Consider the following 144179-nt stretch of genomic DNA (forward strand, 5'->3'; position numbering starts at 1 on the left):
TTGTGATAACTATGTGAGGTGCCAGGTGGGTACCGGAAACATCAGAGGGCACACTTTGTAAAGGATATGACTGTCTAACCACTATGCTATACACCTGAAACCCATACAAAATAATATTGAAAGCAAACTAATTAAAAAATAAAAATAAATGATGAAGTAAAAAAAAAGAAAGAGATGAGGATCTAGATTTGGATGAGGGATCCCGAACAAATGCATCGGAAGGTATGCATGGAGGTTGGCAATTGACTTGCAGAAAATAAAAAGAGGAAGAACATAACATTTAATATTGTGGATAAGAACAAAAACAATGCATGCGTGTATTTTTTAAGTGTGGATAAAAAAATATTATAGATATTCCATTTCAAAGGGGGCCAGAATGAGATTATGATTGAAAATAATAACTGGGGATCTTGACATAATTACAATAAGGTTCTTTGGAGAACAAAAGAGAGAAAATGAATGGACTGATAGATGGGTAGACACAAGGAATGGGTTGTTGCCATTCAAATTGTAGTTTCTGCCTGAAATACTGTGAATAAAGTGCTTTATTCAGGCTTAGCAGTATTATAATAGTCATGTTTGCCTTTGAAATGCTGGTGCATGTGTAGATTAGTACATATCTTTGCTATAGATAGGGTCACTATATGTGTAACTATGTTCTTCATAGCAATTACTATAGGCCAGTGGTTGGCAAACTCATTAGTCAACAGAGCCAAATGTCAATAGTACAACAATTGAAATTTCTTTTGAGAGCCAAATTTTTTAAACTTAAACTATATAGGTAGGTACATTGTTATTAACTTAATTAGGGTACTCCTAAGGCTTAGGAAGAGCCACACTCAAGGGGCCAAAGAGCCGCATGTGGCTCGCGAGCTGCAGTTTGCCAACCACGGCTATAGGCAATAGTTATGTGCTTCCTTATCCATCTAAATTTTTATTATACGTTCCTTAAGGACAAGGCTGTCTTTCTGTCTTGTATAGCCATAGCTTTGTACCGTGCCTGCCATATAATAGGAGCTCAGCAAATGTATCAACAAATCAATTTCAGTGCTTTTCTGAATTTGTCATTTTTGTTGTTAATCTTTACCCAAGGATATGTTTCCATTGATTTTTAGAGAGAGAGCAAGAGAGAGGGAAAGACAGAGGGAAATACCCATGTGAGAGAAACAAAGTGATTTGGTTGCTTCCTGCACAGGGACTGGGCTGGGGAGGAGCCTGTAACCAAGGTATGTGCCCTTGACTGGAATTGAACCTGGGACCCTTCAGTCCCCAGTCCGATGCTCTACCCACTGAGTCAAACCAGCTAGGGTTGTCTTTTTTTTTTTTTTTTTTTCATTTTTTGCAAGTAACTATCCCCTCCAAAATTGGCAAAGGCCTTCTCTAATTAATTTGGGCATCACCAGTCATTTATTTGGCAATGCTTTGCAAATCCTTGGCTCTCAGTGTTTTGTCAGTTGAATTGAGAGCATACAACATTTAAAAAAGAAACTACAGAACATACAGCCACACCCTAAATTGCCCCTAGATTACAAAATGGGCTTGAAATTCCTTAACAGTGACATATTTCAGAGGATCCAAATCTTGGAAAACCATATACTATCATTAAAATTATATAATTTAAGATAGATATCAAATCCATCCAGGGAATGTCCTTGTATCTTGGTTGTAATGGGTGGTGTGAGGGAGGGAGGGATGAAGGAAAGGAGGAAACTTGAAAACTCTTTTGAAAGTCATTTTTTTCCTCTCCTTTATATCCAAGCTAAAACACAAAACACTTTTACTATTCCCATCGTGTAACAAATAAAATTTCTTTTTTTAAACTATATTTTTACAATTGTCTGTCATAACTTGTTACTGATACTGAATTCACAACATATATATTTTGTACTTCCTTTGGGACTTCGTTTAAGTCTTATTGCTACATGACCTGAAAATTAGGCAGTTTATTTGGCTGGATAACCTGATAGACACTTCTTTGCTTTTAAAAAGTCAGAATAACCAGACTATCAGTGGGAGAATTTTGCAAGGGATTCTTTTAGTTCCCACATGATGAAAAATTTTCTTTCATCTTATCAGTGAAAGGCACCTAATGAAAAAGACAGAATGCCTGCCAGAGTCAACAAGACTCTTTCCCCAAGGAAATAAATGAGGAGCAAATGATTGCTTGAATAAATTTTTAGAAATGCTGGTCTTTTCATTTCATTCCAGAGGAAATAAAGGGAAAATAGCCTTTCTAAGATGCAATAGTGAATAATGAACTCCAGTGGCCATGCCAAATCTCCAGCAAATCCCACAGCTGGTGGGGAGGTGCCAAGAAGGGACAATGACAGAATGGGGAGAAAATCACCACCTTTAGTACCTCCAGTTACTGAAATTGGTCCTTGGCTAGAATCAGAATAGGTGACAACTCTGTCACTATTCCACAAATCTCATTATGAAATAAACTGCTTATACTTCACCCAGGCCAGTTTGACAAAGGACATCATAGTTCTCAAGTCAAAGCTTTTATATCTTCCCAGTCTAGCTCCTAGGTGTACCAGGATGCGGAAAGATTAAAATGCCTGCTGCCGGTTCAGTGACCTCCTGAACAATAAGCTGCTCCTCTCCAGCCCTGCCTGCCTTTAAGTGGTTGTAAAGCTCCAGTTCTATTATTGAAGAATGCCTTGAAGAAAATGATACTACTGTACAGTTCATAAATTTCTTGACATGTCTCAGTTTTCTAAGATAATAGCCAAAGGACATGGAGAATGGAACAGAGAGCATCTTGCTTGGATACTAGTTGATATGGGTAGATCTCTAACATCAATGTTATCCTTGACGGTTGTGATCAGAGATGATTTACAAGAAAATTTTTTTCTAAGTTCTTTCTAATTGTCTTGGTATCTTCAGAAATCGTTTGTCTGGGCATTAAATGACGGCAATTATGGAGGTCTGCAATAGAAGGAATTCTTGTGGTCATTGCTCCTTTATATATAGTTCGTATTGCTTTATTCAGGATTCATTTAGTTTACAATGCATAAGCACACGCTATTGACATTACGTTGTCAGAAGAATAACTTTTACTGTTTGTTTTTTGTATGTAAACACTAGGTTATCTTACTGTGGGTCTTATGAGGTTCTGTCAGTTCAAGATGAAATTGATTTATGTACAAGACACAAGGGCAACCAAATATAAGTCACTTAAGCCTATAAATCAGTTTTATCCTGAAAATATATTGCTAACCTACCTTTCAAATTACCTACTTTTAATCTAAAAGTTCTATTGTTCTGATATCCTTGACACAGCATTTCCATTAGACCACTTCCTGCCTTGGGGATAGGTACCACTTAGAGTGGAAATAGTGTGTATAACTTGGTACCACAAAAACTTAAGCCCATCACCCAATTTTTTGGACCCCTAACTTAAAGGCACACAGCACTTTAAACCTTGTAGAACCTTGATACTCAAATGGTCGCCCATGTGCGAGCAGCAGAGGCTCCTGAGAGAACTTGGAAATGCAGAATCTTTGGCCGCAGTCAGACCTACGGAATCACTATTTGCATCTTAAGATTTCCCAGATGAACCTTATTTAATAGATTAAAGTTTGAGAAGCAGTGTTTCGGACATTTTATATTGAATGATATTCCACCAGAGGAGGGCAGCCACGCTCCTGCCCTCATCCCTTTAGGAGATGGATGCTTTGGGAAAGGCTCACTGAGGGATTGTTAATACTGCTTGGGATCAATGGCTTCTTTTGAATCGAGGTCCCCATCCTGTGGCAACCAGATACTGGATCCTCATTTTATTGCTTTTGATGGTGGTAATTTTTTCCAAAGACACCGCTTCTATTTATTTTTCTCTTTGGATCCCCTTTTTGGCACTATCTTGGCTAAGCTCTTTAATAGTAAACATTAAGGACCACAGCTCTGCCCTAGCCGGTTTGGCTCAGTGGATAGAACGCCAGCCTGCGGACTGAAAGGTACTGGGTTCAATTCCAGTCAAGGGCATGTACCTCAGTTTTAGGCTTGATCCCTGACCCTGGTCCAGGCCCGTGCAGGAAGCAACCAATTGGTAAGTCTCTCTCACATCGATGTTTCTCTCTCTCTCTGTCTCTCCACCTCCCTTCCACTCTTTCTAAAAATCAATGGAAAAAATATCCTCGGGTGAGGATTAACAGAAACAAACAAAATGACCACAGCCCTGGAACCACCTGTGTAACATCAGCTGGGGACAGTGTTTTGTTTTCTTTCTTCTTCATGTGTCCTCCATTCTGGCTGCAAACAAGTGCTACTCTAGGCCCTGTGTGGTTTCGGGGAGCTGACAGCTCTGATCCTTTCAGGTGGTTCTGGTAGTTACCTGGCAGTTGCTCCCAGGCCTGTGCTTATCAGTATTCAGCTGACTACACCACAGGGACCTCTCCATGTCTGAGTTCTCTTCCTGAGCTGCTCTTTCCTTCTCCTGTTGGGTCTGTGAGCTCCCTATACCCAGGAAAGGACCGTTCTTACTGCCAGACAGAGGAGGACATGGGAATCTGAACCGACAGGCCTGGCCACTGCCTCTCAGTTCACTACACTTAGTTCATACCTTTTTGTCCTGTTGCATTTTCCCGCGACTTCCCACTCATCAAACCCAGTATGTAAATGTCGGTTTAACCATGGGGGGGGCGGGGGGGCGGATATCCTTTGTTTCCTTAGGAAAGCTATGTCACGTAAAACATATTAAATGAATGTGTATGCTCTCCTCTTGCTAATCAGTCTTCCACTCTTACTCCAACATCATTCCTGGTGATTTCAGTACCTATGAAAAGGATCCTAAAATTATTTTCCTTTTTTAATTTCCTCCTTTCAAAATGTATGCTTTCGTGTCATTCCTCTGCTTAGAATTCTACAGTGGCTCTTGACTTTAAAAATAATAGTGTAAATGTTTACAGTGATATATAAGTAAGATGACAATATAATAATCTAAATAAAAACACTTTTGAAAGTAAAAAAAAAAAAAAAAAAGGCAATAGACAATTACGCTGGAAAACAGGCAAAACTGTAACCCTTCTGGACAAGCTGACTTACGAACACCTCACCAATAAGGCCCCACATGAGCTGGCTTCTCCCATGTCCTCGGATACCTTCTGGCACCTGCCTCCTCACACATGCTGCTCAGCTACCCTGGCTTCTGGGCTTCTCCTCAAATCCACTGACATTTGCAGACTAAACACTGGCTGGGGCTCTATCTAGAAACCTCTTTCCCCAGGTCCTCCTTTACTTCATCAACATTTCTTATCAGGAAGGCCTTCCCTAGCAACTAAAAAAAAAAAAAAATAGTAAACCCATCTCAGCACTTAGAATTGTTCATATCCTATACCCTGCTCCCTCCCCCCAGTTACCTATTACCTTGGAAAAAGAAATGGCTATTGAGTTGAAAGCAAAACTAACTAAAGGCAATTTTGTTCTCTAGAGAACTGACATAATTTTTATATCCAGGGGAGGTTGGTTCTTGGTTCTTTAATTTAGGAAAATACCCTGTTTGAGCTCAGTGGAAATTTTCAGTTGACCAGTTGCATCTTCTCGGGCATAGTCAGGTCCAAAGACAAGATAAAGAGGACGCTGAAATTCTTTGCATGATAAAGAAATGACTGAGGAAAGTACAGCAGTAGACATTTTAGAAACATCTACCCTAGAGAGAGAGGAGTGGCCTAGGTCTTTGGGAAGAATGTCTAATACTCAATGTTAAGTTGTTCCTTTTCTGGCTCTAGTTATAAAAGCCCCTTAGCATTAGCCCCCTGAGCGCTGTGTATATTTCTTCTGAGAATCACAATGTTGCAAGAACAAATGAAAAAATGTCAGGGTTTCATATCGATAATAAAACAGGCAAGGGTTTAAATCAGTGGCCCATTTGAGCTGTCAAGAAAAACTGTGACTTTGAGATGTGCCAAAAAGGACTAGTGGCATCCTGTCTAGTTTACTCCATCTGTGTCCTCCCTGCCTTTTATTGTTTTAGAGCTATTTGACAACTCTCTAAGTTGTAGAAAACTAATAATAATGCAAGTGATTCTGTCTATAAAAATATAAATTTGTTGTATTCAGTAGAACGCAATTAATTATTGCCTGTGGCTAGACCAATTTTTGCACCTATTTGTAAGTTTATTTTAGCATTTCTTACTACATACAAATTCTTTAAATTCTGCTTTCAATTGGTAATAATATCTCACTAGTTTCCTCATAAGTTAACTAAAATATTTGACATGTTCATTTGATATTTCTAAGAGAGTCGCAATTTTATCTTTAAAAAAAAGAGTGTTTAACAGAAACAATGTCAGAAGAGAGGCTACTTTGGGAAACATTGGAGTTCCTCTGAATTAAGAAGAGACTATGAAAAGAAATAATCCCTATTCCCTCTAAAACTTATCAGAGGAAGTTTGCCTTTGAAAATATAAAAGGAAGACATAGATAGGGTCATCAGGGTTTTGTGAGTGAAGACATTTGACATAAATAGCTTTCTATATCGCTTAGGAGGTGTTTAAAAAGTCTTAATCCCCTTTCATCCCACCACAGTTCTTAGTCCTGTAACTTTTTTCACTTATATATTTTTAAATGTTTTATTGTTTCAGTTTGAGTAGTTTTTAACTGTGGAAAGTCTTAAAACCTCTGGCTGTTCCACAAAAATATAGATCAAAAGCAAACTTTTTCTATGAAGGGACAGACAGTAAATATTTTATGCTTTGCAAGCCATATGGTCTTTGCCACAACTATTCTCTGCTTTGTAACACAAAAGCAGCCACAGATCCTACATAAACAAGTGACTGTCAATAAAATTTCATGCACAAATTCAGGATTTGGCCCAGGGGTTTACCAACAACTGAGGATAAATTATAATTTATTTACTCAAGACCTTATGAAACTATTAAATTAATAATTATTTAGAATTTTTAGAGTTGTAAACTAAGATGATTAAGAGGAGAATACAGAACTTATTTTTTTTTATCATTCTAACTATGAAAATATGTGTATAGGTACAATAGATTGTAATGAAGGTTTATTAATGACCAATAAATATAATAAAGACTCTCTAATTCAATAACAGTGCCAGGAGCATGGCAAGATGTGTATGGATAAGACATAGCTAAAGATGGACCACTTAAAACAAAAAGGAATTTGTTCAAAACCAGAACAGAAGTGGCTGTTCTAAAAAAGGATATTAAAAATAGATCAACTCTGAGGCTCTAAAACTGAGCTGTTGAGATGCCATTTCTTGTCATGGCATCAAAACCCAAGAGGACTTTGCATTGAGATATAATGTGATGTGTCACATCAGAAGAATAGAGCGGAGACCATGGCCAGACCAGAATGGGTCAATTCCACGCCCCCGCCCCCACCACCAGCCACAAAAATTCAGTTTGAAGGAATGGGATAGCAACACCACCTGGGGATTGTCTGGTGGAGTATGAGAGACACTAACCCTCGTCTTCTCCCTGAGAACAGAACTGGGGTCTAGCAGGTGAGGACAGCAATGCGCTGGCACCATGCTGTGAAGTGTCTGGTGGAGTGAAGATATGCATACCAAGCCTACACTCATTAAAAATCGACAATTCCCTACTTTCTTAGAATTATTCTTGCTAGTCTCACATATTTATTCTGTTGGAGGAACTTAAAATCATATTGTCAAATTCATAAGGAAGAGTACATTCTGGTTTTATTGTGATTCGGTTAAATCTGATTCAGAGCAAGATTTACATTGCTTGTAATCGTTTATTCTTTCTACCTGTAGAATGGTGTGCCTCTACCTGTTATCCAGTCTCCTTTTATGGCATTCTGTAAATTCATATAGCTTTCTTCTAAGATGTTTTTGCATGTTCTTTATTGCCAGGAATTTTATTGAGTTGTCCAACAGTTATTTTTTTTTGTTACATTTTCTGTTTAGACTTAATAAATATGGATGATAGCTTTCTCATATTTATTTGTAAGTGACTTCTTCACTGAACTCCTTGAGTGGTTATAATTCAAGGGCAGTATAATACAAAACTTCTTTTTGTGACAAAAATGCCATCTGTAATAGCTAAGACTTTATTCCAAGTTAGGATGAGATTAAAAGGGAGAATGGGATAGAGCAGTGATGGCGAATCTATGACATGTGTGTCAGAGGTGACAAGCAAACTCATTTTTTTTCATTGATTTTTCTTTGTTAAATGGCATTTAAATATATAAAATAAATATCAAAAATATAAGTCTTTGTTTTACTATGGTTGCAAATATAAAAAAATTTCTATATGTGACACAGCACCAGAGTTAAGTTAGGGTTTTTCAAAATGCTGACACGCCGAGCTCAAAAGGTTTGCCATCACTGGGATAGAGGCATAAACGCTTTTGTTTCACTTTTAAGATTAGTAAGTATGATATCCCTTTTATTTTTGATGTGTCTACTCCTTTTACAGATCCAGATGTTAGCTTGGTGGTGACTAATTATAAATGGTTTTAAATAAGAGTGACTAAGAAAATATATTAAATACAACCTTAGCTCACAAAATTCACCACCATCTTTTTACTGTAGCAGTTATAGTAAACATAACCCTAAACTTTATTCTTACCACTGTATCTTTGTCTCAAGACAGCCATCCTCAGCGTGTGGTCCATTGACTTCCTAGGAGTGCCTACGTTATTTTTAGGGGATCCAGAATATAAAAATTATCTTTTAGAATAGTATTGCTATTTGCTTTCTCACTGTGTTGACATTTGCTTTTCACTGTGCTGATCATGAAAAAATCCATAGTAAAACTGCTACTACCTTAGCATGAATCAAGGTGCTGGTGTCAAGCTGCTCGCAGCCAATGTATTGCTCACTTGCAGATTAAACAAAAGAACAGTTTCAAGTAAGAATGCCCTGGTGAAGAAGTACAAATTACACATGTTATTAAATCTCCACCCTCAGGGATAGATCTTCTTAATATCTATGTCACAAAACGCAAAAGTGCACATAAAGCACTAGGCAGAGAGATATGTTGGTTGACTCAAAGAAAAGTGCTTGTGTGATTGAATGATGAGGTGAGCTAGCCACGCTTTCCTGGAGCACCATGTTTATTGAAAGGAATGACTCCCAAGCTAATGGTTATGCAGAATTTAGTATTTGGTAGATATTTTATTGAAGATAAGTTTAGTGGCCTATCACTTCAAGGGGGAAAAAAATGGACAGTATCTATTACCAGTGATAAAGTCTGAGCTTTCAACTGAGAATTAGAATTTTGGAAAGCTTGTATCCACTACTGTGAGCTTGATAATTTTCAATATTTCAAGACTTTCTGATGAGACTGATGAGAATAACAAATGTGGTTGCTATTATTGTTTTAAAAATATATCAGCATCTGAAATATCTACAGAGCATAAGGAATCAAGTTTTCAAAGACCAATTCATGATATTACAAATATATTACAAAATCATACATGAGCAAGCAATCCATCCAAAATGCCTGACCTATGAATGGATTTTAAATTAACAGAATACAAAAAAATCATGGATGGTTTAAGATTTCACATGGTATCTAGTTGGGTCTCTGTCTTTCATTTGATGTGTTCATGGCATTTATATTTAATGTAGTTATTGATGTGATTGTATTAAAATGTCCATCTTTCTAGCTATTTTCTTTGTTTCATCTTTTATTTATACCCCTCGTTTCTGTCTTCTTTGGATTAATGACTTTTCATTATTTTATTTTATCCACTATTGACTTGTTATTCATACATTTTATGTAAAAGACTTTTGGCCTTACAGTGTACAGTATATAATTTTAAGCGAATTAAAGGTAGACTGCAACAAGTTAGCTGGCAACCTGTTTACACAGCCATAGAAAACTAACACTCACGTGTACTCTAAGGACCTTACTCAGTGTATCCCCAATTCCTCCCTCCCATCCTTTATAATATTGTTGTCATATTAAATTTTTAACTTCTATGTTTTAATTCATGCCACCTCTGGTGCCCTTCATTTCTTGGAGTGTTAGTTTTCTATTGCTATGTAACAGGTGACCACAAACCTAGTGACTTTAAACAATACCCACTTGTGTAACTAAATACAGGTGATAGTTGCTTAATATTGTAAGTAAAATTCCACTAAATTGTACACTTCAAAATGGTGGCTTTTGTGATATGTGAATTTTACCTTAGAAAAATTATGAGTTGGAGCCAAGGGTTTTCATTCATTTAAGGAACTGATTAGAGTCTATTCAACTGAAGGTTATAAAAATGGAGGTGAAAACAACACACCCATTTATTATCTCACTAGTGACCTGGTGCACAAAATTCATGCATGGGTAGGGTCCCCAGTCCTGGCCAGCAATCAGGGCCAATCAGGGCCTTCCTTCCGGATGCTGGCCGGGGCCTCCCTTCCCCGGCTGCCAGACAGGGCCTTCCTTCATTCCACGCCACCCCCTGGTGTTCAGTGCACGTCATAGCGAGTGATTGAACTCCCAGTCTCCCGGTCGAACTCCTGAGGGACACTTTGTGTATTAGCCTTTAATATATATAGGTAGTTCCTGTGGTCAGAAGTCAAGATACAGTGTCATGTCGGCTGATGTCATCAGGTTGAAATCAAGTTTTTGGCCAGGGCTGCAGTTTCATCTGAAGCTCAGAGTCCCCTTCCATGCTCATTCAGGTTACTGACAGAATAAAATTTCTTATGCCTGTAGGACCAAGGTCCTCCCTTTCTTGTTGGCCGTTAAGTGGGTGCCATTATCAGCAATCAGAAGTCCCTGCCATTCCCTGCAAACTATGGTAGTTTGCTCCTTCAAAGTCAACATGAAAATCTCTGTAAATTCAGGCTGCTGAGGAGTACTTTAGGATTCCTCCTACCACCCTATGTTTATCACTAGGCACCAAAGGCTTCCCAATCATCTAATACTTGTTTCTTGTGTTTGGGTTGGGTTTGGCAGAAATTTCCTCTCAATTTCTGTTCAATTTGCATCTTAAAACCGCCCCCTTCAACTGCACCTCAGAAGTCTTCCCCCATACTCTTGATCTTCCTCCAGCAGTGGACAGCTATCACTTATAACTCAGATAACTCACCTACTGGTGAGGGGGCTGGAGTCCTCACTTGTTCTGGTTCAGCCTCTCTCAACTAGGGCTATGTCCCTGAGTTTTGTTTGTGGTTCCTTTCCAGTGCTCTTGCCCATTTCCATCTGGTGTAGGAGACATCTAGGACATCTAGTTATCTGGGCCCCAGAAGTATTCCTGCCCCTTCCCTAACGGTAGAGAGGATTATTTTCTGTTTTTTTGTTTTGCTTTGTTTTTCCCCAAGCTGGAATGGGTCTTCACCTATGTCCTAGTGGTGATATGTTTTGATGCCCTACTTCCCCTGGCTTAAGGCTTTTGTGTTTTAGGGGACATAGACACCAGAGGATGCTATATCTCTTTCCCAGGCATGCCCCAGAAAGGAGTTTTTCCCAGGTCTTTGTCCTCACTTTCTATCATGAGCTCACAGTGAGGTCTTTGGGGAAGAACCTGTGAGTTTGTGCTAATTCCCCTTGTGTGTGCAGTTTCCAATGTCTGTGCATTCTCACGTTATCTATGTTCCACATTAAAATTTTTGCTCAATTTGTACTGGCCTGCATGGTATCCAGTGTCTAACCCAGATAAACAAGTGCTAACACCTAAAACATAGGCTGAAAATAAACTCCCAATAATGGCAAATCTTCATCAGGAAGTAAGTTTATAAAATATGAGTGTGTGGGACAGATGGGTGCATTTAAAACCGACTTTTACCAAGTGCCTAGTATAGAAGATATACCAAAAATTTCTCAAGAAATCATGATTATGATTAGGTCATTTATAACATACTCCATCTATTTGGACAACTAAATTAATCTATGCTCTTATAATAGATCTCTTGGTGATCCAAGACTGTGCAGCTGAAATATAAGCCTGGTTATGCCCATGAGCGTGATATATTCTCCCCTTAAGACTTACCATTCTAACCTCAGGGGTCATCTGTCACTTATTCTATAATAAATCTCACCACTCTCTACTAATATCTAAGGATTAAATTTTCTAGAATTGATTTCCTGATAATTTAGTGTAGGTTCAACAATTATTATCATTTGATTGCTTATTATCATAGGCCTTTTTCCATGTATCAGGTTAAAAATCACCTTACTGTAGACACTTTATAAATCTTTTTCATCTGACATGTGAGGGCAGGTAGGAAACAACACATGGAAATGTAAAAGTAAATGAATTGAAACTAGTGACTCAGTGCATAGATTTGTGCACATTGAAATGAAATTAATTAGGAGGTGGCTGGTGGGGTGGGATGGGCCAGACATGCCCTTGGCCTGGCCTGCGGGGATCGGGCCAAAACATGCTCTTTGATATCCCCCAGGGGCCCCGGAGTGCGAGAGGGCCCTCTGCAAAGTTGCTGTTGCACAGTGTGTGGACCACAAACCCAAGTGTACAGTAAACCAGATTCAGGGCCAACAAGTGTCTCAGCAGCAACATGAGCCATGGCTGAAGGTGGAATCGTGTGGTCCCATGAGGAATCAGTCTCCCTCCTCTCTGGTTTCAAGGTGCATCACCCAAGAACCGCTGCTGCCAAGTCACTGCAGCTTGGCAGCTCCTGTGTTGAGCTTCTGCCCCTTGGTGGCATCATAGAGATGTCCTGTCCTGCACAGTGTGGTCAGATGGCCGGACACTTAGCATATTAGCCTTTTATATATATATAGATAATGTTCAGGTGTTTTGATCACAAACTGAGCTTGTTCTTACAGGGACAAGGCTGTGGTATAATCTGATGCCCCTGCTCACTAAAAAAAAAAACACGAAGCTGCTGGGAATGGGTATACAGAAAGCAGGAGGTGTGGGTTCATTCTTTTCCCTTGCCCTCCTTTAACTATAAGCCTGTGTGCAGTTTCCAGACCCCTGGTAGAGAGAAGCTTGGCATGGAGATTTCATTAGCACACTGTTTTGATGAACTGAGCTCACCAACCATGAACATGTATAGTGTGGTGACAGTCAGGCTCATTTTGGAATGCCTTCGGTTCTGGAGAACAGAAGAAAAATAATCTACATTATTTGCGAAGCCCCTCTGAGAGCCCTGAGTGAGCATCCAGTTTTGTTAACTGAAATAGAAACAATTTCTTCTAGAATTGCTAGTGTTCCCTCCCCTTGACAGGTACTCAATGAAAGAAATGAAAGAGCCTTTGTGTAATTAAGTATTTGCCTGTGAGAGCCACTCTGAGTCATTCTTCATTTTAAATTGTTTCCATCTACCTTTTTTTTTTTCTGTCTAAGCTGCTGTGGGGTGTTCTGCCCATTTTTTTCTAACATGCTCCTTTATCACTATGTCTTTGCCTTTAATCGTGCCCACATCCTAAAACCCCCTTGGTCACCTGCAAGCAAGGCACACCCATAGTTTTGTTACTTCTTTTTTCTTCCCATCTTTTTTGGTTTGGAAATAAAGCTCAGTAGCTGATGAGAATATTCAACTGCATATATCTGCGCTTAAGCAATGGAGGGCTTTTAAAAATGAATCATTTCTTTGGGGTGAATGCTGTTAATGAAAGAATTCTCCCCTTTACTAAGGGCACATTAAAATAAGTTTAACATCTCTAGGGCTCAGTCTCTTAAAAATAAGGGTATAAAGACATAGTCAGGAAATGCTAGACCTTCAAATTTATCTTACACTGCAGCCAGCTTTTATGACCTATTTTAAGAATTTGGTACTAGCTCTCCTGTTTAATGAGCAGTTTAATTTAAAGCTTAAAATTATTAAGTATTCCAATGGAGTCATAAATAATGCAGTTTATAATACTCTTATCAAGCACATGAAGTTACATTTGTCTTCCATTAACAACATACTTTTAAAGCAGCATGACCTCTTTAGATATATAAGAGCATGCAATTAGCACAATTTGTCACAGGTCTTTTACACATTAATAAGATGTAATTAATTGTCTATTTTGTCTAATTAACTTTTCAGACACTAGCTGTACCTATTCTTTTAATACAGAGCAAGTATGACCGATTTGCAATTCTAATCCTGACAGAGAATTCACACCAAAAACTCAACTATACAAAATTCAGAAAAAGAGTAGAAAGCAATTAAGAATTCAACAGAGCAATAGTATAATTTTAGGATATTCATGTTTTTAATGTAAAGGATAGGAAAAAAGTACAAAATAAGTCCAACTCCAAGCCATAGAGAAATTCATACTAGAAAATAAATGAGAAAACATACAAACATTTCAAGCATACATTAATGTATGCATTCCAATTTATTTCATATTTGCTTCTTCATTCATTTAGCCATTCTCTTATTTATTAATTCATCTGGTTTTTTTAATGCCAACTCTCTGGAAGACAGCTTGTTGATAGCTAGAGATTTGAGGATTACCCAGATGAAAACACTGCCCTTAACAGAATATTACCTGACTATGAAATTAATAGTGAAATTATCTGAGCCTTAGAGTAGATAGCTATATTCCATGTAAACCAGGATACATTTTAGTGGCATATTTGCTCAATATGAGACAACATATTTACACTAGTTTTTTTAAACTGTAAAATTAATATATTTTAAGTATAAAAATGACAAATAGTTTATATGTTGTTATACAGTATTAAATATTATTCAAAATACTATTTTAATGGATAAAATAATTCATAAATACTATAATTTATTTAATACTGACTGAATATCACCAATGTGCCTTTTTTAAAAATTCTGAATGAATCTGTGATTCTAGGGGGAAACTCTACAAGGAATTGTGATAGTCAAGGTTAAAAAGTGATTTCATATTATGCAGGGTGGGCAAAAGTAGATTTACAGCTGTGAGTGCACAAAACAGTTTATTCTTGATTGATTTATTAATTGTATTATTTTTCATACAAACAACTGTAAACCTACTGTTGCCCACCCCTGTGTTTTACACGAATTAGCAGTGTGGCAAATAATGGAACATTTTACATTATGCATTACTAATTATTTTCTTAGGTTACCTCTTAGACATGAAGTCCACGGACCAGAGGCCAAAACTAAAACTTTTTAAAGTATATTGATTCATATAATACAATCAAATCACTTTTTAGAAAATTCCAGAAATTTAATATCCTATATGTGAATATCAGGCTTATGTAGACTGAATTATTTTAAAATTTCATATTAGGCTAAAATGTCTGTATATTAACATTTTTGAATAATTTCTCTTCTATATGTATTTGAGTCATGTATAATATTAAATATTCTATCATATTAGTAACTCTTTTTCCATTTTCATTGTAATATAATGAAATACTAGTTCAAAGAATGTGCTCTGGAATTAGACCATTTGTGTTGTAATCGTGTGTTGAGCATCTGTCCCCTGGTGGCCAGTGTGTGTCATAGCAACCAGCCAGATGGTAGAAGGAACACTTAGCATATTAGACTTTTATATAGAGAGTTATGTATAACAGGATATTGTAAAAATTAAGTTACGAAATTTTTATTAAAATGTTTCTTACCGTTACATTGGCTGGGCCACAAAAATATTCATTGTGGGCTGCATGCGGCCCGCAGGCCTCGAGTTTGACATGCTTGAGATACAGGTTTTCTGGCTTACAGCTGGCATCTGAAGTGTGTAGTTAGAGAGGGTGGCAGTCTTGTAGGACTGAATCCTTAACCTGTGGAATATGATTCTAACTCTGGGTATATAGTGTCAGAATTGAATTGACTTCTTGGATATCCTGCTGATGTCTGAGAATTATTTGTTGGTCTAGAGGGAAACCCCTCCCCCCGAAATTGGAGTTGGGTTCGGGACTCCTGTTTAGTTAGTATTAGTGAAGTAAAATTTGCTAGAACGGCCCTGGCTCATAGAAACCTTTGGTTTGGGAAGAGAAAGAATGAAAGAGGTAACCTTTGATTCCTGGGTGGCCATGTGGTCCCTCATGGCATGGAGTAGCAGCTATGTTGTGCTGGGCTCAATTGCTAAAGGATAAAATTATCAGTGGAAATTAGAGATGCACTGGGTACACAAGGAAAGGAAAACTAATAAGAAATAGGAATAGGCAAAATATTCAACCCTTTGCTATTGTCATCTATCATAGCTGCACTGAAAGTAAAAGAAAGTGTTGGTTCTGGCCTTGATGCTCATCCAAGCTCAGATTTGGGTTAATTCTGACCTTTGCCCATTAACTTCAAAGCCACCTAAAAGGAGACAACATTATGCAGGACAACACAAAGTGCCTCTGACACCTCTGGTCACCAAGAAGGTAGTTAATGTTGAGGCTGGAGGGCAAAAGCAAGAAATGACTAAAACCAGGAGATAGAAGCAGGGAGGGGGTAAGAGGATGTTTCATTTTGTAGATTGGTATCACCAGCTTCCTGGGGAACCTTTACTGAAAAGGATTTTGTCAGTAACTAACCTGAGGGCTAGCTGTGTCCTTGGTTTTGAATGGTGCTGAGTGGAAGAGCATGCTTGGGTTGATGGAATACCCATAGCTCACTATTGAACAATCACTAGCTCACTACTGAAGAATCACAGGAGGCTGGACATGATCCAGACACACAGGAGGTTCTTTCTGAGGGGACAGCAAGCCTGGTGCACTGAATGAAAGCCACTGTAAGGTCTGCCCACCTCCCCGCCCCCTTATAAATGCCAAATGGAAACCCTATTGAAGCAGTTGATATGCTTCATATGCCAGCCACGTGGAACTGGCTTTATGATGACCAGGGTACTCACCAGCTGACTATGCCTGTTAGGTCAGAGTAAATGCTGTGATGAAGGGGGGGCCTGTGCATGGGCACCCCAGGTTACTTATTGCTACAGAACCAACCAGTTCAAGAAGCCTTATCAGATTTGCTATCTCAGCTTCCCCTCCTGGGTTTTACACATGCAAATAAGAACATTAGAGCAGTGGTTCTCAACCTGTGGGTCACGACCCCTTTGGCGGTCGAACGACCCTTTCACAGGGGTCCCCTAAGACCATCCTGCATATCAGATATTTACATTACCATTCATAACAGTAGCAACATTACAGTTATAAAGTAGCAATGAAAATAATGTTATGGTTGGGTCACAAGAGGAACTGTATTTAAGGGCCAGAAGGTTGAGAACCACTGAACTAGAGAATGGGAACAGGCTGAGGGGAGAGCCAAGAGATTCACCTCAACAAGGCTGGTTTTTATTTACCTTATTAAGAAGGTAAGGTAAATAAGCAAAAATTGATAGAAACAAAGCAGAAACAGAAGGGGGACAGGTACAGGACAACTACCAGCATCGTGGGAATCTTTTAGATGGTTATTGGGAAATGGGTACATAAAACAGACATTGATGGGGTTAAAGCAAATTTATATTACAGTACTACCTAAGGTTGCGTGGGACAAAGAGCCTCCTTCTTGTCCCCCAACATTAGGCTCCAAACAAGTCTTCTTACCCTAGTTTTGAGAAATTTAAAGATTTGGAAAGTAAAAAAGCAGTGAGAAACCTGACCAGCAATCACTTTGGAGCAGCAGAAGGCTAATCAATCAAGTTAAAGTTTGAAAAACAAGTCGAGTCCCTTGGCTCAACCCCAAAGCCTTTTCACAAGAGTGGGTAAAATTGTCAAGAGTGAAAAAAAAAAAAAGTTTCTAGGACTCCCTAATAGGGGAATCCCATGAACTGGGAACAAAAACTCACCAGCAAGGCCAAGACTCAGGTTGCAATTAGTGTGAGAGAAAGTAAAACGTACTGGATGGTACTATTAGGAAAGTTGGAATGTTTAAGAAAGTATAATGTAAAAAAAAGTCCTATCTCCTTTATTTAGATGTTTATGGCGAGGGAATACCTTCCCCTAACTAGCATTATAAAACGGAAACTATAGAAGAAGTCCTAGTAGAAGCCATTAAGGCACATAAGAATAGAGGGATTGCCATAAAAGTTTGTAGGGGAATTGGTATGTGAGACGGACATTATGTGAACTGACTCTGTCTGTCTTACTGATGTATTATGGGGATGGAAATGTATGTGAATGGGAACCTTTGCCCTGCCCAACAATGTAAAACAGAAGGCATGTAAATCCGCCCTTCAAGCCACATTAATTGGACATGCTAAATGGGGAGCAGCGCAATGGCCTGAGTCTACCCAGTGCGTTATAGAATCTCATAGGGACAGCACTCTGCAATGGTCTTTGTGGGGCAGACACTGTGCCTCGCAACAAGAGCCTCTGAGTGCCTCCCAGGGAAAGTACTGTGATTTTGGACAAGATCATTTCCATTTGAGGGGCATTGACTACCCTGCCAACCAACACTATTAATGGAAAATTCCACTGTGCCTGAGGGACATAATGCATGAAACCTGAAATGCCTATGATTCAACTGTCAGATGAACAGTTGAATGGGGAAGGCGGTGCCCAGAAGTATCCCATAATTAAATGGACACGGTTTGTGTGAGCCCGTGCTGCCTGGGAAGGGCAAGGAGGAACTACAGGAGAGCCAGGGCGCTTCCTCCCCTGGGACTGACTGCAGCAGCAGAGGAGATGCCGAATTCTAATGTCCTGGGGGCTGCTCTGGACAGACCACAAAGAGCTGTTTGGTCTGTGGTTGGCATTCCAAGGTGAAGTGACAGCATCCTGTTTGGAAAACTGCAGTAGTAAGACCAGCAGATGGAAAGACTCTGGCTGAAGAAGTGAAAACAGATCAGCTCCACTGGGATGGATTGCACACTGTTTTCTCATCTGTGACACCAGGACTGAACAGCAGTAAGGTCCTGTGTGTGGGTTGCTGTGACTCCAGGCAGTGGCCAGTGGCCTAGCACATGGTCAGACAGAAAAATGGAAACCTGCTAAAGGGATGCCCATTGGGGCACAGCCCTAAGGAATTCTGAGGGTGCCTGAAGCAGGACATGCCAGTGCCCATCGAAAGAGCTCCTTTCCAGTCCTCTCGCCAGGTGTCCTCATGGGAGTGACATCGTCTTTAAACCCTGCATGGCAATCCCTGACGCACCGCCGTGATGCCCAGTGAGGACAGGGCGTCCTGTTAGTCCAACCACTTCCTTAAGATCATCCAACTCCTGGATGATTATCCAAAATGCTTCATTGTGGAGCAGACAGTGTGGGCTCCAGGCAGATGCAGCAGATCCGCATGTCCCTCCGCGGGAGGCTGGGGTGCTGATGGGCAAGAACACCATGAGGCGCCAGGCCATCCGAGGACACCTGGAAAACAGCCCAGCTCTGGAGAAACTGCTGCCTCACATCCGGGGGAATGTGGGCTTTGTGTTCACCAAGGAGGACCTCACTGAGATCAGGGACATGCTGCTGGCCAATAAGGTGCCAGCTGCTGCCCGTGCTGGTGCCATTGCCCCGTGTGAAGTCACTGTGCCAGCCCAGAACACTGGTCTGGGGCCAGAGAAGACCTCCTCCTTCCAGGCTCTAGGCATCACCACTAAAATCTCCAGGGGCACCATTGAAATCCTGAGGGATGAACAGCTGATTAAGACTGGAGACAAAGTGGGAGCCAGCGAAGCCACACTGCTGAACAAGCTGAACATCTCCCCCTTCTCCTCTGGGCTGACCATCCAGCAGGTGTTTGACAGTGGCAGCACCTACAACCCGGAAGTGCTTGACATCACAGAGGAAACTGCATTCCCGCTGCCTGGAGGGTGTCCGCAGTGTTGCCAGCGTACGCCTTCACATTGGTGACCCAACAGTTGCATCAGTACCCCATTCTATTATCAATGGGTATAAGCGAGATCTGGCTTTGTCTGTGGAGACTGATTACACCTTCCCACTTGCGGAAAAGGTCAGGGCCTTCCTGGCTGATCCATCTGCTTTTGTGGCTGCTGCCCCTGTGGCCGCTGCCACCACTGCTGCTCCTGCTGCTGCTGCAGCCCCAGCCAAGGTTGAAGCAAAGGAAGAGTCAGAGGAATTGGACGAGGATATGGGATTTGCTCTCTTTGATTAATTACCAAAAAGCAACCAGTTCAGCCAACTCTATTTGAGAAACAAGGAAATAAAGCTTACTTCTCTTAAAAAAAAAAAAAAAAAAAAAAAGCTCCTTTCCAGGTTTGGGAGGACATGGGAATCAACAAGCAAATAGCCCATGTGTTTGGCTGAGATGGCCACAGGGTCCACCCATGAATAGACATGAGGCCACTGCAGCAATGCAGAGATGGACTGCGTGTAGTCTGCTTGTACCCTCTGCGGCACAAATGCCAAGAAAACTGTTGTGTCTGCGAGTAAAAGGGACAGAGGCTGCAAATGACTCTGAGGAAGATTCCCCGGGGGAGAGCTCTGAGCTTCCCTGGCAAGTCAGACTGACTTTGGTAGCCGTGAGGCCCTCTAAACAGATCTTAACAGGAATGGACAGTGGCTCTGGGCTGTGCTTTGCTTACCAGATGGTAGATGAAATGCTGATATGCTGAAAGAACGTGAACACAAGGTATTGTACCACGCTGGATGGCTGAGCGTCATTTCTTCAGACCAGAAATCACACTTTAAAGCCAATAGTGTCCAAGAGTGACAGAAGGAGATGCTTCTCAGTACTGCACAGAGAATTGAAAGAGGCCATGTAACATTGTTTGTCTAAAACGGGGGGAGACAAAGCCTGAAGGGCTGGCTTGCATGCCTTCCCCAGTGTGTGCACACACTCTACATGGACATGAGTGGCTAAAGGAGTGTTCCCACCAGGTTAATCTGTTTCTCTGGAGGATCTGGGAAGAGGGGTGGGGAAGGGTGTTGGAAATCTATTTTTTTCATGTCTTCTAATTTTTGTTTTCCTACCTGATGCATTGGTCACAGGATCAGGGCTGAAACTACAAGGGCTCTAAACAGGGATGATGGCTAAGCAAGAAACTCTCACTGTGTTATGAACATTTCTGTCACAGTTCCTAAGGGCTGAAATGGACAGCTTTTGCCTTCAAGTCATCTTACACAATTAGGATTCACAGAGAACTCAGCTCTATTTTCTGGTGGTCAAAAGAGCTCACTCTTCTGCCCTGTGTAATCTTTCCAAGTCAGATCAGGAATGGACTGAGGGGGAGGCACTTGCTGGACCAGTATTGCTGTCAGCATTCTGGACTAGCACAGAGGCTGAACCTGATGTCACTTCCCAAAGTGGAAAAGGGGGTTAGAGATAAATGGTAATGGACACAACGTTGCCCTTTCCCACATACCTGATGCCCTGCGAATCTCACCCTTCTGGCTGCTCGTGACAACATTATTTAACAATTAATTGGGGATCTGGAAAGACCTATTTCCCAGATACCTGAACCATTGTAGCCATTTAATGGAACCCAAGGAGGGGTTGTGGGAAGCTCTGGTTCTTAGCCAATCTGTCAGAAGCACAGATGAGGATCTGGATTTCAATTGGAGTTGTGAGCATCCCATCTGTACCCAATCTGTAAGAAGCACAGGTAGCCAGGGCACATGGCCGACACTGCAGCACAGGGGAAAGCAAAGCAATAGGATATATGTAAATATTCCATTTTCTTGGTTAGTGTTACTAAATTATAAAAATGATTATTAAAAAAAAGTGCTGGTTCTTTCTTTGATGCTGAACCAAGCTCACATTTGGGTCTGTCTGAGCCTCGGCCATTAGCCTTAAAGCTGCCCAAAGGAGGAAGTGATGCAGGGCAACAGGAAGTACCTCTAAGACCTCTGGTCACCAAGAAGGTAGTCAATGTGGGGAAGGGCAAAACCAAGAAACTATTAAAACCAGAGGTAGAGTATAAAGGAGTTGATTCATTTTGTAGAATGGTATCACCAGCTTTCTGAGAAACCTTCAGGGAAATGAATTATGAGTATAAATAATTGGGGGTGGGGTGGGAGGGATATGTCTTTAGGGTTGACTTCCACAGAATGTAACTGGAATAGTATAGGAATAGATAATGTATATGAAAGGGGACACTTCCTCTACCTAACATTGAAACCAAAACCTGTAGAAGTCCTAATGGAGGCCACAGTAAGGGTCATATTCATTTATGGAATCGTGGATAAAGTTTGGAGGGGAATTGGTATGTGAAACAGACATTATGTGAACTGACTCTGTCGGTCTTACTGATGTATTATGGGGATGGAAATGTATGTGGATGGGAACCTTTGCCCTTCCCAGTGTTGTAAAACAGAAGGCATGTAAATCCGCCCTTCAAGCCACATTAATTGGACGTGCTAAATGGGGAGCAGTGCGATGGCCTGAGCCAACGCATGTGGTGCAGAAGCCGGGGTGCTGGTAGGGACCATTCTCTCTGCAATAGTTCTTTATGGGGCAGACCCTGTGCCTCACACCAAGAGCCTCTGAGTGCCTCCCAGGGACAACAATTCCAACTCCGGACATGAGAATTCCCATTTGAGGGGCACTGACTACCTTGCCATCTGGCACTATTATAATTGCAGCTTATACTTCTGGGTGGTGCCCTGAAGGATCCCATAATAAAATGGACACGGTTTGTGTGAGCCCGTGCTGCCAGGGAAGGGCAAGGAGGAACTACAGGAGAGCCAGGGCGCTTCCTCCCCTGGGACTGACTCTGCAGCAGCAGAGGAGATGCCGAATTCTAATGTCCTGGGGGCTGCTCTGGACAGACCACAAAGAGCTGTTTGGTCTGTGGTTGGCATTCCAAGGTGAAGTGACAGCATCCTGTTTGGAAAGTTGCTGTAGTAAGACCAGCAGATGGAAAGACTCTGGCTGAAGAAGTGAAAACAGATCAGCTCCACTGGGATGAATTGCACACTGTTTTCTCATCTGTGACACCAGGACTGAACAGCAGTAAGGTCCAGTGTGTGGGTTGCTATGACTCCTGGCATTGGCCAGTGGCCTAGCACATGGTCAGTCAGAACAATGGAAACCTGCTAAAGGGATGCCCATTGGGGCACAGCCCTAAGGAGTTCTGAGGGTGCCTGAAGCAGGACATGCCAGTGCCCATCGAAAGAGCTCCTTTCCAGGTTTGGAAGGAGATGGGAATCAACAAGCAAATAGTCCATGTGTTTGGCTGAGATGGCCACTGGGTCCACCCATGAATGGACATGGGGCCACTGCAGCAATGAAGAGATGGACTGCGTGCAGATAGTCTCCTTGTACCCTCTGAGGCACAAATGCCAAGAAAACTGCTGTGTCTGCCAGCAAAAGGGACTGAGACTGCAAATGGCTGAGGAAGATTCCCTGGGGGAGAGCTCTGAGCTTCCCTAGCAAGTCAGGCTGACTTTGGTAGCCCTGAGGCCCAAACAGATCTTAACAGGAATGGACAGTGGCTCTGGGCTGTTCTTTGCTTACCAAATGGTAGATGAAATGCTCATATGCTGAAAGAACGTGAACACAAGGTATTGTACCACGCTGGATGGCTGAGCGTCATTTCTTCCGACCAAAACTCACACTTTAGAGCCAATAGTGTCCAACAGGGACAGAAAGAGACCCTTCTCAGTACTACACAGAGAATTCAAAGAGGCCATGTAACATTGTTTGTCTAAAACGGGGGGAGACAAAGCCTGAAGGGCTGGCTTACATGCCTTCCCCAGTGTGTGCACACACTCTACATGGACATGAGTGGCTAAAGGAGTGTTCCCACCAGGTTAATCTGTTTCTCTGGAGGATCTGGGAAGAGGGGTGGGGAAGGGTGTTGGAAATCTATTTTTTTCATGTCTCCTACTTTGTTTTTCTAACCTGATGCATTGGTCACAGGATCAGGGCTGAAACTACAGGGTCTCTAAACTGATTTTGGCTAAGCAAGAAACAATAAAAGATAATTGGAAAGAAAAAAAAATAATAGCTAAGGATAAAGGGATGATAAGTGGGTTACATGCTAAGGGTAATACAATATTACAGTAGCACCTTGAAACAGGTTTAGGGGAAGAGACGATATTGTCTCTTAGATTAGGTATTACAGATGCTGATAGATTGAAGCCGTATTTTTGCTGAGACCATTCCTGCTTTGATACCTAACAAGATCAAATGGAAGCTGGCAAATCTGATTGGCCTCATCCTGGTCTCCCTTTCATATTATATGATGTTGACACAGATAGTTAATAACTGAAATTCTGGTAACGTCACAGTTCCCTTTGACTTCTATGATTATTTTGCTCTGTTTGAAAACCAGGGGGTGAACTGCGATACAGTGATTTTATAAGAAAAATATATTTGATCATTCAAATGACCAAAATATATTTCTTATGTCTATTTGGTCTTCATTCAGAATTCCTGGCTTGCAGCTTCCAGAACTCTCTGAATTTCCTAAGAGTTAAAAGTGTGTGTGGGGGGCTGGGGGGAGCAGGGGAAGCCTCCTCTTATGTTAATGTGTGACTTTTGAAAGCATCTGAGAATGGGGTCTAGTTGCCAGGAGAACCAACCTTGTGATTGGAGGGTTGGAACTTTAGGTCCCACTCCCTGACCTCCATGTAGAGAGGGGTAAAGGGCTAGAAGTTGAATCAATTACCAGTGGCCAATGATTGATTAATGATGCCTATGCAATGAAGCCTCCATAAAAATCCAATAGGATGAAATTCAGGCAGTTTCTGGATTGGTGAACACACAGATGTGGGGAGAATCATGTACCTAGAGAGGACACAGAAGCTCCGGCTTCTTTCCACATACCTTGTTTGCCCTATGTATCTCTTCCATCTTGCTGTCCTGAGTTACATCCTTTTACAGTAAAAGACCTCATAAGAAACACGTTTCTCTGAGCACTGTGAGCCGTTCTAGCAAATTAATAGACCCCCAAGGAGGAGGTGTGTGGAAACCTGATTTATAGACAATCTCTCAGAAGTATAGGTGACAATCTGGACTTCCAGTTGGCATTCTGAGTTGGAGTAGCTCACTGGAACCACCAATCTATAGCCAGGCAAGTACAGGTATTTTGGGTTGGTAGCTGACATCTGAAGAGTGTGTGTGTGTGTGTGTGTGTGAGAGAGAGATGGGGGCAGTATTGTAGGACTGAACCCTTAACCTGTGGAATTTGAGGTTATCTCCAGGTAGATAGTGTCAGAATTCAGTTGAATTATTGGACACCCTGCTGGTGTCCGAGAATTCTTTGTTGGTATGATAGGAACCCTCCCCGCAACCTTCATGTTGGAATGGGGTCCAAGAACCCTTTTAATATAGAAACATAATAATTCTTGTTAGTTCATAAACTCAGTTTGGGGCTTAATAAGTTTGTGTTGTTTTCTATGTCATCAATTTTACTGCTTCCATTGCTTTTGAGTTGGTTGCGTTCTGTCAGCAACTGTGTTAAATTGCTTGTCATCCTCTGGCTTCAATGCTCAGACCTACACTTTCATTAGAATCCCTTCTTATCTCCCACTGCATTCTTTGCTAGTCTTTCATATGTGTGCTTCAAATCACTAACTCCTGTTTCCAAAAGTTTCAAATAGAGTCTTGGCCACTAGTATTTTGAATTTCTCAGCATTTTTGTCAGTTTATCCTCTTCGTATTTTTGTCCTCATCCCAATTTTGGCCTCTCATTATTGGTCTAAGCCCTTGCTTCTTAGAGGGCCTATCTTCTTTGGTAATACTGAGCTCATAACTATTTCTATGTTTCAATTTTGAATATTATTTTTAGAGGTATACTTAGTCTCTGCTTTTCTCCTAATTTTTTTTTTTTTATTGGAAGGGGCTTATGTTTTCAAAAATTTTTTTAGCCTAGGGACATTTTTATCTAGGTTTCTTGTTCTGCCAACAAGTAGGGTGGGTAGACTGCTTTTGTTCCCTCTAATTGCTGCCATGCAAGCTGGCAAAGTTCTGCCTCTAGGCCCAAAATCGACCTCCTTCAACTTGAAATGCCCATGTCTTTTCATTTAATGTTGGCCTGATCCACTGAAACTGAAACTAAATTCAACATATTTAGAGACTTGGGGGGATGAGAAAAGTGGCAGTGATGAAATAAATATCTAAAGAGTATCTATTGCAAAAATTCAGGTTAGGACATCTTGACCATAATCATTATCATAGAACTCGCATTATTGTCAAAGTAAACTGCATCCAGTCCACAAGTGCCATAATATAGCCACTGACAACTATAGAATCACAGAATGTTACAACTGAAAAGTTATCGTTCAGACCAAGCTGAACATTTTCTAAAATCAGAACCCCAAACTCAGTGATTTTTCCCCCTTGGTAGGTCACTATTCCTTAAGGTTCAGGAATCGGGACACTAGGCTAGGAAAACATAAAATGTTCACAGATGATTGGACAAAGGCAAGTGGTAACTAAGGGTAAAGACAGACTGAATACAGTCTGAAAAGAAAGAACCAGTTTTCTAGGCCCTACAAAGATTCTTTCAATAATGTCTGAGTGGATGTTATTATGTTAGGAAGTGAGCATGTGACCAGACAGCTCCAGGTAGATGAGGATCAAAGATTCTGACAGTTGAAAATGGAGATTTGTAATTGAACTCTCACCTGGGATTTGGTATTAGTTAATAAGATAAAATTGACAAAGCAGGAAAAAAGAGGGCAGGTGTGTTGTTTTTATTGGACAGATTCATATCTTAAATCCATCACTTCAGGAATTATCTAAGCTCAGTTTCTTCAGTAAAATAACAAAAGTGAAACACTTCCTTCACCATCCAGTTCTGATGAATGAAATTATGTATGTAATGAAAATTTGCAAATCTACTTGCCATCATCTCAGTAAACTAGTAAAGGATCATTTTATTTTCAAAAACATAGCTAAAGGTATCAACCTTCAAGAGAATGTTTATTGCCACTGTATTAACCATATTTATATTTTTATGAATAAGTACAAAATGTAGTGTTTTGTTAATTAGCTACTAGAGGGAACACTTTTAATCTGACAATGGAGACACTACTTCCACCTAGTGGCAAATTATCTAAATTGCAGTATCGGGTCTAGAAATGCAAACATTTTAATTCAAATATTATTTAGTTTAGAGAAAATATTTTTTTTATATCTTGTACATTTCACTATTAACTTTGAGGCAAAAAATGTAAGCATTATTGAAAAACTAAGCTGTAATTAAAATGGTTTAGAAATTAAAACTATTCAATATTATTTATTAAAAATCAAAAGTGACTGCCTTTTGCTTTATATCTTTATAATGCCAGGCTATGTGAAACTATAAAAAAAAATCCTTTATTTTATGCTATGAATGCAGGCAAGCTGTGTATTTGCTTGCTCCTACTCAAAGGAAAATAACTTGATGTCATCATGCACTTCAAAAAGTATGGTCACTAGAAGCTTCAAGTAAAAGAAACATTTTTGTTATTAACGACAAACTAGTTGGGGTTATCGTTTCCTCTATTTTCACATGCAAAAAATTAAGCTGGGAAACAACAATAAAACTCTTCATAAATTGATAATGCATGCATGTACTTTTGCAAATTGTAATTGGCCCAATTTTACCCTTAGCATTTAGAAATAATCACTCTCCAGCAATTCTTGTCACCCCATCTGGTTTTTATGTATAAAACTGCTTTCAGAGGATCTAATATCCCCTAGTGACAACAAATGTATCACAGAATTTAGATTTCTCAGTCAGTATTCAGTAACATTTCCCAAATTATATTCTTGCTCATTAATGGTTTCAGATACGTTTTGGAAAGCACTGCAATAAATAAAGATAAGCAGGCCTCAGTGTCCTATTTTTAACATGGTAATGTATATTAATGAGAAGAAGAGAGCAGGCATCACTTCCCCAAAGCTCCGGATTGCTTGCCTCCACCCTTTTTCCCAGACACACAAGTACTCCTCTAAGGCACTCAGATTGGGGGAGGGGAGGCGAAAGCCATGCTAAGTGGCCCATTTTGTTGTTCTGCACTGATGAGTTATTTTGGTAGTTTTGCCCTGGAATTTATCTTTATGTCAAAACTGAGCTTGTGGAGTGGAATGGTGCACTGTATCATCTATACCATCCCTTTTTGTCCATTATGAAGTCATGACTGCAAAAAGGAAATACTTGATTAAATTGGAATATTTCCCATCTGGTATTGTTTGGGTTTTGTACAATGAAGCTGATTTATGAGAAGCAGTACAGCACAGAGGGAGGAGGAGGGGCCAAAGTCAATTGAATGCTGAGGGCCAGATGCCTGCTCTACCAGCTTTATGAACTTGGACAAGTTGGCCAACCTTTCTAAGCCTCGGTTTTCTCAATATTAAGTAAGAAAGTTATTCCTAGTTTTATTTGAGAGTCCACGGAGTTAATACATTCGCACAGTATTTGGCAACTATTAAGTGCTCAGTAAAATATATTGTCCATATGTAGTTTAAATATGTAGTTGAACCTGATGTTCAACATGTTGAGGATTAGATCTACATTTTTACTTAAACCACTTTGGGAAATAAGTTGTTTGAAAATAAGGAGCTATTTCAGTGCTTAGCTTGCATTCCCAGAATTTAATTGAAACCTGGATGTTTGGTAAAATCATTTTTTTAGTATCTCGATAGCTTATTAAAAAATATAATGAAACAGTACTATGGAACATAAAATGCAGTTTTCAAATGTTTTCATTAAATTGCCCAGAGTAGTGACATTCTTGAAAAAATGAAGTCTTCCTTTCTTTGTAATTTTGGACTATTTTATACATACATCATTATATATGTATATTGCAAAGCTTTTACCTAATTAATAGTGTTCATGGCCAAAAAGTAAAGTGTTAAGAGAGGGGAAAAAAGTATTTTCAGCATAGTTCTTATGTTTTTGTATAAAATTCTGTGTGAAAAAAAAACAGCTAAGGTGAGTATTCTTTGTCTGATTCTAGAACACCCAAATGATGTTATATAAATCTTCCCTTGCTGTACTGTATATAGACTGACAGGGACAGAATGAAAACCAAAGCAAATATGAGGTAAAAATGATTTTTTATTACTTTAGGTATTTCTAGATGTCAGATAAAAATGAGAACATTGCTAAAAATTTTACAGAATGACAGCTTTGCCTTATGGATAAAATTCTATAGTTTGATGTATGAGGCAGAAAATGTGAAAAATATTATGAAGCACTACCCTGACATAATGATGGAAAGCTGTTGGAAGTGTGCTAACGCCAGAGAAATATAATAGACTAAAGTTAAACAAGAAAGAAGGCAATTCCTTTGTATCTCGCCTATCCCAGAAACATGAGTTCTGGCCTTCAAAAGGATGCAAAGCACTGATTTTCTTTCTTTTTTTTTTTTATTGACTTCTAAATGTTCCACTTTCCTGCCTCACTTTGAAATTAACTTCTCCATGCATGCCTTTGCATATCTATCCAATACAAAATAATGGAAAGTTCTTGAAGAATCATAATTGACTTGCCATGTTCTGCTCTACTGCAAATTAGTAGATTAGAATATGATAAATTACTAATTCAGAGTCTCTATACTTACAGTCTCCCTCTGCACGTACTCTCCCAGGACAGTAGGCATTTGATTCTTAGTCCACATGTACCCGTTACCCAGGAGCTTTGCTCCTGGGCTGATTTATGTCAGTGGTGGTACCTGAGGAAACAGGCTCTTACTCTCTGGAATCCTGAATTTGTACTGATTCTTAAGCCTTTCTGAGCTTGATACATCAATTACTCTTTTGACTCTCTAAGTCATAGAGTGCTGTCATATCTCCACATACTTGTGAATTTTCCAGTTTTCTTCTTATAACTGACCACTGGTTGAAAAAGACATTTTATATTTTTTCAGTATTTGAAAATAGATTAACTCTTGTTTCATGACCTAATAAGTGATCTAGCCTAGAGACTGTTCCATGTCCATTTGAGAAGAACATGTATTATGTTGCTTTTGGATGAAATATTCTTTATATGCCTATGAAGTCCTTTTGCTCTAATGTGGCATTTTAGGTCATTGTTTACTATTGATTGTCTGGATGATCTCTCTATTGATGAAGTGGAGTATTAAAGTCCCCTATTATTCTACTGCTGTCTACCATTTTGTCGTTAATTTGCTTTATATATTTAGGTGCTCCTATACTGGGTACATTAACATTTATAAATGTTATATCTTCTTGCTGGATTGACCTTCTTTATCATTATATAATGACCTTCTTTTTCTTTTATTACAGTTTTTATCTTAAAGTATCTTTGGTCCAATATCAGTATTGTTAACCCAGCTTTCTTTTAGTTTCCATTTACATGGAATATCTTTTTCCATCCTTTCACTTTCAATTTGTGTGTGCCATTATATCTAAAATAAATCTCTTGTAGGTAGCATATACATGGGTCTTTTCCCCCTCACCCCCATTCAACCATTCTTTTCTGTCTCTTTTGATTGGAGAATTAAGTCCATTTAGTTTTAAGATCATTGATAGGTATGTACTTATGGCCATTTTGTTCTTTGTTTTCTGGTTGTTTTGTTCTTCATCTGTTCCCTTCTTCTCTGGCTCTGTGATTTGATCATTGTCTATAGTGGTATGCTTACCAGTAGATTCTTGTATGTGTACCTACTATAGGTTTTTGCTTTGTGGTTACCATGAGATTTGCATAAAACAACTTACATTTAAACTGTCTTTTTCAGATAGCAATTTATGTTTGTATTCTAAAGCTCTACATTTTTACTCCTTCCTCCATGTTTTATGATTTAATGTCAAAATTTACACCTATTGTTTTATATCCCATTTTGCTTAGGGTATTGTTGCTTTTCAGAATCTCCTCCTAAATATCGGTAACACTTTAGGTGGGATGCCACTGTAAAGTTTAAAAGTTCTTGACATATTTACCTATTCACCTGTGTAAATACTCTCCCATGTTATTTGAATTTAATCATATCAATCATTAGGGGAGACAGTGAGTAAATATACTTTTAAATTTAAAATATATATATAGATGTAAGTATGGTCTAATAACATTGGCTATAATATAAAATATAATTAAATTTCTTGAGTGCTTTGTAATCTGAGACTCACTACGAATACCTCTAAACACCTGATGTGGACTTTGTATTGCTGGGCATTACAAGGAAATAGAATAGAATACTGAAGGTATAATCCATTATTTTCTCCTGGAGATGGTAAGGCACAGTGAGATGTGGATGTGATGGATTTCGGCTTAATGTTTTAAAATGCCTCTAGAACATGCCATGCATACATCACACAGATTTCTTTGTGCTAACGCTACGGCTTGCTTTGTTCTTAACGGAGTTGGCTTTTTAGTCTCCTAAGTCCTGAGTGACATTTTTGTTGTGTAAATGGCTCTTCTTTTAGGATGTGTGCATCCTTTATCTAATACGATCTGTTACAATGACATTTGGAACAACTGTTAATATTTTCTAGGTCACTATGAATTATGCCACACATTTTTCATTTGCATTGTGTCTAGGATTAGTGAGTGTACATCTGAATACATAACTATGCACAATAAGCTACTGACAAAGGAAAAGAACCACGTAAGTACAGAGTTAAAGTAAAATTGTGCATGACTTTTACTTTAATTAACACGGCATGTACAAACTCAAGAATATCTGAAACATAATTATGGTCTGTAATACATCTTAGAGGTATATTGCTATTTTCTCAAATAATTATAAACTAAAACAATTGGATCACTCTCTTAAATAAGTATTTATCCAGCTCCTATTTTACAGGAGCTGAAGATACACGGAAGACAAGGGGAGGGTAAATGGGTAATTTGTGTCTTTCCTATACTCTTCCCCTAAATGTATTCCATTTGGAAGTATACAGAAGAAATGTTAGAATACCAATAATTTATCTCACTCTCATCTCCTATACTTTCATCCTCTCGTATACTCTCCTGGCTTAGATGTTCCCAGTGTACCGGCTTTTCTACCGCTGCTTCTGCTCTTTGAATGACTTGCTGCTCATGCGTAGAACATTCTTCAGCTTCCTGTGTTGTCTCTCTCACAACTCTGTGGACACTCCCCTTCTCATTGGGTCTGGCCTGACTGCTCTAAAAGGGCTCTCCCAAGTCACCTTTTTCATCCCTCTTTCCTTCCTTTTCCCACAGCACCACTTTTAAAAATATACTATATGTGTTTATATTTGTCATTTCCTCCACTAAAATATTAGCTATTATTTATTTGCTTGTTTTTTTTTGTTTTCCTCATAATTGTATCCACAGTGCCTAGAAAAATACCTGCCATGTGTAGTGTTTAATACATATTTTCCAAAAGAGTTAGTGATTAAATTTTTTATTAAAGAAGTAATCAAATATAACAAAGTAGCATAAGACATGCCTGAAATGCCATGAATTTATAACTGAGGGAGAGTTTACTACATAATTGCTTGGTTTAAAATGTGTTTTTATTGAAAAGATATTTAAAAAATTAAATTGGTAAAACTCAATCCCATCATTGTAGCAAGCCTAAGTTAACCATTGCATTTTATGTTTAAGTATACCAGTACAGTATATGGAGACATTATACAATGTACAATTTCATGTCATTGTTTATTATTTTTGTTTTCGAGACTTTTCCCCTGTTCAATTGGATATAATTGTCATATAGCACTTTATAAGTTTAATGTATTCAATATAATGGTTTGACTTACATATGTTACTTGATTACCAAAAAGTTAACATCCATCATCTCATCCTTTATAATAAAAGCCTAATATGCAAATTATCCCCTTGACTGGGAGTTTGACCACTTGCAATGACGTGTGCTGGACACCAGGGGGCAGCATGGAACATGGTGGGTGTTGGCAACATGGCACTGGCAGTGGGCGGCAGTGGAGGTGCTGCTGGCCCCGATAGGTCCCAATGAAAGCAGGACCGCAGCGGGATGGTGGAGCGGGTGAGCAGACAGTGCCAGGCCAAGGCAGGTATGAGCAGGGCACAATTGCCCCACTGATTGCCCTGCAGACAGTGGTCAGCAGCGGTGGTGGGGGGTGGGGCTGCTGCCTGGCTCCCAGACGCTGAGGGATCTGCAGGGGCCTGATGAATCAGATGGAGCGGGGCATGTGGGGGCCCAGCTGCTGCCCAAGGCCCAGAGATCAGCTGGGACCTGACCTTCCATGCCAGTTGCTCGTGCTTTGATTGCTGACCAGGCCTAGGGACCACACTGTGCACAAATTTGGTGCACCGGGCCTCAAGTATAGATATAAAACAAGAAAAAATTCTTAGGATTTACTCTTTTAATAACTTTCAAATCTATACAGCAGTGTTAATTATAGCCATAATATTGTACCTTCCATCCTAGTACTTCTTTTATAACTGGAAATTTGTAATTTTTGACTGCTTTCATCCAATTCCTGCATCCAACCCCCACCTCTTGTGAACACAAATCTGATCTCTCTCCTATGAGTTTGTTTTTTATATTCCACTGTAAGTGAGGTCCCTGCAGTATTTGACTTTCATTGCCTGACTTAATTCACTCTGCATAATGCCCTCAAGGTCCATTGACCTTGCAAATGGCAGAATTTTTTAAAATACATATTTTTATTGATTTCAGAGCAAGGAAAGAAGAGGAAGAGAAACATCAATGATGAGAGAGAATCATTAATCAGCTGCCTTGTGCACACCCCACAACCTGGGCATGTGTCCTAACCAGCAATCGAACTGTGACCTCCTAGTTTGTAGGTCAACACTCAACCACTGAGCTATGCCAGCCAGCTGGCAGGATTTTTTTATGGCTAAATAACATCCCAGTGTTTTAATATATCACAGCTTCTTTACTTATTAATTTGTTGATGGACACAGGTGTTTCCAGGTTGGCTATTGTAGTAGCTAATGCTGCTATGAAGGCAGGGGTGCAGGTATCTTTTAGAGTTAGTGTTTTCATTTTCTTTAGATAAATAGCCAGAAGTGGAATTGCTGGATAATATGGTAGTGGTATTTTAAATTATTTTGAAGAACCTCCCTCCATACTGTTTTCCATAGGGACTAACCAATGTACACTCTACCCACAGTGCACAAGGCCCTTTTGTCCCATTTCCTTGACAGCATTTATTTCTCGTCTTTTTGATGGTAGCCATTCTTTCTCTCATTGACTGGCAGAGGCTCTTTGTATAATCTGAATAGAAGTCCTTGTTTGTTTGTATGTTAGTAAATGTTTTCCAGTCCATGACTTCCTTTTCATTCTCTTAGTGGTGTCTTTTGAGGAACAAAAAGTCTTAAATTTAATGAAACCTTTTTCAGTAATCAATTGCTATGTAACTACCTACCATAAAAATTAGTAGCTAAAACATTGTGTTACATTTATACCCCATTCTGCATTTTGGAAAGGCATGTTAGTCTCTGGTAGTTGGATTTCTTGGCAACTTGCTTCCCACAGCACAAAAGGAGTACAATGTCCCATCTTCCACACTCTATTAGTGAAAGGACATACAATGCCACTTGTACAAGAATACATGTTCCAAGATTCTCATCTAACCAAAGGTTGTATTAGCAGAATGCTAGTAATGAACTGAGTGCCCATTTATATAAGGCTCATTAAATTATTATATATTTGTAAAAGGAAATATTCAAACCACTGCTTTTAAAATAAGTTGATCCAATTTGATATGGATTGAGCCAAAATATATATTGTTTTTACTGAAAATAGAAAACTGCATGAGAGGAAACGTGTATGTATATAAAACATGATTTAATTTTTCTTAAAAACATAATGTTTGTGCCTATTCATAATCAAATTATGGTAAGATGAACAAAATAATGATTGTGTATCAAAAAAGATTCTGTGGAATCTTGCCTAAAAAAGAATCTTTCCATTTTTGCTTCCTTTTATTATATGCACGTATTTATTTTCCACTTGAATATTAATAAAAATATGTAAATGTAACATTTCAACATATCATCAGGAAGAAAATAGTGCTAAAAATAAAATAAGAACCCCAGTAGAATTATAACATAGTCAGAAACACCCTCAAGCAAAAATAAATTTTCTGACAGATTTTTTGAAAATGGTTTCAGAAACTTACAGAGATGTTTGAAAATGGGATACAGATGAACTGAAATTTACATTTGTTGTGTATAAACACATCCACAGGAAGTTGGGTAAATATGCCACAGAATATGGGACAACAGTGAATAGGTGAAATCCCTGTGTCTATCTCCTTAGACAGCATCTGTCAGGAGTAGTTTTCCTGTTTTTGTCACTGTGGACATTTAAGCTTGACTTTAACAACCCCCATAAGAACCACCCAGCCTTGGGTCCTATATGCCACAGTGTTTCACATGGAATCAATGAAGTGTGTGAAAAAGGTAATTTTGAGACATTTAGGATATCTACTAATTTACTTGCTATATAAAAATAATCAGAATGTTAGCATTTTAAGGGGTTCTAGTGTCAACTTAACAGTTTCTCTACTGGAATCTGGTGTAAATATTGGCCAGTCTCAAGGATTTTCTAGCTGTATTTTCCATTTCTCTCTCCTTTGTATACAATTATGTTTTCCAAGTTATTATTTAATTCATCTTTATTAACATGCAGGATCCTTTCTTACTGCAGAATACATAGGAGAGCTTTCTGCTCCATCTGAAACTTCAATTATTACCATACACTTGATTTCTGAATCAGTCTCAAATGTCAGCTCTGTGAAAATTATAACACATTTGTTTTCCTCCTTGTTCTTGAAGAATTTCCAATAAGCAGACATTAATATTGATGAAATCTGTAGGGTCTACTATGACTTTATTAATATAGATTGCTCTAAAAGATTTTTTTTTATTTCATTCTAGTAGTTTAGGAGCAGGGGTGTATTAGAGATAATTTTTTAAAATCTAGCAAACCTGAAATGACTTGGTGTTCAAATAGAATTGTTGAAAATGCAGATTTGAAAAGTAACCAAAGCCAGGAGTTTAGCCTGGAACAGAGCTTGTAGGCAAGCTAGGGGAGAAAGGGCTGCTGTGGACATTTGCCTGTAGGCAAAGTCTTTTGTTATCACCAGTAGATGAGTCCATGAATGACTACAAAATGCTAAGGTTTGACTGCTTCCCCCCTTTTCCTGTAACCTCCCTCTAGAGTTGGGTGGGAAAAATAAAGTTATAGCCGTTGGAAAGAAAAATGTTCACATGCTACAGCTTTCAACTTTAGAAACTCTGAGCCAGCAGCTACATGTTGCAGAGGTTTTGATTAGAAGTTTTTAGGGGAAAAGATCAATACCTTCTGATTCCTCTGATCCTTTGTGATTGCAATAACATTGCGTTCACTCGCTTTATGATGAATAAAGTCATTATTGCAGCTGAGTGAACCAGGGACAATCTAGACCCAAAAAGCCAGATCTAAATTATGAAGTAAAGTAAAATGTCACAAAGAATTTTCACTTTTTTGCTTCATGTATTTTGTTTACTGCACTAAACATAAAGAATATGAAATCAGAAATGTCACGTCTTCTCTTTACTAAAAAGAACATGCTCTAGCCCCATCCTGTAGAAAAGAAAATTAGTAAAACAGCAGTGCTGCTGCTTTAAGTTTAAGTCAAGAAGCAGTGTTTAATGCTGCCTTTCTTATTGAATGTGGGCAACAAATCTGGTTTGATTACATTCTATTGCAAATGTGGAAAATGATATTAATAACCAGTGGGAATAATAAATTAACAAAAAATAATTACAGATAAGTATGATGCACTCTGCAAACACAAAGTACCAAGGCAAATGTAGTAACAACATTTTCATGAAATATGTAGACAGTCATGGAGGCATTTGTGGAATTAATTGCCTATTTCTGAATTGTATAACCATGTGTAAGCACATTACTCATATAGGTGAGAAAGATGTTCATCAAGGTATCAGGGTAAATATTTAAATCATATATCCCATCCCTATAAGAAAGCAAATATAAGAAGCAATGCAAAAAATGTCTTTCACACTTGGTTCCTAAGAATATTTGCTTATTTGTTTTGGGCAACTTATATCATGGGGGTAAATGATAAAAAGAATAGGAATAACTGAAGCCATTAATATAATACCAAATTCTCAATTTCTGTTAATAATTTTCTATACTTTATCATTAATATTATTAGTGATTATTCTGCTTCACCTATATTTATGTTGTAATAAAATAATACCCCAAACTATGCTCTCTGTAAAATAAATTACAAAATATCTTGAGGACAAAAAAGGAGCATTGTTTGTAAAAACCAATGCCCAGTGCAGCTCTAAACACCAAGCAAACAAATGAAAACCTATGATTTTATGTCTTTAGAATTTTAAAAATTAATAACTCTTACTGGTTCATCAAGGAAAGTCTTAAGTAAATTGCCTTTTTTTAAAAAAAAAAAAAAAAGCAAATACATGGTGATGATGATATAATGACTACTAGTGCACTTTGATGTTAATTACTGCCTTGATTCAAGCTAAGGTGTCAGTACTTATCAATGCAAAAGCAACACAGTGGGACAAGGGGAAAATAATGACTCATTATTTTGTAAATAATTTTGACCTTACCCATGAAAATTTTCAGGGAACTCTGGAATTCTGCAGAACATTTGAGAACCTGTTGGTAGATTGGTTAAAAATGTGGAATGGGGAGTTTTACTGCCAGGGTATGACTCAGCTCTGAGCAAATTACTTAACCTCTCTTTCTCTTACTTTACTCATCTGTAAAATGGAGATATGAATAGTGCTTAGCGTGCCTGAGCTGGTTTTTGGTTCAGTGGATAGAACCTCCATTTCAGTCAAGGGCACATGCCTGGGTTGCAGGCTCGATCCCTAGTAAGGGGGCTTGCAGGAGACAGCAGACCAATGATTCTCTCTCATCATTGATGCCTCTCTCTCTCCCCCCCACCTTCCTCTCTGAAATCAATAAAAATATATTTGAAAAAAAGAAAAGACTAGTGCTTATCGGATAAGATCATACAAAAATTAGAACAGTAGCTGATATATAAAACACATTTTTTTTTGTTTCTTAGTACTATGGTATTAATAAATATATCACCAGTATATTCACTTGGTAGGAGCATTATATAACCATGAATTAATTATGCTGCTCCATTATCTTTAAAATATTTAATAATTTAAACTTTCCTTTTCTGTGAAGTAGTTTCTCCATGAGACAAAAAAAAAGTAAATTTACAAGAAAGTGACTTTCTAACAAACCTGTATTCCTCTGCTCCAATTTTATTTTTGCTCTTTCTGTATTTTAATTACAATATATTTTGCATATAACATTATATAAATATAAGTGCACAGCCTGTTAATTTGATATATTTATTCATTGTAATATGACTTCCATGCGTAGTAATAATTAGCACCTCTATCAGTATTCAAGTGTTCCCTTTTCTTACATCCTCACCAGTACTTCTTATCTCTTGTATCCTTGTTGATAACCCTTTTAACAGGTGTGAGGTGGTTTTGATTTGTATTTCCTGATGATTAGTGATGTTGAGTATCTTCTCATGTATGTGTTCGCCATTTGTATGTCTTCTTTGAAGACTGTCTAGTTAGTTCCTCTGACCCTTTAAAAATCAGACTGGTGTTTTTTCACATTGAGTTATGAGTTCTTTATATATTTCAGACATTAACCTCATTTCTGATATATGGTTTGAAAAACTTTTCTTCCATTCCATAGGTTGCCTTTCCATTTTATTACTTTTGCGGTGCAGAAGCTGTAAGTTTGACATAGTCCCATTTGTTTATATTTTTACTTCTGTTTTTCTCGTTATATCCAAAAATCTGTATTTTTGTCTAGGCATATTATGGTGTTGGGTCATATGTTTAGGTCTTCAATCCATTTCAACTCAATTTTTGTGAGTGGTGTAAGATAGGAGCCAAATTTCTATCTGGGTTTATTCAATTTCCCCAGCACCATTTGTTGAAGAGACTGTTCAGTCCCCATTGGGTATTTTTTGGATCCTTTGTTGAATATTAATTTTCCATATATGTGGGTCTTACTTCTGAGCTCTTTATTCCATTTCATGGTCGTTGTTTCCGTTTTCATGCCAGTACCATGCTGTTTTAACTAAATAGGCTTGTGGTATATGGTAGTTTCCCCTTGTCTGTAGTTTGGCTTTCTACAGTTATTTGCCCGCATCAACCACAGTCTGAAATATTGGCAAGTTCCAGAAATAAACAATTCATAAGTTGTAAATTGTCCAGCATCTCCACACTGTAACATGCCCCTCCACCTGTTGGTCATTTAGTAACCATGTTTGTTAGCAGACCCACTGTCACGGTACTGCAGAGCTTGTGTTCAATAACAGTCCCAAAGCCCAAGAGTAGTGATAATGGCAGTTTGGTGTACACAGCACTGGGTACTGTCCACTAGGCAGTACCCGCCAGGGTCTTGGAATAGGTCGCCTTCAGTAAGGGGAAAATGCTGTAGTTTGAAATTAAAAAAATGTGATGCCTCTGGCTTTGTTTTTCGTTCTCAGATTGCTTAGGCTTTTGCGGTATTTTGTGGTTACATACAAATATTAGGACTGTGGGGATTTTTCCTATTTCTGTGGAGAATGCCATTGGGATTTTGATAGGGATTTGTGTGAATCTATAGATCACTTTGGGTGGTATGGACTTTCAACAATATTCTTCTTTCCATAAGGCTGTAAAGGTTGAGAAAGAAAGACAACCACACAGTTGTATGTGTGAGCACTGGGAGCGCTAGCTACCTGCCCCTGCAACTTACTTGTTTCTTCAGAACCTGCATGAGGCCACCTCTTCTTCTGGGTGCCTGGACCCAGCAGTGTCATATGGTGTTTATCTTCTAGAAGATGTAGACTGAGAGACACAAAATTAAAGGATATACGTTTAGGTATGGCAGTTAGTGTTAAGTAAAAAAATAAAGCAGGTCTGGGAAGTGATCAGTGGTTAAGGGTTGTAATTTTGTACAGATGGTGGGTACAGTACAGGTAAAAGGAGATAAAGGAAGAAGCGTGTGCGTATTTGTGGAGCACGTGCTCCATTCAGAGGGAAAGCCTGTGCACGTATGCTGAGGAAGGAGCCTGCCTGGACACTAGAGGCCTGTATGACTGAGAATGGTGAAAAAGGACCACCCACTGTGGAAAATTAAGGAAATGACTGCTGATAGTGGCCTGATTATTTACAATGTTTTGGTTTTATTTTCCTGGATGAATTAGGAAGCCATTGGTGAGCTTTGAGCAAAGATGGGATGCCATTTCACTTACGTTTAATTAGGATTATATAGTCTTCAGTATTCAGAACAGACTGAAGTGGATCAAAGACAGGGCAGGGGTCCAGTGAGGAGGCTATTGCAATTATCAGGATAATCATAATGGTCACTTGGGCCAGGGTGCTCTAGGTGTTCAGCAGTGGGGAGACCCTTGAGCCAACAGGATTTTCTGATGAGTTATGATGTAGTTTATAAGAGCAAGAGAAGAGTAGCTTGAAGAACTGAAAGGACATAAGACAGGGAATACTGAGAGGAGGAGCCTAGGGGTTGGGGTTGGGACATCATGTCAGTTCTGCACATATTAATTTGGAATACTGCCCCGGCAGTTGTATATGTGATGTACCTATACATAGAAGGGAAAGTGGAAGTAATCCTTATGAAGATATTTAAAGCTCTGAACTATATGAGATTATTAAGTGGGTGAGGAATCCAGAGAAGAGAAGAGTCTGCAGACTGAGCCCTGGATGGTCCAGTGTTAAGAGGTCAGAGATATGAGGAGGAACAAGCCTAAGAGGGAGATGCAGCAGCCAGCAGAGAAGCTGGAAATCCAGGCGTGTGGCTCAGCAAATGTCAAGGAAGAGAGTGACTGCAGATGCATGTTAGACTTTTTAATTTCATCCTCCACACCTCAATGTCTCATCTTGTCCATTGAGTTATTTCTCTATGCTAAATTCTGGATCATCTCCTTAGAGGCAATACAGCAGAATAGTTGGTAGAGTCGATCCCAGTGACAAGCAGACTGGCTGTAACAAATTCCAGCAAGAATATACTAATGAACACACTTATAAAATTAACAACAAACAATAGAAAATAAAATAGCAAGTATTTCAATAGCACGTGTATGCTTAGTAAGCACGTGATAAGCATTAGGTCACTAATTTTCTATTCACATGTTTCTAATCAATGGTTTAACTTGGGTGTTTTATTTCACTGGCAATTTTTCACTTCTGAAACTCATGTTTAGTTCTTTTCCAAATATTCATATTCTTACTTTGCTTTTTATTCCTATAGTTTCGATTGTATACTACGTTTTTAAATCATTTTAAATGTCCATTTTTATAATGCCCACCGGTTTGTTATGACCTAAAGCTCTGATGTTCTGTTCCTCTGGCTTGTCATGGCTGTGACTGTCTTACAGGGGTATTTTTGTATCAGTGTTTTATAACTTTGCATTGGTAAACTTGCCCTCCCAGGGTTTTACCTATAAGGATCTCGTGGCCAAAGGGATTTTGCACTTGCTTCTTCCTAGTACCCTAAGCTTACCATTGCCTTCTGGGCCAACAGCTATTTTGTAATGTGGGTTTCTTAGTGTGTCTACCTAAGTGGAAAAACCTGTCTTGAAATTCAGAACAATGAACTCGACTCTAGTGGATTTTGGTTCCATTTATATTAACCGAATGGTTCTGGAAACCCTACACTATCTTCATCATCCTTACATGCAGTGAGGCAGACTATTCGCAGTGAAAGGTGCACAGAGTAAGAGTCTGTGAAGGTCTCAGCTCCACAGGGACCTCAGTGCTTATCCTCCCAAAGGTTATAAAAGAACAACTAAGACCTGTGTGTAGACCCAGGGCCAGGTCATTTTCTTACAGTCGGTGTTGAAGTTCTATTTTGTTTTATTTGTGGGGATTTCACTTTCTTCCTTGGGAAAATTCAGAATGCCTCTTAAATTTTATTCCACCTTTCTAGCAGGTTAGGTTTTAGAGGTCAGTCTTGTGGATTGAAGTCGGATTATTTATTTTGTCACATTAACAAAGCCAGAGGTACTCTGCATAGATTTTCAGAGCTGGGATTCTATATCAAGATTCTCTAAGAAAACTGGCCTTTCCTAAGGGCATACACAAATGCATGCTACTCAGATCCACATACTTGAAGATCCACCTGTAGTTTGTACTTCTGGCCAATGTGAAATCTTTTTCTACCCTTGCAAGCAGGTATTTCTGAACCCTAGTGCAAAGCTTTTCATTTTGCTTATAGGACATGGGGTAGATGAAACAGAAATGGGTATCATCTAGATAAAAGAACTAATTTGGTCTTGCTATTTTGTAGAGTAAAACAACTACTAAGACTAGTTTTAGTTTCCTTGTATTCTTATTTTAAAGCAGTTGTGACATTATGACTCCCTCAAAGTTATATAAAGTTTCACAAATTTGATTAAGCTGTGAAGAAGGAACTGAGACAAACCTAATTGGATTTTGCTTTATCAATCACCCTGGAACTCTGTTTGCTTATATCGAGTTTTCAATTCAAATATCAAAGATAATTTGCTACCAAAAAGAAACTGTCTTTGACTCAACATTAAGAAGATCCATGTAATTCACTATGCTATTTGCCTGTTTAGGAAACCGAAAAATGTGCTTGCAGAACAACAAATATTGTTATAGCGCTGTCGGTTCCATTTTAACATGGTTAATGTTCAAGTGCAATAGAAACAGGAATCAGCACAGGAATATGATTTGGTTTGCTATAAATGAAGTCTTTGTTTTGAGCAACCATATTGTAGTTGATATGACAATATATATATCTAGTTCTATTGCATAGCTACAACTCCAATTTTTACAAATGTGTTCATTGTAATTCAAATTATCATGCTAACATATATTTGAAAGAAGAGCATTTTGATTTTGTATAACACTAAATTATTACACTTTTTTGCAATATTTACATTTGTTGAAATTATGGGACCATAAGTAACAAAACTATTTCATAAATAAAGAAGCATGAAGGAATTTATTTCAAGATATAAATGTTGAAAATTTTACATACCACCACCAAATTACTTCAATAAGACTAAAATTATCACTCAATAACTTATAAGTAGTATCTTTTCAAGGATCAAGGCTTGTATTCATGTGTGGGATGTATACATATCTATAACATATTCATGTATTAACTATGTTAAATTCCTGTTTCTTTTTCCCTCACTATTCTATATAACCCAGCTGTTCTCAACCTGTGGGTCGTGACCCCTTTAGGGGTTGAATGACCCTTTCACAGGGGTTGCCTAAGACCATTGGAAAACACATATATAATTACATATTGTTTTTGTGATTAATCACTATGCTTTAATTATGTTCAATTTGTAACAATGAAATTGGGGGTCACCACAACATGAGGAACTGTATTAAAGGGTCACAGCATTAGGAAGGTTGAGAACCACTTATATAACCCATACATTTCTTTTTGCTTCAAAAAACTAATTTAAACATGAGATGGGAGACCTGTATTTGATTAAATGTTGTGATTTCTTGATAAGCAAATAATTGGATTTGCTGCTAGTACAACTTCTCTATTCTTTAAAGCTGAACAGGATTGTTTTTTGTTTTGTTTTGCTTTTTGTTGCTTTTCAATGTGGTCAGAAATATTTACATAATGAAGAGAAAATTACTTTGGTAAAATTTTATTATATTTCACTTTAATGAGTAACAATTTATTAATTTCAAAGACTTTCTGCTCAATAATAATTCTGCATTCCTCATTATTGCCAGTATATAACTGCATCACTGTCAATATTTTCTAGCTTCACAATGATGCATCTTCCAAAAAAACATACGGTTTTTCTTTCAGAGAAGCACTACCCATTCCTGCAATGAACTCCAAACCAAGAAAGCAGGCATTCATAGGATGAAATAGAATTTTGTCTACGTTGTAAATGTCACACCCTATAGCATCTGAAGTCACACATTCTATGACACTGAAATTATAGTATATAACACTTTAATATGTTTATATTAAATTCACCAATATATAAAGTAGAAAATTAGAATGAAGAATTGAACTTTGTTTTACTATTTTTCATCACTGAAATAGATTTCTGCTCTGCAATTTGCGAAGGTTATAGGTCTTCAGAAGTATGGAATATATTTTTGCATTCTACACTAGGGTTTGAGGAGTCCAGTTCCAGGCCAACATTCCCGGGGTGACATTTCAGTAGGCAATTGCACAGGCTTTGCCTTGCAGGCCTCATGGGAAAAATTATCATCTTAGGGAACATACTCTGTGCACAGCCCGTGCATTAGAATTCCTGGAGGGAGTTAACAATTAAGGCTTTAAGATTCCTCAGGCCAGCCATGCTCATACACATCTGTATTCCCAGCCTAGGTGCTTCCTTCAAAAGTCTGTTTAGTAGGGGAACGGGCTGAGGCACTTTTCAGGTGTCTCTGCCAAGACCTCTTTAGTGGGGGTCTTGATTAGGATTCATGTCCCCACTCTGCCCCAGTACTTTTCCACTCTTGGCCCTCCCCTATTTCCCAAGTCCCTTGTGTCCATAAAAAGGCAGGGGCCTTCTGTTCTGTTTGTGGCTCCTTGGCAGTTAGATGATGCCCCCTGTCTGCACAGCCTGTCATGTAACCTCGCTTTGCTGTTGCACATGCAGAAATGGAACACTGGGGTGCAGTCATCTATTTTGATCTCGTGTTACTCTATTGCCGTAAGTAAATCGGGCTTGATTGTTACTTTTAGTTTGGTGTGTCCTCGTAGACAATCTTGACACCCGAGAGCTCCATGACATTTGTAACTTCACCTTTCAGTGGTAGATTTTCTTTGAATAGCTTTCCTTTTTCTTTAATAAAAAGAAAATAATAAATGTATGGGGTGACATTGGTTAATAAAGTTATATATGTTGGTTTCAAATGTACAATTCTATGATATATCATCTGTATATTGCATTGTATGCCCACCACCAACTCAAATCTTCTTCTGTCACCGTATAGTTGACCTCCTTTTCCCTCTGGTCACCACCATACTGTTGTCTGTGTCTATGAGTTTGTGTTTATTTGTTGCTTTCAGTTTTATGAGTGAAATCATATGGTTCTTAACTTTCTTTTACAAAACTAATGATCTGGCCCTAACCGGTTTGGCTCACTGGATAGAGCGTCAGCCTGCGGACTGGAGGGTCCCAGGTTTGATTCCAGTCAAGGGCACATACGTTGGTTGTGGGCACATCCCCAGTAGGGGGTGTGCAGGAGGCAGCTGATCAATGTTTCTCTCTCATTGATGTTTCTAACTCTCTATCCTTCTCCTTTCCTCTCTGTTTTTTTTTTTTCTAATATATTTTATTGATTTTTTTACAAACAAAAAAAACCTAATGATATGTGCCCAGCCAGCATGGCTCAGTGGTTGAGCATCAACCTATGAACCAGGAGGTCACGTTTCAGTTCCCAGTCAGGGCACATGCCTGGGTTGTGGCTCGATCCCCAGTGTGGGGCGTGCTGGAGGCAGCCAATCAATGATTCTCTCTCATCATTGATGTTTCCATCTCTCTCCTTCTACCTTCCTCTCTGAAGTCAATAAAATTATTTTTTAAAAAACTAATGATATGTTATTGCTCTACTTAAAAATAATAGCTTGTAACACAGTCATGGAAACCATATTCAAGACATCACATTAACGCTGCTAATGCAGTATTTCCTGTGTTCAAAACTGTTGGGTTTTGGTTTCCATTACTGAATTTTAAAATTTGTGGCTCTGCATAATAATAATGGCATATTCACACCCTACCAATTAATATAATGTAAATGTTGAATCTTTCTTCCTGATATTTTTGGCATCAAATTAATCTCTTGAGAAAGAAGTTATTGGTCTCTTTTCTAATGTAGCTTGAATAATATTATGTACAGGAAAACAAAGTTTCATTGTCTAACAGACGCCTAATTAGAGAATTGAGCACTTGAATCAAGTGAGGCAAGGAAATGAATTATATAGCATTTACATGTAGAGCTATATGAGTAATAAATGCTGCTTTAAAGGGAAACTCATGAAAGCTTAGTTGAACTTTGAGCTGTTAATTTTTCTTTTTTTGATAATTGAAAAAGCAGAACATGACAGCTTTGTCCTTATAGCTTCTGTTACATTAAAGGAATGATTGAGGTTTCACTGGGATAACCAGTGATTCGTATAAAGTTTAATTTTAAAAAACATACCATAGATATTGTTCAATGTAATGAAGAATCTATGAAAATCTGAAGAAACAGCAGTGCCTGAAAATTTGAGTTAAGGTCCTCAGAGGAGCTGAATTAGAAAGGTATCATTGGTAGAAATTAAATGTTCTGTAAAAACAGCTGCTCTGTATAACTGATGAAAATTGTTTTCCAAAAAAGAAGTTTTAGCCTCTCTAGACTTTACCATATTTATAGCTGGGCTGTGTATTTGGTCACATAAGCACATTGTAGTCCAGGAGTCTACCTAATCAAGTACACAGGCTTTGCTTCCTTTGAGAGCAAAGCAATTGCTCTGACATGTAGGCAAAGTTTGATCTGATTTTAGCAGGAGGTGAGGGACTCCTCAGATACCCAACAGAGATAACTTTTGTAGCTTTACAGACAATTACGACTGTCTACCGTAAATCACACATGTCAATTTTTTCATTAGGATTTTACATTGGAAAACTAAATAAATACACAGACATTTGGGGAATTCGAGTTCCTTCACTTAAAACATAAGTTGATAGATGTACGAATTCTATTTATCCTTTCATTGTTACCTGGGTTCCTTCCTTTCTAATGCAGACTAACCTATTGCTGGGTTGTATTTATGTGTGCTCTTCTAAATGCCTGTAGTGTTAGAAAAGAAAAGTGTATTGGCTATGACTATATTCTAGTCATATGCCTAATTCTTGATAAAAGCATAGTTGTTTCGGTAGCTCCTATCCCAACTGTCCACTAGTGGGCCATTCTGATTATCACTGTCTTTAGCTGATACTTTCTGGCCACTCATTACATGTGTGGCAAGTATAAAATGCTAGCTCTATCTTGAGTGGTTCCTGTGCCTCTTTTGAAAGGCCCTATTATAGTTCCTAGACATAGGAGTTCTACTTCTAAGGCAACCATAGTAGTGGTTGGACCAGTCTTAGCCCTTCATCAAGCCTTGAAGAGTTGTGTGTTCTCAATTTTTGAGGCTCATTTGACAACTGAGACATATAAGCACGGTTGGTCCTCCAAAGTCAGCCCTTGGTGCCAATTGAAGAACACCCTAAAAGTTCTACTAAATATCTTGTTTCATAAGTTCCTTAAAAATACTCTCATGATTAAAGTCACAGCAGTCCCTGGGTTTGTTAAGGACATTAGAAGATGGCTGTATGGTGTTAAATGCTGATGCATGTGCATGCTTGTGTGTACAGAGAGACCCCTAGAGTGAGTGAGAAAATGACAGAAAACAATCAAGGCATCAGAGTCTAACTGGAAAGTCAGTAGTAAAATACTATTATGTTTCTCAAACACATTGATTCTTAAGCTATTTTAAAATCAAGTGATGTGGAGTTCTCACCAAATTATAATGTAAGGTGAAGATATGGCATATCAATTTCTGAGATATTATTAAATGCTTCAAAGAAACTAAAATGCAAAGGAATGGATTTTGAGATGGATAAATTTCTTTTTTAATATACCTAGAGGAGGAAATAAAAGATCTATTATGATGGCAGTTAATCTTCCATCTTAGTGGAAGACCTTGTGGGGAAGTAAATGAAATGTTCTAATTTTTTATCAAATAAAATAGGCACATGACTTTTTAAAAATGAAACATGTATGTGACATAAAAAAGCAACTGTCCTTTCTCTATTCATCTGTCCTGTTACTTGCCGGAAAAAAATGCTTTGAACTCTCTTATTTTTTTTTTTTTGAAACCTAAATGTATTTTCTTATACATATCTTAATCATTTTAACCATTATTTATAGTTACAGGTGTTTTTCTCAACTACAAACTTCCTTACCCCCCCCCCCCAATATACATAGTTGTCACTATTTGTAATTGCTCTCTTTAAAGCCTTTAAGTAAACTTACTTGGTAAATATATGTAGCATACTTGCATACCTATTTCTTATTCAATAAATTATGTGGAGTATCATGGCAGACATTGGTGATTGTTCATATAGCAGCTATTACTCCTTTCTTGCTTGGCATACAGAACAAATAAATAAAATCCTGCTTTATATAACAAGATAATTATACTGTGAAACATTGCATCTGTCTTATTGCTAAATTTAACACCATCCTTATCTCTCTTCCATTATTATATTTTGTAGTACCTCCCCTGAATTTTCTTGGTCAGAATAAGGGTAGAGTTCTAGCCTCCCATTTAGAAGGCAATCTTGTATTTCAAAAATTAATTATAAAATAGGTTATATTTTCCAGGAAAATCTTAAATCTCATTCCTTGGTAGCACGCTTCTAATGGCTGTAAAACTGAGACAGATGGCTCTTTATGTGAAGGACAGTCTCTTGGATATAGAGTAATAAAGTCTACAGCAGATGCTTCAGGAGCTTTATTAATGAGAAACAAACAGGGGAGATGTCCAGAAAAGGCTCATTATCTTATTAAAGGGACATTAAGCCATATCCAGCATGTATTAAAGCAGATATTAAAGAGTTTACTACATATCTTTGGAAACATCTTAACATTGTACTTTTTCCATTACTTTTACATGTCTTAACTGTCTTACCTATTAGCTGAGGATATTGTGTAAACAACAAAAATCCACATTGGATTCACTGTACATTCCTTGAGATCTAACATGCTGCGTTCCAGTATTTTGTGATTTGTGCTGATAAGGCTACATAAATTAGATGCAATTCAGAGTACCGCCATCTAAAAGTTAATAATGCCCACGTTGTCAAATCTCCTGGCTAAAGTTGACTGCTGAATTGATTTCTTGCGGCTTGTTGATCTTACTGGTTCATCTTTTTTTCTTTCCTCATTATTTAAAAAGTTAGTCATTTTATTGCAAAACACCTTTTTCTGCCAACATACAGTATGATAATTCCTTGTAAGAAAGTGATAGGTAACATCTGGGCTAAATTCCACCACACTGTCCCACATGTGGAGAAAGTCTAAAGAAAGGAGCCAGTTTAATTTCTAAAGGCCAAGAATCAAACCTCATATGCTCTAGAAGCTCTTACTTGCCAGAAAATATTGCATATGTCCACAACTGGCCACATACTACACTGTTGGACCTTTAAAGGCTCCCATTCATCATATTTTTTGACAAAAAGTTTGTATTACTTTGTTCTCTCTCGGTTTTCTTAGCATGTTCCATACTTTTTTAATGGGATAGTCTGTTAGAAGATTGTTTGTAAATTTCCTCAAACTACTTCTTAAAAATGTGGGTCCTACCACCCGTGTAAGCCAGAACCATCTGATACCCAGAATTTCTATGTATACTGAGCCAAACTTTGGGGTGCTTACAGCAATCACTATTATTATTGCTCTAGCATTCATTGTTATGCAGTAGTGAACATGTAGGTGATGGTGAGGCTTAATTTGCCAAAAATCAACAATACAGGAATAAAAGTCCAAGGGATGTAAGCTTTTTAATTTGTTCAAAATCAGCCATGCATAGAAAGTTAGTTAATAGACATTATTATGGGGAAATGGGTTGAAGAAATGACTTTCAGAGAGAAAAAATATATAACTCCATTTTCTATAAAGTTAAGGAATTTCAATTTAGGATGCAAATCCATGTACAATATTGACAGGGCTGATGTTCACAATTTATGGCCTGACACACTGTGTAAAACTTTGGTTAATCCCAGAAAATTATAAGAAGCAAATTCTAAAGCTTGACATTGCTTTCAAAACAGCTACAACAGCTAAGAGCATTGCTGTCCCTGCACGGGGGCCCCACCTTGTACACTCTTTATTTCAAAATACCAGGCACATGCAAGTATAATCCCTGCACTAAACATAACTATTATCTTTTGAAATTGTTCAATTCCTGTGCTAAAGGAGTTTATGAAATTCTTCTAAGTGGGATACAGGCACTTTTGTTGATGTAATATTACATTTTTAAACTTATACTCACAGGATTCACAAATCATGCCTAATTGACAGCACCATCAAGTCATTTAGGAAATTCACATTCTTGCATCAAGCCTAATTGTCAGTATGAAGAGTAACTCTTCCATAGCCTATTTATCTTTAAATTGGGACACCGAAGTATAAACCCAAGAAAATAATTCAGTGGATGTGTTGAACTCATTGCCTCTAATATCCCCTCCTCACCACCTATGCTAAGAAGTCTAGTAGAGAAATCTGGCTGAATGAGTTGTGGAGTTTCTGATCCTGGATCTGTTTTTGTTGATGTTCACATCCTTAAGAGAACACGGTCATGTACTGCATAGTGACACTGTAAGCCATGGTTAAGTGGCGCATGACTGTAGTCAGGAAAAATAAGGATTATTTTAGTAGCTAAAGGTTTTGAAGGCAGGGAGATGATAATTTTTGCTTCCTTTGAATGTCCTAAATGACTATCATGCTATGAGCATTTACCTGGATAATTTAGGAGGGAAGGCTCATGGACCCTGGCTCTTCTTGTGGATTATCCTGTCTTGGATCTGGGTGTTAGAAGCTCTACACCAACAAAGTAGAGCCAGGGCCCAACACAGAGACAGTGAAAAACCAAGGCCGGCTAATTGCCACAGCGGTCAGCGGAGATCCGGCTCTGTTGTAAACTGACCTTACAGTCCTGCCGTAGCAAGCAGGTAAAATGGAGTAGAATTGACTCCAGGTGGTACAGCTGCCATGTCAAGCCTGAGATAGGACTGGCAGGAAATAGGATTTGAACAAGCAGAAAGAGTGACTTTTTGGCTTTTGCTCTATCAGAGATAGACATAGCCAAGCTCCATTTTTCATACCTGAAAGGACAGGATTAACAGTTTTGTGTTCCCTCCAAATAATTTTTGGCTAGATTCATCTCCTTTGGGGACTGCTATGTTTTGTCGATGTCAGAATATCCAAGCCCTGTAGACAATTTTTTATGAAAATTGGTTTGAGTCAAACAGAAGATATGCCTGGCAGCAAGATCTCAACAGACTGAGAAAACGGCAAACAATTATTCTGGAAGCAGTTCCCTCTTTAATCTCAAATGTGTAAACGAAACTAAGGAAGATAGCATGAAGGTGAGAGAAAAGAAAGGAGGTATTTGCCTTTTAGTAGTTACATGCCTGGGGTGTGACTACCCACCATTACCTGTCCAGTTATGATCAGATCACTGTGTGAGGTTACTTTTCATAGAACCCCCTTTTTCACCTACGTTCTTATATTTCGAAAATCTTCCTTTGTTAAGGTTTTTCTAATGCACAGAAAGTGACAGGAGATAAAACAGCTGCCTCTCCCAGTCTTCACTATTGGAGGCCACCCCTTTAGCTTTCAAACCCTTTGTCTCTCAAACCTGCCCCAGCTTTTAGTTGGAAAGACAAAGGGTTTATTTTGCTGGCTCTCTGGCTTTGCATATCCTCAATTCCTAAGGGAAGAATCTCTGGCACCCAATCCGCCTGAATCCAGGTGCTGACTGACAAAGGTGCAAACTTGTGTCTGGGACATACAGGTAAGACATTATTTTTGTGCTCTTGTCTCCCTCACTATGCCCCCTGGCCTTTGCCCTCTAAGCGTACCTGAGTAGGCCCTTAGATATGTGCCAAACTAAAAAGCCTGCCCTTAGTCTGCTGGAAGAGCGCAGACAGCAAAGGGCAGTCTTCCTGGGGAAAAAGGCCTGAGATACAGCCCCAGAGCGCATAGAACTCAAGAACTGTCTTTCCCTTCTTTACATGCATGAGCCCCATGGGGACTGTATGTCTCACTGGTCATCACAGCCAGGCAACTGAGGGCCATTTCCTGGGTGACAGCCACCAAAACAGGGTGCCAACACAGACTCCAGGGTGCCAGTGTCTCCTGAAGGGGAGCTTGTGGCAGCAGACACAAGGGGTCCGAGGCTGCCTGTCACTACTCGAGTCGAATTAAGCAGACGGTTGAATCATACATGAGCATTTATTCCAATAACGACGGCAGTATGGAAGAGCGGTTGGTGACGCTGGAAATGCTGCTCTCAGCTACACGGAGTTATCTCCTCCCCCACTCCCCTCAGCAGGTGGCTGATTATACACAGGTGAGAGAGAAAGTGTAACATGGAAAGGAGAGGGTCTGAGCTCCTGAAGGCCAGACTGCAATCTTCTATGATGTTAAAAACAGCTCAAAGTTCGACAACAAATTAGTGTCCTTGGTCTGTTCTCAAATTGGCCCCTTATTCAGAAAGGAAATACATCAAGGAATCTTACACAACCATGCTCTATTCTGTGCCCTTCCCCACTATCACTTGTACCTATGACCAAATCCAGGGCACTAGACAGAGGGGCAGCAAGAAGAGCACCCACCCACCAAGGTCTCTAGAGGCCCCACACTCAGGCCCATTTCTCAATTAAACACAGCTCTGAAGAGGATTGCACTTGGCCTTTAGTTTGTTTTAGGTCTGTAAGTCCCACTGGCCACCAGAGCCAGGCAATGTAGAAGTGCCCCTTGGGCAGCAGGTGCAAAAACTGGGGTTCCAGACAGGCCCATAGCTCCTGGGAGGAGCTTATACCCTTGAGAGGCAGAGTGAGAGTGAGGATGGAGGCCAGCAGGCACTCTCTTCAGATTATTGTAGTAGGTTAGTGAGGCAAGAACCCACAGGGAGAATCTACTCCCTGCACTCCATGTCTCACAAAGTTTGAAGCTAATATTCTGCAAAAGAGTGAAGAATAAACTCAAGGACTTGTTAGTAAAAGGGTTAAAGTCCAAAACCCATATGGTGCTCTCCTCTTTCTCTCCCCTTTATCTTACTTTCACAGAGGATAGAGGAATGTTGCATTTCCCTCTTCCCAGTATCTAGAGACATTTCTCTTCCTCTGTGGAAGTACTAGTAAGATAAGCATTTGGTGACTTGGAGGTATTTCTACCCTTCGCATATGCATTCCTCTCCCATGGACACGGCCCCCCCCCCCCCATTCCCTAAAACTGCCTTTCTTGTCTCTAACACACATCTACTTTCCTAATGAACTGTGTCTCTCTCAAATGAAAGAAATTTTAATCAGATAAGTTTGTTTGCTATTGTAATATGGGATTCGAGGTGAGCAGAATCTCCCCTTATGAGTTCTTGCCTCACAAAGTTCGAGAGTTTATTCTTCAGACTAAAAGATTTTAAATAAAAATGTATACGCTTACAATAAACTTCCACAAACTCTCCCTGGGGTGGGGTTCCCAAATGGGAGAGCTTGCTCTTTCCTTCCTTTGTCTTATTTTCCTTTCAATGAGGAAAGCAGACAAAGGGGTCCTGATACTCTTCAGAAGAATGACAAAAGTCCAAAGCCCATGTGGTGGGCCTCTTTTACTCTCCCCATATCTTGTGACATTTCTCTATCTTCTGTGAAAGTATGTAAAGTAAGCTATCTCCTTCCCCTTGTCATATTCATTCCTCTCCCATGGACCCCCCTTATTCCCTGAACCTGCCTATCCTGTCTCTGAAATTCCTTTCACTGTGGCCCTGAGGGTCTTGAGCTTCTCCTTGTGGGGTTTAAACTCTTTCAGTCCTCATCAGGCACCTGGACTTTTGAGTTCCCTCCCTATTGTAGGTCACCCCATTCCAGGGGTGGGGTTTATGACAAGATTATGCTTCCTACACATTTTCCAATGAAGCAGGTAGGAGAGGCTTATTGTTCCACCTGTAGCTAACTCAGACTCATCGAATTGATGCCTCTTTTCCACCACCCCCAGAGGATGAGTAGAAATATCCTAAACTTACCTCTGCACAGTGTTTAACTGGAATGCCATTCATACTTTAAATGAATAAAAATGAGTGTTATATACCCTAAAAAATTAAGCATAACGATGAAATAACTGGCTCAGGATTCAAGTTCTTTTTCATTTAAGGGTATATGGAAATATGTTATTTTCCTGAATTTTTATCATCTTTATCACTCTGCCCTTTTCTGCAGTATCTGTATGCGTGCTCTGTGTTGGAACGTACTGCTTTCACTTCATCTTAACTGAACAATTGCTGAGCAAACAGCTGTACCAGATGTTTGCTCTGCGATGGTGAAAGCAATCAGATGGGTATCGATCTGGGATCACAACTTCAGGCAGAAAATGCTGAGAATTCAGCTTTTGGCTTTCACCCCTCAGGACAAGCAGTCACCCAGACAAAAGATGCTGTTGTCAGTGAAACTGGTAGTGTTAATCTCTGTTTGGCTAATTCAGTCCCCTGCTGTAAAATTGGATCCCACTCATATTCTACCCTCCATTATGATTCACCGACATGATGCTTTTCTTGGGTTAGAAATAGGGTTGTGCCAAAGTATAAATGCAGAACAATGAATTCACTGCTGGTTTCACCTTTCTATCTATTATGGTCAGGTAGTTCAGCCTCCTTTGACTCTGAGTGGATTTCACAATTCTATTTAGAACTACTCTGTGATTGCAAAATTATGAAAAGTGTTCAAAACGAAAATGTATTGTAGAAATCATCATATACTAAATATCATTTAGACTTTATTTCAGCAGAGCTAAAAAATGAACCGTGTTTTACTGAAAGGTACAGAAATGTTTCCTCATTGATTAATGGAAATAAGATAGTGTTTTGCTTCCATGGCATGGCATATCAGATCATTTATTTGATTTTTGCATAAGAATATCTGCCTTTCGCCGAAACCGGTTTGGCTCAGTGGATAGAGCGTTGGCCTGCGGACTGAGAGGTCCCGGGTTCGATTCCGGTCAAGGGCATGTACCTGGGTTGCGGGCACATTCCCAGTGGGAGATGTGCAGGAGGCAGCTGATCGATGTTTCTCTCCCATCGATGTTTCTAACTCTCTCCCTTCCTCTCTGTAAAAAATCAATAAAATATATTTAAAAAAAAAAAAAAAGAATATCTGCCTTTGAATTGTAAACCCCCAGTAATAAATCTTTAACAGGGTAGATATTCCTAAAATATATAAGTATCATTTTTACTTATAAATATTTGTTACTTGAAAATAATGCCTACACAAGCTCTTCTAGTTTAGTTCTCCTAGTACCTCTCTGCTTCTTTATCCATTTTCTATGAGGCTGAATGATATGCTTGGAACCACTCTTTCTTAAAAAATGAATTACAAATGCTTTGGATGGATAAACCTGTGGCATTGGACACATCAAAACAATCAATGCAATGGTTGAAGGATGCAGTCACCCTCCATAGAGCTGCCCTTGTATGGTATGATTTACGGCACAAAGCATTCCACTCAGCTGCAAATACACCTCAGTTAATATACTGGTTGTTGTCGGTTCTTAATTTCAGTATCTCCAGCAGTTTCTCACCATTTTTCTAAGTTATATCGAATATATGTTACACATGTGAAAAATTCCTAATAATTCAGTTTCTAATCAGGAGATATAACTATATCCATGTGACTAACTTATGTTGTCTAAAGTTCTTAGGTCACTTCTAGCCCTGGCCCAAAATTGAAGGCAGAAGGATAACGTGTTTGTAAAAGTAGCCCATCCCCATTTTCAGCCTTCAAACCATCTGTCTAGAGTAAATAGAAAGTTACTTAAATTCCTTTATCTTAAAATTTTTGGAAAGCTACTCTTTCCCCACCATCCTAGAAAGGAAAATTAAGACTTTTTTCAAAATAATGCTTCTCAATCTGCAGAACTACCTAGACATTTATCTCCATAATGTAAGTGGGCCTCAGCAACTCCCCAAATTATCACGCAATGCTCAGGGCCCTATATACATGACTACCCTCTTGGCTCTCAATCAGGGAGGTTACAGCTCTGAAACAAACCTGTAGTGCAGTTATTTATTGTGGAATTCCCCTGGCTCTATAGTTCTGAGCTCTCCTGTGGATGGTGACTAAGAGGTATCTTCTCACCTGGGCCTCAGTCTGTATATGCCCCCATTAATACCAGTTATTCAGCTTCCATTAAGTGTGAAATTACCCTTCCAGGTAATAGTATGCTAAACCCACATCCAGGGGCAGGCTAATTCCCCCAGCTCTCATTGTCCCAGAAAACAATTAATGATGTATTTTGATAACATGTTTTCCAGATGATTGACATTAAAAAGCAGTTAACCATCTAATAAAATGCAAAGGGAGCACAGCATCACTCCGGAGGCATTCTTGGCAAAAATGCGTCACCTGAATCTGTTCCTCTGTTTGAAGAATGTCTAATGTTTTTTCATAATTACACTCAAAGGTTCCTGCCTTACAGAAGTTTGACAAAAAAAAGTCTTTTCCTCCAACAAAATAGACTTCTTACTGTAACAATTGTACCCCTTAATCTATCATTGGGAAAGCCGGTAAAAAGAAGACATTACTTCAGAGCAAATTTAACTCTAAAATTTATGGAGCAGTAGATGAAAGAATATTCCACTCAATAACAGGCAAAACTAATTGGTACTAATAAAGAAAATTTCATTTTTACACCTGTATATCACGTAGATACTTTGTAGTAGAGGCCAAGTCACGGAGTAGAATTCCACAGAAGGTAAGAAACTAGAAATCACGCCTGGGGGCCACTGAAAAGTGGTGAGAGCATTAGCGAAACACTCCAAGTCTGGCTTTCCGTTGTTCATTTATCAACCCCCTGAAATCACAGCTCTTTTCTTACTCTGGTTACCATCCTAACTCTACAAAACATCTGGAAAAGCAGGCCACAAACAGCAGCAGCTGTTATTGTTGGCAAAGAACAGCGATGGCAGCATGTAGCAGCACGTGCCCAAAGGTGGCAGAGAGCTGAGTAAGGGCGGCCAGCAGCATTCCACTTAGAATGTAGAATTGGTTTGGGATATTAAGAACAACAATTCACACAATAATTCTTATCCTTTTCATGAAAGCATGCCCAGCTTTTTATTAAAAAATATTTGATTTACTTACCAAGTACATGTTTGCTAAGCTGAAAGATGTGAGGTAAAATAGCTCTATCCACCCACCCAAGCCAGAAAAAATAAAATGCATCAAAATTTGAGTCCTTGAAAACTAAGAATCCATTAATCAGCATAACATTAAAAAGTGATTCGCTAAACTTAGATTACCAAATAATTAACAGAAATATCATGTAGGTTTGTTAAAGAAACTTACCTATAACAGGTACCATGCAATCAATGTAGAATAGAAAGTTAATGCAAGAGAGAGCCCAGTAAAAAGACAAGTATATTGAAAATGATCAATGGTTTCAACCAAGTAAACCATTACAAGTTTCACAAATTAAAACTTTGAAAAGGATTGCCTTTTATGAACACAGGTTCAGTTATTTTAAGTTCTGTGGTCTTACCTTGGATGGTATGAGGGATGTGTGGAGTCTGAACTAATAGTTCAGGAGATTTCTTGTTAGTGGCTGTGGGTCCTGGAGTTCTGACATGACCTTCTTCCTACTATACAAGAAAATATAAATTACATTATTTTCATATTCAATATTTGGGTCCATTGCACCAAAACTAAACTAAAGTGTAAGATAAATCTACCCCTGATAGTTGCATGAAATTCTCCCCAATGGGATGGGGAAGAACATCATCTCAGAATTTTCAACAGAAAATCAGGCTCAGCATGTTCAAGACCACAATTTAAAACAAACAAAACAAGACATGATGTATTCTTTAAGCAGTACCCTCTATCAGATATTGCCCTACATTTCCATTGCAGGTAGGTTAGCCTAAGGATGTAACATATAGCTATCTTTGGCCTGGTTTCATTTTCATCCTGGAGACTAGATACAATGGCCACTTTACTCTCTGGGTTGAAGGACCAGGCAAGAAGACTACTGGCCTGCGATTCCTTCATGGCATCTGTCACAATATCACTGTCACTGCTGGGGGAAGGTAGTGGGGTAGGGACACTGGAACCAAGAACTGCACAGCTGAGTCCAGTCAACACATACAGAAGAACAATTTAAATCTCTAAACTTTGTCTTTCAAGTGAAATACTTCCCTTTCACCCACATTTTGAAGATTGTGGGACCACTGACAGCCTGGGTCCCCGTGTGACGCATATCTATTGCCATGTAATGAACTACCCAAACAATCTGCAACCTCTTACTTTGCTGTGTGAGCTGGATATTCACAGCGTTTTCAGTGGAGTAACGGAAGCCTTAAAATAGGAAAGTTGACTGTGGCATAGTCAAATTGCCCTGTGATTAGTATCTAATTTTTTTAGCCCTTGAAAAGGGTTAATGCCATGAGAACTTCTAAGTACTTGTTTTAAAAAATTTCATTCATACTGACAGTTTCTCCAAAAGCAAGTACTTAGATTTTGCAGGGATTAGAATGTGCATTGTGCACAGGCATTACCTTAGCAACCTTTGAGTGGAAGACACAAACCTGAGGATGCAGTCCTAATCACTATTTTAATAATCAAGGAATTGCAAATCAGCACAAAGAGAGGTCATGACAAAGCAGAAAATTGGTTTACTGGTGAAATTCATAAGAAATCAATAAACTTTTTTTGCTATAGTTTACCAGCCAAGTTTAAACAAGATTTTAGAATTATTCATTCACTTTACAATCCTAAATACCTTGCTCCCTGATAAATTATTTCCTGGTTTGGCTGACCTCTCAACAGACTGAATCAAGGACTAAACAAATATTAGCTAACATGTGAAGAGAGTATTTAACATATTTATTAACTTAGACTAAACATTAAAGCACTCAGCTTATTTAATTCTCACATTGTCGGTCCCTTTAACCTCCCTTACATGTGAGACCATTCAGGTGCTTTGCCCAGTTTGACCTGAGGATCAGTCAGAAGGAAAAGATCAGTAGAAAGAAAGGTGCTACTTAATGTCATTCAATAATAAGTATGAATAATGTATTTGTTTATATCTTGATACATAGGTTATTCAATCAGCCCAGCCGGCATGGCTCAGTAGTTGAGCATCAACCTGTGAACCAAGTCACTGTTTGATTCCCAGTCAAGGCACATGCCCAGGTTGTGGGCTCCATCCCCAGTGTGAGGCAAACAGGAGGCAGCCAATCAATGATTCTCTCTCATCAGATGTTTCTGTCTCCCTCTCCCTTCCTCTCTGTTTGATATTTTGTTATCTTGGAACTAAACAAATGTGTGTGGGTGTGTGTGGACACACTGCACTGCACTCCCTATGTCTCTGAAATCAATAACAAATTCTGTTGTTTTATGATTATGGATAAATAAGAAATCTGGCAATCAACATAAATTATTCATATTTACAAAAATACATGGCATCTGACTATCTGGAGGGAAGCTCTAGTTTAGCTGTTGGGGGATTTATGGACATGCTGTAGGGAACTAAGGTGGAGCTAATCATGAAAATATAAAGCATGTGCTCATTTCATTAATAAGTCTTGAGCCACAATGTCATTTGACTGACAGTTTAATTATATCTAGCTGAAATTAGAGTTTAGTCTAGTAACTGAATTGACATCCTCAATCATTCAAGACAATGTAAAGTAAAAGAGTTTTTAATCCACTCAGCCATTCTTCATATGTTAAGGTGAAATGTTTGGCTAAAGCAAGTAATAATTGTTTGCTGGAAGCAGAATCCATGCACACTGGCCAGTTGTGCAGTTTAGGGCCCATACAGTCAACTGTGGTGCTTTTGGGTGGAGTCATTTCAAAAACGTAATAAGATGTCATCTCAGCTGTGTAGTTGGCTAGAAATCAGAGTGGTTGACTGACAAAAAAGAAGTTTCACAATAAATTAGCGTTGCATTGGCTGCTACTGCCGAGACCCACTTAGAGATATTTGAAACCCCTAAAGGAAAATGGCTCAATCTCCACAGATGCTTGTGCCTTTAACTATACATTTAACACATCTAATCTGTACATCCATCCAGCTGATATAATAACAGTCAAAATTTAATAGGATGTGCATTTAGGATTGTGTTCAAAAGAAACGATGGCCTGAAACAGGAATGGCAAGTTCAATGTGCCATGCACTTTTCACAAATGACCCACGACAGCCTTATACTTTCATCAAGAATGTCTGGTTAATTAATCTTCTTATAATTCGCTCATTACTATGAGCAAGCAAAGCCATCACAAGGATACCATGCTCATTCTCTTCAGTAGTGTCACATTTATCTAGGTGTTAATAATCTGGACATTGCCTTCATTCACATTCACGTCTACTTGACCACAACCTATCATCTACCTCTCCCTCCACCGAGTGAAAGCCTCTGGTTTAGGTTACCAACTTCACAAAGCTATCAACACTTGTCCATCATTCACGTATCAGTTCCAACATTACCTAAGCCAAGAGGTCACTAATGTGAGACCTCACCTCAGAACTGATCCACAAGAAGAAGGAGAATATTAAGGTATTACAAAAGTGTCCTTAATTCTTTCTGTCATAAATTTTTTTAAAGAAGAATTTTGAGTGGTGGCAGAGGCACCTGGCTAAGTGTCAGGGGTTGCAAGACTAAATTCCTGGATCTGAATGATTTCCATAGGGGTGACCGTCAATTGGAGTTCTTGGCAGGAGGGTGTACAGGGTGGGAGGTGGTGGCAGTTTCATCTATGGCATGGCTTCCAGGTACATTGGCCATATTTTCTCTTTCTTCAGTTAACAGTATTCTTGCTTATGGAAAAACCAGGCTCAGAACTCAATTCTAAAGACACATTAGCAGTTTTGGGCACTCTTTCCTGGGATTCTCTCAAGTGTAAACCCTGTATCTGCACTTCAACAAATTAAATATCAACTTTCAACCTTGCCTTAGATGTCCACATAAAGTCAGAGTAATCCTGGGTCTTGTCTTATCCGCAGGGGATCCTTTCATTCCTGACAGCCCCACTCCCCAACAAAAACAATCTACAATATCTTTAAAAGGGATTACAGAAAAGGGCATTGAAAAATAGTCCAAAAATCATTAAATAAAGAGAAATTATGTGTGTGGAAAATATTTGATTGAATATTCATAACCTGTACCCGTTTCCAAGCAATTAATAAAACAATAATTGACAGTTTCTTGGAAGAGCCTGAAGCACACGCCATTTACTATGCAATCTGCTCTCCTTATCACCAAAGGGCATTAGCATTGTTGAGAAGCCCACTAGGGCTGCTCTCTACAGGCTGGGTCTGATGGTGAGAGATGCTTTAACTGAACAGGGAGTCAGAGCAGCAGTGAGATGATAGTATCACCAATCAGCAGTGAGTTCATTATTGCAATGAGCAGCAAGGACCAGAATAGCAACTAGGAAAGATTGATCTGACACTAGTGAGCCCGACTCTATGTACATTAAAAGCAATGTTGAATAGAAATGTTGAATAGTTGCCTAAGTAAATGGCTATAGATCCCTTGGAGAAAAGGCATCCTTCTTGATGGAAACTTGCCTAGTGAAACATGATGGAGAGAGCATGACAACCCCTGCAGATCGAAGTGCTCTCATCTAAAAGTGAGGGTGCACGGAGTCAGGCAATAGGCAGAATCCTGGCTTAGGCATGGGTCCACTGCGTGTATAGACCCACCCACTAGTAATTTCCCAGGTTATTTTGGTCAAAGTGGTGTTCTAAATTAAATGCTGAAAAAACTACTGAAATAGCATTCATTTTAAAATTTGGACCATGTATACATAATAAATGTCAAAAGTCTGTCTGTCTCACACTTCTTCATTGATATAAAAGGAAAATGTATATGCTTTGGAGAAGTTCATTTTATTCTTAAAAAAATTAAACTGGGTGGTTACACATAATTGTTAAGAAATGGCATGATAGGAGCCAAGGGAATTATTAATGTGCCATCACATACATATTCCACTTGCCTACTTTGCGGCACTTTAGAGATCTGTTCTCTAATATCTTTGCACATAAAAAATCATGTGACTTTTCAGCTAAGATGATGTTATTATTGTGGGCCTTGGTGAGAAAAAAAAAAGCTTATAGATTCTTTTATTTTCAATTTGATAATGTTATTTTCAATTACAGTTTTACTTTTAATCATGGATTCCGCCCCCCCCCCACCTCCGCAACCTCCGCAACAATATATAGCTTTTCTTCAGTAGTTTTCCTTATCCTTCCTCTAATCCTGGATTGTGTGTTTCAGTGCAGACTCAGTTCTTGGCTGGAATGACTAGTGTGGACATTTTATTGCTTTTGTACATTACTTTTCTTTCCAGAACTAATGAAGAGTATTACTTAGCACTAATTGTTGGTTGACTTCATAGGATTTTTTCCTAGGTAGATGATCATATGATAAAAAGTGAGTTGTATCCTTCCTCTTTAAAAGAACATAAAAAATTGTCAGTAATTCTTATGCCCACTTTTAACAGACTAAATTAAATGCATTGATTTTTCTAAGATATTAGTTTTATATCAAAAAGGTTACAGTTTTGTGATAAAATAATAGATTATGAAAAGGTAGGTTTTAAATTTAGTATTAAATTCATTTAGCCAATCATATATTTATATGGCTTTTGAAAATTTGGTAGAACTCACACAACAAACCTCCTCAGGCTGTAGCCTTTTCTGAGAGGAAAACTTCAATGAACATTTCAGTTTCTTTATTGCTTATTGATCTGTTCAGATGCTTTTTTCTCGTTCTCAGAAAATTGGGTAAATTACTTTTCTCTCTGTTGCCATATACTGGCTGAGATGAAAATTTAGCTCAGCTCTCATTGATTCCATAGCTTATGCTCTTAACTCTGTGATGACTACCACACAGCCTTATCTTATTTATAGTTACTGAGAACATCTTCTAGAGCAGTGGTTCTCAACCTTGGCTGCACATTAGAATCACCTGGGAATCTTTTTAAAATCTTGATTTCTGGGCCTCATCCTCTGGAAATTCTGTTTCTTTGTTATGGGGTGGGGCCACAACATTAGTACAAATTATGTATACAGAGTACAAATTATGTATACAGAAGATGGCTCATGTTAGCCTGGACTACAGATTGAAGGCAGGCATGAAGAAAGGGAAAAAAATAAATGAGAAAGTTATTACAGTAACTCAGGCATAAGTTGGAGTACTGTATGTATCTACACTAATAAAAGAGAAACATGCAAATTGGCATCACTCCGCTATGCCCACCAGCCAATCAGGATGAGTATGCAAATTAACCCAACAAAGATGGCGGGTCAATTTGCATACACAGGTGCAGAGCAAAAACTGAAGGCTCCGGCCCCAGTGAAGACTGAAGACAACTGAAGAGGCTTGGCTTCTTATTTCCAAGCCCTGCTGCAGCTGGAATGGAGAAGCCAAGCCTCACTGCAGCCTGAGTGGTCCGGCCGTGGCAGAGAAGCCAAGCTTCAAGGCTAGGCTTCTCCAAAGGCCTGGGTCCCGTATGCCAGAGGAAAACCGGTGCCAGCAGCCAGGGGAAGGAAGGCCTATTGCGCGAATCTTCGTGCAACAGGCCTCTAGTTATTATATATTGATGATTGATGATAAAAAATTAAAGAAAATTATAGAGAATTGTTATTTATCCTGGTGGTGTGAATACCCATTTTTTCCCCTCCTTGAGTAGAGGGAGTGTTAGCTCACCCCAAAGGAAATTGGAGGGAAGAGCCAGTCCTTCTTTTCTTTGGGAGGAGTCATTGAGGGGTTGGAGGAGGGCTAAGCTGTCTCTAGAGAGTATTCTGCTCTTTCCCACCCCCAAGCCACTAGTGTAGGGGATATAAACTGAACTCCTTGCCCCAGAACAGAGCTGTTAGACAGATTTAAACAGATTTAGCCACGTCATGACTGATTCTGGGTCTCAGGATTAGGTATAGACCACATTTTCCAAAACATCTTTACCATTAATAAAGTTTATATTAACAGATGCCTATTCTTTTGTCCTAATACTAAATGTGAATTAGTTCAGAACTCAAGAAAGGAATTTTATTCTTGGCTTCCTCAAACCCCATTTTAAAGTATGCATTAAAACATATATAAAATTTAAAATAAACAGCTGGTTGATTTGTTTGAAATGGAAATAAGAATCTGTGAAATATTCACATGAAAGTGAAAATCAAATTCAGTTTCTTTAAAATCCTGGAAAAGAATAAAGATCCAGCTTTGAGAAACAGATTGTATATTTGAGAAATTGAGTGTATATTTGAGAGGTAAATCAGGTAAACTGATGTCCTTTGTTTCCAAATGTTTCTTCATTTCTTGAGGACTAACCAGTTCTAAAACAGTCCACAAGTATACTTAATACATACCCTTTTTCTTAAAGTTAATTGCAACCTAAAAACAAGAAGCAGAACATTGATGAATGGCTCTATGGCATGTGTATATTATATATTACTGGTCAGTGAAAAAACTGTCAGAAATTGTGAAAAAAATTGGTTTCTATGCTAGGTTAGAAATTCCAATAATAACTCATGGGACCAGCAACTGGGCCATGACTGCCTTCCCAGACCCATCCTTACTCTGTATTTAGACCAGGGGTGGGCAAACTTTTAGACTCGAGGGCCACAATGGGTTCTTAAACTGGACCGAAGGGCCAGAACAAAAGCATGGATGGAGTGTTTGTGTGAACTAATATAAATTCAAAGTAAACATCATTACATAAAAGGGTACGGTCTTTTTTTTTTTTTTTAGTTTTATTCATTTCAAACGGGCCGTAGTTTGCCCACGGCTGATTTAGACTATGACTTCTCTATTCAGTCAGTGGTGGTAGAACCAGTCTCATTGTTGACCAGAGTTGACTGAGTCTGAGAGGGTATTATATGTATAAACTGTTGCTCATTCAACATGGCTGGACAGAGAGATGAAGATTCAGTAGGAATTAGGAATAGTACATTCAGTACCACAATCACCAACACTTATTATGTGTATGGATAATATTAATATCATCCATGTATGATTAAAAACACCTACTCTCCTCAAAGAGACATTCAGCCAATTCATCCTATACTAACAACTAGAGGCCTGGTGCATGAAATTAGTGCACGGAGAGGGAGGGTCCCTCAGCCCGGCCTGCACCCTCTCCAATCCAGGACCCCTCGGAGGATGTCAAACTGACTCTCACAATCCAGAACTGCTGGCTCCTAACCACTTGCCTGCCTGCCTGATCACCCCTAACCACCTCTGCCTTGCCCCACACCCAGGATTCCCTTCTCCGGCCAGTCGCAGGGACCTGGGCTTCCCTCTCTCTGGCCAGCCACAGGTACCCAGGACCCAGGCTGGCCACAGCCGCATGGACCGTGGGAGGGCAACTTCACCTGGGCTGCAGGCACCCGGGACCCCAGGGCAGGAGGCTTGTCCCTCTCCTGGATCGCAGCCTGGATGGTCCCCATTCCTCTCTCCACAGTGTTGAGTGTCTGAGCAGTTAAGGCGTGAGGGCGTGATGATGTGACAGCATGACAACCATTTGCATATTAGCATAAACCATGAAAATGTATCCTATATAATAAAGAGCTATGTGGAATGATTGGGGAAAGCAAGCATAACACGACACTTATAAAACCCTCCACATTCTACCTCAGTCTAGTCCCCTCCCCCCCAATTATGAAGTAGAAATATTATTTACTATTAAAAATTAGTCATTTATTAAATGGTAGATATATTAAATTGTTGGATGAATAAATGCAAAATTGTGCTTTCATATATAACAAGTAGCCCACATTTCCCAAGTTTTATTTCAAATTAATTGAAACCATTATTTTTCCTAGTAAAAGTGTCATTTTATTTAGTGATAAACCTCCAGACCCACAGAAACTAGGATAGAATTCAAGAAAAAATTGAGTTTAGCCATATAAAATATGATTTTTACCCTAATCCTCTCTCCTCTTCCTTACAGAAGCAGGCTGCATCAATATGAGACCCTTTTATTCTGTCTTCTGTAAAATTTAAATTTTCTGAATCTTCCTGTAAGAGAAATAGCTGAAAGATTCAGAAGAGAAAATATTTTCTCTTTCCAGCCATTTATCTTTCCATACTACATTTTAAACATTAAGAAAATCACAGCTTTTGGTTGAGACAGCAAGTCTTATAGATGAGGTCACCATTGAGCAAACATTTACTTATCTTTACCATGTATTTACAATAATAATTCGCATTTTATTATCTCCTCATGTGTCTTATATGCTCATTTTACTAGTATTATCTCCTTATGTCCCTTAGCTTCCATACACTTGATCAGAGACCCAACAAATTTTGGAACTTGTTGAGCTTATGTAATTTTGATTTAGAGAAAACCCATTACAGAGTCAGGATATTGGGTAAAACTCTAGAAAGTCCTGACTTCCTATCAGAGAAATGATCCACATCTACCAGGGTCGAGTAACAGATTCACACTACACAGATCATGAGATGAGAGAGGAGGGCTATACCCCAACACTTAACAAACACCAAAATTTTGTGGTCACAATATCCTGTAATTTTATGGATTTTGAAGGAAATATGTGGACCTGGAAAAGACTTGGTTTTATGACTCTCAAGATTGGTTCCAAAGTTCCTTGTTTTAGGGCACTTATTCAAATTTGTTTGGTGAGTTGGTATGGAGAGGAAGGGAGAGGGAGAGAGAGATAGAATTGAGCATTTTACTAAATCCTCCGGCTACCTTCTGCATGCCCCACACTGATCAATGTTTCCCTCTCATCACTGTTGTTTCCGAGTGTACTGTCTCCAAAAAGTAAAAGCCCAATAAAGGATCAACCTCTTTCTGTTATGATTAGTGGCTACAGATATAGCATTTTTTTTTTTTTAATTAGGAGGATGTGGAATGTCCCCTTGGGCTCTGCATTATAATGATTGCCTCAGAGCCTTAGATACTGACCCATTCATGGCCCACATAGAGTATCATCGATGTAATGGAATATTTAAATTTTAAATTTCAATCAGCAGTATACAGTATTCTAGGATTAGTCCAACTAACAGACAACATAGTTTGGGATTTTAAGCAGTAAAACTATACTGAAGGCCTTTCCATATGATAGAAGCTGACACTGACTATTTCTGGGACGGTACTGTAGAAAGAGAACATTAGCACTATTCCAAACAGCATGCCGATTGCCAGTAGTATCGGTTATTTGCAATAGTAATAGTGTCAGATAAGTGGGAACAATGATGACTAATTCCTCTGTGTGTTATAGTACCAGTAACTTTCACCAGGCAGACAGGGCTGCTAAAGCAAAAGATAGCATTACATATCATCCCCACATATATTAAATCTTGTACAAAAAGACTAAATTATTTCTTCTCAGCACAGGAATGGAGAGCATTAGGCGTTCAAGCTTTTCTTGGCCATACAGATGGTTGACAGTTGCAACCTACTGTTGGATTCTGTAAGAGTTATCTAATCAAGAACACACATTCACACACTCTGGATATCCTCGTTGGTTATGTAGGCAAATATAAAATACTAGGGGCCCGGTGCACAAAATTCGTGCACTGGGGGGGGGGGGTTGTCCCTCAGCCCAGCCTGCCCCCTCTCACATACTGGGAGCCCTCAGGGGATGTCCTAGTGACGGCGTAGGCCTGCTCCCTGCTCCCCTTGGGGAGCGGGCCTAAGCCGCAGTCTGGCCTCCCTTTGTGGGAGGTGACTGGGCTGATCAGGGGAAGGCACCAGCCCCATCTCCCTGCTGCTGCAGCCACTGCCAGTCACCACAGCCAGGAAGGTTTTTTCATCAACACGGACTCCAGTCCCTTCACCATGAAAAAATGACAACTTTCTTTAGGCATTTTCAAGATGTGTCTTTCATATAATAATAATTTCTTTATTATTTTTTTTATCCTCACCTGAGGATATGTTTCCATTGATTTTTAGAGAATGATGTTTCTCTCTGTGGAAGAGAAAGGGAAAGACAAAGTGAGAGGAACACTTTGATTGGTTGCCTCCTGCATGAGCCCTGACCTGGGCCCCGGCCAGGGAGGAGCCTGCAACCTAGGTACATTCCCTTGGTCAGAATTGAACTCAGACCCTGCCATTGGCAGGCCAAGGCATTATTCACTGAGCCAAACCGGCTAGGGCAGGATATGACATTTCTTAGCCCTCCAGCAGCAGACCTTTGTTTTTTTTCGCCAGGAGTGTGGTGAAAAACCCTAGATCACCTTTTTGGATTCTTATTACCCAAGTTACTATTACCAGTGGCATACAGGGAGCTTAACCAATGAGCGGTCAGAAAAGGTGTTTCCTCTGTAGTTCACACCAATCGCCGACTTGCCCCCCCATCAGGCCTGATGCCTCTGGCCCAGGCGTCAGGCCTGGGCAGGGCACCCCCATCTCCCTCCCATTGCCAGCTCCGCCCTCGCCCAGGCCTGACTCCTCGGCCAGAGGCATCAGGCCTGGGCAGGGGACCCCCCAGATCTCTCATCTAATATTTTATTAGATACCACTTTTAATCCTAGACTAGAAATAAATTTGAATCTTGGGGTTGGATTTTTTAAAAAATATTTACATTGTAAAATAAACTGCTGTATAAGTAACTACCCAAGCTTTAAATCATCCACATGTAACTGACTTCTTGAGTTTGAATATAGTGTTCCAATAGAAAATATAGAGAAGGAAAGGGGAAAAAGGAAAATTAATGAGCCATGGTTTAGCAAGACATCTGTATTTTTTTCTATGGGTTTTTCCATTGTCAGTTTGATTAATGGGATGTCTTTAAATGTATCTCCTTTTGGATATCTTATATCTCGACAAGTCTATTTCATGTTCTTGCCACCAACGTTTCCAGTAGATTTCTTCAACATGTCAGAATGACAGATAAGTTTCTTGGGTCAGTCTTACAGAGAGCTCATTGTTGTTTCAAACCAGTGCAATTGCCCTGAAGGTCCTGTAAGCAAAGGGCCTTTGGCGTGCCATGTGATTTCCAAACCCACGCTGCAGAAAGATGTCATTTCTGGGCTTAAAATAAGGTTACAAGCCGCTAGTCAAGGTCTTATACTGATGCTTATAAACATTCATCATCACCTCCTGAGCTGATGGGAAATCAAAATTTAAATATATCATATGGGCTTTTAATTTCTTCTTTAAGCTATCTACAACATGCACTTTTAATAACTATCTCTACCAAGTTCTAAACCAGTCAATCAAAAGTTCACTGCCCCAATCCCCCTCAGAATCTGTTATTGCCCAGAGTCAAGTGACAGTGCCCAGAACTCCATACCAAATAATTGACAATTTTCCCTGAAAGGATTAGAATGAAACTCAAAGTCTCTAATCTTGCACACTGAAGTAATACTTATAAATGTAATGAATTAAACTTAAATAGAATTCTGTAACTTCAAGTTACAATATATAATAAAATAATTATAAATAAAAATATTTATATTCAATTTTGAAAGATTAATCTTCAGTTTAAGCAATTCAGGTTTTTTTAAATTTATAAATGTAGTTTAAAATATTAGAACATGTTTAAATAAAATTTTAAATAGGACTAGACATAATTCAATGTTCAAGTGAAAATAATTACCAAAATCTGCCAGTTTCATAAAATGTAATATTTCTATGCTGAACTTAGGAGTATAAAAAAGAATTCAGGCCCTAACCGTTTGGCCCAGTGGATATAGCATCAGCCTGTGGACTGAAAGGTCCCAGGTTTGATTCCGGTCAAGGGCATGTACCTTGGTTGTGGGCACATCTCCAGTAGGAGGTGTGCAGGAGGCAGCTGATCAATGTTTTTCTCTCATCAATGTTTCTAACTCTCTATCCCACTCTCTTCCTCTCTGTAAAAATCAATAAAAATATATTTTAAAAATAAATAAATAAAATAAAAAAGAATTCCGTTTTGAACTACAGATTTATTTACCTATTAAATAATAAATGATAAACCTATAAGTAGTCTTCTGCACACAAACTCCACCAAAAACTTTATTTATGCAATAATGCTACATTGCACTTTTCTTTTAATGCGTTTCATTTGTTATTGCATTCTTTCCAGACATCAATAATATATACCTTTATTAGCATCTCATACTAATTATTCCCTTCATCATTAGAAGGCAAAATCACTCTCTGCTGGATTAATTTTTCAAATGTGTCATTTTTACTTTTTTCTATATATCTCAAATACAGTATGAACATTTTAAAATTCTTCCCCCTAGACATTTCTTATCTAGTTCCTAAAATTCTAAATTGCTTAATAAAGAGATTACTGAAAGCAAATACAGGATAAGGAAATGCCTTCTGGATATGTACATGAGGAATTTCTGCCTCAGTTTCTGAGCAAATGCATGTGACCAATTCATGCTTTAGCCAGGTGCATTAAATTTAAAGAGTTCAACAAGAATTTATGTATTATTAGCTTTAATTCTGAGTTACTGGAATAATTGATCTTTTATGCCATTAATGTGGCCCATTTGACATTACTTCAGTATAATTTAGTGCCAAAAACCACTAACAAATTCCAGGAAGTAATGTTGCAAATATCAACACATTGATTTAAAGTTTATACGGAAAGACAAGACCCAGAAAATTCAACACAATGTTCAAAGAGAAAAGTTGGAGGGCTGACACTACCAGACATCATCATTTATTATAAAGCTATAATTAATCATAGATCAATGGAATAGAATAGAGAGCCTGCTGGAAGTCGGTCCACCCTTGCTGCTTGACACAGTCACTGCAGGGAAGAAACATCTGCACAGCTTATGTTTCAAGGGACCTGGCGTATATGGCATATGTTTGCTCCCCCTCTTAGCGCTATGTGTTTTAAACAGGACCACCTCCCCGAGAAAGGTTGTTTCCCCAGGTTAGGGATTAACAGGACTAAGGAAGAGAATAAATCAGTGAAACCCCCTAGTGTTACAGAAATACCATGTACTACTTATGAAGAACTTGGACTAAGACTGTTGGCAATAAATTTGGGACTTGTTGGACCCACATCCCCAGGGGTCTGCCCACCAGGGAAAGCACCAAAGCCTATACCCCTGGAGACCCACCGACACAGGGCAGTCCCAAGGAAGGCAAGCAGCGAGGCTGGGAGGACATAACCTTTACTGGGTAGGATAATCTCCTTCAGTCACTTCCTTGTAGCTTATCAGTAGAGCAGTGACCTTGGAATAGCCCTTGTAATGGAACACAGAGATTAACCTAGACAACATTAAAATAAACAGAACTAGATAGAGACAGGATTTTTGGCTAAGGTCAGATAAGAAACAAGTAACTGTAGAACGTAACCCAGAACATACCATGATGTGATTATAGAGGCATGCTTATAGGATCAAATAGTATAAATATAGACGTAATAGGAGAATAGAAGAAGAACCTCGCTATGCTGATCAACTGAACGCTGTCTCCGTGTCCTTCATTCTTTGCCGACTCCGTCCACACTTTTGGGAACCCCTGGACCTGCTGGGGCTGGACCCCCACAGGAGCCCAGACACAGGCCCCCATAAATAAAGTCAACTGGTCTTTGCTCCATTTTATTGCCTTTGCTCTTTTGTCCAAGATAATTTCTTCAACAAATAATAACTCTAAAACTCCTAGAAGATAACAAAAAAAAAAACACGCCTAGACAATCTTGGGCATAGCAATGACTTTTTAGATACACTACTAATAGCATGATGCACAAAAGAAAAAATTGATAAACTGGATTTAATTAATACTAAAAATTTATGCTCTTTAAAAGACAATGTTAAAACATGAGAAGACAAGCCACAGGCTGGAAGAAAATATTTGCAAAAGGCAATGACTAATCAATGAATCAAAGACCTTAACAGATACTTCAACAAAGAAGACATACAGATGGCAAATAAAAATATGAAAAGATTCTTCACATCATATTTCATCAGGAAAAATGCAAATTAAAACCATAATGAGATACCTCTACACACCTCTTAGAATGGTCAAAATCAGGAACACCGATAACACCAAATGATGGTGAGGACACAGAGCTACCGGAATTTTTGCATTCCCACAACTAACAAGTAAAACAGTATAGCTACTTTGGAAGACAGTTTGGCGGTTTCTTACAAAACTAAGCACACTTTCACCATATAATCCAGCAATTATGCTCCTTGATATTTACCCAAAGGGAAGGAAAACTTACACCCACACAAAAAATTGCACATGGATGTTTAAAGCAGCTATATTCATAATTGTCAAAACTCAGAAACAACCAAGATGCCCTTGAATGGGTGACTGGATAAATAAACTATTGTACATCCAAGCAATGGAATATATTCAGTACTAAAGGGAGATGAGCTATGAAGCCATGAAAAGGATAAAAAGGAAAATTAAATGCATATTACTGAGTTAAAGAAGTCAGTCTATATACCATATGGTTCCAAATATATGACATTCTGAAAAAAAATACACAAAACACTATGGAAATAGTAAAAGGATCAATGGTTTCTAGGGTTTGAAGGTATGGGGAGGAATAAATAGGAATATCACAGAGAATTTTTAGGTTAATTTTATAAACCTTGTCTGGGACAAAAACTTTCATCTCCCTCTACCTCCCCCCGCCCAAATTGGGTTGTTATGAAAAGTTATGCCTAATTACATATGATGTGGATGTGTATTACTTGAACTAAGGTCTCCAGAATATCTTAACTTCTCACTATAGCATGTGAAATTAAGGAGAAAATTATTTTGTAACATCTTTTTTAGGGAGTATATTACTAGTCCAACAAATGACAATGATTGATATTTAATTTTTAAACAGAATCTGGCAATCTATGAAAAAAGCAAAAAGAATATATTATGTTATGTCCCAATTAAAAACTAATTAAATATTAGATGTACTGCTTGTTTAATATTTAATTGCTACTATGCATTTTCTGGTGATTCTTCTAATAAAAATGTAAGTTTATGTGCAGGAAATATTATCAAGCAAGATGAACAGGTCCTTTAGTAGACAGTTACCACATATGAGAAGGCAGGCTCAGAATTTTAGGATATCTTGCTATTCTTTTCTATGAAAAAAAGATTCTCCATTATTGATGGTATATTCCATTATGGTATCTCATCCAGATTTCACAGTAAAGTGGTTTCTCTGCATTATTATTTCATCAAAGCAATCAAAGAAGAGTGAACTAAAATATTTATTTTTGTTTTAAAGTTCAGCATGCCACTCCAGTAAAAATATACACAAAATTGAACGTGATGGTGAGAAACACATTTCATAGTCACAACTACAAGAGGCATGAAGTGTTTAAAGTTGTGTGTTGAATATTTATTATTTTGAAATTTTGTATCAGTTTACAATAAAAAGGTATACTACAGATAATATATTTGAAGAGGAGCAATATTTTTTATTCTATGATTTTTGGGTGAATATTTATGTAGAATATTTTGAATATAGGACACACTTATCTATTCACCTTAGATGGTTCTTACTAAATGTTTAATTCATGCTAGCTTTATCTCATATTCATTGAACTCTCAAGCAGTGATTACTGGTGTTCCAAATATACTGAAGGGTAGCAAAGAAATTTAGTATAATCCAAATATACTATGCAATAAATCAGAATCCCTTCTTGTATTGATTTGGAAGAATAAAAATTAATCATCAAGATGATCATTAGTGAACTATAGTGACTATTTTGGTCACAGAGGAATATATGTTTATCACCACTACTTCAATCATCTTAAATAAATTGAATAAAAGCATTGTTATTTAGTCAGTTAAGTAGAGAGAACACATTATATTTATTATTCTTAGGAACAAAAAATATCATCATCATAATAAACTTGATATTAAGAGATCACCAATATTTATTGTGAATAACATATTATTTTATTTATATTCATAATAATTTTAATATTTTATTCTAAAAGGTGTTTAGGATTCTCCTAACATATCAGATAAGCTGGACTGAGGTTAATTACCTCTTTTACAAATACTTGAATTATTTCTGATCATCTTTGCTTCTATTTTTAACACTTTACAGTTCACTTAAGCTATTATAGTCATCATTATATATAATACTACAACTAGCCTGTTATGTATGGATAGTGTACTTCTAAGATGGTCTATAGCTGGAAAGCACAAAAACCAGGGCTATATCAAGAATTTTTACTCTCAGTCTACTGTACTTCCCTTTATAGCAAATTGCCATGAAAGGGCTGCCACCATTGAAACCATGTGATATATTAAAGGATATTGTTAAATAGTGGGTTTGCATTGAGAACATTAAAAGGAACTTAGAGCTGCCTCTGAATTTAAAGGTGGTCCTGGATTCAGTCTTCATTACCTCCCCTCCAGAGGAATCATAAAAACAATTGTAAAATATGTCTAATGTCTCCAATAAAAAAAGTAACTTACCTCCCAATTTTTAACTGGGAAATACTAATCTCTGAGGGGGATACTCCTGAGGCAGCATTTCTGAAGTGGCATTTGCTTGAGAATTTCCCACAATTTAATGGGGGGGAAATGTTGACCTAAAACACAGCAGGGGAGTTCTTGTTCAGAGGCCTGCGTGGGGGCTACTCCGCTGTCCCCAAGGACTGGACATGTCCTTTTTCTCTCCTGAATGCGCCTCTTGAAATCCAGGACCTCCTATTCATCACTGCTCTTCTCCCACTTAGATACTGAATAGCATATGGAAAAGACTCAAAATGTTCCTAAGTTAATTGAATTTAAAAACATAAACATTTGTTTATTTTTAGCTCATTTCAATCAATTTTTAAAATTTAATTCCTATTTGCTGACTAAAATAGCATTTACTTTTCATACTTATTAATGTTTTGAAATTGAGATACATAGAACAATTAACTCAGTAACTAAGAGAAAAAAATAGAAATACCTCTGTATATAAAAATGTGGCAGTTTACACCTTAATTTTCTGTTATTTGTTTTTAATTTAATAATTATTTAGCCTTTGTGAATATTACCCCAAGTCACTGAAATATATATTTTTGATCTAGCCAGGGCACAAGGGTTCAAGAGTTGGGTGACTCAAAGTATTTAAGTACCTGTACCAGGCTCCTATAACTGCCATCAGTCATGGCAAGAATACTGGGCAGCACCTGGGGACTCATGAAATAAAAGAAACCAACAGATTTGGGTCCATTGATTTGGTTCCATTCGATTCAGTAAGAAAATGTTTGTGTGTGAGTTTGTGTGTGTGTATTTTATATGTATATATCTTAATAAAGTTAATACATATAAGAAAATTATAGTGACTTTCAAAAGAAATAATAAAAATTACTTTCATTCTGAAAATATAGGCACTGCCTCTCCATAATCCCATTGTTGAATCCATTTGTACTGGCCATGTTGCTTATGTGACCTGGAATTCCCTCCCTTCTAATTTCAGCTTATTCAAATTCTACTCATTCACCAAGTCCCAACCCATATATTTTCCTTGAAAACTAGAGCCCACAGTCAACCTATATTTTCTTCTTGATATTACCACAACAAACGTTGAACTTTCTAACGTTTTGTTTACATTATAGTTTTTCTTTTATACATCAGTTCCACTTCGTGCCTGCAAGCAACTGAACCAAATCTAAATGTCAGCAGAAAATAGAATTTACAGTATCAATGAAGCCTGTAGAATCAGGCTTGGGATATGAGCAGGATCCAAGGGACTCTAGGTGACAGGAAAATAAAAATCATCTAGATTGATTCTAGAAACAGTCTGAAGAAGATGCACTCTGTCTCCAACGCGTCACTATCTCAATCTCAACGCCATAAGTAATGGCTTACCCTCCTTATATACTTGCTCTAAATCCTATAGATTCAAAATCACTGCTAGTTATGTCTTCTCTCCCCCGCAATTGGGTGAAGGAATATCTAGCTTTCTTGGCTTCCATATGGTGACAGTGGAGCCTATAACTTATTCCATGAAGGTTCCTCCTAAATGGAGAAAATGCTTAAATTTGAGTAAGCTAAAATGCCTAAAACTATCATATTTTACAATGTTTAATATAAGCTCACTGAGGTTATAAATTCATTCTCATCTCATTTTTGCATTCCTCACTCTGCTTAAAACAAATAACTATATCACTACAATTTCCTTGATACACACTTCAGCACTGCTACAGGATAGATTTAATCATTGAATTATATCAACAAGCATTTGTAGTGTGTCTATAACTCTGCCATATACTTCTTTAGGATTCCCTAAAACACATGTAGCAGAGTCCATGAACCAACGACACTCATAATCCTGATACAGAGGTGAAATTTTTCTCATGGAAAACAACTTGAAGAAAAGCCCAAGGCAGCATAAGCAAGTACACGATATATAGAGGCTCCTAAATGGGCGTTAAAAAAATATCAAGTAATCAAAAATTAATGTAGGATGTGTTTACTTCAAGATCATGAGGATAACTTGATTTGTATAGCCTGAACTCAAGGGTGGATAATATACACAAAATAAAAATCTGATGAGTAATAATATTGTGATGCAGTTTGACTATACAACACTAATAAAAATTACTCCACTGCACTGTTAAAATTGGTTTTATAATAGCAATTGTCATTGTTCCAATGGAATGTACTCTTTTGTTTTAATTTTCAGGCAGTAGACCTGATTTCATTTCCATGAAAAATCCAGTTTATCATTTTGAAATTGATAGACTTACTTCATTAATTTAGATGTCTGTGAGCATTTCTCACTGAAAGATTTTGCTTCATGCAATTCATGATCATTGCATTCTTTCTGATAAGTACACTTGTAGGAAAGAGACAAAAAAAAACCGCACACACAAACTTTCACTGAATGATTTATTTTGTCTTTCCATCATTTCATTTTGAAAAAGAAAAAACTTTGTAAAGATTCAAATAAATATTTAAAGGCATTTTTATTATTTTTCTAGAAGCACTCATAAAATGATCATGTTATGTTGAAGTCTTTTTGAGAAAGGTGATGTTCTGATACCATAGTACAGAACATAAAAGTAAGAAAGAGGCACTCTCTCATTTCAGTTACGTTCCTGATATTGCTATCATTACTTCCATAGAAGACTCAGTTTGTTTAGGACCAAACTGAAAATAATATCCAATTGGAATGTATTCTAACCAATAGCTTATGAAATGTGTACCTTAAATATTAAGAACAATTAAAATATGACATAATTGTGAAATATTGCTTTTAGCAATTGTTAAGGTTCTTTACATTTTCCATTCTGGCAAATTTGTTATTGTATTTAACAGTATTTAGTTGTATTTAATTTAAAGCCAGTAATTAGGTGTTGTTTTCTTCTGTAGCTCTACAACCAGTAATTAAGATAAACATGAGTTCAGAGATGATTAGTCAATATGCTCTAAAAACAATACATTAATTATAAATGTCTACTTGAATCCAGCAAATTAAAACATTTTACTATTAGTTTCCATAAATATCACTCAAATCTTTCTTCATGTGGGATTCCAACAGGCTTTAATAAAGGGTATTTGTAAACAAGTATTCAAAGTGTACTGTAAAGACACCAATGGAGATAATGCAGGATCACAGGGCTGTCCCTATGTCCCCAAGGCTGGGCCTGAGGACTATAGTTAAAGGGAAGAGCTGCCTTGATAGGAACTGTGATATTCATTCAAAAGATACAGCCTCCATGTCCCACTCCCCCACCTTCCAATCTGCTGCTTAGGTTATCATTAGCCAAACTCAATTGGAAGACAATGCTCTTGTCCACCCAACTATATGCTCTGCTCCCAGAGGACTGAGTGCAGAAGAGTAGAGAGCTGATATGGAAAAGCAGATGGACTTAACGTAGCATGTAGAAACTTTAAGTATCTAGGAACTCAGTTTGCCTATTATTTGGCAGACAGACAGACAAGCTAAGCAAAAAGTCCACACTACATAGATCCATGCCATCCTCTGATAACAGATTCTACTAAACAGTAAGATAACAGCAAATAAGATTAGCAGATAGTAAAAGGTTAATGATCAAACTATGACTTTTAATGCACTAATAAATCACCTATTGTTTAATCAATGCATTAAAAGAGTTTAATCACCTATACATGTCTTAGTACTAAAGAAATTTGTCAAAAGCCTTTTTCATAGAAAAACATTTAAAATGTACACAAATTACTCTAAATTAATTACATTAAATACATTCATTTATCACTCAAGAAACATTTAACATAAGTCTACTACCATTTCATATCATGAGCCCTTTGACTTTGGGACTTCAGTGTAGTCAACAGACTCTAAATTACTTTAATAGAAGGCAAACTTCTATGAACAAATTAAAGTATACTGACTTGATAAAACTTTCTAAGTGCAAGTTCTCTTAAGTTATCTATCCTTCATAGAAAAATATGCCTTCTCTTCCCCTCTGTTATTGCTGTTTTGATCTGTGCTGAAAAATCAGCATTTCAAGGATCAGCTATGTGTAAGGCTTTCCTTCTTAAAAAATATATTGAGTTATTTGGTCTGCATAGCATCAAAAGGTTGGAATACCCATCAAATTGCAAATTTTCTAAGGTCAGAAATCATGTTTATTCCATTGGCAATTTTATGCTTCTTTACCGGGCGCTACAAACAGAGCAGTTACTAAGTCACACAAGTTGCAGATCTCAAATTTAGGTCCACTACTTAGTTTATCTCTGTGCAGAGTTATTGAGTTATGCCTTTTTTCTGCATATATTAAAATATAAAGCACACCATTGCCAAATGTTTCATCACGGTTGTATCTACCCTTTAGAATAGTACTCAATTTTTCTATGAAAGAACCATTGCTGTTAAATGAAATTAGTTGAGCCCCCTTTTTTACACATTTTAATTTTGACAACTACTATCGATTTAACAGTTTTAAAACAATCTAGCTGAATTGTATGTAGTCCTTAGAGTTTATGTATTTAGAATAGAGCTAGAACTGAATATTCTACTCTCACAAATGAGTCTGAGAGGGAAGGCTGCAGTGAAATTCGAGGGATGTATCACAAACAAGTGATCCAAACCAAGGCCATAAGATTTTCCAGCTTAAATGTTATCTGGTTTACCTCTTTCAGATTTCTAAAATATTTTAAAGACACAGGACATATGAAACCTTAAAAACAAAACTCAAAGACAACTTATAAAAATTTGGGAATTATTTAGTCCCTATTTGAAAAATAGCACTGCTTTTAGCAAATACTAGCTTTGCCTGAGTAATATACAGCTTTAATCTCATGGCAAGTAGCCTCACAAAGAGGCAAGTAGCCTCTTGCCTTAGATCTAGAATTTGTACTGAGAAAAATTGAGCAATTGTCTTCTTAATTATTTTTGAGGCAAAGAGTCCTCCTCCACTCCCCTCTAGCTTTCTACATCAAGCTTGAAACAACTAGTGTTAAAATGAACAAACCTTGAACAAACCAAGTCGGGGAGGGGGGGAGTGGGGAGAAGGGGTCCTGTGAAAGGGATGTTGCCAGCACTATACCAGTTCCTGGGATAAATGGTTCCAAAAATAAAGTGTGATTTGAGAAAATGCAACCTTTTCCTACCCCGATCACACTACAAAGACACTAGAACAAACAAATAAAAATAAACTAAACCTTCCATTCTCCAAAATCAGCATTATTAGGGTTGCATTTTAGAAGAGAAGAATATTTTTCAGAAATCCAGTTTTAGAGTGACAACTGAACAAATCAACCTAAATTCCAGCTGTGGGACTGGAGGAACCTGTGACCATCACCAAGACAACAGAGAGCCAAGGCAAGTATATTCCTACCTCTTACCCAAACCTGAGTCTTGAGGGAGTTCATCTCACTTGAGAATGAGTGAAGCAGGAAAATGAACACCATAAAAGAGGGGAGGGGCCATGAAATCATCCTTAAGATTTATAGAAAGTAAACACTCCTGAAAATACTCTATGATACTATATCCAGGAAACATCTTCAGGAAAGCATTTGCCATGATTAATAGGGCAATGCAAGGAGATATGGCCTGTATGAAATTAGAATGAAAATCCATGAAAACATTCGATTGAAATGAAGACAAAAGCTGATATGGAAGAAATTGCAAAGAATGTCAAACTTATGATTTCCTGTGAAGATTCTCCAAAGCAGAATTGCTAACAAGATACACATGGCTCCATAGAGAGAGATGATATACAGAAGAGCCATCCAAAGAAACATAATTCAAAGCAATTTTAATTATGTTCAATATATTTGTAGGTCCATCTCAGATTATTTTCTTAGGAAATGTGCCCTTGTCACAAAGTCCCCGAGCTTTTCACTTTACAATGCTCTATTTTCCTCCATGTGCGTGATTTAAGGACTTCAGCCTTCACCAAGTGAAACGGGAAATCACTGAAGGGGTGAAAGGCAGTGATGCAAAGGAACAGTAATTGGAGGAACACAAGTAGTAAAAACAAGACTTACTGAGTGACAGGGTGGGGATGTTTAGTTGAGAATGAAAAAGGAAGTAAAGCTGGCTCCTGGCTTTCACACAAATATAAGAAAACATTAGGAGAAGTGATTAGATATGGATATAGATATGATATGGATATAATATAGACATATCACCAATGGATATAATTCCAAATGAAGCAAAGCCTCAGAGACCCAAGGTAGAAAGTGCAGAGTCAATAACTATGTACAGATGGTTACTAGACTTATTATGGTGATCACCTAGTAAGGTTTAGAAATGTTGAATCACCACGTTCTACGCCTGACACTAGTGTGTTAATTATAATTTAAAATATGTTCATAAGGAAAGAAAGAAAAGTAGGGAGGAAAGAGCCAAAGTACAAATTCCAGTGAAATATAGAACATTAATACGTCTGAAATTTTATTCAGATTCTAGCTGATAGTACCAGTGCCACCTCCACGCTGTACTGACCAGGAAATGGCAGGATTGAAATACAAACAGCAGAACAGGGAGTTCATCAGCACAGAAAGTGCTGCTCATTTGCATTCAGCTTTGCTAGGCTGGTGCTGTGAAAAGAATCGATGAGGAACAGAGCCGTGCCACCGCGTGAACTGACAGAGGCAAGCACATTTCACGACGTGTCAGGGACTTACTGGGGCACGACCTGGAACGGTGCACACCGCGCTTTGGAAAAAGACAGTCGCTGCAGTTGAGAGAATGTAGACTTGGGAGGCAATCAACCACAGAGTTAATTCATTTTAGAAAAATCTTTGTGTTTTGCAAAGAGACAAAAAATAAAATAAAAATGACATGGTGCTAAAAAAGTAGGCCCTGGCAAACTGCAAGCCCAGGACTGTAATCTCAGAAAATAATCTCCGGGCACAGCATTTTGGAAGTGACTCTGGGTTAATGACAGTCTCGGTACCATTAGCCCATCTGCATGCATAAGCAAAAGCGTTCCGTGGAATAAATTTAACCTATGAAGGCCCTTAAGTTCATGTTATGTCCTTACAGCTAGTTTCCCATACTACTCAGAAATATGTCATTCCAAGAGTCAAGTCGGTAACAGTTTCAATGTGCAGAACTTGAAGTTGAATAAATAACACAGGTATGGATATAGGATTTCCTGCTTCTAATAAAATGTAAGATGAGTTGATTTTTCATGTGGAATGTAATCAGTATGATTTTAACCATTTTGGCATTTACATTATGATGCTCAAATTTCCTACTGGTATATCCTGAATGACACTAAGCTATCATACTGTCCTCAGTTAAAAAGTTTACTGCTGGTCCTGGCTGGTGTGACTCGGTTGTTTGAGTTGTCCCATACATCAGAAAGGTGGCGTGTTTGCTCCCCAGTCAGGGCATATACCCAAGTTACAACTGATGTTTCTTTCTCACATCATCACATTAATGTTTCTCTCATTTCTCTCTCTTTCCCTTCCTCTCTTTAAGATCCTTTTTTAAAAAAAAAAAAAAAAAAAAAGAATTTACTGCTGTCAATACTGTGTAATACACTTAGATAATGCCTGCATCTTCATGGACATGGCTCCAAAGAGACAAGGACAATTTATAGGATCACATGTTTAGTAGCAGAAGATTTGGCTGCCTGAAGCAGCCATGATGCCAGTATTATGTTTCATTGTATTGATATGTTATATTAACCTTTGATTCTTTTGCAGGTTTGAATGTATGTTGGCTGTCCTGAAAGGGAGCTGTGTGGGGTGACCCCCAAAAGTAAAGGGTATCTAGCTGCCAAGAGGGCAGGTGCCCAACTGGGCAAGGAAGGGTGCCCATCAGGTTTTGGTCTCTGTTGAGAGACAGCTAAGAGTTGGCAGCCTGTAATACTGTCTTGTAGGCCTGAGTCACCATGCCCATGTCAGGGGTAGTAAAGCTGGAAAAAGCCTGTTTAGAATAGAAGGTGTGAGGCATAGTTATGCATAGAAAGAAGATTTTATGCCAACAGTTACTGTTTTGTTTTAAATCCATGAAAAGGAATTAGCAAGGAAAGTCAGAAAATCTTAGAGTAGATCAGTATGTTTTTCTCCTTATGTAATTCCTCCGAAATCTGGCAATACATGAAGGGATTTATTCCCTCCTGGGAAGGCACTTAAGCATTCTGTATTGCCAAGAGGATCCCAATTGTCTACAGCTGTTGTCTGAGCTCTTCATTCAAGCTGAGTTCATGAAAAGGTGGTACCATGGATCTATCTCTTGCCCAATGGCGTAAGCTGGGCCCTCTCTGGAGAAGAAACCTGGGTTTCCCAAGATATGTGATCAATGCCGGGGCCCCGCCAGCAGGCGAGGGGAACCCAAGGCAGGTGCTGGGCGTGGAGGCCACAGGGGCATAGGCTAACAAGGAGACAGAACTGAACCCCACATCACCCTACTTGGCCCAGAGATGGCTGGTAGTCAAAGACGGGTAAGACCCCACAGTGGGGCAACCTAAGACAGGCACAGCCGGGGGCCAGTAGGAGAGAACTTGGGGTTCAACAGAGGTGGGGCACAGATCCTCACCCCCCCCAACTGTGCAGGGGCTTGAACACTCGCCCCTTCTTAGGAAGGTCTTCTGTCCCCATGGCTGCTTCTTGCTTCCCATGCCTAGCCCAGACCAGGAACCAAATAACAGAAGAGACTTGGTCCAGCTGAAAATGGTACCCAGAAAAACAAAGGAACAGACTCTAAATTTAAACCTAGCCTAACAAACAGGAATGCTTAGGCCTCCTCAAGGCAAATAGTATTAGATAAACTAAACTTGATTTGGCTTTTTGATAGCCATGGAGGAATTTTAAGAAGAAAAATCCTATTTCAATAGAAGTTGTTAAATCTAAAATGGTTTCTCTCCCTTCCACTGACCCATTTGTTAAGCATATAGGGATAGTTCAGTTGATAGTTCTGTGTGCCCAGTACGGGCCTCTAGCAGTGGTGAAATAGAAATGCAGTCCGTCTCATGATTGAGCCAGAAGTTCCAAGACAAAGGGGGGAATGAAAGGGCGAGGACTATGCCCTCCACCTTGCCCCAGGGTAAAGGCTACGCCCTCCATCTTGCCCCAGGGTAAGGGCTATGCCCTCCATCATACTTTGGCCATGTGCTTGGCAAGGCTTCTTCCCAGAAGCCAAGCCTCTGCTAGCCACACCCAGGACTTCTTTAAACTAACCAATGACAATCAAGGGAAGTCGACCACATCCTGTGTAACAAGACACTGACTTGCACCTGGCCAATCGGCAGGGCCCACAGTCCTTTCTCCTCCCCTTACCTCAACCCCCTATAAAACCTCTCTCCACACAGAAAAAAAAAAAAAAAAAAAAGAATTTACTGCTCTGTGAGAAGTCTCCCAATTAAGTAATGTGATTCTTCAGGGGCATAGAAAGGGAGTGGATGGACTATTCTTGGGGAAGACAGGGGTAAGGGGGATGCGGGAAGAGACTGGACAAAAATCGTGCACCTATGGATGAGGACAGTGGGCGGGGAGTGAGGGAGGAGAGTGGGGTGGGAACTGGGTGGAGGGGAGTTATGGGGGGAAAAAAGAGGAACAAATGTAATAATCTGAACAATAAAGATTTAACTAATCAAAAAATAAATAAAATGAAAACCAAAAATAAATAAATAAATAAATAAAATTAAACTAATAAAAGTACTTTGCTTAACAAAAAAAAAAAAGAAAGAAAGAAAAAAGTAATGTGATTCTTAAAATCTACCCAAGGATATTATTCTTTGGATACTATGTATGTCATAAAAACATTGAAAAATGTTTTTTCTAGCTATGTAGGAAAAATAAAGTTCAGAAATCATTTATGGAGAGTGGTTTATAGTTTGGTTTTATTATCTGTGCACAAATGAAACTACGGTATTCAGAAAAAGATGTAACCATAGTTCTACAAATCACACAGTGTGGCTTGAATCATTCAAAAGATGCATAACTATAAAAATAATACTGTAAATGTGTATGATGATTACAGCTTTAAAACAAATCCCTGAAACTGGAAGCTTAGACTTTGTCCAAGAATGTCACGAATTTACTGTATGTATAACCTGCTTGAACTTGACCCAAACTGAATTGAAAAGGGGATTCTCTTTCCTGGACAAGTGTTATGTTGTGTCAAATCTGAGAATAAAGGCAGTCTATGGAAGAATCACATCGCTGAGATGAAATACCGATCACCCATATTTCATACCCATGGAAACTAATCGGAACATGGACACTGGTGAGGCAGAATAAAATCAAAGGCAAAAGAAAGGGAAGCCAAGATAATCAGCACAAAAACTTTAGGAAACTATTTCTAATCATCCCCAGACATGTTATTCATTTGGTAAATGGAAGGTAGAGCTATTAGATGGGTGGGTGGTGTTTGAGGTAAATGTTTCTAATAAACCTCTCATATACTAAAAAGTACAAAAGTTATTTGCACTCAAATTGTTTATCTGAGACAGTTTTAAAATATGTAGCGATGTGTTTTTGAAGTCTCATGTTCCTGGCTCCCAAAAATTATTTTTCTTGAAAATACAAGTGTGATAATTTAGTCTTCACTCTCAGGAGGCACATAAGAGCATAACTATTAGGCTGAGGAAAAGAGCTGAAGCAGTGTTACTCCAAGTGTGAAACACAGACCAACATTGACGCATGTGCGCACGCGTGCACACACACACTTTAAACACATCAACCAGCTGAATTCAGAAATTGAGAGTACATGCTTTAACATTGTGACAATGTTGTGACACCTAAATATGTTATCAATGTCAATAAATATGGTTTGGAATTTTAGTTCTGGACAGAATTAACTTCCGATGACCCAACTCTGAACAAAGGAAAACATGTATGGGCAGATACTCAGATTATGAAGATTGTACCAGAATATAAATAAACTCATTTCTTCCTTTACTGAGAAACTTTGATGAATATCAGCTAAACTAGACAGTGCATTTTATTACATAGCAAAAATTGTAAATTATGTAAGGTTAAGCATTAAATTAAAGAATATGCTCTTTATTTTGTGATAATATGAAAGCTGATCATAAATAACTGTTCTTGCATGGTTGTGTATGATGATTATCAGTGAGAAAGGTTTTGTTGATAATGTTTGAATCATGGAACAAACAGCATTTCTGAAAATAAGTTTCAGTTTTGTACAAAAATTGATTGTCTAATATTTTATGTATTTTGGTTTTATATTTTAAAGTATGTTTTTATTAATTTTTAGAGAGAGAAAGGGTAAGGGAGAGAGAGATAGAAACATCAATGTGAGAAAAACATCCATAGTTTGCCTCCTGCCATCCCCTACTGGGGATCAAGCCCAGAAACTGGGCATATGCCCTTGCCGGGAATCAAATTTGGTGACCTCTTGGTTCATGGGTCAACACTCATCCACTGAGCCACAGCAGCTGGGCGGTATTTTAAAATGTATCTTAATACATCTAATAAAAAAATGCATCATATTTTCAATGACAGGTTTGGATGACCAAAACAAGAAATAAACTATCTGACTCAGGAAAATGACCAATGTGACATATTTTATAGGTCAAATAGGAAAAGGAGGAGAAAGAAATTACTTATTTCAAAATGGACCTGGAAATTATTATGCTAAGTGAAATAAGCAAGTCAGAGAAATTCAAATGCCATATGATCTCACTTATATGTGGAATCTAACGAACAAAATAAACTGATGAACAAAATAGAACCAGAAGTATGGAGCAAATGGAACAGACTGAGGGATGACAGAGGGTAGAGGGTTGGGATGGACTGGATAAAAGAAGGTGAAGAGATTAGCCAAAAAACGTATATGCACAGCCCACGGTCACAGACAACAGTGAGGTGAAGGCCAGGGGAGGGGGAAGGCTAGGCCTGGGAGAAGGTGGGCAAAGGGGGTGTGGGAATGGAATAGTGTCAACAATAAATTCAAAAATAATATTCAAAAAAGGCTTTCAGCATTTTTACAAATTTTATGTTTAAAACATATAAAAGTCATTCCATTAGATAAAATGTATTTTTTCTAGTAACTAATGAGAAGATAATGGTAGCTGATTTTTATTGTTGAGACTTTTATCATATGAAACTATAACTCAGTATCTACTGCAGACAGTCATATTTAGACCGTAGTTTATCTAAATTATTTAGCCCAAATCTATGCTTGTAGATTAGTTTAAAATATGTATCTAGCTCAGGTAAAATTTTTATCCTTTTCTGAAATTACAAGGGCAATATCCTAAAATGAAACATTAGCAGGAGGAAGTGGTTTGTGTTTGTCATCACTAATCCAGTTTCTTGCCAATTCATTAAACTTGTTGAGACTCAGTCATCCCAATTAACATGTAGGATTAACTTATTGCCACCCTGAAGCCAGAAAACAAAATGGGGGAATTAGTTGAAATCTCTTAGATTATTGACTTAAAAATTTTGTCATAGTAATCTCTCTCTCTCTCTCTCTCTCTCTCTCTCTCTCTCTCTCTCCCTCTCCTTCTCTCTCCCTCTCTCTCTCCTTCCCTCCCTCTCTTTTCTAGCCCTCCTGTACCTACCACCCACACCACCACGTATCCTCCCAACTGTACAGTAATGTCTTAATCTGCATGCTCTAATAGGACACACTTTAGTCTAGAAATAATTGATACATACTTACAAACACTGACTCTTTCTGAAAGACAATGGCTGACCTAAAGTCCTAGGCAGAGATGAAATTAAATTTGATTTCAGTCACTTGTTTATGTCAGCTATTTCTAATTAATAAAAAAAATGAGCCAGTCCCTGGCCAGTGTGGCTCCATTGGTCCATGCACTGAAAGGTTACTGGTTTGATTCCCAGTCAGGGCACATGCCCTGGTTGGGGACTTGATCCCCAGTAGGGGGCGTGAAGAAGGCAGGCAATCAATGTTTCCCTCTCACATAGGTGATTCTCTCCCTTTCTCTATAAATATCCATTAAAAAAAAGAAATTTTCAAAAAAAATTTAATTAGAAATGAGCCATAAGTTAGGACAGACTTCAAAGGTCAAGGAGAAATATGGCCCAATGTCTTGGTCTCCAGAATGAAACAAAACAATTCAAACAGGAGACTGAATCAAGGGGGAGAGAAACAGCAGCCATGTCATTCTGTACTCTAAGAACATATTTCACAGTCAATTCTTCCACAATATGGAGTCATAATCTTGGAGTTCTTTCAGCTAGACTTTCCAACTAGAAAGCCCTGGTTATTATTAGCTGCTTGAGTAGTTGAGTTTACATTTTATTGACTTCACAATCCATTACACAGAGTAATTTTGCTTAGCCAAAAAAGATTTTTATAGTGTTTTTTAAAAATTCTAATTATAAAGGAATATGCAATGACTGCTTATAGCTACAGTCCCAGCTCGTGATTTATTTTACAAGTCTTTCCTCCAAGCTCTTTGCTGAAGACATTCCTTGTATTTTATTACAAGTTTCTTCCATTGCGTCATGCTCTCAGTGGGATGGTGTGCCTATATTTTATTTTACTCTTGCCATTAATTACCTGTGGGCCTGTATCATGTCTCCCTCAGACCCATTTATTATAATGCTGCCTGCTGGTGTCCCTGCAGCTAGCAGTCTGTCAGCATTCCCATAAGAAACCCCATTTCGCAGGGGCTTAAAATTCAGCCGTAAAATTGTGCTTTAGGCTGTACATGTTTGGAGTACATGATAGGAGCTATGAAGCTCTTTATTTTTAGCTCCAAAATTATAAATTTGAAGAAGGAAAAAAAAAGCTATTTCAAAATTGATGGGAATGTGTCCTAATTTTCACGATAAAAAAAAAGTTTTGTCTTCTAGAAGCAATGTAATTATAAAAATATTTACAGGGCTTCTTCTTTCCTTTACAAAATGAAATATTCCTATGTAGTTTATAGGACATTCAATACAATCTAGGTGACAGGCATACTCTCATGTTTATGTCTCCATTTTAATTCCCTAAAAATACATGACTGCTAACTTTTTAAGGAATTCTGACTCATTCATTAAATTCAAGAAATATTCAAATAATATCAACACTGATATTTTTAGATGTTCTAAAAGTTAGCTATGGAGTTGTTTGTTTACTGGACAGTCTTCAAATATGAATGTTATTTACCATTTGAAAAATTGGATCTTAGAATTCATCTAAGTTTCTGGAAAATTATTATCCCAAGAGAAACAAAAATTACCCTATCTTGGGCATAATATCAGTAGACTTGCCAGATAAAATAATGGACACCCAGCAAAATGTTACTTTCAAAATATTTAGTATACGTATGTTCCAGTAATGTAAGTAATTTTTGTAGTATGTTACACTAAGATAAAGTATTTGTTGAGATTCTAACTTAATAGGTTCTCTTATATTTTCATTTGCAAAATCTATGCCATAAATATTAGTGATTAGTCATTATTCATATTATTTTAACCTAAAACTAGAATGCAATGTGATAGAATGTATGAACAACAAAAGAATGAGAAACAGTCTTGGAATTCTTAAAACATAGCATGGGCTACAGAAACACTTCTTCAAAGAGTAAATTCATTGTAAGGAAATAAGTTCTTGTGGATAGGAATCAAAGGGAATAATTTGATAAAGGGAAAACAAGAGATATTGTTTAATGGAAAGAGATTCCCTAAGGATGAGAACTGATTTACTTAAAAACAAAGACACAAGGGGAGAAACAAACAAATAACAAAAAGCTAAGAAGACATTTCCAGATATACAGTGCCCCTGTGTACTCTAGCATAAATATTTGACTTAAGTATGAAGTACACACTTCTAAGTACATTTTAGTCCATTTGCTTGATTTCATAATAAAACTCAGAAAAATTGCTTATTTAAAAATAAATTTCAAAGTATTTGACTCATTCACACAATCAAAAAAAAAATTTTAATATAATTTTATTGATTAAACAGAGAAAGGGAGAGGGAAAAAGAAATAGAAACATCAATGATGAGAGGGAATCAGACTGACTGTCTACTGCACGCCCCACACTGGGGATCAAGCCCACAACCCGGGCATGTGCCCTGACTGGAAATCGAACCGAGAACTCCTGGTTCATAGGTCAATGTTCAAACACTGAGCCATGCTGGCCTGGCACAAACATTTTCTTTAAACAGTTTCAAGAGGCTGAATGAATGGATCTATGTGGAGATTTTCTAGGAAATTAAAAGGCAGTGGATATTTGGATGAGATATATTGTTATAGCAGTTAGCAGGTAGAAGAGAATCCTATATAATAAAAGCCTAATATGCAAATTGTCCCCTGGCTGGGAGTTGGACCGGGAGTTCAACCAGGGGGTGGGGCCAGCCGGCCAACTGCCTGCAGCCTCTCCCGCCCCCACCCCTGATCTGTCTCCCCACCCCAATCAGGGGTGGGGCGGGCCGGGGAAGGCTGGACAACCTCCCACATCTATGCATGAATGTGTGTACCAGGCCTCTAGTCATTCATAAAATAGTGTGTTAACAAAGCATTAATCAATCATATGCCTAACACAAAAATATCAACATATTTATATCATAACACAAAATGAATGAATAACTTATGAGAGACTTATTTGATAGCTAGTTAAATGGGTCATAATTACTCAAAACAAACACTATTCTAAAACATTTAAAACATGGGTAAATTCATATGGAAGGATGTGCTCTCAAAGTGAATTTATGTGAAAGGCAAAAAGGAAATAAAATTATATTTATGTAGAAGAGAAACTTTAAAACTTTAAGACATAAAACTTTAAGTGCGTATGAATGTATGAATCAGAGGTATAGAGTAAGACACACCCCATGCTAATAAGAACTTAAAACATAGTTAGAGCTATAAGACATGAAATCATTCAAAAATCTATCCCACTATATATTTTCTGTCATAAGATGGTTGGTTTAGTTTGGTTTTCAATTGCATGTTAGGAGGCTTTCTTTGCTGTTAAATACTTTTGAATTTCTTCAACTGCTATCAAATATCCTCACTGTAACAAATTCTTACATTTTAAGGGTAAATTTGATTTTTTGATTTTTTATGTAATATTAAATATAGCATTTTGAGTGGTATTTTAAGTGGGATTAAGTACATTCACAATGTTGTGTAACCATCACCACTAGAACTTGTTCATCATCCCAAACAGAAATTCTATTATTGGAGAGTGACCAAAATGTAGCAGAATTGAGAGGATTGGCTCCTGACAAAGCAGAATCACAGTGGTTGATGCACAGAACCATGAAAGCACTTCCTAGTTTGCATGTCACCTGGAGGAGAGAAATACAAGTCTCAAGGACTTAAGAGTCATCAGAAGTTGGATATTGGTGGTGCCAGAACTGAACACTGCAATAGCAGTCTTAGAAAGGAGTTAACTACTGATTGGGTAGCTATAACATCTGCATATAAATTATAGTCAAATCTTTGATTCAAATTGTGCATGCACAGAAAGATACTCCAAAGAAACCAGGAGAAAGCAACACCTGGAAAGTAAGGATCTATTAGGCAATTTTAGCAGCTGCCCAGTACCTGGGAGGTAGTTTGTAGATCGCACCAAGAACCCCCAAGTTAGGGAAGCTTTTTAACCACTATTAACCCAAGAAGGCCACACATTCAGAGTAAATAACATATCCAAGGACCCAGGGTCACTCCCTATGTTAAGGTTCAAAACTGAAGTTGACCTGCTCTAATAAACCCTGTACCCAAGTTTCCTTAAGAGCAAGGTGATTCAATTGTTTGACAGTACAAAGTCTAGCATTCTTTGGAGAAAAAAATGATCAGGACTCTGTGCAGTATATTATCCACAGTTTCCAGTGGTCTATCATATTTTAATTATGCGAAGTAACAGGAAAATATGATCTGTAATCAATAGAGCTGACCTGCAGAGAATCTTGACATTGGAATTAGTAGAGAATGATATTTAATAACTATTGTAAATATGTTTAAAATGTCCAGAAAAATTATGGATATTATCAGTTAAACAATGAGAAATTTCTGAAGAGTTGCAAAAACCTTATACAGAAAGGAAATCATAGAACTAAAATATATAATACATAAAATTATCTATTGAATGCTACTCACAGAAAATTGAACTCTGCAGGTAACTGATTATAGGGAGCGGCTCTAGAGTTAAGCCTCAGATTGACCTGTGGCAAAGCCACAAACAAGTCCCAGCTTAGAGGGCAGAGCCCTCTTAGCATAATTAAGCTTGACCTATGGCCGCTCCCTAGATCCTTCCTGGGTAGCTAATGGGCTGTGGGAGGTGCACCAAGTGCTGCCAAAACAAGTGAAACTCACAAAAACATTGTAACTATGTTGACCACTACCTTGTTTTTCTCTGACTATAACATAAAGCCTCACTTGCTGGCTGGATCCTTCTCTGGGGCCTCATCCAGGCACAGGAGATCCACCGAGCCCCAGCTATAGTCTCTTTGTCTGTCTTTTCTTTAATCCTTCACCGCCCCTCCTCTGGCTCACCGAACCCTTGGCTGTGTTGGCATGGCACACTGATCTTTTAGATATGTGAACAGAAATTCCAAACTTAAACACTTAGAAAATAACATTTATGATGATGATGATGCTTGAACATAGCTTAATGGAGACTATACCGTGTAGTCTAAGATTCATGTGGTTAAAATTCCAGAAACAAAGAGAGAAAGGGGCAAAGATATTTAAGAAATAATAATAATAATCACCCTCAACTTCAAAATCTCAGTGAACACCAAGAAGGATAAAGACAAAGAAATACATACCAAAGCATATCATCATCAAACTGCTAGAAACCAAAGAGAGAAAATCTTAAAAGGAGCCTGAGGAAAAAACTCATTCGTAGGATTAACACTAAGCATGAAGACTAACTTCTCATCAGAAACAATGGACCCTAAACTCCTGTTTCCCTCTTCTATTGTTAAGAACACTTGGGATTTCATTGGGCCCACCTGAGCAGATAATCTCCCCATATGCTGGTTAGCAACCTCAACTCATCTGCAATATTATTATTACCATGTAACTTAACATATTCACAGGTCACAGGAATATGGACATCAGTATCTTCTGGGTAAGGGCATCATTATTCTGCCTACCACAAACAACATACTTTAACCTCCTGTGATGGTTCATTTTATGTGTCAACTTGATTGGGCCACTGGGTGTCCAGACATTTGGTGAGACATTATTCTGGGTGTGTCTTAGGGTGTTTCTGGATGAGATTAATACTTGAATTGGTGGTCAGAGTAAAGAAGATTGCTCTCCCTAACATGGGTGGACCTCATCCAGTCATTCAAGACCTGAATAGAATAGACAGGCTGAGTAAGAGGAAACTTCTCTTACCTAACTGGATGGGCTAGGACATTGGTCTTTTCTGGTCTTTGAGCTTGGACTGTAACACTGGCTCTTTGGGGATCTTGACCCGATCACACGAATGGTTCACTTGGCTCACAGGCCTGCAGGCTTGGACTAGCACTTTTCCTGGGTCTCCAGCTTGCTGACTTCAGATCTTGGGACTTCTCAGTCTCCAGAATTGTGTGAGCCAATTCCTTATAATAAATAAGTGTTTGTGTGTGTGTGTGTCCCCTATTGATTCTGTTTCTGTAAAGAACCCTGATAAATTGGCGGGGGACAATGGAGGAATAAGGACACATATGGAATACCTTAATCAATAAAGAAATAAAAAACAGTTTCATTGTAGAAGAAAGGGGGAAATAAATGCAGAAGGATAGAACCCAAACTAGGAAAACTAAATGGATTTAAAGCCCAATGCAAATGGATTTAAAATCATAAATGTATTTAAAAACTTTTGGGTGTAAATTCATTGGTAATAATATAAAGAATGACAAAGAATTTTTTTTTTAATTTTTACTTAAATGATGCCTGGTGCTGTATGCTATGAGGTCTATTGCCATGTCATGATTTTAAGGTTCTTAGAGATTACTACATTGTCATTTTTCAAAGTCATTCTATAAATAAATGAATTCAGAAGAGCTAGGGTGAAGACAATGTAACCATACTTAAGATTGCTTAAATTTATAAATAGTTATCAAACACCATGATACTTTTAAAATAAGTGTTCATATTAAAATCTTAAAAAATAAAAATAAAAAAATAAATAACCCTGATAATACACCTCCCATGGAAATTATAGTCATAGTTTACAAAGAACTTTAAATACATCAACTAAAAGGAATAACAGAGGTATGATAAATTTCTTTGGTGGTTCTATGTTTACTAAATTTCTTTTGTTGTCTATTCTGATTCTGTACAATGATATGTAGTTGTTAGTTTATTTCCTTTGAACTAGAGTTGTTGTTATGGGCTGAATGTTTGTGTCCACCCAAAGTTTCTTTGCTGAAATTCTAAGCCCCAATGTGATGGAATCAAGAAAGCAATCACAGAGCTCCGCCTACTGCCATTCCACATGCGAGACCGCCTCCCTATGTGATATATTTATTACATGTGACCTTTTGCTAATCTAAAATGTCAAAAGCAGAAATTTTACTTGTCATAATGCAAAAAGACATCAAGAAGTTATAAAATTTAAACCCAATGCCATTTAAATTTTAATAAAATGAGACTTTTCTGAATAATAGCTGACTAAGTAAATGACAGTATCATATAGCAATAAAATTTCTTGGAACGTAATAAAACTAACACTATGTTAAACATAAAGGATTTAGTCAAATCAGTACCTAGGGATTGTTTCTGTCTGGATTATGTTTATCTGTAACTGACAGAACCCCTATAATAATAGTTTATACAAGGTGGAATTTTATCTCTTTCACATTAAAATAAAAATCCTGAAAACAAGAAGTCCAGGAGCAGTACATCAACTTGAGGATCATCCATTTCCTTCCGGCTTGTTGCTCCCATATGACTGTTCCAGCTATCACGTTTGCTTTGCAGACAGAAGAATGAGTAAAATAACCAGGAACGGAGGCAATCGTTTCCTTTAAAGGCACTACCCAGAAACTGCATATGCTGTTTCCACTTGAACACACCAAGATGTAAGAATAGCTGAGAAATGTTGTCCTCAATTATGTACTCAATTAATATTCAAGTATTTATCACTAAGAAAGCATCTATCATTCAGCTACTGGGGGAACACTCATGGACTCTCACATAAATACAACCATCTTCAGTTAAACAAAAGTAATGGAAACAATAATTAAAATAAATTAACCCTGAATAAATTAATAAAGATTAAAGTTCATAAAAAGCAATTCATAAGGAAGTATATCTAAAACAGAAATTAAGATTAAACTCTACTAGGAAAAAAGCAAAAACAGAAAATATAAAAATAAAATGTTATATTGGATAAAAAATAGCATTAAAAATTAATGTTTGTTATGTCCTGGTAATATGAAATTCTTACTAAATAACATGATCCCTAGAAATTAAAAAATTCCCTAAATTATCTCAAAAAGAGAAAACACATATTTAGCTTGTCTTTAATTGAACTGAGCTCATTCAGGGGGAAATACCCTTTCCCCAGGGTGTTTGTCAAAAAAAATCAGCAGCAATTATTTAAAATTGCAGCTGCCTAAAGCAGTGAAACAATGTTGAGTAAACAGCCCAAAAATATATTAGAAAAATATAGCAAATGAGATGCCATAAAGGGCTTTGAAAACCTTCAACATATTCCTAGGAATATAGATGGTTGCTGGCACGTCCAGTGCTATGCACATAACAATGAAAGACTTGCAAGGCCTTAGTCTACACTTCCTTTTTTGTGCAGAACCTAACGGTCAGCCAGAAGTGAAAGATTAAGACAAATTTGTAGTCTGCCAGAGCAATGAAAGTGTCCCCCATTGTACATACAGTGAAAAATGGGAAGACATTTCCTTAAAGCATTTAAGGAAATTTATGTTCAATCATTAGCTGACAATTAAGTTAACTGAGCAAAAAATTCAGTGGTAGCACATAACAAAAAAATAAAAGGCAATCTTTCCAGACTTGGGTAGCATCATCTTCCAACTCATTTTGTGAGGCCATTCCTACCCTGTTACCAAAACCAGACAATGACATCAAAATAAAACTACAAAGCAATATCCCTTAAGAACATAAATGCAAAAATCCTCAACAAAATATTAGCAAACAGAATCCAACACATATGGAATCAGACTCTCTATCACAATAATCCACAGAATAGGAAAAAATTATTTACACATCATATAAATGATGCTGTCATGTATTTGGCATATAGAAAGAATTCACAATTTAGTCGTAAAAAGACACCCAATTTAAAAAGGGAGAGTCCTGGCTGGTTGCTCAGTTGGTTGGAGCATCACCTCACATACCCAAAGGTTGCCGGTTCCATTCCTGATCAGGGCACATACTTAGATTGTGGGTTGAATCCCAAGTTTGGGGCAACCAATTGAGATCTCTCTCTCTCTCTCTCTCTCTCTCTCTCTCTCTCTCTCTCTCTCTCTCTCTCTCTCTCTCTCTCTCTGTCTCATCAATAAAAGCATCCTCAGTGAGGACTTTTAAAAAATGGAGAAAAATACCTTAATAGACATTTTTCTAAATAAGATATACAAATGTCTATGCTACGGCATATGTACAAAGACACTTAGCATAATTAATCATTACAGAAATGCAAATCAAAACTACGATAGCATTTCACATCCACTAGGATGGCTAAAATAAAAAAGACTGACAATAATCAGTGTTAACAATGATAGGAAGAAATTGTAACTTTCTACGCTTCTGTGGAATTGTAAAGAGGCATAGCCACATTGGAAAGAAGTTTGTCAGTTCTTCAAAATGTAAAACACAATTGCCCTATGACCCGCTATTGCACTCCTATGTATGTATAGAAGAGAACTAAAACCATATGTCCATACAGAAACTTGCACATTAATGTTCACAACAGAATTTGTCATAATAGTCAAGAAATGAAAATAATACAAATGCCCATCAACCAATAAGTGCATAAACAAAGTACAAAATATATATTCAAGTGATTATCATTTGACAAAAGGAATGACATACAAATACATGCTACAACATGAATGAACCTTGAAACCACTGTGCTCCATGAATGAATTTAGTCACAAAGACCACACATTCCATTTATATATAATGTCCAGAATAGGCAAATAGGAATTGGAACTGATAAGTGATACAGGGTTAGTGTTTGGAGTGTTGAAAATATTCCAAAATTAGTGATGATGGGTATACAACTCTGTAAATATGCTAAAAACCATTTAATTGTATACTTTACATATATGAATTGAGTGGTATATTAATTTATCACAGGAAAACACATAACCCAGAAAACCACAATCTTTTAAAAACAGGGATTATGATCCTTTTTGCAATTATGTACAAATATTGGAAGACATCTGTTTTAGTCAGTATGTTGTGCTAATGTGAAGATAGTTATTATATGGAGTGATAGAGAAAATTAGTTGAAGAGTACAACTTTTTATGACCCAAATTAGATGAATGCTGTATTTGCAAATTTTCATCCCTGACACTTTGACTTGGCCCTCGTTATTTTGCCCTTGGGGATGCCCTGTTTTAAGTTGTTCTGCTTTCACTTCATGCACAATTATCCACTGGAAAAGGGAGCCCGAAACGTGTGGAGCTGCGAAGATGATGCTCACTGCTGATGTCCTTAGAAGTAGGGTGATCACCCAGTCTCACCAAGGCCAATCATATTTAATGCCCGCAGCTCCAGCTTGGATTATAAGTTATATGGTCACTCTACCTTAAAGGCTATTTTAGGGGTCTATTTAACAGGTTAAATTATTTTATAAAGAATTCTTTTCAAATGAAACTAACTGATAATGTTTAAGAATGCATGGTTACATGGTAAAAGAATAAAGAAAGCAAGTGATTACCACAAAGGTCAGTGAAGTACAGTAATTCTCACCCAGGGGTAATTTCCCCCCCACCAGGGTCATTTAGCAATGTCTCTAGACATATTAGCTTGTCACAATTTGCAGTAGTGGGGAGAGGGGGCAGGGGGATAGGTAGGAGTATTCTACTGACATCTAGTGGGTAGAGACCAGTGAGGCTGTTTAACATTCCATAATGCCCAGGAGAGCTCCCTTCAACAAAGAATTTTCTGGTGCAAAATATCTCTAGTGCTGTGGTGTAGAAACTCTGAGACAGTGTTTACATTTGTAAGGGAGGTATATGTGTGTGTGTGTGTGTGTGTGTGTGTGTGTGTGTGTGTGTATACGCACATACTGTAAATGCATATATATACAGATAGATAGATAGATAGATAGATAGATAGATAGATAGATAGATAGATAGATAGATGATAGATAGATAGATAGATAGATCTAAATGATAATTAGAGCTGTTTATGTTTTTGTGCGGTTTTTTACATGCATGGTATACTTTAAAAAATTGAAGGAAGAGAGGGAGGAAGGAAGGAAGGAAGGAAGGAAGGGAGGGAGGGAGGGAGGGAGGGAGGGAGGGAGGGATTGGAGGGAGGGAAGGCGAAATCTTGAATAGGCCAATTGCAGAAAATAAATATAAATGTATATAATTATCTCCAAATATTTTAGGTATGAGTTCTTCCAGACTCTCAAAAAATGAATATTGTTGCCCTATATATAGCATTCCAAAATAAAAATATGTTAAGTACACCGACTTATTTTATTGAGCAAAATAATCCTTATAAGAAAATCTCACTTAACAAAAGATTGTATATTAATTTTACTTATGACTATTAATATAAACATTTTAATAAATTTATAGCAAAGTAAATTTGGAGGTAGAAAGTCAAGCATGTTTTAATATTAGAAAAGTTATTAAATTTTACATCACATTAACTCAAAAAGTTAAGAGATTCTTAGATTGGGAAAATATTTAAGTAAGTAAGAAATTTTTAACATGATAAAAATATCTCAAAGCAAATACCAAATCAAAACAATCAGTTTAATGTGATAAAAGCTCTAATAATTCACATTTAAATAACAAAGAACACAGAAAAAAATGCATTATTATTTAATTTTCACATTTCTAGAAACTGAAATTAGCCCAATAAGATTTTAAAATAAGAAATAAAAATTGGAGACTTTGTAGATCTTGCCCTGTTTATTCCACATTTTCTGTAAGCTTCTGGGCTGTATCCTCATTTATCTTTTATAGATGAGAGTCTCAGAATAATGAGAAGTTTTAGAAAGTACGTCCTTAAATATCATTTTTATTACAAAGTAATAGGTGTAAGAGATATAACCCCTATTTAATCCTTAAATTTAACCCGTATTCATTGTTACTCTTATCAAATTTTTCTTAATTACATGCCTAACACTTTTAAGCAGGGGGGATGTAAGATTCAGGATGGACCAAGAATGTAGGTTCCACACATTACTTGGTAACTTTTTAAGCTACAAGTCCAATTGTTAATTTTCAAGCAAGTAGAACATGTCCCCAACTCTAACCTACTGTATCAAAATGCTCCATAGCAGACTTCAAGCACCAAAATAGTACTGGTGGCAAGTCCATCTACATGGAGGCATGTGCTAATGAGACCTTCCTTTGGAGCCATGGATACGGGTTTAGCTTTTCCATGGTTGAGTTGATTGGTTCAACAGCTGGCACATGGCTTGGTTTGGCACAAGTGAAAGAAAGGTTGAACACTGTGGAAGACATGCAGCCACTGTGTCTCTAACAACTTTGAGACCTGCAAGAAGTTTCTACGACCGACCACTGAGCTCTCAGAAATGACTAATAGGTATAATCGTTCCCACACAAATGATACTGACTTGTGTCTAGTTATTCTTGGTTGTAGAAAGTGGAAAATTCCTTTATAACATGAAATACCATATATCAGCTATCCAACTCAATGCTTAGTCAAAAGTAAAGATTCAAAATATTTGCTTGTTTTTCTCTTCCCTTTTATGCCCTATTGTTACAAAAATTCCATTAAAACTTTTTTCTTCTAATTTCTAAATTATTCAAAGTATAATATAACCTTTTTCTTGCCTCAGAGAACTGAATATGGTAAAAACACATTTTTAAAAGCTGCTTTTCCATTGGGGAAAGTTTGTTGGATTATTTACAATATTTGTATTTACTTAAGTGAAAATTGTAATATTTAAATATTTACTCACCTATTAGTTAATGATGAAAAAACTGTATAACCTATTTTATAAAACTCTTATTCTCCATTAGTAACTTTTAAAGTCTGGTGCTAATTACTGAATTTCCATCAGGGTTTATTCTTAAAATATTATTTTTATTTCTTGGCATCTTCAAAAATATGTATCTATCCTTTTTTTCAAAATCTGATTTATCATACAGGAAGTTGGTTTATTTTGTCCTAGACCCCAAGAAAAGATAAAAAGGAAAGAAACCTCTAAGTAAGAATGACATAACAAGTTAAAATTATAATATTTTAATGCAATAGCTGTTTCCCTTTCTGATTCTTACTCCAGAAGACCAAGAAAACATTGGGGTAAAAATAGACCTAAGCTTGTGAATTTTTATTCTCATTGTCATAGAAATTAGGGGAAAATTTTTTTTTTAATCACCTGAGATTTATTGACTTCTAGTTTTGAATCATCTATTTGCTGGGGAATGTCCTACTTAAAAAATGACTTCAAAATTGAAACATCAAGATATCTAAATATCCATGGCAAATAATTTTTTTCTTTTCTAATCAATTTAAGTCAATTGGTGAATGACAGATTAGAATAGTTCAGCTAATTGTATTCACACCACTGTTAGGATAGCTGGGAAAAGCAAAACAGAACAAGCTCTTTATTTAAGACTCTCTCCTATCAGGACTGCCCACCACAAGGACAAGCAAAGGTGGCCAACTTCTTGTTCAGGCCACATAATGGCCTTTCCTTTCTCTCTCTGGAAGGTTCTGAGTTAACATAAGTAAGCTACTACTCTTCTCATAGTTTGTAATATTCTCTTCTAAACAAGTTATACTTATCCCTCTCTGTTTATTAGAAATCTAGGAATCCACAGATAGGCTTGGATTTTGCCCTTTGTACATTTTCAGATAAATCTGGTAAAATATATATATACACATATATATTTAGTAAGAATATTGCCGGTATAACTCAACTCTGAAAAGTCAGTCCAAGATCCCTGACACATACAATGAAGCTACTACAAAGAACATTGTAACTAAGTGGCATTGCTATCAGGGAAGAGTCTTCTCCATGTTTCTCACTCTTATATCCCTCACATGCTTGGGGCATGTTATGTGCCCAGTAATGATATTCAGAATGAAATAATCAATACTGTTTGGATAGAGGAACCCTTAAGGAATCTCTAAGTGTCCATAATTTGAGTGAATTTGTATGAATCATCAGTTTGTCTAAAGGTTCTTGATGTGTGTGGCTGGAGCATGATGAGGGATTCTCATTCTCATTTCATATACTGAGAAACAGGTAAAGGAAGTTGATCAGCTCCAGGTTACACAGCTAGTAATTGGCAGAGTAGGGTTTCAAATCCAGCTTCTGTATTTGCAATCCCTACCTCTTCAAAAAGTTGCCTATTCTAGTCCCTTTGGCCAGATGTACCCTTTATTCACTCTTTTGATGAGTTGACATAAGACCACCTGAGCTTCTCTGGTAACACATACCTTACTTAACTTTGTATTTGGTATGTCTGTGCATCTCCCTTATCTCCTTTCCTAAATTATGAGTAAACTACTCATTTCAAAGACAACCTTTCACTGCTGTGTAACAAATTACTCCCAAACTTAGCAACTTAAAGCAACAAAATGTTTATCTTTCCCTTTTCAAGAAATACAGCGCAAGTTTGCAGCCAAGTCCTTTTCTCAGCCTGCCTTCAGGGGCCCAGTGACAACCCTTCATTTTGTACTGTCTCTCAATCCAAGCATATAGGGTTCTTGTTGATATAATTTGCCCAAAGACTCTGTGGCCTTCTTGTGAATCTCACTGTGTTTATTCTGTCAGACAAAAGCCACACCCATAAATCCCAAAAGGGCATTAGTGAGTTTTTAGCTTAGCAGTCTTACACCAATATTCTGTCCTTCAGGGACTATACATATTTCTGCCTTACCCAGATATTTTTAATCAGTTTTATCATTCTTCTGGTAACCTCATTAATGAGTTGAATAAATCTTTGACTCATATTCTTGTCAAAGAACCAAGTTTTGAAAATTATGCTTCCAAAATAGATTAAGTCTGAGAAAATAAGGTTTTTGTTATCATAATAATTTTGGTAGTGATATTGCTATGTCACGGTTTCTTTTATTTTGAAATTATGTTTTTGTAAAGTGTACAAATGGTACATACGAATGACTGCGAGTATAAAACAGTATCTACCATCTCTATGATAAATAATATGATTTAATTAAACAGATAAATGGATGGCTAAGCAAGTTTCTCTCTTTTGCTTTACAAAATCTCATGAAATTCCTCATTGCAAAAAAAGTGGCTACACTGTATTCTTAGCTGAGTAGAACTGGCTTCTGCTGGAACCTTTAAGTATTTCATTTACTGGAGTGTATAATAGTGAATTCAACTTTCCATGTGAGACAGCAAAAGTAAATAAACATTTTTCTTTGCTTTTAAAATTTTAAATTCCCTTGTTTATATGGAGAGAGATGGTACTCAGAAATGAGAAAGCAAACCTCCAGATGGATTGCAGCCCCTCTCTATTTCAGGTGTGCAGAACATAGAAAACTATAACAAACTTTGATGTTAAACTTCTTAGAAGAGGTGACAGCTAGGAAAAAACCTCTAGGCTCACTTTTATGGCATGTTTTGTGCATTGGAACACGAGCCTCTAAACAGGCTCTCCCCCTCGACAGCAATGATATTGAAAGAAGTTACGTATTATGGAATTCATGTTGACAAATGGTAACTTGATGAAACATAAATCTCACAAACAGAAGTTTTCTGCAGAATCAGTTTGGTTTATTTTCCTATCTTAATTCTAGAATGTGGAGTTACCTAGTTACCATCATCTATATAGTTTATGTAACAGGTCTATTTTGTCTTCTGATTCTTTTCTTGGACAAGCAGCTCCAAAAGCTCATTTCAGGAATTTAGAAAATGTCCAACATACGAACTGCTTTGACATCCTTTATGCCTGATTGCCCTTCAGTCATGTTCTAGCTTCAGAGTGCATACGCCCTTTAATCCAGTGTAATAAATCATGAAATGGTTTTTCTCAGTGAGACAAGAGAGAAATTACTTGAAATGCTAGCTTTGCATTGAAGTGGTGGGGAAGGCTATGCGATTATCTAGAAGGCCTGTGTATTCCTTCTTCATTCCTTTCTACCCGAGGACACAATTATTATGCAGCACCGTTAGGTCTAGCATTGCATCGGGAGCAAGTTCAGAAAGCACTGATTTATAAGGAGCAGTGTAGCTGGAATAAAAATTTCAGTAAGCAAAATGGCTGAAAGGCTTTATTTTCTTTTCCCTATTTCCTAAACTCGACTCTTTTCCTTGTTATGCTTAAGGTATATAATGATTAATACTCTCTTTTAACGTCTATCTACACTCCCACCCCAAACATGTAACTTTGTATTCAGTTGCTGTTTCATCTCTGAGGCAAGGGAATTTTAATATGTAGGCATATAAATCATGCCGGTGCCTGAGAAACGTAACGCAGAACATTAGGTCCTGTGTCCTGGGAGGGAAAGGCACAGCCTTTGAAGGGCACAATGTTCTTAGAGTCCCTAGCTAATGGAGAGAGGCGAAGTCCTTATCTAGCCCTTCTTCCCTTTCCAGTACAAGTCAGGTTTACTGGGCTTTCCCTGAGACACATAACTTCAAATTTCATGATTTATATCCTCAAATACACAATCAAGTAGAAAGTACCACAGGTTGGAATCCACACAAGCAGAACGACTTGCAAATCTTGGGGCTGTGAGTGTGCCCTCTTTTCCCCTCACTGTCTTGGACCTTTCTTGTCTTCAAAACCACATGGTTTAAGGTGCAGAAGGATTTATTCGCTAGCAGAGCATGCCATATTCACAGTATGACTACTCTGGACTGAAAAATCAAAGTATTTTGTCTTGTCCTTAATGCAATCTGTTGAAAGGGACAGACGGTAGAGCAGGTGTAGGTATTCATACAGTAGACACGGGCAGACTTCCTCTGCACACTAATTACAACACAAAATGTTAACAAGAAAAGAATTATGGGCAGGGGATTGATATACCCAAGCATTAAAGGCATTATGGTATTTAATCCTGGTAAGCTGGAGGTAGGCCGTCTGTGATCAGTCTACTGTACCACACTGAAGAAGAGTAACACCGGTGTGAACCATTCCATTCTCCTGACAAATCGTATTTCCTCCAGTATATCTTTTAATCCTTTCTGATAAGATTATCCCCAGATTCTCTGAAGTTTATTCTTCTCTTATAAAGAAGATCTGGATTAGGGATGTGGATCACCATCCTCAAGTAGACTAACCATCTTCCCACAAAGGGAAGGACAAATTTAAAACATCCTTGTTAAGGTGTATTAGAAATGGTCTACTTAAATTATTTAGAAATATCCAGAATTATATGTGGAATGGTGATATATTAATTTTAAAGTACATCTGTGAAATCTATAGTTATAAAACTTTTTCCATTTGCATTTCTAACCTTGACCATGAAACTTACCTATCAAAGAGCTACATCAAAGCTCTTTTATACTTAAGCTGTTTTTTAAAAATGAACTTTGATAAGCCAAGATTTAAGAAAACTGTTCCCTTGCAATAAAAACATAGAAAATGTCCTTATCCAATTTACTTTGTATATTATTACAGCTTTCAAGTTATATGCAAGCAAAAACTCTATCGTGTATTTCTGAATCTTGTTGACAAACACCCAGCAGGGTGTCAAGGTTATTCTCTGGTAAATATGAAGGAAGATATCTGAAATATGCAAACCACTGAAGTCAAGATAAATGAATGTTAGAATCATTGGGTCCAACCACCTTAATTTGCACAGAAAGTTTAAAATGGCAAAGGTACAGAGCATTTAAATATCACTCATTTTTAGCAAAGTCTGCACTGAAACAAAGGCAACCTCTCTCAGTATCTTGCAACAATGAATATACTGTATATGCTACAAGTCATTTTGATGTGATAACAAGTATGTCATTCACATTATTATCTGAAGCAGGTATGCTGATTCCTATTTCCCGTTGACTAATCCAAATGACACTGAATTACCTACTAATCTAAATGACAGGCATCCTCAATCACCTTGTCTGCATAGGAACAAAACTGGATGTAAGCAGAGACTTACAAACATGGGGTAGTGTTGACATTACTCAATCTATACACAGGAAGCTGGGAACGAAGAGCAAACTGCATTGCTAACTCTGAAATATCAAGGCAAGTCATCCCAGGTAATTTTGCATTAAGGCCTATAAGTCTTGTGACTGAGGTGAGGTTAGGGGAAACTGGGGCAAATAAAGACCGTTTTTTAGAACTGAGGACAGACTCAAATTATAAAGTTTCAGATCCTGTGATAAAAGGAGACTGTAGCCCAGGGGTGGGCAAACTTTTTGACTCGAGGGCCACAATGGGTTCTTAAACTGGACCGGAGGGCCGGAACGAAAGCATGGATGGAGTGTTTGTGTGAACTAATATAAATTCAAAGTAAACATCATTACATAAAAGGGTACGGTCTTTTTTTTTTTTTTTTAGTTTTATTCATTTCAAATGGGCCGGATCCGGCCTGCGGGCCGTAGTTTGCCCATGGCTGCTGTAGCATCTTTTAGTTCTTCAGGATGATTTTTCCACAATTACATGGAAGTAAAAAGTCACTAGGCAGTTCTGGAAGAAGGTAAAGTAATACTATTTAAGAGCTACGTGTCAAATATTGTACTAGATTGTTTACATTAAAACATCTCCTTGGCTCCTCACCAACAATTCTGTGAGGTAGATATCTTTACCTGAATGTGAGAGTGTAAGTTCCTTTGAGCAGGTTGCACATGGAATAGGATTTCAATATATATTCGTCAGTAGTAAGAAAGATTTATGCTCCTAGTTGAGCTCTCCAATAGAACAGTGGTGAAATGCACCATTTCTGGAGGCAGTCTACCTGGGTGCAATGTTGGTTCACAGGTGCATGACGATGGAGGAGTCCCTTCTTCTAAGCACTAGGCTCCTCCTCTGCAAGATGGAAACCATAGAGCTGTCGACAACGTTAAAAGAGGTAATGTGTGCACTGTGCCAGGCACACAGCAAGGTCTCAGCCCTTAGCTCTGGCTGGTAGTATGACAAGTCTGTCCAGCAGAGGGCGCAGTACACCCATAAAAGCAGGGTTCCTTACCGTCCCCAAGGCCCAAACCCATAAAAGGCCAAAAAGAAGTATTACAATGTAGGGAAAGGCTATTCCTTCTTGGAGGAAAAAAATTACTATGATTCTCAACAAAGAGTTTGGAGACCCTCAAAACTGAGAACAAGATCTGGAGACAAACTGCAAAGAGAAACCGTGGTATTGGGGAAGGCCAGTGACCCTGAGAGTGAGAAGAGCCAGCCTGAAAAAGCCAGAGTGAGTCAGCTGGGGAAGGGCTGCCTGCAAAATCTCTTCAGCTCATTCCAAACTTTTCTGGAGGGGAACTGAAGGGCTGAGTGTGGCAGGCAAATAATCTACATATATAAAAGCCTAAGCAACCATTCGACCATTCAACCGTTCAATGGGCGCCAGACACCAGACTCACGGATGGTGAGCACCCCGTGGCCAGCGTGAGCCTCTCCCACCCTGCAGGCACTCTATTGTATACCCCTCCCCCATCTGGATCGGGACCGGGATCAGGACCAGCATCGGACTGACTGGGCGCGAGCCTGCTGCTGCTTCTCAGTCATGGATGTGCGGAGACCACAGCAGAGTGGCAGCGAGCCTACCGGGCTGTGGCAGGGCGGGATGAGTGGGAGCGGCACGGTGCCCGGCCAGGGCTCAGGCTCCTCCCCGGCCACCTGCCCTTCACACGTTACTACTTCCCTTCGGGGGGATGTTGGACTGCCAGTTTCGGCCCAATCCCCACAGGTCACGCCGAGAAACCCCACTGGGCCATGAATCCGTGCACCAGGCCTCTAGGAATGATAATAATTAGCACCAACTTGGCAATCCTTACAAAAATTGCATGCATTACAAGGAAGCTGAGACACAGGATGGTTAAGTAAGTTTCTCAAGGTTTCAAGGTTAGAAGTGGTGAAGCCGAGATTCTTATCCATTATGAGTTTCTGTAAAGAAGTCTCCAATGATCCAAGTGTGTCCAGGATAGAAGGTGTGTTTGAATTTTTTCTGTCTATTTTTAATCATCCATCTAACCCACACACACCACCTTAGGTCACAGATGCTCTGATGTGACCCAGTAAAAGAGTCGATAAAGAGTGCCATAGAGAAGAGAGATCGGGTTTTTACAATATCCTAAGCCAAATTTCTTTAAGTTCCTTCTACACAAGGATGTAGGAGGCAATCATCTACCTATGCGAGATCTTTTGTCCCTCCCAAAAATATTCAAAAGGGTTTTCATTTGTTGTTTTTGCACGATTATGCTTTGGAGTCCTGTTTAGAAAGTTCTTGAATGTAAACAAGAAAAAGGTTTGTTGGTGTTTATATCATTTACAGTTCAGTCAACAAAATAGTTATATACCTAGATCACTATTTTCTTTTTCTTTTCTTTTTTAATTGATTTCAGAGAGGATGGGAGAGGGTGAGAGAGATAGAAACACCAATGATGAGAGGGAATCATTGCTCAGCTGCCTCCTGTATACCCCACACTGGGGATCGAGCCTGCAACCTGGGTATATGCCCTGACCGGGAATCAAACCATGACCTCCTGGTTCACAGGTCAAAACTCAACCACTGAGCCACGCCGGCTGGGCAGTCACAATTTTCTTAGACAGGAATTTGACTGAACCCAATCATGGGAACAGGTTGAGCAGTCTCGGTGAACTGTTGCCCTCCTGTCTGAGGCTAGGACCTAAAGGCAGCAGGCAGTCAATCAGGATGGTAAGATGGATGTTAGGTTAGGGAGAAAGCAAGAAAACACTGGAGCCCACAAACACAAGCTAGAGCTCACGGTGACAAATGGATAGCCATGACTTGCTGCCCTGGAACCTGGCTGACCTGTGTGCTGCGTTGTGTGTCACCTGTAAGGCCTGCCAAAGGCTCCAGCCTCCCTATCTGTCACTGACACTTCAAGCACCATTGGATTTGCTGTATCACGTGATCCAAATGGCAGCGCGGTTGGCACAGCAGCCAAACCTGCTGCAAGGCTCTGTCTAGTTCCGGGCCCCTCTCAAGGCTGCAATGTAGTGAGTTGCTCGATAACCGAGTCAGACACACACATACGAATGAGTTGCAAATTGTTTTCAAAATCCAAAAATGCCTACTTGAGTGTTGTGCCTTTTTCTTAGTGGATGGGTTATGTACAGTCACTTGCCGTTCACCTGATCTCTCAGCGTACCCCCAACTGGATACCTAGAAATTTCACCAAGTGAGCAGACCATTTAGTTTTTGTGGGATTTACTTCTCATTGGCTGGCATTCAAGTACACCAGGCCCAAGCAGAAGTGTATCATCAATGAAATGGATGAACGTGCTGTCCTGTGGAAGGAAACTGTGATCAAGAGCCCTGTGGCACAGACGATCACACAGGGTGAGGAGTGCATGTAACCCGGAAGTAGAAAAGTGTTTTGCTGGCATTGCCAGCTGAACACTGGTTTCTTCTTGTGGTCTTTGTGCAGGTCAGTAGCCACGTGCCAGGGTGCAGATAAATTATAACCATTTGGTTAGATACCTAGATATGGATATAGAAAAATATCCAACTCTTCGTGATGGGGAACTCTTTATTATGGCCCTTGGGGAACTGATTAAGCAGTTGTCTTTGCATTTGCTTCTGGAGCTTGAAGCCCACAAAGAAAGCAGTTGGGAAGGAAAGACATTGATGCGGCGGAGAGAAAAAGCAAGCTGGACTTCACAAGCCATGGGCTGGAGCCCAGGAGGACAGTTCTTTATGCCAGTCTGACCCTGGCGAGATGGGTGTGCTACAAAGGCGAGGGCCCTTCATCACGAAGCTGAGAACACACACGTGGCCTGGCAGTCAGGGACATAGAAACGGGGGGAGTGTGCAGCCCCACCACAGCCTCACACCAGTGAGACCAGACATCAGGCCGTGACATGTGTGAGACACAAAACGGCGGCTGCTGCGCTTCCCACTTCCAAATCGCCCACAAGAATCTCTCCTGTTCTCACCCTAACCAGAACAAACAGGAAAGAAAACTTGAGGAAATTAATTCACTCTTGCCAAGGTGACACACCACAAAGCCAGCACGGTATCATTAAAACTCTACTCTGAAGAAAGTGTCAGCGCAATTACAATAAGGTTTCTGATGCTGATTCTAGGGGAGAGGACAGAAATGAGGCGAGCTAATTCCATGACAAAGGGAGTGGGGGAAGGATGAAACCGGCAGGTCGGGAAGAGAGACAAAAAGGGAACAAGGATTCAAAAGATGGTGTAACACCAGTTCAAAGTAATTTCTACTACACCGACTACATGTGGCCTGAGAGAAAGAGTAAGGAATGTTTGCTCTCCAGACTCTCAAATATACAGGGTGTCCCCCCAAAAATGTATACACCCTGTAACCGCTGATAGCTCAACTTTTAAAATGAAATGTATTTTAATAAACACTGCCTTTATAATTATTCAAAGTGTGCATATACATTTTTGGGGACACCCTATATTTCTGATCCACCTGAGAAAGACAGCGTTCTCACAGGTGATGCGCTAACTCTATGCACCTTTGCCCACTGTCGTAGGTTTTAATAGCAAATTTATAATTAGGGCACACAATGTTCTTCTCAGATAAAGTTCGCTGCAAGCGTGCCTCAGAGGATTTTCTTCAGCCAGAGCACTAGCTTGGTGCAAACCCTTCTGTACTAAACAGACGATTTCATACCTACACCAGTAATCCCGCTAAAATGAGGATCCACGAGATAGTAGGAAACCCGGCTAAAGCAATTGGTCCACAGGCTCACTAGCTCTAGGCTAAAACTGCCCTGATTACTGTAGGACTTGCAACACAAAGAGAACTGCCAGCAGGTGAGGAGGTGTGGAGTTCCCAAAATAGCATTTCTGAGCACAGTGCTTTGACCCATTTTTAATATCTCCTTACCAACTTGGAAGAGACAGCCTGTGTGATCAGTATGGAAGGGGAAGACATGAAGGAGCAAATTTTATTATCTACAAAGTCACAGAAGCAAAACCAATTTAGGCATGCTACTTAGAAAATACAAAGTGCAGGGTCTAAAAGTTTTTCAGCCGAAATCCGGTTCAAAGACTAGAAATACTGACATTCTCAAGGAGAAATAAAACAACTAATGAGAAAATATACATTTTGGCAGGTCATTTCAATTAACCCTAAAATCTGACAATGGAAATGACATTTTTCACTCATGATTCCTCATGCCTTAGATGTAGAAGGAACAGTGACAATTTGGTGGGCTACCTTTAAGGCCATAAGGAGTGAGTTATGGATCTCAGAGCCTTTCATTCTGAGCTTAACATGCAGATAAAACAGGTACTACCAAACTTATAGCCAATCATTCCAGCTGTTTAACCTCATCACCTTTGTCAATGGTTAGCCAATGGACATTATCCTCAAAGTGATTTGCAAAGCAAAGGCACTACTTTGGGGGGTTGGGTCAGTCTTCTTCTTCAAACTCATCAAACTGATTTAAAAGACAGTTTCAAGTCCAACTTGTCCTTCCCTGTCATCATACTGGAGCACCTTGCTCAGCAAACAGCACTGGTAAAAGAGCATTTAACAATCTGCTTCACATACACCTCTTCTCCAGCCAAACTGCACCCATAAAGTTAAAACAGAACCTCTTTGGAGTCTCAACAAACACAAACTGAATATTTTATGATTTGTGCAGTAGTTACAGTGTGTTGCCTTTTCTTAATTAGCATATATATGGAAGCCTTTCTTTCGTGGCATGTTGTAATTGTTGCAGTAATTCAATAAAAGTATCCTAAACATTTACATTGCGGAGCATTTTTATGATTTACACCAACAGAACAGCATACATGGTGGGGTACATCTGCTTTCAAAGTCATCGCTTTATTTCTCATTCCCATATCCCTTTTAAGAATGACAGATACTGTCATTTGGGGGCCTGTCTTTATTCCTTATTCTTTCTGCCTATGAATTTCAATCTTATGCACACTCTTCCCTATGATGATCCATTCAATTCATTCAATGGGAGCATTATTTTTTTCCCTGAAGTCTCTCACAACAGAGTAAAGAATTCTTCTCTTAATCTACTCCATTGGATTTCTGTTATTAAAAAAAATAAATAAACATGTTCCTCTGTTTGGTCACTAACTACTCACAGTCTTTTCAAAATGAGTCATGAACAGTTAAAAGCACAAGTTTTCCACCGAGAAGCTAAGTAAATGTTGAAAGGGAAGTCACTATAATTTCTTTTTTTCTTTTTTCTTTTTTTTAATATTTTATTGATTTTTCACAGAGAGGAAGGGACAGGGATAGAGAGTTAGAAACATCGATGAGAGAGAAACATCAACCAGCTGCCTCCTGCACACTCCCTACTAGGGATGTGCCCGCAACCAAGGTACATGCCCTTGACCAGAATCGAACCTGGGACCTTTCAGTCCGCAGGCCGACGCTCCATCCACTGAGCCAAACTGGTTAGGGCCATAATTTCTTATACTGTGTTATCCTCCTGAACCATTTCCAACCTCCAGTCAATGGAATAGGGGTCGGTTGAACAAAATGATCATGTAAAACATCTCACTGGGCCCGGCCCTCAGGCTCTTCCCCTTTGTGTTATTACACCCAGTTGTGACATGACAGCGTCAGAGCAGTCTGCTTTACCTCAAAACTCAAGGCTCCAAGATGTCTTCACTTGGAATAGCTGTTATATGCACGTGTTTGCCTGGGCTTTTAATCTGCCCTTATTTCTACTCTTTCGCCTTTAAAAGAAGCAACTAGCAACTTACAGAAATTTTAAAAAGATCTTTTAGAGCTTAAAGCATCAAAATTATGAACTTCGAATAAGAGGTGTGGGAGAGACATTCTACTAAATCTTAAGATGCAGTCTGATGATCAGCAAACATACCTGAAGTCGAAGACGGTGGAAGATGGCGGTTGGTCTGGCCTGGGCCACTGGTTGACTGCAAGTGGAGTGAGAGGCGCTGGTGAGTACAGCTTCCCTGGCACCCACAGTTACTGTTTTCCAATCGATTCTGAGGGAATCTTGCAGAGACAGCTACAAGAGAAAAGACTAGTATTATTTTAGTATCAAGGTATTATAAAAATTGAATTAAGACCTGAATTAAGGGGGCTGGGATAGGGACATCCTTCCCCCAGCTAGAAATTTCAGAAAGAAAAAATGATGGGGAGCACGTGGGGAACGGGAGAGGGACAGCGGAGCTGGAACCGAACAGCAGCAATGTGGTTCAGATCAGCATGACTGTCAGAGAACCTGGGCAGTCGACAAGAACACCAGGGATCAGAGGTGGAAGTGCAAACATCGTTTCCAGAAAGGTCATTTTAAAGGCTGCAAAAGAGAGTGAGATATCAGGTGAAATAACAACAATCACCATCATAATAACTGCTGACACTGGACACTGCTTCAAATGTGTCAAGAACAAAGACTTACTTATACAGCTTATCTCTAATATGCAAGCCGTTCCGATGAGATGGAGACAATTATTATTCTCTTTTTAAGATGAGAAACTTGAGTGTCTTGAGTTATTTGCCTATGGTTTCCACAGCAAAAAATGAAAAAAAAAAAAGTGGTGTGGTGAGCTTTGAAATGGGGTATTCTAGATGCAGCCTGTGCCCTCAAACACTGCAGAGTCCCTGGCAGGTACGAGGGGAGGCCAGAATTTCTATTTCCAGGACCCCCACCATAAGTGTGCAAACACTGTTTTTGATATAATTTCTACTGTTTCTTAGATAGACCTCCTTGACTGCATTTACCTAGTCCAGTGGTTCTCAACCTTCCTAATGCCGCGACCCTTTCATACAGTTCCTCATGTTGTGGTGACCCCCAATTTCATTGTTACAAATTGAACATAATTAAAGCATAGTGATTAATCACAAAAACAATATGTAATTATATATGTGTTTTCCGATGGTCTTAGGCGACCCCTGTGAAAGGGTCGTTCGACCCCCATAGGGGTCGCAACCCACAGGTTGAGAACCACTGACCTAGTCAGCTATGAGAAAACCTGCTACTCTCTTTCTCAGCTCCCCAGGGAGCTAGTACGTTGGAGAGAAAGCATGGAACAGAAGATACAACTTAATCATGGTGGTCAACAATTCTACTGGCTATTCTTTCATCATTCATTCACTTACTCATTTATTCAATTTACCCTGTTCGTACCCTGGATGGTATAATCCACAAGCACTTTCAGGCCCAAATGCCCAACTCCTTCTCATCAGCTCACAATAGTATAAACTTTCACTCCCCAGCCCCTAACTCAGGAAGGCCAAAAGAAGCTGAGTCCAGAATTCCTCCGCTGCTCCAATATTGCTATATCTTCAGGAGTTCTTTGTGTTCATAGTGAAAATATTTCGGTACAAAAACAAGAGGCACTGTTCTTTTGGAACTGTTATTATTAAGTATTTAAGAAAAAAATTTTATAACATTGTTGGAGTACCAAGTTGCTTCACATAAACATAATACCTATACTCAAAAACATTTGAATTTTTTCAGCGTCTATTGCAAATGAAGTTCAATCAAATAAGTATTAATGCATAAAGGGGGAAAAAGCACAATTCTCGAAGTGAACTGACAATTCTGCAAATGTTACATGCCATTCAGACCTGGTTTTATATAAAACACATTCACAAAGAGTTAAAAACTCCTTCCGTGAAGAGTATACATATTCCCACATGGCTCCACCTCCTAACATGGACTGGTCAGTGACCTAAGTGAATCCAGTTATAAGGATGTGAAATTTTTATTGCTGCTGTACCAGCAGGTGACTTGGTTGATCTGACATGGAAATAAATCTGCAGTCTACCTCCTCATGTTCTTCACACCACCTAATTGTGAAGATGCAGAGTAAATGAAAGGTGTCTCAAATCTGCATGGGTAGTCCTGAACACCTACTTCCTGACTGATTCCACCAATTACGCCCTGGGCTCCTGGATGGATTGTTAAAATGTACTGGAGTCTTGAATCCATCGAAGTGTTTTGAATTCAGGCAGGAGAGGCCTGCTGCAAGTGTTCCATGCTTTCTCCCCAACGTGCTAGCTCCCTGGGGAGCTGAGACACGTAGCTGCTCCACATCTCAGAAAGAGAGTAGCAGGTGCCAGACTTGAAATTGCTGCTGGGATTACAACGAATTCCCAAACCACGGCACAGCAGAAACAAACAGCTAGTCTCGGCCTCGTATACTAAGATGGCAAAATGAGATTGAAGAGATCGAAACATTTACACTGCAGCATCCTTTGCAGCAACTGTTGGGTAATGTTGATGAGACATGACATTAAAGGGATTTAGCGATAATAGTGACTGCGGAGAAAGGTAAAGACATGTGAGGAGGACAAAGAAAATGAGATGGCTGATAATTTTGGAAAGTTTTGTAAACAGATTGAACTAGAAAGTCATTCTTTATTACGGACTGCCATATGGTTTCGTTATTTCTGCACTGTTTGTGTTCAAAATAGGCTGTAATGTGCACAGAGGCAGCTACTCCAACTATGTTTTGTTCATCTCTGCATACCACTAGGATCTCAATGCTGCATTTGACACATACTGAAACTGGTAACAATGTAAGTCATCATCTTGAACCTAGCTAGGCTAGAATTTAAGTAATAGGCCAAATCCAAAAGTGGCCAGGTGGCTATTTTAAAAATTACAAACTTATATTTCTGACATTATAAAGGGACTAATCAGTCATGGGATAGTATTATGGATGAGCCCTTGAAAGGGATTTTCCATCCTCTGCCCTTCAAGAAAGCATTCAGCAGTACTTAAGCATTCAGTACCATCCCAAGCAGATGAGAATCTATTCTTTGCCTACAGAACTCTAGGGAAGTATAAGGCACAGCCTTCCTCAGTAAATCATGCCCTTAATAATATTACCCTATATTAAACTTGTATGAATGAATTTATTGACTAATTGACAATATGTCAATGGGAGAATTTAATCTTAAATGTATTCAAAACGCAGCAGACTTTGAAGATACTATCAAAAGCTAGACGTCTTCTGGGTATGTTAAAAATTCAGTCAAAACTTTAAAAAGTTAATAGAAAAAATCCAAGGCTCCCTCGATGGATTATTTGAGGGTTGCTATTACAACGCTTGAAAATCAGAAATAGTGCGGAAAAATTAAACTCTGGTTAAGGCCCATTAATTATAATGCAATGCCTCAGCCAAACAACAGCTTGGCCTTAAATCAATACTCAATTAAATACTTCCTGCAGTTCTGTCCATTAATTGCTCTGCAGCTCAGAAAATAACATTCTAACTGCTGGCAGAAAGGTAATCAACATTGGGGTATGAAACTTAACGTTGGGCTCCTTTGTGATTATCTTCCTTCAAGGAGAACAATTAACTTCTTCAGTGACTTACACTCCATTCCTTTCAAATCCACTCAAAACTATTGAACATTGAAGACAATAACAAGCAATTGGTATTTTTTTATTGTGAAATATTTAATTTGTCTTGAAGCACAAGCACCACACTATAGCATTTCCTTCTTCATAATGAAAAGTATCACCATTTTTATGCTAGATCTCAGTTGTAGACATACGAACTGGGAACTCTGGCTGCCTATACACTATTGGATGGAAAATATTTAAGGGGCAACATCTTCTAGCTGCTGCTGGCAAAGGAACATTTAAGGTCGAAATAGGAAATGCTATCTTGCCCTGCAATGAGGAATCACCTTTCAGTTCAGCTCTTAAGTACAAAGAAACTCAGCCTGGCAGAGGAGATTTACAATGAGCTTCCCACAGATGCATCACCCAGAATGCTGATTGTGTAACAGGACAAATACAAAAGCAGAGAAGGAGAGGTGGGATTTAGGCTGTTGGCTTCAGAAAGAGCTGCAGAACCCAGGCCCTTGGAGAAATGCCCACCAGGACTAAAGGATAAAGGCAAGAGAACAAAATTGAGGGAAACAACACAAATATAAGCACCATGCAGGCAGGAATACCAAAGGTTGGCAGGTGTGATGACTACGAATTTATCAAGTAAGGTTTTGAAATGAATAGCTCAGCCGTACACAGCCTGTGGGGAGCTATGGCAGGAGGGACATGAGCCGGAAGACAGAGACGAAGCAGATGAAGAGGTGCCCTTCCCTTCCCTCAGAAGCTCTTGCCTTAGTGTGGACGGTTTGCAAGTATGTGTTCACAGTGTTTGTCATGTTTTTTTATAACAACTTTGATATTTATCCATTAAGACTCAGATGCACAGAAATATAATTTTCTGCATTTCTCCCCACTGCAGTTAACTTGTTCTCTGAGCCTTCTTTTTTAAATGTAATGTGGGCTGTAGAACTGAGAGCAACAGATAAAAACTCATAGACACAGACAACAGTATTGTGGTTACCAGAGGGAAGGGAAGGGGGGAATTAAAGAGGGTCAAATATATGATAAAGGAAGATTTATCTTTGGGTGGTGGGCACACAATGCAATATATAAATGATGGATACAGAAATGTACACTTGACACCTACATAATTTTACTAACCAATGTCACCCCAATCAATTAATAAAAACTTAAAAACAAAAGAAATGATCACTTGTCAAGTTTCTATGTAATACCAAAGAAGAATATCCACAATTATCTGAAAAGACTATTAAAGTTTTAAAGGCCTAAATCCCTTTTAAACATCTGCCAAAGGAGTCTAGACTTTCTTCATATACATCAACCAAAACAGCCTATCATAGCAGCAATGCAGAAGAAAATATGAAAATCCAGCCATTAAGCCAGACATTAGACAAATTTGAAAAATGTAAAACAATGTCACTTTTCTCACATTTTTTTGAAAAGTTATTTTTCATAAAATATATTGTTTATACTAACATATAATGAGATAATTCTTTTTAAATAAACTAATAAACTCCTTTTTAAAAAATGTAATGTAGTCCTGGCTGGTGTGGCTCAGTTGGTTAAACGTCACCCCATACATGAAAAGGTTGTGGGTTCGAGTGCCGCTCAGGGCATATACTTAGGTTTCCGGTTCAATCCCCATTCGGGGAGAGTATGCGAGGCAACCAATCGATGTTTCTCTCTCACATCCCTGTTTTTCTCTCTCTCAAAATCAATAAGCATATCCTCAGGTGAGGCTTAAAAAAATGTAATGCAGACTTCCAGTTTCGCGTGTAAGAAGTATGGGAGCCGCTAGTCTGTCCTGACAAGAAATGAAAAGCTGAACAAACTGAAAAATCGACAATTCTTCTTAGATCTCTAAGAGGAAGGATGTCACAGAGCAAAATACTGCCAGAAATTCACTGGCAGGTGACTACAGAGATTCACTACTTACAGAACAGAAACCCAGGAGCTGACATCTCTGGAGGAGCCGGTGCTGGGTATGGAAACGTGAGCTGTGGCTGAGGAACTGCAGGAGGCTCAGTGTGGCCACGTTTGAGAGAGAAAATCTCTAGGGTACCCAGTCGTCGGTGGAACCCTACACTCCTGTGAGTTTTACCTTCTGGAACTCCACCAGGTTCTCTCAGAGAAGATCTGAGAAGCATCCCCTCCTGCTTCTTGAGACAATGAGCTAAACTGAAAGGCCTGCCCTCAGGAGAAGCTATTTAACCAGATCCTAATCTGCTGGGGTTTCTCCGTTTAATTGACTTGGGGCGGTGGTCGGCAAACTCATTAGTCAACGGAGCCAAATACCAACAGTACAACGATTGAAATTTCTTTTGAGAGCTGCAGTTTGCTGACCACGGAGTCTTGGGGGAAGGGAAATACCCAACTCCAGCCCACTCTAGCCATCGGTCCCACCTGAGGGGCGTGGAGAGAGGGGGCTGAACTGAGAAGCACGTGAAGCTCATAATCCAGGGGTAGAGTCTCCAGAAGAGCCTGAGACCTAATCAAAGGGCTAGCATGCTTCCCCTCCCCCACAGCTCCCCCACATTACTGAAGGCCTATTACTGTAATTCCTTTATACCTGGTACATCTAGTTTGGCTACCAAAAAAGTAAATTACAAGACATACAGCAAGGCAAATCACACTTTGAAGAGACAGAGCGCGCATTAGAAGCGGACACAGCGGGAATATTGGAATTACCCTGTTAATCTTTTGTGACCACCTTTGTTCTCTGTATCCACAGCTGATGTTAGTATTCCCATCTGGCTTTTGCATACAATGAAGCAACTGTGCTCAATCAGGCCTCTAGCCTGCCCTTCATGTCTACGCACCTTCTTTACTCCTCATCTCAACACCCCATGCCTCCTAGGGTCTCCCAATCTTTTTTGCAATCCCACAGTCTCTATTAGGGCATGAAGCAACTTTGACTGTTCTCCACACCAGGTCTTGCAGAATGCTGGGACACAGCAAGATGCTATCTCAAGCCCTCTTTCTGCCAGAAAAGGCAAACCCTTCATATAAAATCCTCTGGTCGTCCCATTTGGGGAGCATTACGAAGCCTTGCCTTGAAATGGGAGTGCAGAACACGCGCCCTCCTCCTGAAATGAGAGTAGGCTAAGAGAGTAGGCTCCCCTATGGGGCCTCAAAGCACTCTTACCTCTCTGGCTCCAAAGCTTTCCCCTCCGAGGAAGGGCTTTCACCTGATTCAAGTCATCCTTCCTCTGTCAGAGTTTGTAATAAAAACATTACGTTCAATCCACACTTTTTTCCCTAATGCTTAAAGACAATTTCTTAGAATTTTAAAACTTTTTAATTGGGTTTTTGTGTGTGTGTGATTATGAAGTGAACTTCACGAGCCCATTTTAAAGTGAGAAGGGTTGACCTTGACTATTTCGCCCTCTGCCATCAGCTACAGCAATCCTAATGTGGTAATGCACCGAGGCTGTGGAAGATAATCTTGCTAAGTTCGTGCGTGTATTTTCCATTTTACACTCATAACATTTAAGAAATGACATTACTGAACCTCACCCAAGACCACAGTTAGGGACAAAACCAGAAACTGAAGCCAGATGGTTTGCATCCAATGTGTAGAGGATTAGCCACATACAAGAAAGTAAATAAAAATAAATCCCATATCAAAATATTACCGATATATGTACAAGTTCATTTACCAATGGCTAATTTCATGTGTAGTAAAATTTATAATTTTAATTCTGATTGAGATTTCAATCATCTTTCAGTCACCCTCAGAAAATTCTAGGTTAGAAGGCCTTTGCTATACAATTATCTATTATTTCTGGACACAGAGTACTTTCCTAGATAAAGAATTGTACCAGAATGCACAAAACGGGGGAAGTACATATTATTATAGCATGTTGTCTCCACCAGGTGTATTTCTCTTTTGGTGTGTCACATGTTTCATGAGAGCTAATGTTCGTAAAAGTTAAGCTTTTTTTTATGGCTAAAATTGTGTTTTCATTTTTATATGTATTGTTTCTCTCTGTAATTATCTGAACAACTCATAAATACATATAATGTATCACATCATGATCCTTAAACTCAATGGAGAAATAAACTATCATAGTCCCAACATATTCTGGAAATGCAATACTTGTTAAGAGGTTCATTATGACAAGTAATAAAAAAAATTCAAAATTTGAAGCTTGGATTGTAATGAACATTAGAAGAGATTTCTACTCCAAAATATAATCATATTTTCTTTTCTGTATGCCAAAAAAAGAACTTTTAGGAAAAAGAAAGATGTATTTATTTATTATATGATTACTATCATGCTATTATTTATACTTCATGTATTAAATTCCAGAACTATTTAGTATATTTTAAATTATAAAAGTTAACATTTTCTTGATGTAAACTCATTTCTATTTGAGATGTATATTAGCATGCAATCGTTTATTCATTTATTTGCATACCATGTATTAAATCAGTGAGAGGATTTATCCTATACATGTAATATTTAAAAATACATAACACTAAAATTAAATATGAGTAAATGTGGGAGAAAAAAAACAAAGGAAAAACTGGTTTGGGTTCTGCAGGATTGTACTTCCATCACATACCCAGTGTCATTGTCCACTTGGAAAAAAACAAAAATTCAACTATTTCAACTGGAGGAATTTAATACATTTCGAGATAAGCTACAACAGAGTTAGAAGGGCTGGAGTAGCCAGAAGGGAAAAGGAAAGGTCCTCAATGGTCAGTATCTGCAGTTCGCCGCCATCCCAGGCTACAGGAGCCGAAGGGGAAATGGTGTTACCTGCAGGCGGGTCAGCACCGGGCTGGGCTGGAGCTGGGGTAGTGCCTGCCAGAGCAGTCCACTGCAGCTAGTACTGTGGACCACTCACTGCTGCAGCTGCCTTGCAGGAATCCCAGGCCGTTCTGTTGCTAGTGCAGGAGTCCTGGGTTCCAAAGTTCCCAGAAAGTATCCCTGGGACAGACACAGGGAGAGAGCACCATGCTACCAGGACTGCTAAAGCTCAACTACTTTGCTGCTGTACTGACAACCCAGAAAACATGTGCCGCTGTTGCTGGAAACAGACTGGGGGAGGGAGCAGGACCCCAGGTGCTCACCATCACCCTGGGCCTGCTGTGGAAGGCTCTGATGAAGGCTCCACCCTCCCCCCACCAAAAGGTGTGGGTTTGGGCGTTTGCCTTCCTCTTGCATTCTAATCACCTGCTATTACCGGCCTCTGTCAGAGTCTTATACCAGCCAGCTGCCAAAGAAATCTCAGGAAAGCAGTTTTCAGGCCTCCAGCCCCCTGTGACAGAAGATGAGAAGTATTGCTGAGAACAAATATGCAAATGACCCTGTCTGACCTCTGACGTCATTGCCAATTGGCAGTCTCTTTCCCTGACATCAGTCTTTGATAGTCTCCAAAGATTCCTTACACTGTTTTCTGTTATTTCTCTTCCGCTCATTTTGAAAGTAGGAAATATATTTCTAGCCAGGCAGGTGTGGTGCAGTGTTTGAGCAGGGGGTCTTATGAACCAGGAGATCACGGTTGGATTCCTGGTCAAGGTAAGTGCTGGGATTGCAGGCACATCCCCAGTAGAGGACATGCAGAAGGCAGCCAATCAATGTTTTTCCTTCATCATTGATGTTTCTATCTCTCTCTCCCTCTCCCTTCCTCTCTAAAATCAATAGAAATATTATTTAAAAATAGATATTTATATTATTTTACTAATTTCCATAAAACTTAGTCATGATATACATTTTATATGGTTCTAGATCTTGTTACAAAATATTTTAATTTTTTTCATAAGTGTTTATTGGTGATTTTTCTCTCACAAACTGTTTTTGTCAGTTGTATCAAAGTTGTACTGACTCCACAAATCATGTAAAGAACTGTTTCATGTTTTTCTATTCTCTGAAAGAATGTGTACATTATTGGTGTTATTTTTCTTAAATATTTTTGAATAATTTACCAGGTAAGCCATATAAGCTGTGTCTTAAAACAAGCATGAACTCTCAAGAAATAAAGAAAATAATTGATAGGGAGTAAATATCAAAGCAGAAGTACCATAATGAATACTCTGTAAATTTCTTCTCCCAATCAACTACCTATAATAGGGCAAAACACAATAGAAGTCATTTTTCTTTCATCTTCTTACTAGAAGGAAGAAGAAATAACCATTTGTTAATGACAAGAAGGTAAATAATTTAGTTTACTTTAGCTGATGGAAACATAGACTCCTTCACCCTATAGTGAATATAGGAAATAGGATATCTTCACATAATGACTGTTAATTCGGTCTATTTACTCGTCACTTAATGTGAGGTTGCTAGGTACACAAGTCAGTTTTGGTAATTTGTGTGTTTTTAAAAATTTGTCCATTCCATCTAATTATGTTTTATTTTTTTCATTCTTTTCTCTCTTTTTAGGGGGAATTCATTATTCCTATCAACCTATCATAAAGTTAAGATTGTTTATTTTGCCAGTTTAAAGATACCATTGGGCCCTTCTATTGAATTTCTCATTTTATTTGTTGGACTTTTTAACTCCAGATTTTCTGTTTTATTCTTCTATACTTTCTATCACTTTATTGATTTGTCTTGTTGAATCGTTATCTCCATACCTGCCCTTTCTTCTTCAAGCATAGTTTCTTTTATTTTTTGCGTATATCAATAACAGCGACTTTGAAGTCTTTAAGCTGACATCTAGTCCCTCTCACAGGCCGTTTCTGTTTCCGGGGTCCCCCCCCCCCAAAGTATATGGGTCATACTTTTCTATTTCTTTGCTTGTCTCATAATTCTTTGTTGAAAACTGGATGTTGTAGGTAATATATTGTAGAAACTCTGGATATGGATTCCCATCCCTCTCCCACAGGTCTGCTTTTATTGTCTTATTATTTATATTTTGGTGACTTACTTCAGCTCTTTTAGTGAAATCTATCTCCACTTTATCAGCTTACCAAGAGGAGGGACATCTTCCCCCTGGGATAACCTTGGTTTTAACAGGACTTCCTTAGATCTAACACTGTCTTTCCATGATCCCCTTGGTAAGCTGCCTGCTTCATTTGGTATTAGATCCTACTGCGTGCGAGTTTTCTCCCTTGCCCTCTCTCCCTTCTTCTTTCCCCCTCTCCCCCTCTTCCCCGTTCCCCTTCTCCCTCTCTTCCCCTCTCTCCTTCTCTCTCTCTCTCTCCCTCCTCTCCTCCTTCCCTCCCTCCACCTCTCACCACCCCCTCTAAAAAAAAAAAAAGATCCTACGGGGAGGAGTTAAAGCAGAATTGGGCAGAAAGGGTAAGGGGTGGGAGAAGGAGGAATCCTGGAGCTAGCTGAAACAAACAAAAAATATGTTTTGCAGAAAACCAGGATGGATAGCAGAAAAACAGAGTGTTTTTGAAACGAGGATGCTTTTCTTGCAAGTGAAAGAAAACAATGTTGCAAAAAGGCCAGGAACCAATTGGCCGACTGCACAGCTAGACAAAGAGCAGGCCTTTACCGGGTGTGAGGGGAAGAGCAGAATGCTTCCGGAGGCAACCCATTTGAACGTCCCTCCCAAGCAGGGAGCCTGTGTTTGTTGGCAATAAACTCCTGCCCTGTTTCAATACCTCTGGTCCACGGCTTCGTTCCTCCGTTGCATGAGACATGAGACAAGACCCCGGGAAAAATTCCTGCTCCTAGGTTCCGGTATCACTACCCATTACCAGCTGATTATCATTTTGTTTTTGACAATGTCCTCAAGACTGAGCCCAATTTTTTCAGCAGTTTAAGCCAATTAAATGTGAGCTGCTTTGCCAGGGTATTATTTCTGAGGCCAGTCTTTGAGAATTTTTTCTGTCCCTAAGAGGGCTCTTCTTAGGTGTGTCTTTTTATCTGTTGAACTAACTCGCCTATGGCTTAGACTGAGCGTTGCTCTTAACTAAGAGAAACTATTGTTTTCAGGGGCTTCCTTATCCTTGAACACTCTGTTTCAAATGCGCTACAGAGCTGTTTTTCCTACAGATTGCCTTTCCCCCAACAAAAGCTCTGAACCACCATTTGGAGAGTGGGCTTGTAGACAGTCCCTGGTCTCCCATCGTGGATCCTCTGTCCTTCGAATAAGCTGGGGTGAGGGCAGTATTGGCCCAAGTATTCTCAACCTTTCCTGCATAGAGCAGTTTCTATCCCATGGACAGGGGCAGGAGGATGGAGGAGGGGAACCCCTGAACTCTCAGCCATGCCCACCAGCAACTTAGCTCCTTCAGCTTGTAGTTGGAGGGAATGAGAACCGCAGTAAGTTCTTCTGGTTGGGAACTAAGTGGTGAGGGAGCCCCATTTTCTTGGCCTTTACACACACTCCCCACCCCCCACCCCGAAGTTTCTGTCAATCTCAATCTGAACTAGAATGGGGGAGAAAGAGGAAGTAGGTTGAGGCTCACATGTCACAGCTGACCACTTACCTTTTGTGTTTTAGTGGAGTATGAGGAATAAAAGTTTTTTTTATGTTTTATATTTTCTGTATGCCCTTAGGACTATTTTTAGAAACTTTAAATGATTGGATTATTTTTAAGAGTTTTCGCTAGCTTTGCTCATTTCACTGGGGATTAAATTCATAGAACTTTCCATGCACTGATCGATTAAATGTAAAAAAAAAATAAATAAATAAATAAATAAATAAATAAATTAATTAATTAATAGAACTTTCCATGCTGGCATCTTAGAAGTGGAGCGCTTCTGAGCTTCAATCTTAAAGGTAAAATAATGTAACGATGATCTGAAATTATTTAAAGTTGTTATATCAGTGACTTTTATTTTTGTATCCCACTAATTCATTGTCAGATCCCTGCTATTGAGGGCATTATGACCAAGGGTATTGATATTGTTGTGCTGCCTATTTGATTAGGGGAGAAAAGAAAAACTTTTACTAAGCTTTTAGCTTTATGCTCTTCCAACATAATGACAGAATAGATTGGTATCAGAAATGAGACACAGACAACAGTGTGGTGATGGCCAGAGGGAAAGGGGTGGGGGCTGGGTGAAGGCAGACAGAGCATGGGGGGTGGGGGGCGGGGAGACATCAGTAATAATGTAATAGTGTCAATAAGAAAAAAAAGAGAATTACATGGGGTTCACAATATTGGGGGTGGGGAGGGAAGAAGAAATGAAAGAGAAAGTTCTGACTGCTAGAAGCAGCCAAATAAAAGGAACATTTGTGCTAATAAATAGCTGGGTGATCTTGGGTTTATAACGGGGATTACATGATTTTAAGTAGCAGCCCAGTCCTCTAAACCCAATTTTATTTCCATTAATTAAAATAATGCAGAGGGAAATGTGGGCAGGTCAGAATTATGTAATTCTAGAGTTAGAAGTTATCTTTCTGGGCAGTTGGCCCATTTCATTTACAGCAGCAAATTTGGGAGGTCACTTGTTAGTGTTAGAAATGAGACCAAATTCACAACTTTTGCTCAACGATCATTATAATTTATTTACTGTGCCGCTTTTTCTAACTCTATGTTATTCTCAATTTAATGGCTGTCCTAATATAATGTGGCTAAATGTTAATTTTTATCTGGTTATGAATGAGGATACAGCTGGGCAGCTCCTAGCTCCTATGGTTTGTTTTTAATAACCGGAAAAGCCCCTTTAATATTTAATATTTAACTGTAATTTTTAAGTTAGCATATCTATTTCTTTATTACTATTTTCTCTTTTTTTAATTTTTTTTATTTTTAGAGAGAGAGGAAGGGAGAGGGAGGTATTGAGCAATAGAAACATCAATGATAGAGGACATCATCAATTGGCTGCCTCCTGCATGGCCCCCACTGGAGATTGAGCCTGCAACTGAAGTACATGCCCTTGACCAGAATCAAAACTGGCACGCTTCAGCCCACAGGTCAAGGTTCTATCCACTGAGCAAAACCGGCTAGGGCTCTTCATTACTATTTTCTAAATCTCTATAATTTGGTGATACATGTTAATGTGCTTTTTTCAAGTATAATTTCACTTTGTAGTTATATCATTTTTAGTTTATTGTTATTGTTGGCTTATAAAAACTGGTATTTGCAATATCAATTTACTAAACAGCTCAAAATTTGTTGGCATGCTTTTCTATATCCTTTCCCAACTAAGGTTATTCCAAAATTTGTTGGCACGCTTTTTATATCATTTTCCAACTAGGGCATATAATATTTTCCTTTATTATATTTTCCCAATTGGCTACATAGCCCTCTATCATTATCTTTCCATTTATAACAATTCAGTCTCGTCCAAGCTAAAGGAATGCCAAGTAATATTATAAAAATAAAATTCCAGAATAAAATAAACTCAGTTGCATTTTGTACATGTAAGTAATGTGTGCACATTACTGCTATACCTTTCTTTTTAAAAATAATATACTATATAAGATCGGAGCATAGTGGCCTCAAATTCTTTCCATCCATGGCCTACCTAAAGTCACAACCTGTCTCTTCCCCCTCACAATTCCCTTTTCTTGCTCTACTTTTTTTCTATTACATTGATCATTTTCTAAAATATGTATTTTTATTTATTTATTGTGATTGTGGCTTTTTATTTTTCATTCTTCCTATACTTCAGCTTATATGCAAGCTCCATGAGGGCCAGTTCCATGTGATTACAATAGTGCTGGGCTCTGCTGGGTCAATGATGTCTGTTGGCTGCCTGCTATGTTTAAAGCACTGGGCTAAGTTGGTAAAGCCCTCAAAATGTATAAATTTCAGATATGTTCAATAAGCTCATCCTTTATAATAGCACAATAGCAAGACACCAACAATGATAGCACACCTGGACTCCTTGATTTTAAAATTAAAGAGGATTTGTAATATAACCTGCATCAGGAAAGGGGCCAATATCTCTTGGTAGTGAGATTAAAAGATATATTACCAGGAGGAATAGGATTATTTTACAAAGGGAACTAATCACCAACAGTGTAGAATATGAGATTTTAAAAAGTGTTCCTGAAGGAAAAAGTGCCCTTCCCACCACCACCACCACCCACATTGTCTTGGTGTCCCTTCTTCTCTATTCTGGTCACTCCTCTCCCAAAACAATGGTAAGAAATCTGGCAGAGCTGGAAGCACTTTTGATTGTGGCTTATTTGGGGGCTTAAATTCATTTATTCATCTATTCATTCACTTGACCAATCTTCTTTTCTTTTCATTTTTTGAAATTTTATTTGAGCCAAAACTGAGGACAGTGGCCAGGAAGCATGGTCTCAAAAGCTTCGACCAATTCTTCTTAATTCTCGTTATGTGTTGGAAACTGTTCTAGGTTTGGGGAATACAGTGATGAACAAGTAGACTAAATTACTATTTTATAGTTTACAAGACTCAATGGTTTTCAAAATGGGGGTCAATTATTTTGGCAAAAGAGGCAGGTAGGATATAAAAGACAAAGACCATTTAAAAATTAAAAAATATTAAAACAAGAGCAATACTAAGGAAAGTGAGAAGTAGAGTTAAAAGGATTTATTTACATGGAAAACCCCTGGAAGCTTATGTGTCATGGGTGTGGGGCTCCCTTTAAAGGTCTGAGTCAGAATTCTGATATATAGTAGCTACTGGGCACATGTGGGCACCAAGCATTTGAAATGTGGCCAACATGGGTTAGGTCTAGACAGGGAGGGCCAGGAATACTAACACATGAGTCACGAGAACTCTTAACTCAGCCCCATTGTGCATAAGTCAGATTTATCCCTGCAAGTCAAAACCGCTTCCAGGGATTGCAAACGCCAATGGTTTGATGAGAGAATGAACTATAACAGGGTCTGGGACAGACACTTGTGGCAAGCTCCCTTTTTCCCACCATTGATTTACACTTTAAAAAAGTCCAAAATTGTACTAGCCTAATTAAAAATATGCTATGATCATGCAGGCATGTATACGGTGACCTCTGGTTTAATGAGTCTCACAATATAAACATGCTCGAGTTTGCTTCTAAGTGGTTGCCAACTCAGTCCCTGAATTAGACAAGTACCACAGAGCTCCCCTCCTCCAACACCAACAGGCAGCATCAGATCCACTGTTATCCTGACATAAGGAAGGGGCAACATAGGGGGCCCCTTGTTATAAAAAACAAGTTGAACAAATAATATGATTGACAAGTCCTCACCTCATAATTACCATTACCTTGTCACTTTATTTCAGAAGATACTCCCAAATCCCAAAAGAAAAGAAACAAAAGAATCTATCAAATGATTTTAACCTAAATGAAAGCATTTTAACAAGAGAGTCAGTCAAGCAGGAAACTCTCTGTCATTAGCCTCCTGTCAGGTGGTTACATGACACTTCACTGTCAGTCTGCATAGCTGAGTCTCACAAGTCAGGCAAATCTACTTTTGAAAACTGTGCATTGCCAACATTTCCCTCATGTTGAGCTCCGATATCTCAACCAGAAAGTCCCACACTCTGCTCCAACTTTTTTCTCTGTAGTCCCTTTGAAACTACATTGAATAAATCTAATTTATCTCCAGCAAGAAAGTGCTTCAAATATGCCACGTTATAAACTCTCTCCTTACCTGTTTTCTATCTATAAGAATAATCTTTCCCAAGTTAAGTATTCTTCATTCTGCCAACATTTTTTCATCTGATTTTAACTTACACGTGTTCAGCAAACAGGTTTGGGTCTGTTAGTCGCTTCTGATCCACTCTAAATCCAAAATTATGGATTTGAATTCCTATAGATTTTACCACATTTAGGATTTAAAAAACTCCCAAATTGTTTAATATTTCATTTTGAATACTGCTTTTATCATCTAATAGTTTAGCTATAGCTACAGATTTTGCAACACCTATAGATTTTATTCATCTATAGTCCATGTATTCTAAGCTGTTATAACATGCTAAATCAGATAAGCTGTTATAACATGCTGAATAAGGTAATGACTAAAAACCTAGATAAATCATACCACTAGAAATCTTTCATTGTGATTAACACAGATATGATATTCTCTCCAGATAGACTATGTAAATTTGGAAGATAAAACATTTAACAAATATTTGCTGAATGTTTTCTATGTGTTGGGTACTCATCTAGGATATGATGCTAAGAAACAGAAAAAAACACAATCTTTTCACATGAAGAGTTTATACATTGTGCCATAAATAGGAATAAAATTAAATAAATAACTACTGGTTCTATTTTCAGTGCTATCATCTAAGCATGCATTAGAGTGTATATTTCCTTTAGGATCTTTTCAGGTTGCAGATAACAAAACCCAACTATAAATAGCTTAAACAATTAAAGGTTAGTTTTGTTTTTGAGCCATACATTTGGCTTTCAGCTTCCTGACAGATTAACATAAAAAGAAAATACAGCCGTGGCAGGATAGCTCAGTTGGTTCGTGTGTGGTCCCAATACATCAAGGTTTCAGGTTCAGTCCCTGGTCAGGACATATTTAAGAATCAACCAGTGAATGCATAAATAAGTAGAACAACAAATCAATGTTTCTCTCTCCCCCTTCCTCTTTCTCTAAGAATAGGAAAAAAATACACATTTACTTACCTCACTTGTATTGTACTATCTCTTGTTCACATAAATAACAATAGTCAAATGTTAATCAAAGGACCTCTGTATTCATGTTGTGCAAGCACCTGACTGCTAACCCCAGAACTCTGATGAAGTCTGAGCTGGACTAGATGCTCTCAATGCTCCCAGCAGAACCACCTAATTCTGTGAATCTAAAGTATTAAGAACAGCACACTCATGCGTGACTGAGAAAGAGACAAAGAGGAAGAAACAGAGCAATAGAAAGTACTATATCCCAGAAAGAGCCTTCATGCAAATAGACCCACCCAGCTACAGGAAACCAGGAAGTGGAAGAGGTAAGAGGCTGTACTTAGACTTTCACTGGGTTTCATTGCACAGTAACTCCACCCACAAGTCACTGTGGCCTCTACTCTGCACACCAACTAATCAAACCAGTAGCTCTTTTTCCCTGGAGGGGCTTAAAATGGCAGAGCTGAGTGTGGCCTGAGGGGAACCCAGCATCCCCACCTCTCTCTCGTACTCTTTCATTTTTATTTTAATCTATATCCAGTAGAATGAGCCAGGGAAATGATGCCTCTCTTAGGAGAAGAGCATTTTGTAGCCTCCAAAACCAAGTGGAGTAGGAAATTAAGTTTTTCCCATGAAGTCTCTGAAGTAGGTCCGAAGACACATCAAGCATGAACTCTAAAACACACTTACTACTAGATTCAATTCTCTCCCTAGTCCACATGCCCAGCAACATGGTTCACAAGAAAAGTCATACAGTGTACACCAGGTGGTAGTCAGAACTTGTCTATTACAAATAACAGAACACCATCCCAAACAATGTTTAAGCAGAGAAAGGAATTTGTGGTTTCACATAATTGAAAAATCCAGATGTGGCACAGCTTCAACGGGTGCTGCAAAGTGTGAGATCCGGACTTGGTTGCTCTCCATCTCTTACTTCTTCTACCTTTGTTTCAGCTCAATTCCCAGGCAGACACTTTTCATGTCATTGAAAAGAGTAAATATTGTCTCAGAGAGTATATCCTCCCACTTTCCTAATCCTTAACCCGAGGGGACCTAAAGGCTTTGTCACATTCCTACCCCTGAAGCAATAATCCTTGTGACTCTCTTTACCCAGGATGGGAAATTGCCTCCTCCCGGGAGTCAGAGAGTAAGTACATTAGGCACTCACAATCACATGGCCTGAGGACTAGGTAAGGATGGCTCAATAAAGTAAACCAGGGGTGTTTTATTAGCAAAGGGGAGGGAGGGATACTCAACAGGACAAAAGTAACAGATGTCTTAGCCACACAATTGACCATGATATTCCAAACGAAGTTACCACTTATCCATAGATAAGAATGGAACATTATCCTAAATTTGACCATAATGAACAATATTTCATTATCATTTTACCACACAGAAATTAAAATGCCACATAAAAATCCTATCTCCTTGTAAAGTCGCCAAATAGTAAAGTCCAGTATTCTTCCCTTCACAGTATTCTTTTGTGGTTTAGTTCAGCTCCACAGATTTCATTTGGAAGTCAGGGATCATCCAGGATTTTTATGTCATTATGAGGCTTGAAAAATACATTGTCCACTGAAATGTGAGACTCTTTAAACATTCCCAAAGTTTAACTCATGCATGCAAGTCTCCTGTTTATCAAGAGAGAAGTCGGTATACAATAGTCACAACTCCTTAATGATACGTAGAAAGTAGGAATAATTCCTAGCTAGCTAGGCACAATGCTGCATTGAATAACATCGGGATTATGTTACTGATGTAAAAAGGAGAGTGGATATAATGGAAAAGTAGCAATTTCAGCCACAGGCCATCATATTTATTTTCTTACATGGTCAGTAAGAGAACAGAAAAAAAGGCCCCATGGACCAGGATATGCTTCTGACTAACAAGAAAATTTGCACAGTTTTTATATTGGTAGGTTAAATAAAGGCAAGATCACTAGGTCATAGCCCATGGGTTAATTACCACCAGGTTAGTGAGAAAATTCAGTCACCAAGGACAAATATAGTCTATAAATGAAGGGGGAAAATACAATTTTCTAACATGTATATTTTATAAGCCTTGCTTGCAATCATAGTTTGCAGTTCAAAGGTAACATTTTAAGGGAGAGCGACAGAAACTTTATAGCCAGAAGCTGAACATGAAGTGAGGGAGGTGGGGGGAGGTTCTGCTCTTCTTGGTAAAAGATTTAGGAATGCAAATCCATAATGATAAGTGCAGAATCCATATGGACTCCATCTGAACAAGGCCTCTGTGCTTCTCCGGCAATTCTCTAGCAAACCAGTGGTCATCGTTTGGAGAATCTGTACAAACCCACTGTTATTCCCTCTAAGATTTTCATCACCAACCATTGTAATATATGATTTAATTTTAACCAGGCAGGAATTAAAGTTTCTTTACATTTATGATTTTTATTTCCTTTAGAGGTTAGTCATGCTGTCATTTGCTTATCTATAAGCCTTCAAGGAGCCCCCAGTGTCTTTATGTCTGTGCTGGTCCCCATGACACCTCCCTAACCCAAGCTGCTAGAGGCCCAATGAGAAGCAACTATCTTGGCCAGATGCTCTGCCCTGATCTTGTCTTTGCTCAGCATTTAATTCCTCAGATCTCGGATAACCTTCAATACCCTGGTGTCAGCATAAAAGTTCCTTCCCACCTTTGATTTCATGGCTCCAGCAGGACCTCACTTCAACATTCTCCAAGCCAAGGCTAGGAAACTGGATAAATGCAAAAGGTTAACAAAATTGTTGTCAATAAGCTGAAGATGGGATGGATTCCTTGCAGCCAACCTGGTGCTGCCTGCCAAGTTTCAATAGTGATAATCCAAAACCCCAAATCTTCCCACAGAAGAGATTTATCAGCATTTCTCCCAGCCTCTGTGGTTTGCAGCTATGGAAAAGGTGAGCTTATCCTGTGATAAAATTTTCCTGAGTCTAGCTAGAGCTTTTCCATGTCCGTATGGACCTCGAAGCTCTGGGAGATGGCCTTGCGGTCATGGTCTGTAAGAGTGCTGGCCTCGCCCCCAACAGAGAGAATCACCAAGCTTGGCCTCATTATTCTGTTTGAAGTTACCACCTAGCTAGCCTCCCACCACCAATCCCCAGACTCCTCTCTCTAGCAACACCACAGTCATGTGTAGCAAAAATCAGCCACCTTAGCCAAGTCTGTTAAATCCACCAGTGCACCCACCATCTCCCCGAAGAACCATTGTCCCAAACGACTGCCTCTCTTCAGAGACCCTCAGCAGACCATGTGGAGTGGTAGCATCTGGGGGCTGATGTTCATGTCTTGTATTAAATCAAACTGTTACCATTCGCTAGGAGCATAGAACAAGGAAATGGAAGAAGCATGTTTGCATCTCTGACTGAATACATCTAACAATTAAATACACTTCCATAACAACGTACCTTCCTTTTAGAGCGCTTACCATAATCTGATTTTACATTTATTTATTTTCTTACTGGACTACATGCCTACCTCTTCTACTAGAGTCTTTACTATTTGAGAGCAAGAAAGAGGCCTGGTTTTCTTACCTCTGAATTAGCAGACTTAGCGCCATGCTTAGCATAAACTGGCATTGAATACTTAATTGTTGCATGAATAAATGAATAACGCTCCAGTAATATCTGAGCATGGACAGGCCAGATTAACAACTCATTCTTGTTCATAGGTGAGATGCATTAGATCTTTAAAAAAAATAACTTGTAAAAAAGGGCGTTTTCTACAAATCTGAAATGAATATGATCCTTCACATGAATTTTCAACTAGAGAATACTAAATGGAAAATGTCCCCAAAAAATCCCTGAAGAGAATGTAATATTACGTTTGATATTAATATTTTAAAGCACCTCTAAATATAAGCCAGGGCATGATTTTTAATATTTCAGTTAAATGATTTTTCTGGAAGTCAGGACACTGTGATTCACACACTCAGGTATATGATGACTGGACTCAACACACACTAAAGTGAATGAGCAAATGACACTTGAACCACAACTTGGAGTATCTAAAAAAGATCTAGAGAATATAAACATTTCTTCCATACAGACTTTCGACAGGAATTGGATTCCAAGGCAAGGCCATGGGTTATAGGCACAATGTTCTCTGGTATAAGTGGCAGACTAAATTAGTAAATGGCAGTGTTGAAATATTTTTTTTAAAATCCACAGCCAGCCCTAGCTGGTTTGGCTCAGTGGATAGAGCATCAGCCTGCAGACTGAAGGGTCTTGGGTTTGATTCTGGTCAAGGGCACATGCCCAGGTTGTGGGCTGAATTCCCAGTAGGGAGCATGCAGGAGGCAGCAGATCAATGATTCTCATCATTGATATCTCTCTCTCTCTCTCTCTCTCTCTCTCTCTCTCTCTCTCTCTCTCTCTCTCTTTAAAAAGAAAAGAATCCACTGCCAGATGAATATTTTTTATAAAACAGGGATTAAAGTTTTTCTTTAGGGGAAGTAAATCTTTCTGAAAACAAATTACAATGTTGCTATAATATAAGAACAACCTATCAATCTACACTCCAGTTTTACATCATAGACTCTAGCCTCCATCGGTGACATTCTAAATGTAGCCCCTGGTGATCTGCAAACTGCTACCAGTTCACAGTGCATAAGGACAGGAACTTGGAATAAGCACTAAGAAACTTATATAAAAATTTGAGATTATCATTGCATTCAAGCACATGATCAGTGCTTTCTACAAAAGTATTGTTACATGATTATGTGAAAGTTAAACAAATAAATAAAACAACAAAACAGTTCTTGACCACTGATGGTTTAAAAAGCTTTGGCGTAAAGGGTTTAGCTTGGAGTTTTCAAAAAGGGTTTAACAGTTGCTTAAAATAACCATAGAAAATTCTCATTAATGAAATTATATCATTGTTCTGCATAAGAAACTTATTGGAATATCTTCTAGGGTGAATTATTTGCACAACATATCTAAACGTAGCCCATAGCCCAGCCAGTGTGGCTCAGTGGTTGAGCTGCTATCTTTGAACCAGAAGGTCACAGTTTGATTCCTGATCAGGGCACGTGCCTGGGTTGTGGACTCGGTTCCCAGTAGGGGACATGCAGGAGCCAGTCAATGATTCTCTCTCGTCATTGATGTTTCTTTCTCTATCTCCCTCTCCCTTCCTCACTCTGAAATCAATAAAAATATATTTTTAAAAGTAGCCCACAAATAGGTCTAAATTAATTCATCTATTTTAGAGATTATCAAATACAAGGAAGTTAATTCTTCAAGTTGATTGATTCATATTAAGGCTTTCCTTCTGACAGTAGCAGGAAAACAGGAAAAACTGTCCATCAAGGCAAGTGAAAAATAAATTATCATAATATGACCAATGAAATTTATTTCCAGTTGGGAAAACAAAGTATCTTATTTTTATTACTACAACTCTTCTCATAGACCTCCTAAGAAGGGCGAGGCATGTTTTGTGAAATATTGGAGAGAACTTCGGAAGAGCTGTCTAAGCATGAGTTTCTAAATGAAATTTGGGAACTGTATGATGTCTTGACATTGATAAAATTCTGTACCTTTCAATAATGATTTGTAAGTGAAAGGTAAGAGAGTAGTAGTTGTTGCGAAGGCAGGGTACTACTGAACTTATTTCAAGGTTGACCAAAGCCAAAAGCAGATACAGAAGAAAGAAATTCTGAAAATGGAGTAAGTTCTATAAAACTTACACAGAGGAAGATGTTTGTCGCTCTCGTCTCAAAAATACGTGTAAAGTGAGGTCAGAAGTTCAAACAGTCTTGAAATATAATTTAAAATGAGATGGAGCCAGACATCTCAAAAATATTATTTAATTTGGCCTAAGAGCATTTCTACCAACCTAACTCTTCTAGTAGTTCTGGCTGGTGGTTGATAGAAACAACAGTGGCCAGGAGTTCATATTGAGTTCTTAAGCTATAACCCACCCAAAGTCCCCATAACCCTGGCTGGTTTCTCAGTGGTTAGAGCGTCCGCCCGTGAACCAAAGGGTTGCAGGTTCAATCCCTGGCTCTGGTCAGGAGCACAGCAGGCAAGGTCTCTCTCACGTTGATTTTTTTTTCTCTCTCTCTCTCCTGCCTCCCCCCTCCTATTCTCTCTCTAAAGATCAATTGAAAAAATATCCTCAGATGAGGATTTAAAAAAAAAAAAGTCCCCATTCCATAGAAGCCACTGTGAGATAAAGAGGGTCATGTCACGTATTTGCCATAAGTTCTCCATGGAGTGATAGAGTAATGAGGGTCAATATGGGAATAGGTTTAGTAGCCTAAAATTCCTTGCCCTTCATGTAATATAATGACTGGAGATACTCCTACTTGTAATTTTTCTAACAAAATTCACAAATTTTAGATGGAATACTTGAAAAATTAATAGAGTTAAGATTCAGAGAAGTTTATATGAACATGGGATAAAAATACTGCTTCTCAGAAGAGAAAGGGGTCTAAATCATACTGTTCTCAGGGTTATATTTTTTTAAATCTTTAGTAAATGGATAACTGAAGATTCAAATCCTTGAGTTATTTAACTAATTACAATTGTTTTGTTCAAGCAGTTGAAGTGTTCCAACCAAAGATGGACATAAACATGTAAAAAATTTTAACAATTTTTTTGTAATTATTGAGATGGAAAATTGACCATTGGGTTAAAAGTCGCTCAGTGATGGTTTGAAAGGACAAACCCAATACCTATCAAATAAGTTTATTGTATTTTAAGTATTTGGAAATAATATGCCAAAGTTCGAATAGGTTGAGACCATGAGTAGTCATGATTTTGTCTCTCTGATTTTCTATTTTGGGGTTGTCATTTTATTCTCCTTCTCACATAGCACTTGTCAAACCAGGAACTTTAAGACTAACATTTCCAAACATGAAACAGACCAAATTTTATCAATTATCTGTTGATAAGAGAAGAAGAATCTTCTTCTTCTTTTGACATTCTAAAAAATAAAATACAATAGAATAAAAGTGTTCCTTACTCTTTCTCACTCTTTTTAAAATTGTCATCTTATGAGTCTACATAGGATGTAGGGTGACTTGAAAAAAATTACATTCATGTGAAATAAAGCAAGATATTTAGTCTAAGGCAAGAACAAAGCAAACAATGAGTTCATTATAATATAATCAGTAATTTTCTCAAGGGTTAAAATATATTTGAATTTTTCCTAAATATAAGGGATTTGCTTTCCAAATTTGTCTCATAGGCTGCAATTTAAGGATAAAAGGTTTTATGTGTAAATAAATACATTGAGAAATGTTTTCCAATAAATTGTCACAGCTCTTTGTCAAGAAATGTACCATCTTAGAGCAGTTTTCTCCAGAGCAGCTTTTTTTCCCCTCCCACAGGCACCTACAAAATTCTTCATAAATAATTATCTCCAGTATGTACTAATGTAATATATAATAACATATAATATATAATCAAGTTAAGAGGTTATTATAATTTATTAAAAACTGAACAGGTACCCTCTGTCTTGTTGGGGAGGGGGGAGAGGGGGAAAAGGGAAATCGATGCATAAAATAAATCCTATAGAAAACCAAATCAGAGGGAAAATTTTGGGGGGACTCTGGGTCAAAGTCTAAAAGCTTTATCTGTACCATTCCCCTCCTCTTTATAGTGAAGAAATAACAGCTTAAAACTTGGCACTTGAGGAAAGATATTATATACAATTCCAAGTTGCCTCAAAACCTATAGTATAAAAATCCACCAAAACAAAAAACCCTACACCTGAAGATTGTGCATTACTTTTCCTGCCAAGCCGCAATTTTTAAGACCAATCTTAGAATTTGGAAGGCAATCCCGGTAGAATCTGCCAAATTTGAAAAAACACAACCCTTATCCTTCTGCAGCTTCCAGTTATATCTGTTGGCATCAAGTGGACGATGAAACACACTCTAATCGAGACTTAACAAATCTAGCCGGGTTTCCGAGGAAAGAGAGATTGCTTTCTGGAAGAATCTGTGCCCAGGTCCATGGACTGGCTGGAAGGGAAACCAAGCAAGTGTGATTTCAAACTGTTTTTGAGAATGGTGGACAGGAGGTTGACTAGGGACAGCCTGAGGGCTCAATTACTACCATGTTATATCATTCTAATTAATTGATGTTGATCAATTTGGTTTCCAAAAAAAAAAAAAAAAATCCCTGTAAACCTCCAAGAGGGTTTTAATTTGTGCTTTTAACATTTTTTCCAAGTTGAATCCTCTGCTTAGCATGGTGCTGTCTACAGAGCACACCCCGCTGAATTGTGGTTAAAGTGAACCGTGCCGTGGAGTGCTGATCTCTGAAAGACAGGTTTCGTAATTATAAGCATCAATCATGCCGAAGACTATTAAAGCTAGATCACTTCACACAATAGAAGTTTTAAATCAAACTTCTATTTGGGGAACTGTCATTAATATTTTTCTACAGCCTCACTTCTACAAAAGCGTTCTTCAGTTTATATTGGAGCCCAGTCAGTGTATGTAGCTTATGTTGGAGCCTCGTCAAATTCTTCCACACTCTCCCTGCTTTTCTTTATATAATGACCCCCATTCCAGAAACTCAATCTCTGTTGTTAATTTCCTGAGGATTGTAGAGAATGCTGCCTAAATGAGAACCATCAGTTCTCAAGATGTAAGCAATGCCTTAATTGATCAGATAAACATGGTCCATTTAGTTTTGCTTTAACTCAGACTTCAAAGTACAAAGCTGTATGTTTGCATCATTTTGGCCAAAGCAAAAAACCTGAAACTCTTCAGGAGGTAAGGAAACAGTGGAAATTAGGCATCTGCCCAAAATTGGGGGGGAAGAATAAACACATAAAGCCCATTTTAATTTATACTTTGAACTGAAAAGAAAAGGGCTCATGAGAACATCTGAAGACAGGAAAAGGACAATTTTCAAGACCTTGAACTTGAACTCATTCAACAGCAGAGGTTGTGGTGGTCTCAAGGCCACAAAATATTGGTCTTTTTTCATTCAAGTCCCATCCCATCAAGATAAAACACAGGTTCTAAAATCTCCTTCACTCTTCCACCTACCGGGTGTCAGCCCTACATACCAACTTGCCTGGGGAGGATTTATAAATGCCCTCCTGAACTTCCAACAGACTCTCTCTTTTGAGCAGTGGTTCTCAACCTGTGGGTCGCGACCCCTTTGGCGGTCGAACGACCCTTTCACAGGGATCGCCTAAGACCATCCTGCATATCAGATATTTACATTATGATTCATAACAGTAGCAACATTACAGTTATGAAGTAGCAAAGAAAATAATTTTATGGTTGGGTCACAACATGAGGAACTGTATTGAAAGGGCCAGAAGGTTGAGAACCACTGCTTCTGAGTAACCATTTACAAAAAGATTAAATTTAAATAGACTGTATTTGTTTCCTGTGGCATGCTGCCTTCAAAGTCTACTTTATTACCTTCTGCCCCAGCAGCGTATTGATGCTGGTTGGCACAGGGCACCTTCAGATTCAGGAGGAAGGGAAGGAAGGGAGGAAGGTATATGTATAAACTCACTGGATCCCTGGGAGCAGTTTGGGAATGGCTGGCATCTGACATCCATGCCTGCCCTGGATTAATTGGAATTTGTGGCCTGCTTGGAGGAGTAACCTGAGCCCTCCACGCACCTGCCCAGCTAGGAGCTGAGTCACCTTGGGTTCAATCATCTACTTATACCTACTTATACTCATTACCTTTTTTTGATGTTCTCTCAGTCTCTGAATTTACCAAAAGTAACTACACCTGGATAGTTACTGGTACCAGCTTACTTATGGAGAAGCATTTGTTTTATCTTGAAAGCTAGGTATGACTTAATGATCATTTCAGCCTAATTTGCTCTTAAAACTATGTTAACATATTCACTATAAATACTATTAATTCAAACAAAATCAGTACCCATGGCATTAAAGGGATTGATGGGGAGTAAATCTCTCAATCTCTGTTCAACGATTAGATCACATAGCAAATCACTAGATGTCAGAGTTAGTAATTTTTTACCAGTAGACTTTTGAGAGAAGGAAAAGAAATATGACAAAGAGAAGCAGACATTAAACAAACAAACAGAAAGATAAAAGTCAGCATTTTCCACCTGGGACTACAGACTCATTCTTCTTAAAGGGGAAAAGCAGTGCAGCGGCTTTTCACAACGCCTCCGGTTCTGGGTTCGGTCCGCATTGTTGTGACCCCCGGCAAAGATGGATCTTCCCCCTCATTACTGTGCTGCTGCCTGAGCTTCCGCATTTTACCAACCTCTCCTCCCAGTCACATTTTTTACAAAGATGAAGAAGAAAGAAGGTGAACCATTTCCACAGCAATTCCTTCTTCATTCTGGTGTGTTTTGCAGCCCTGCAGGGGTGTCCCGTGGCCCTGGCTGCCTGCATGCTGCTCACTTCCCTGGGCCTGGCAAGCTTCCCCTCTGGTCGGACAGGGGGAGGCAGAGGACTGCTGGTAATTTTTCAGGTTTTGCTTCTCCCTGGCATGACAATGCACAGCATTCTAGTCTATTTTTTTTTCTTTTTTCCCACTGGTGTGGAGGTGTGCAGTCATTTAGCTAAAGAAACCCCCGGGGGCTAAAGGGAGCAAGGAGGAAAGTCGGGAGCAGGCCTGCCTGGCCTTTCTTTGGGGCCTGAAACTGCCTGCAGTTAATTGCTCGCATCAGAAGAATAACTGGTGGTACCATAATTGAATTTTTATGGAAATAAACAGGTGGCAGATTTACTATAGCTGTGGGGATAGTAGGGGGTGGAATGCTGCAGCCACATTAACCTGTTTAATTTAATAGCTTCGGTGCTCATGGACAAAAAAAGGCAATGTTGCTTGTTGAGTCAGTTGGATGCCAAATGTAAATAACTACAAATACCCTCACATGCCCATGTGGTTGAGCAAAAAAAATAAATAAATAAAAAAGAGGGCACTGTGCCAGCTTCTGCTAGGTTTCATGTTTATTAATTAAGCTCCTGGAAGTTTCAAAATAAAAGTTGTAAGCCACAAAGAGCCTTTGAAAAAGGGAAGAGAAAAGAATTTGACAACAGGAAAATAGACAGACGATAGACAGACACAGACAGACTAAGGCTTTGTTTACATTAAAAGCAGAGCGCAAGTCTTTGACAGAGAGGCTTTGGGGAGAGAGTCTCCTGGGCATTGCAAGGATGAACTAAACACTATACTTCCCCCCAGTGGGCAAGTTTTGAAATGCATTTTTATATGAAGGAAAGAAAAATCGGGAAACATTTGGTGAAATATATAAAGAACAATGTTAGCTTATTAACGTACCTGGCATTTACTTGTAAACCAAATAGTAAGAATGAAAGTTTCTGTTTAAATTTTTGCTGGTTTGCCTTCAGGCAAGAACAATGTGAAATAGAAATATATATTACAGCAAGGATTGAAACACATTTAAAAGGAAAAAAAAAAATGTTTATGAGACAAAGCACTTACTATCTAGGAGGAACCACACAAATGTGTATACAACGTGGGTGTCCTCTGCCTAATTCCCCAGGCCTGAAGGGTAGGCAGATTCCCAGATAAGTAAGTTAGATACAAGCAGAGCTTGCTAAGTACTGGAAAGAGCACAGAGAGAAATGGGGATGAAAAAGGCAACAGAGAGAAACGGGGATGAGAAAGAAGTGGAGCGTATGAGGAAGTCATTTTATCAGTGAGAACTATTTTGCCCTGGGTTTGAATGACCAGATCAAATACATAAATAGCCAAGACTATCAGAACCAATGGGATCGAGCTTGGGATGTTTTGTGTTTGTTTTTACTATTTTAGAGTAAACCAGTAAGAAGTGGGAGGGCCTGGAAGGGTGCTGTCTGTTTTGGGTTTTTTTTAAACCCATGAACCTTTGGTAAATGCTTGCTGGGCGCATCATATTGTGCTGACTACCTTCCACGGGGACATCAAACCTTACTGCAGCCAGATATCCGATCATGAACTCTTCCCTACTTAAAACCATGCTCTTGACTTCACATCGACCTCTTAAGATAGGAACAGACCCCGCAAGGTTAGCCCCCTGTCTACCACTGCAGCCTCCTCTTTCACCACTTTGCCCCTTACATCACTCCAGGTGCACCATGTTTCATTCAGTTCCTCCAGCACTCACTCCTCTCCTGCTCTCTGCGGTGTTTGGGTCCACCTACCATTTACCTCTGCCCCAGAATTCATCTGAAGTGTCACTTTCTAAAGGAAGACTTTCCACACCTTCCCTGCCCTCTCTTCCAAAACCCCCTGCACATACATATACACAAACACGGGGACAACATGGGTTTCCCCGTCACACAAGCCCATAGAATTCTCTTGAGCAATGCCACCCTCCCACACCAAAATATCTGTGACACCACGGCAAAATCCATGTCACGTTTGCTCATAACTGTACCCCTGACATCTAGCACAGAGTTAGTGGATCTTGGTTGGTACTGAATACTTAATACCTGGACAACTGGCTATCATTTATAATCACTCAATTCATGTCTATGTCTTCCAAGGCTGTACATCTTCCACATATTCTAAATAGAGACATGAAAATAATCATCAGCCCTAACCGGTTTGGCTGAGTGGATAGAGTGTCGGCCTGCGGACTGAAAGGTCCCAGGTATGATTCTGGTCAAGGGCATGTACCTTGGTTGCGGGCACATCCCCAGTAGGGGGTGTGCAGGAGGCAGCTAATCGATGTTTCTCATCGATGTTTCTAACTCTCTAGCCCTCTCCCTTTCTCTCTGTAAAAAGTCAATAAAATATTTTTTTTAAAAAAATAAAATAATCATCAACGCAACATCTGCATGCTTTGGATGATGTCTTTAATTTTTGTGATTCATCTATAGATGCAATATTACTTTGGATTTTAGCACTTGGGAGGGAGGGACAACTTCAGAAGCTTTAACAGCCCTATTCATGGTAGAGGGAGCAAGGGAGGATTTTGCCAATTGCTTAAGAGAACAATTCCAGTTATGTACTCAGAAAAATAACCACAAGACTGGACCACCTAGAGGCAGACTCAGATCAAAATTCAGTTTATGACCTGCAGTACAATTTGCTGTTCTGAGAACACCAACAGTGGTATCTGAGCTTCTGGGAATGAGGTAGCTCAGAATCAGTGTTTTACAATATCCCCAACTCCAGTCATTTCCCTTTCCCCATGCAGTCTTGCCATGTGGAATGTTACACCTCCTTTGTATTCTATTCACGTATAGATAATACCTGGCATGAAACGTCTGTGTAACTGTAGCCAGATTCTAGGATGTGTTTGAATCAGCAGGACCTGAAACGCAAACAGTCTATTTTTGTCACAAAGCCAAAACACTTTGGGAACTAAAAATGTTTACGTGAATGTCGACCCCTAAAAGCACGTTATCCTTAGAATGTAATGTGCTTTCCTTATTGCTTGCTACATCACTGGAATGCTTTATCCAAAACAAACAAACAACAAAATAACCCCATTGCCCAGCCATTCTAAAGAAACCCAGAACAAAGGGTAGGCTAACCCGATGAAGAGCTACATATCTGCAATACCTAATAAATGACCACTGATCCTTTGGCAAAGGCTGGGAAGGAGATATATTCCACACACAAGGGATATCATTGCACAATCCGGCATCAAGGAATTCTTGATTACAGAACTAACATCTGATAATTATATGAGAATGAGCGACTCCCTGTAATGGTGTAGACCCATGCTTCCCAGTTGTGCCGTGTTTTCCATAACACAAATGAAGAAGGACTAATGTGCTATCACCTATCTCAGTTAAGGGAGCCGATGATCAGCCAATCATTACCAAAGATTCCTGCAATTCAGAACGTGCTGACTGATGAGCGTGCCCTCTGCTGGTTATAGTGACACCAATTATTTTGCCTCTTGCCTTTCAATGCTACCACTTGGCCGCTGCTGCTCTACATTAATAGTTTCCTCCTCGTTTCTATCAGGCAAACCATTTCCACTGGGGCATCTGCCTCTAACATCTCCAGCCCACAAAGAACAATAGCACAGAGTCTTTTCAAAACTGCTGCCTTTCCCCTCACCCATACATTTCTCAGGAACCCGGTAATGACCTAGGTGTCCTGGGAGGTAAATTAGGTGAAAATGATTTGTATATGATAATACCACACAGAGTACTTGCTACACTTCTCTGTGTTATTTAAAGGATTTTTGGAATCTCAATGTCACTATTTAGAATATAGTCAAGCAAGTGAGCCAAGAATCAGACCCACTCCAGCCACCTCAGAATGATACAATTATCACTTTGAAAAATTATCCAAGGTCAATCATTACTTTACTTATCTAAGGTCAGTCATTGTTATTAGTCATCATCGTTCTTACATATAGTCCCAAGTTTTGTCATCATAAAATAAAAGGAAAAACTTCTCCACCCAGCTTTTACAATGCAATTGATTCTCTTAGGGCATGCCGGCTTCTGGCCAGTGGTTAGAAATCAGGAGACAATGGTAGGTTTATGGGCTCCAAATGGTGAATTGCTCTCTCTTGCAAAATTAGTCCCTGAGAAAAAGGAATAGTCTCTAAGCAAGAAGAGACCACCCCAAACAAGGAAGGAAATACATCTGAAATCCCAACACAGCGATGTGCTAGCAAGTGTTTAACAATTCACTCTTTTTTTCAAGATATGTTTATTGATTTTTAGAGAGAGAGGGAGGGAGAGGGAGAAACATTAATGTGAGAGTGAAACATTGATTGGTTGCCTCCTGCATATCCCCCACCAAGGATCATGCCTACAACCTGGTTATGTGCCCTGACCAGGAATCCAATGTTGACTTTAAGCGACCAACATGACATCACTGAACACAGAGTTGGGAAGAAATCAGTGCAGGTGGCTCTCATAAGGCAGCAAGAGCCAGCACACCACTGCAGGGAGAGGGGATGGAGAGAAGAGGGGGTGTGAGGTTGGAGGTCAGGGGGTTGCAAGTCTTTACAACCCACTCACATGCTCCAATTCTGGTGCTGAGGATCCTACATTTTTTCTGATCAGTACTCTCACTTTCACATAAAAAGAACAGCAAGACTTTAAAGCTAATTGATATTATAATTCAGCAACCATATCAAACCCTGAGTTTCATTTCAAGTACATGAAAGTTGAAAGAAGCTGAGAGAATTAAGAGACTCTTTAAGCATTGTTAGCGTTCCCGAGGTCCAGTCTGTGTCACAATCAAGAATTAGAGAAGAAAAACTTATCACTTGCCTTTGTCAGCTATTCGATGCTCTCAAAACATCCCAGTATCCCTATCGTCTTTTATTTTATCTGGTAATGACACTGGCCACTTGGCTCCCCGAAGCCTTACCTTGAATAGGCATTTCATTCCAAGGAAGCCTTTCATTCCAGAGATCAGAGGCTGCGTTTAATTAGCTCTCTCACCACAGCTTGTGACGGGCTGCCTGAGTCCGGTCCCTGAAGACAAATGGGATTTCATTGTTTTCAGCCCCACTCTGAAAATCAGCCCACATCCTCACGCCTAGCCCCGCTTTCTCAGATTCAATTACATTAAACCCAATCCCAAGTACCATTTTCTGTATCCATGCAGTCTTTAACTCAAAGGAACATAAACCAAATGTATTTTAATTAAGGGATGAAAGACACATATGGCAAGAATATTGGTTAGCTCACAGAATTATATGAAACTTGGAAAATCAGACTCGGAAAGTAGGAAGGAACCAAAAGCAATTAGTCAACTGGTAACAGTGCAGAGAAAACATCTAGTTTGGGACACCCAGGATGCATTAGCTACCATCACCGCTGTCCCCTGTGAATAATTTCTCCTCTGTGCCCAGGTAGGACAGCCGGCTGCTAAGGCTCATGCCTGGCCCTGGCCGCCTGGTGTAGAAAGATGGAACATCTGACCTCTTCATCCTTGCACGTGAACTCCTGCCTCCTGCTAATGTGGAAACCTGAGGATTGACTCCTAGCAGAAAGAGTGCTCAGATGCTGAATAGTCTGTAACTCTGACCATTGTACTCACTAAATAGGAATGGTTCACTCTCAGAGATCAGTTTCAAAGAACGGGGAAGCAGGAAATGAGGTGGAAATAAAGAAAAGAGGAAATGGCCCTAGCATGTTTGGCTCAGTGGATAAAGTGTAGGACTGTGGACTGAAGGATCATGTGTTCAATTCCGGTCAAGGGCATATGCATCCGTTGTGGCCTATTCAGGAGGCAACCAATCGATGTTTCTCTCTCTCTGACTCTCCCTCTCTATTCCCTCTAAAAATCAATGTAAATATGTCCTTGGGTGAGGATTAACAAAAGAGAGGGGGTGGGGAGAGAAAAGAGGAAATGAGGAGGAAAGGTGGCTGGAATTTTTGTAGGAATAGCAGAGAGAGCAGTTCGATGGGCACAGCACTTTTGGAAGCGATGCTGTTGCTTTTCCTTTTTAAGGGGTAAATACAAGTACGTCAGAGGATGCACTGAAGGGGAGGGGCTGGATATTTCAGTAATTGATGAAATAATGGAAAAATGTACTGGAGAGGGTAACATTAACAACACACGTGTTTGAGTTAACTTTGTAAAGGAGGCAGGTCACTTTCTCCCTAAAATCGGAGGGAAGGGGAGAATGAATGAAGGCAGTGAATTGGGAGCTGGAGCGGGCAGGGGGCAGTTGTTTATTAAAGGAGTTCTCTCGGAC

The 144179-nt window shown here is 38.6% G+C and overlaps 1 long non-coding RNA gene and 1 pseudogene across 1 annotated transcript; one reads left to right on the forward strand and one right to left on the reverse strand.

Moving 5' to 3' along the window:
- Positions 1–18902: 18902 nt before the first annotated feature.
- On the forward strand, positions 18903–19882 carry LOC118658301 (annotated as a pseudogene).
- A 23250-nt stretch (positions 19883–43132) lies between these two features.
- On the reverse strand, positions 43133–110831 carry LOC118658746. Its single transcript, XR_004968354.1, has 3 exons — positions 110687–110831; positions 56904–57003; positions 43133–44413 (listed from the first exon to the last, which is right to left on the reverse strand). It is a non-coding gene; the product is annotated as an uncharacterized LOC118658746 (long non-coding RNA).
- Positions 110832–144179: the final 33348 nt, after the last annotated feature.

The sequence above is a fragment of the Myotis myotis genome, unplaced genomic scaffold (genome assembly GCF_014108235.1).
Source record: "Myotis myotis isolate mMyoMyo1 unplaced genomic scaffold, mMyoMyo1.p scaffold_m19_p_6, whole genome shotgun sequence".
Taxonomy (NCBI): Eukaryota; Metazoa; Chordata; class Mammalia; order Chiroptera; family Vespertilionidae; genus Myotis; species Myotis myotis.